We start from the raw sequence: 144,179 nt of genomic DNA on the forward strand, positions 1-144,179 counted from the left end.
TGGGGTGTAGAAGGTGATGAAGTGACCCCAGCTTGAAGAAACGAGGGAACCAGGCAGAGCCGGACAGTCCGCACAACTTCCTCCTTGGCATTTTCCCCAGGGAGGTGTTTTTATCTCCTGGCTTCTTGACAGTCTGGGTTTTAGGACTAATACTCAGCTATTAAATTCTATAGCCCAGTTTTTTCAAACTGTTGTATGCTAAATAACAGTAAGTGGCATATGATCAAATATTTCTTTTTATTTCAATAATTTTATATTTGTGATGTGCGTTGGAGCAATATAACTTTAGCATCAAACCCATGATTGCACATCTTCATTGCTTTGAACAAGGCTAGTTTTACAAAAGTGAGTTAATAAATAAAAATTCTAAATATGTAGAAGTGCCATGGTACATATATATGACAAAAATTGGGAAGAGTGTAAAACAATACAATTTATTTTTTTAAGTTAATTTTTATTGAGCTAAGTTTTATTGAGTTTAATCTTGTGAAACTTCAGAGGTACATTATCGTTTGTCAGTCATGTTGTAGGTGCACCCCTTCACCCTTTGTGCCCACACCTCACCCCTCCTTTCCCTTGGTAGCCACTAACCTGTTCTCTTTGTCCACATGTTTAAATTCCTCATATGAGTGGAGTCATACAGAGATTGTCCTTCTCTATCTGGCTTATTTCACTTAACATAATTCCCTCAAGGTCCATCCATGTTGTTGTAAATGGGACGATTTTATTCTTTTTTATGGCTGAGTGGTATTCCATTGTATATATGTACCATATCTTCTTTAGCCAATCATCAGCTGATGGGCACTTAGGTTGCTTCCACATCTTGGGTATTGTAATTAATGCTGCAATGAACATTGGGGTGCATGGGACTTTTGGAACTGCTGACTTCAAGCTCTTTGGATAGATACCCAGTAGTGGGATGGCTGGGTCATATAGTATTTCTATTTTTAATTTTTTGAGAAATCCTCAGGGAAATGTAAATCAAAACTACACTAAGATATCACCTTACACCCATTAGAATGGCAAAGATAATCAAAACAAAAAGTAACAAGTGTTGGAGAGGTTGTGGAGAAAAAGGATCCCTCATACACTGCTGGTGGGAATGTAAACTGGTGCAGCCACTATGGAAAACAATACAATTTATTTTTAAATGCATTCACCTAGCCTAATTCCACAGCATATCATATTCCTTTCAATATCAAAAGTCAATCCAATTGTCATGAAACTATGACTGATTTATTTTTTTGAGGAAAATTAGCTCTGAGCTAACATCTGCTGCCCATCCTGCTCTTTTTGTTGAGGAAGATTGGCCCTGAGCTCACATCCATGCCCATCTTCCTCTACTTTATATGTGGGACACCTGCCACAGCATAGCTTGCAAAGTAGTGCACAGGTCCGCACCCGGGATCCAAACTGGCGAACCCTGGGCCACCAAAGAGGAACGTGCGAACTTAACCGCAGAGGCACCAGGCCGGCCCCTATGACTGATTTTTTTTTTTAAACTAAATCAGCTTTTATACATTTCTTAAATTTTCCTTCAAAGTATAAGGCATGTAGGAAAATCACTTGAACTACTCTGCTGTTGTCACCTTTAACCCTGTTTTGATCCCAAATTGTATTTTGAAGTTGGGCCGTCTTCCCATATTCACCTGAGCAAATTCAATGTTATTTTGTGGTGTTACAGAAATTCAGATTTACATGCAGAAACTTTACTCAGAAACTATCCAAATAAGAGTCCCAGAAACGTTAGGGTTGTTATTCAAAAGAACGTCAAAATTCTGTGGAAAACGGAAGTATTTAAGGCTAAAATAATCCACTGGTGAGAGTGGGATGGTACAGATGAAACAAGATTGGTTATAATGCTGATAATCGTTGAAGCTAGGTCATGAGTACATGGCGGTTCATTATACTTCTTTCCACTTTTGTCTAACTTTTACATTTTCCCTTACTAAATGTTAAAAATAAATTTTTTAAAAAATCACAAGAACCAAAAGACTCTGTCAACTTCCTCGCAACTTTGGAGCATTAGCCAGGAAGAATAGAACTAAATTTGAGCTGGTCCTGTATCTAACTTGGCCACTTGATAGTTGACCACTTTTACACTAAATTTTTGTATTGTTCTTAAAATTTTCTGAGAGCATTTTGAATATTAAGGGTACTAACATTTGAGGTGTATGCTACAAATTTGTTTCTCAATTTATAATTATTTTTATTTTATCAATGGAGCTTTGACATGCAGAAAATTTTAATATCTATAACATCAAATATGTCATCTTTTTCATTATGACTTCTGAGGTCTTTTTTTTTAATTAAGAAGCTTTTTCCTACTCCAAGCTTATACAAATATTTTCCTTTTTTTTCTTACAATAGGTCAATTTTTACTCCTTACATTTTAATCTTAATCTCATTTGGAATATTTTTTTAATAGCATTAAACTCCTTTTATATCTTTCTTTCAGATGGCTAGCTAATTATGCTAATACTATTTATTAAATAAATCATTCTACTGCAATTTAAATATGTCTTTTGTCATATAACACAGTTACATATTTTTAAATCTATTTCTGTATTTGTTTCTAGTCTTTTCTTATGCTATTTCAACGGCTTTATGGTAAGTTTTAATATCTCATAAAGTAAATCTCCCTCCACTAATCTTTTTCTCATTTTTCTTTTTCTTCTTGTGGATTTATGAGCTGTATGGATTTACATTAATTTATCCAGTTTCCTACCAACTACCCCAACTACTTATTGCAATTGTAACTGGAACTGGATTAACTTTTTAAAAGAATTGTGGAAGGATTGATATTTTCATGACAGTAAAAATTTTTCACATAGAAACATGATATGTATCTCAATTTTCTCAGTTCCTGTCTTACATCATTTGGTGAAGTTTTGGTGTTTTCCTTGGATAAGCCAAATGACTTTCCATTAAACTTATTCTTGGGTATTTTATGCTATATGTCACTAGTATTGGTAGAATTATTTTTCCTTTTCTATTTCTGGGTATTATTACTTAGTTATTGGTTCTTATTTGTATTCCTAATTTCAAACATGCCACAATATTCTTTAAGATCCTGCTTATTTATGTGATTTTGGTTAAAGTCTCTTGGATTTTTAAAATGTATAATACTGTAATATACAAACAAAGATAATTTGCTTCTTCTTTTCCCATATCTCTATTGGTTGTTCAGTTCCTTGCCTTATTCCACACAATAGAACCTAAGGAATGGATTAAAAAATGGGTGGATTAATTTTCCTATTAAAATACTTGTCTCACAGATATTGAGTAAAAAACAAAGTCCAATAAATACATATTAATTTGTTCAGGCTGCCACAACAAAATACCATAGACTAGCTGGCTTAAACAATAAAAATTGATTTCTCATTGTTCTGGAGACTGAGAATTCTAATATCAAGGTGCCAGCAAAGTAGGTGTCATTCTGAAGCCTCTTCTCTTGGCTTTTAAGTGGCCGCCATCTCACTATATCCTCATATGTTGGACAAAGAGAGAGAGCTCTGGTTTGTTCTCTTTAGCTTAGAAGCACACTAGTCCCATCATAGGGACCCCACCCTCATGACGTCATCTAACCCTAATCACCTCCCAAAGGCCCCACCTCCAAAGACCATCACCTGGGGGGTTAGGGCTTCAACAGATGAATTTAGAGGGTGGAGGGACACAAATATTCAGTCTTCATAAGGCACATCTGAAACAAACAGCATGTGAGTGTTAAAAGCATGGAAAAAGATATACTAGATATATGTTGAACTGAAATCCAGGAAATAACATCAATATCTGGCAAACTAGAACTTAAAGTGGACATCTGATAAATACAGAATCCTCCCACAGGATAGGTCGTGAATCTTCCTAACAACAAAAGGCAGCTACAAAATATGTAGGTACACAAAGAATGATCAGTAAATCCATAATCATAGTGGGAGAATTCAGGACACTGTCCTCAGAAAGCAACAGATCAAGTAGATTAAAAAAAAAAAAAGGGGGGGGGGTGCCGGCCCTGTGGCTCAGCGGTTAAGTGTGCATGTTCCCCTTTAGCTGCCCGGGGTTTGCTGGTTCGGATCCCGGGTGCAGACATGGCACCGCTTGACAAGCCATGCTGTGGCAGGCGTCCCCATATAAAGTAAAGGAAGATGGGCACCAGTGTTAGCTCAGGGCCAGTCTTCCTCAGCAAAAAGAGGAGGACTGGCGGCAGATGTTAGCTCAGGGCTAATCTTTCTCAAAAAAAAAAAAAAAGACCATTTGGATTTACACAATATCATTATAACTTGTTATTCTGGTGACTTTTGGTGATCTACTTAATTTGCGCTTGAGAACTCCTGTTTATCTGCTTTGCTGTTTATCACAGCAGATCTACAGGGATTATGGTGGAGGGGAGGGATGTGCTTCCACAAGGGGAGTGCTGGCAACTTGTTTCTAAGTCTAGAGGCCCCTGGTCCCTCCTGTGATCATCAGCTACCTTTCGGGCAAGCTGTGCATCTCCAGCCCCAGTGGAACACTCACCACTTTAGCCTGTGGGTAAATGCCACAGCTGTCATGCTGCTTAGGACAAACAGGATATGAAGATGGAGGACAGAGGTTGATTAGATGAGCCACAATAAAAGCATGTCCTAGGCTACCTCCCACTCACTTTTTACTTCTGTCATCCCCCAACTTACAGGTTTTCTTACAGTTCCTATCTCCACAGCTGTCTGCTTCCTCCAGTGTTTTGATGTGGAGTTTCCTCCAGGTTTATCTGTCTGCTCAAAATTTCTTTGTTTCTTTTTATTTTTCCCATGATTTCATGTAATTATTGGTGTGAAGAAGACAGATACGTGTATGGCTCACCACCTTGATCTCTCCACATAGGATTCTCTTTCCTCACTCTTTCTCCCAGGCTGGTCCCATCCCTTATATTGCACCATTCTCTCATATTTGCATCATACAGTTGCCTTTGTAGTCAGATGAACCTGTCAATCAGACTTTCCCATGGACACAAACTCCCCTGAAATATTACCTGAGTCTCGGGCTGTACATATGGATCTTCCCTTGACACAGCAAGCAGTCTTTTCTTTTACCTTCATGAAAAGTTTCAACTCAGGAGTTGATCCCAATGGACTTTCTCAGAAGGTAAACTTGCTGTGCCTTCTTAGGGCACAGGGCAGAGGGCAGATGTTAGGAGGGACCATTTCTTCCTTCCTTACCCTGAAGGAGCTCCTGTTCTCACAGGAAAAAATTAGGGACAGTCCAACGGAAGTTGTTGGCAATCAAGTCTTGTCTTGTCACCAGGGGAAGAGCAGACTGTGTGTTGAGGGGTGAGATTTAAAAAAGCAACAATGATGCCCAGGAGTGATAATAAAAATACTTTAAAACTGGGAAAGGCACCAACCTTTCCAAACAGTCTGTCTTTCCAAGGGCCTACAACTGGGACCTGGAGATCATGGCACCTCACTAGCAGCCTATGGGCTACCTATCTGCCCCTACCCAAGACACACACACACACACACACACACACACACCCCTCTGCTATCCTTTGGTCCCTCATCTCATCTAAACTTAGTCCAAATCTTTATCTCCCTGTGCCCCAAACTCGTGTGTTGTAGGGCTTTTGTGAATTCCTTTTCAAGCATACTCTTTGACCTCCAAAAAATATTCATGAGAAATATATATAAGGTAAAAAGTTTCATTTCAGGCCAGATCAGCCGAGCTGCTTATGTACGAACACTGAACTGCTTACTTGCTGCAAAAATATATCGAAAAGGAGTTACTATGCTTGTGTAGTCATCAATTATCTCTGGAAAGGGATAGAGGATGGGGTGAAAATTAATTTATTTTCCTATATATACTTTTTTTTTCTTTGGAGAACTGTACTGTGTGTCTATTCAAAAGTTAATGCTTTTTGCAAAGGGATGTTGCCTCCACTAAGGAATCTTATGGATTCACTTATCTATCAAATTCTCTTATTAACTTTGCAATCAATCAATAGTCGTCTTTCTACTGCTCATAGTTGAACAGAAATTTCTATATTATATGAAATAATAATATAATTATATGAAAAAATAATAAGGTGCAGCTTTCAGGCCCAGCCACAGCAAGGAGTGTGCTTGGTTTCCAGACACGAGGCTGGCATGGGTGTGCACCATCTCAGTACAGAGAAACTAGTGCTTGTCTGTGCACTCAGTTTTACACCTCGCTAGTCATGCTAGCTCTTCAGGGTGTGTGACTGGCTCCTGTCCTCTGTGCAGCTGGGGCCCATTGATTATAAATCATATAACAAATAACCTCTACATCCTCTGTAGGTTTCTTAGAATGTTCCCCTTACATTACACAGAAACTGGCAACTGGACAAGATCCTAAACTGAAACCCCCAAGGCTAGTCATCTCCTTCTTACTAGCTGCATGAATTTGAACAGGTTGACTTCTTTTTTGAGCCTCAGTTTCCTCATGTGCAAAATGGAGAGAACAAAATTTGGTCAGCCTAAAATGTGTGCCTCACATTTGGAAGCCAAGCACACCCTTTGCTGTGGCCGGGCCTGAAAGCTGCACCTGGGGCATTGGACCGCTCTTTTCATTCCTACTTCCTTTTATAAACTTGAAGTTGGGTTAAACCCTATTTTACCCTGTGCTGTTGCTTGTTAATCCCAAACTGAAACCCCCAACTCTTCATGCTTTGCTACTTTCCTCTCACAGTCACCAGTGCTGAGGACTTCTCCCTGCCCCTTTTGAAGCTTACATTCTGATGCAAGGAGACACAAACTAAACCAATCAAAAAAATCATATCTGCTATACAGTGAAATGGAGTATATGAAAAATAAAGCAGGATAAGGGGATAGAAGATGATGGTGGGGAGAGGATAATATTTTAGAGGAAGTGGTCAGGGAAGCCATCTCTGAAAACCTGGCATTTGACAGAGAGCTGAAGAAAGAAAGGAGAGAGTCAGTCCCATACCAGTGGTGGAGGGCTCCAGTCCAGGGACACACTCCAGGAAGTGCCCAAAATGGTCCATTGGGATGAATAAAGGAAATAATTGAGCTTCCATTTATATTTTTATCTAAAAAATAAGAAATTATGTGCAGCTAACAGTTAATCTATTGATTATAAAAGAATATATAAATAAATATATATGTGGTGAATGCTCAATTTGTTAAAAACTATAGGAGTGGGAAATTAAAAGTTTAGAGATTACTACTCTAAAGCAATTATCTTCTGAAAGGCAAGGGTAGGTTTTCTCCCTGTCTGTATCTTCAGATCCCATCATATTATCTGGAACAAAGTATGCATCAATATCCTGTGTATATCTTTTCTACCTCCTCTACTTTAAGCAGAGTCCATATCCTACTGTATTTGTAATAGCAACTAGATCCATGACTTGAAGATAAGCCCCAAATAGATGAACAGATAGGTGGATGGTCAGAAGGTTGGATGAGTGTGGGCAGAGGTGACTCACTGGATCTGGGTGCATTGAAATGCTGCAAAAACAGCCTTGGCACAATAAGACCTTGGGTTTTGCTGTCTGACATGAGTTAAAATCATTCAAGGACTGCTTTTGAGAAATTTATTTACCTTGTTTCCTAATCTGTGAAACAGGAAATGAATTAAATAGGAAGATGATGAAATGAGGCCGTCCTATGGAAAGTGCCAAAGCACAATGCCTGGCATTTAGTGGACACTTCCTGCATGTTATCTCTCACTCTACTCTCTTCACCTTCACTCCCACGCAGCCTGCTTCCCATTGTCAGTGCCGGAAATACTTAGCTGCTAAGAGAATGACAGTTATCATGCTGGCTTCGCCCCTAAGATTCCTTTTACAAAAACTCCAAGAACCCAGCGTGATGGAGATAAGTCTGCCTAGAGACAGATGAGGCGGGCCTTAGTTAACTGAGAGGAAGGTAAGTTGGAACAAAGGGTGAGCCAACATGAGCTATAACAACCTTGGACTCATAGGCGTACCTTCAGGGAGCACGTGACGTGGTATCTCCCATTCCCACCTCTCTGTGTTCTGTGCCACAAAGGAAGCCTCTTAAAGGGGTGGGAAGCTCTTGGCCGCCAGAGAACCTAAGAGTGGGCAAACCACATCGTGCTGCCATTGGCCATAAGGAGTGTCAATCCTCACTCTGCCCGATTTTTCCCCGCCTCCTTGCCTCTCCCGGTTCCAATAGGTTCATCCTCTGGCGACATCTACTGACGGTGCGGTTCACTTCATCCGTCGTGAAGAAGCCTTAGCCAGGAGAGAGCACGGGGTGAAGACAGGGCGCGGTTCTTAGGGGTTGTGTTCGAGTGCCAGGGCGGTCCTAGAAGGAGGCTGCCCCCGCTGATCTCGTTCCTAGGACTGACCCGTGGGCACTGAGTGAGGGAGTAGGGAGAGTAGTGACGGAGTAGGGAGAGCCGGGTTCAGACCAGGAAGGGAGAGAGAAAGGGTGGGATGGAGTCGTGGAGGCTCACTGGAACAAGAGAGAAGAATGCCTCTGAGCTAAGGTCACTGTGCCTGACTGCTCGTCCTGTAATCCTGGCTCTGCTAATAGCTGTGTGTTTTTTGAGGGCAATTGCTTGCCATCTCTATGGCCACAGTTTCCTTTGAAGTGGGAATAACAGTAGCTGCCTCTTATGGTTATTATGAGGATTAAATTAGGTAGTATTTGTAAGGTATTTAGAATAAGTTTTGTTAGATAAAATTAACCATTGGCTTTGAAGAGGGTCAGCAGCAGCATTGGCATCTCTCTTGAGACATGCAAGTTATGGGGCCACAGTCCAGCCTTAAGCAATCAGGATCTCTGCAGAGGGAGCTCAGAATGTGTTTCCATAAGCTCACCAGAGGATTCTGATGCATCCTAAACTTTGGGAAGCACTGGTTTGAATTTCTCAGGTGGGTCTCTTGATGCCTCTGCTTGTTAACAGATGCAGATTACAGGCCTCACCCCAGAACTATTGAACTTAAATATATTGGGGTTAATTCCTAGAATTGGCCTTTTAAAAAAACAAGTACTAAGTTTAAAACAATTGGACTGGGATCACAAACGAACAGATCGCTTTAATTTACAAATAGGGAACTGAGACCCCCAAGAAGGAAGGGAACTTGCCCAAGGTCTCCATGCAGGATCCTAAGAGGCTATGAGGCCCTAAGGTTAAACTCCTGGACTTCTCTACTGTGGCCCCAACTAGTCCTGTGGTTTCCAGCTAACTATCCTGTTTCCTAATTTGTGAAATGGGGGCAAAAGTCACAACTACCCTAAAGGGTGACTTCAATGATCAAATGAGACCAAACTGAGTCAACTACCAAACACACCCCTTACAAGGGTTGAACTAAAGTATTCATCCATCTCCAGGCCCTAGAACCTGAAATGCCTGTAGGCCCCTCGGCCCCCATAGAGAAGGATTTCCCTCTAGGAAGCGCTTGATAAAATCAGGCTCCTTCAAAATTCGAGTCACCAGGGGAGGGGATTTGGGGAGAAGTTCCAATCTCTGGGCCTCTTGGTTTGGCCTGAGTCTGGCCCAGCTGAGTTCTGAGCTGAGAGACTCAAGGCCCGCTGTAAGAGGGTGGAGATCAAACCACCCAGCTCACTCCCTCTGTCTCAGCCCCAGGCTAAGTCCACGTGGGGTGCAGTGGATACTTCTCTTACTGGAGAGAGAGAGAGAAAATTCCTTGCTGATTCCTTGAGCACTCCCTATTCTGTCACTGGGTTTGCATTAAAGCTCTCAGAGCACAGCCTTGAGTAGGAAAGCAAAGCTGGAGGTCTACTGCAAACCAATAGGTTCTGACTCAGCCAACTCTAGACGGTTTTCTTGTAAGGGTCAGTTTTACATTTAAGGCAGAAATAGAAGACCGCCACTTAAAATAGCATCAGGCTAATTATTCCAAGAATGTGGTTCTGTGCTTATTCCAGTGATGAGTAAATGAAGAGGGAGTAGAAGCATCAGCTATTAGCTAGGATCAAGGAGCCATGACACTAAGATTGACAGAAAGCATGTGCTGGTTGGGATGCCATTACAAATAGACAAAAGTAGTCTACTGGAAAGTAAAAATCCACACATCCCTTAAGAAACAGGGCACCTGGGAAGCAAGGCAGGATTTTTCTTTATCTTCTGCTGAGATATCACCCTGTGGAGTTCTTTTCCTTTTAATTCTCACTGTAGTTCAGATATACTTCTCAGTTAATGGCCAACATCATTACCATCCTAAGTCCAAGCTTCTCCTTCTCTGCCTCTCTCTCTCTCTCTCTCTATTTTGGGCTACGTTCTTCCCTCCCATGTTGAGTCCCTGTCCGTTCTTGACCCTCCCTGGGGATTCACCATCATGTGTTGAATGTGAATCCTTCCACTTCACTCCTTATCTTTCAGTTGGAGTGGATTAGCATCTCTAAGTCAACATATCAAAAGTAGACTTATTCTCACACACACACACAACCATTCATAGTACCCACAGCAGCTCCTTCCTCAGATTTCCCCATATCAGTTAATGGAGACTTTATCCTTCTAGTTGCTCAAGTCAGAAGCCCAGAAATCATCACCTAGCCCTCTTTTTCTCTTGTTTCTGAAACACCCTATCCATGAACAAAGCTTGTGGACTTGCCCTTCCAAATCTATGAAGCATCCAACCACTTTTCACACCTCCACCATACCACCCGAGGTCATGCCTCCCACATCTTTGGAGTGCCAGGATAGCTTCTTAACCACCTTCTCCTTTTGTATCTACTCTTGTCCATTCAGCGTTTTTGTCCACACAGCTCCCAGTGATTTTTTTTTTTAAATCAGGTTATATTACTCCCTTGTTTCAAATTCTCTGTATAGAATACTTCTCACATTTATAATAAAATCCAGACTCTTGACTATGGCCTGCAAGGTATTTAGTGCCAATGGCATATGCAAGCGCTCCTTAAGGTATGTTCCCTTCCAGGGCAAATTCTCAGTCCCCAGAGATGTCTGACAATTTCAGGAGCACCCTTCTCCACCACCTCATGCTTTTCATAACTTTTTAATGTCTCCAGATTCTATAAAGAAAAGCGAATCAGCAAGACCCCTTGTGCAATAAGTTGTTCTCCATCCAGATAGATGTTGGTACTGGTCACCAACCGGTCACCTGTGACACTTTAGGATGATTTAAGGAATAACAGTGATTTGGTAACCTATCATAGTTTTTCCTCTTTTCTCTTTTAATTTTTTGATATTATTTTTACCGTTTGCTTCTAAAGTTTACTCTCTCCAAATCCCACAGATCACCTGGAGTTTAAGCAGTGATTGTAGCTTCTCTGTGTATGTTTTATATCAAGACAAGTTCGGGAAAGCTTTCACAATTCTTCCACCAACACCATCAACTTTTACATAAATATCTATTCTTCTATGAATTACGAAAGAAATGTCACTATCATCACCCACCAATCATATTTTCCCCTTCTTTGACCAGCCTTTCAAAAATAGCACCCAAGAGGCCAGCTGGTGGCATAGTGGTTAAGTTGGCACGCTCTGCTTTAGCAACACGCAGTTCACTGCTGAGATCCCAGGGCGGACCTACACACCACTGGTGGATCTGTGCTGTTGAGGCATCCCACATACAAAAATAGAGCAAGATTGCCACAGGTGTTAGCTCAGGGACAATCTTCCTCACCACAACACACTCACAAAAGTACCCAATACTGAAGGTTCTTAAGAACCTAAATTTAGGTTCTTAAACTGTAAGATGTTTTCTCAAGCCCCTTGCAAAGCACTTCTTTGATGGTCAGTTTGGAGATACCTAACTTTGGCGTCCTCCATCAGGGCGGTAAAGTTGTGCCATGTCCTAATGCAACGTCTAGGAAACCAGGCGTGCAGGTGCTGCCCCGTCCTCCTGGTTGACAGAGTCTATGTGCATCAGCCTCTCGGCGAAGTTGGCTCATTTGCAGAGGGGAGCCAAGCCCGACTAGACGCCACCGCAGAAGCTGCTTGCTTTCGGCCATTCTGGCCGCTGGAAGCTGGTGAAGCGAGGCACGCGGACGCTCAAATTTCCCGGCAGGAGCCTCCGCCAGGTCTCGGGGAGCTCTGCAGCAGCTGCAGGCTTCGGTCCTGGATCCTCCTCCCACCGCTGCCGCCCACCCCGCAGCGGCTGAGGGGCATCAACCACCGCGCACAAAGCACCGGTGGCCGGACTGTTAGCCCTGCAGCTTCGACCCCGGGCGCGCTGCTCCTGCTCTGCGCAGCTGCCCCGGATCGAGAGCCCCGCGGAGAGCACGAATCCGCCAGCTCCTCCTATTCCCGCCCAGCACTCGCTCAGCTCTTCTCCTGGCGACAGCCGAAGCGGATAGGCGGAAGGGATGGAGGGAAGGAAGCGAGTGCTCCAAGTTTGCCCCCGAACACGGAAGCTGGCCGTGGACCGAATGTGGGCAGTGAGTGGAGGGGTGGGACCAAGCCGGATCATCAGGACAAGTGGGGCGGGTGGATATGCATCTCCTGCGGGCCCGCCCGTAGCGGCAGCCCGCCCCCTGAGGTCCATCCCCATTCTTTCTCACCGCCCCACTCAGTGGTCCAATGAGCGCGGACAGCTCCTGCAACCTTGCCGTCCGTTGGCCAGATGATGTCATATCCCACACCCATTCCTGTGAGCCCGCGTAAATTCCGGGAAAGAGCCAGCTGAGCGCCATCTCTGCAGTTCTTGCGAATCCCAGTGTGGCCTTCGCCGGCACTTTTGGGGCAGATTCTCCGCTTCTGTGAGTGGTTCTTCTGGTCTTGAGTTGAACGTGGAGTTCTTACGGGGTGGTTATCAAGGGCACTGCGCAGAAGGACCTCAGGCAGGAACCAAAGGGGTTTTCGGGGGAAGGGAAGAAAGGCAGCTTTCGGTTGTGGGAATCTCCTTTCTGCTCCCCAGCTTCGAAGTAAAACTCCCCAGAGATTTACTCCTGGAAAGACACTTTGAGATAGTCTTGAGGGTAGAACCTGGTATCTTCCTCTTTTTTGTTGTGAGGAAGATTGTCGCTGAGCTAACATCTGTTGCCAATCTTCCTCTTTTTGCTTGAGGAAGATTGTCGCTGGCTAACACCTGTGCCAATCCTCGTCTATTTTATGTGGGATGCTGCCACAGCGTGGCTTGACAAGCGGTGCCAGGTCCACACTTGGGATCGGAACCATGGACCCTGGGCCATGGTGGTCGAACTTAACCACTACACCACCTGGCTTCCCCATGGTATCTTCTTTTTTAACAAGCTCAGAGGAAGTAATTCACAGGAATATTAAAAGTTTGATCTGAACCAAAGTCCTTAATTTACAAATGAGGAAGCTAAGATCCAAGAGGTGTGTAGGGAGAGAGTTTGACGTTTTGGGGTAGTTCTTTCCAGGCCTTAGGTAGTTTCCTCCATTGTTGCTCTGATCTGTTCTCAGCTGAATATTTGAAGGGAACCCTCTTCATATCCGGAGTTCTCTCTTTGTGCAGGTCTCTTCCTTCTGTGTCCTGTTAACTCTTGCCACCTTGGTCTCTCAGCTCTATCTCTTCAAGTCAGGAATCTCAGCTGACTCTTGCCGCCTCTCGGTGCGCCCTGGCCTGGTATCTCTCAAGGAGTCAGCTGGAGTAAGTAGATTGCACCTCATTTGTCACTGTCTTTAATTGCGTGATGTCCAGTTCTTTGTAAATTATTGTTTCACGTATATTGCCCATTTTGGCTTGTTTTGTTTTCAGACTTGAGGGAAAATCCGGTTCCTGTTACTCCATTTAGCCAGAAATCCAAGGTAATAATTGTTCTAATGTACTTGTCTACTTGTTTCATCTGTGTCACTTGATTTCTCTCCTCATGATGCGTCATACATTCTTGTTTCTTTTTATACCTGATAATTTTTTATTGGATATTAAGCTTCATTAACTTCACATCTTTGTGTGCTAGAAATTGTTATATTCCTATCAATATTCTTGAGCTTTGTTGTAGCACACAGTTATGTTATTTGCAAACAGTTTTATCTGTGCAAGACTTGCTTTTATTTTTAATGCCTTATTGTTATTATTATTGTTTCTAGAGATTGGCACCTGAGCTAGCATCTGTTGCTATTCTTTTTCTTTTTTTTCTTCTTCTTCTTCTTCTCCCCAAAGTCCCCCAGTATATAGCTGTATGTTCTAGTTGTGAATGCCTCTGTTTGTGCTATGTGGGATGCCACCTCAGCATGGCTTGATGAGTGGTGCCACGTCTGCGCCCAGGATCTGAACCGACAAAACCCTGGGCTACTGAAGCGGAGCACGGGAACTTAACCACTTGGCCACAGGGCCTGCCCCCCAATGCTTCCTCTTAAACTTTGTCTAGGTGGGACCAGAGCAGCCTGTAGTCTAGAGCTAATTTTGTCCCACTATCGAGGCAACACCTTTCTGAATACTCTACCTGATACCTCATGAATTATGATGTTTTCCAGTTTCACTTTTGGGAACAGAAACTATTCTCAGCCCTCTGTGAACTTCAGATTCGTTCCATCTTTTTCCTTTGGGTGGTTCTTCCCCTGGCTTCCATTAGTTTCATCACACGCCTGCACTCCTCAGTATTTAGCTGAAATTTGCAGGGTACCCACTACAGATCTCCGACGCTGTCTGTATAGCTGTAGCTCTCTTCTCTATCGTACTCTGCCCTACAAATTCCAATCATGTAGGCATCCCACGACTCACAGCGTATCTTCCCAACTCAGGGAAATTGCCAGGCTCTATTGTGCTTTTTCTCTTTGGGCTGTAGCCTAGAAACACTCCCCAGGCAGTAAGCCAGACATCCATAAGGCTTACTTCATTTGATTTCTCTCTCGTACGGATCAGAGATCATTGTTCTATGCTGCCTGATGTCTAGTGTTTGAAAGCTATTCTTTCATCTGTCTTTTCTTATTTTTTTAGTCATTTCAAGTAGGAGGTTAATCCAATCTTTGTCTGTCTAGCTTAGCCAGCAGAGGAAGTGACTTACCTTCTCTTGGATATCATCATGAATTCCATGAAGCCTGAAGAGAACAAGTCATTCAGTGCTACAGGAAATGACCAGAGTACCAGACCTAAAGTTTCAGAGGTAAGTCTACTTTTTAACAACCCTTCGCGGGAGCAGCACTCTGACTATAGCGCTATATTAGGATCCTGGAAGGGGATAAGTTCATAAAGAATGGCAGTTATAATCCCTTCTTTTGTGTGGTTTAAAATATATTTGGAGAGATCATACACATAAGTGCCTGTAAAACAAAATGATAGTGTATAAGTTATTAATGCAAAAAGTGCCTTGTTAGACAACATGGTAACTGATAAACAGTGTAGACACTTACTATCATTGACAATATAGACAGACGAAAAATAATAACATAGTTAATATTTACTGAGAAGTTACTATGTGCCTGGAATGATGCTTGTTACTTCCTATGGATTATCTCATTTAACGTTTAATAAAACTCTATACAATAGATGTTATTATCATCCTTATTTTACAAATGAAGAAAGTGAAATCCAACTTCCTTAAAGGTGAAAAGTACTAGACTTCGGAGTGAGGATTTGAATCCAGGCAATCACACTTTGGGGTCTGGTTTTTGATCAACACACTATTTTACTCAAAATTTGAAAAATGAGGGGCCAGCCCCGTGGCTGAGTGGTTGGGTTCGTGTTCTCTGCTTCAGCAGCCCAGGGTTTCACTGGTCTGGATCCTGGGCGTGGACATGGCACCACTCCTCAAGCCATGTTAAGGTGGTGTCCCATATAGCACAACCAGAGGGACCTACAACCCAGAATACACAACTATGTACTGGGGTGCTTTGGAGAGAAGCAGAAGAAAAAAAAAGAAAAATATGGGCAACAGATGTTAGCTCAGGTGCCAATCTTTAAAAAAAAATATGCAAAATGATAATACTAAGTGGAGATATCAACAAGAGCTTTTGGAGTGCAGAGAGGAGGATGCTTAATTCATACTCAAAAAATTAAGGCAATACCATACGAGAAAGATCTTAATGATTAAAACTTCACCAGGGAAGTGGATGAAGCATGAGGGAATAGACTGAGTCATGTACACATGAAAACAGAGTTGAGGAACAGTATAGTTAGACTTGATGGTATATAAGGAGAATTCAAGAATGTGGTAGACAAATAATGCTGGCAAGATAGTTTAGTACAAGATCACAATAGGCTTTATATCAATAAAAAGTTTTCATTTTGTCAGGGAGAAAAATCCTGCAATTGTGAAATAATAAAATGGATTCATTAGATTAAAATTAAATAAAATTTAAAATTAATTTCCTCCATGCACTAGCCACCTTTCAAGTGCTCAGTCACCATGTGTGGCTAATGGCTGCCATATTGGACAAGGCAGATATAGAACATTTCCATCATTGCAGAAAGCTCCACTGGACAGTGCTGCTCTGGATTAAGGAAGTCTGTGGCCTTGCTGCTCAAGGTGTGGTCCATACCCCAGCAGCATTGATAGCACCTGAGAGCTTGTTAGACCTGCGTGATCTACATTTTAACAATATACCCAGGTCATTCCTATGCATATTAAAATTTGAGAAACACTGTTTAAAAATATGCTTCCATTCAAATATTATATATGGTGAAATCCATCGTTGGTATCAGCATTATTTGCTAATATTTATTTAGCTTGTATAGCATTATTACAAAACGAGACACTTTTAGCCCCATGGAGGGAAAAAAAAAATGGATTTCATTAGTTCATGCATCTGGAAAGTCCAGAGATCAGCTGAGCTTTAATTTAGCAGTACACAATTATTTTCAAGGACTTATTTATGTTTTCTTTTTCCTTTTTTCTTTTTTGAGGAAGATTAACCCTGAGCTCACATCCTTCACCAATCCTCCTCTTTTTGCTGAGGAAGATTGGCCCTGAGCTAACATCTGTGCCCATCTTCCTCTACTTTATATGTGGGATGCCTGCCACAGCATGGCTTGATAAGCGGTGCATAGGTCCATACCTGGGATCCAAACCAGCAAACTCCAGGCTGCTGAAGGGGAGCACATGAACTTAACCACTACACCGCCAGGCCTGCCCCAACTTATTTATGTTTTCAATCTCTACACTCTGTTTTTCATTTCAAGCCTCTGGCTGGCTTTCTACATAGTGACCATGTAGGTTCAGTAATTTCAGGGTTCATATCTGCGTTTTTGACCATCCAGATAATGAATCTATCCTGGTAGCCTGAGAAAACTTCTCTTTGCCATCTGATTGTTTCAAGCTAAGTAGCTCAACCATTCTTGCACAAAAGCTTGTGGCTAAGGGGGCACTTAAAGCAATCAAGATCTATTCTGAGCTGGCAGGAATTCATTTCTATACACTTTAAAAAAAATTTTTTTTTAGTGAGGAAGATTGGCCTTGAGCTAACATCTGTTGCCAATCTTCTTCTTTTTTGCTTGAGGAAGATTGTTGCTGAGCTAACATCTGTGCTAATCTTCCTCTATTTTATGGGGGATGTCACCACAGCGTGGCTTGACAAGTGGTGCTAGGTCCATGTCTGGGATCCAAACCTGCAGACCCAGGGCCACTGAAGCGAAGCACGTGAACTTAACCGCCACGCCACTGGGCCAGCCCCTCTTTACACATTTATAGCACTAAAAAATGAGAGAGGTAGAATAGCTTTTTGGAAGATAGCTGCAGTATCTTTTACTTCCTTGAACTTCATGCTTAGGTATTTGGATTTTATTCTGTAAGTAAAGAACAAGTATTTACAGTTTTTATTCTTGTATTATTTAGGAAGAGGGGTTTAATTGAAACTTTAAGTTAAATATTCATGTTAAAATACCTAGCGCTACACTGTTCAATACACTAGCTACATGTGGCTATTTAAATTTAAATTCAATTTAATTAAAGTTAAATATTGAAAAAAGTGAACAATTCAGATTCTCAGTTGCACTAACCACATTTCAACTAGTCAGTAGCGACACGTGGCTGCCATGTTGGGCAGTGTAGATGCTCAACATTTCCATCATTGCAGAAAATTCTATTGGACAGTACTTGTCTAGGGCATCCACTTACAGAACAAAAGTATAATGTAAAACTTCCAAATTATTTGGAGGGAAAATAGAATGAGGAAGAAAAATCGATCTGAAAGAAGACAACAAAGCAAGAGAATATAAATTTAGAAAAAATGGGAAGAATAGTTGAGCAATTCCACTCTTAAGTCTATACCTGAGAGACGCTCTTGCACATGTGCACCAGGAAACATATTCAAAGATCTTCATAGCTGAACTGCATCACTATTTTTAGCAGAGAAACCCTGGGAACAACTGAAATACGCATAAACAGTTCATTTCTTCAGTGGATTCTGTTTAACTGTGAAAGTGAATATAGGACTCCGTCAACTGGAATGAACCTCAAAAAAATAGCAAACGAAATCAGAGAAGTACACATTCAGTAGGATGCATTTATATAGAATCAAAAACAGGCAAAACATATGGTTACTTATAATTTTACTAGGTATGTGTATGTCTCTAAAGAAACATAATTTTTAAACAAATTCAGGAATAGTTGTCTATGAGAATGAGAAAGGGAGATATGAAGGAGGGGCATACTGAAGGCTTCTAGTGAAATGTAATATGCTATTTCTTAAGCTGGGTGGCAGATACATAGATGTTTATTATTATTTAAAATATAGGATATGTCATATACTGCTTTTGTATGTGTAGTATGTTTCCTAGTTTTAAAAAAGTGGCATATAAGAGATAAATTAGAGGAAGAAACTCAGGATGAGGATGATTCATAGGGTGCTAGCTTGGGTGGTTGAGTGGGTGATGGCACCATTAACAGACTCAGGAAACACAGGAAGAAAGGAATGATGAGCAGTAAGTTTTATGACTCTGGTTTTGAAAGGGTTTGGTTTGCTTTTGAAAGTGTTGAGAGTGAAATGCCCCTATGTGTTCCAGAGTAGACGTCAAATAGGCAACGGAATCTTATATCTGGATCTCAAAAGAGAGGATATTGTTGCAGATAGAGATTTGGACAATAAATAGTAGTTGAAAACATGAAAGAATAGGAAAGCACCATGAGAAGAAATTCACATGCCCAGAACCTAAGCCCATTCCATTGCACTTTCCTCCTAAATAAACCAAGCTCAGGTGTCCTTTCTGACTTTACTCTGTCTAGCTTTATTCCTCTATTCATATAGAGTAGGTCTAAGACTTCAGATTCCACAATAATTCCCAGGCAAGTTCTCTTGACTCCTACGGTGTAATATTTTTCATTTACATCCTTGTTTTTCATTCCTCTTGCCATCAGGTTATCAATACTTTTTCCTAGGCTATTGCCAACTGATTGTATATGTATATGTTTTGAATATGTATGTTTGTATATGAAAATGTAAATTGATTTGTATACATATCAATCCTGTGATTTATCAATCATTTTAGTACATTCCCAGAGTGCTGTTGAATCATGTACAGAATAGAAGCTAAACAGATACTTAATGGGAATTTTTGAAAGGTGATGTTTCAACTGTGCAAAAGATGTGTTAAATAAGTCCAACTTCACTAGTAAGTAAATAAATGCAAATTTAAAAAACAGTTAACTTAGATGGCATTTCATCTATCAATTGATGAACATTTAAAATAATAGTACTGAAATCCTTTTGAGGAGTCAGCCATGTGGTTGATCTCCTTGGGCAGCAGGGGAGAAGGGACAGTGTGAGTTGACCCAACTTTCCTGGAAAGCAGTGTGGCAGTATATATGTTGTGAAGTACTCTTATAACCTTAGTCTCAATATTTCCACTGCTGGGATTCTGGCCTAAGGAAATATTCAGATATGCAAACAAAATGTTTTATATATAGAGATTTGTCACATTTAGAGCAGTAAAAAATTGGAAACAAGCTAAATATCCAGCAATAGAAGAATGGATTCGAAATTATTGTACAGTGAAATATCATATGGACCCTCAAATTGTGTTTTCAAAGGTTGTTTAATGACACATGAAAGCATTGGCAGACTGCTTAGTGAAAAATAAACTCATATGCAGTATAGTATAATTTAAGAATCATAAGATTTATAACTGCATGTAAAATAATAGAAACAAATAAAATGTACAGTGGTTATCTCTGGTAATGGAATAATGATTGATATATTTTCTCCATTATACATTGTCTATTTTATTATCCAATTTTTATTCAGAATATTTATTAGTTTTATAATTAGAAAAATATGAAACATTACTATTAAATGTGGTTCTTATTAAATTTTTAATCTTTCATTTTTTAAGGATGTCGTGAAGCAGACATGTTCTGGCACACCTGTTGATCATTCTCTAGTTGACACAAGAGAGGGTAGTGGCACCGTTAAGCTTAAAAGTGAAGTTATTAAGCAAGAAACATCCCATGAAATTCAGAACCCAAATCTGAGCACCAATAAAAAATGTTGTTTCACCTTTACTTTGAATGACAGCTCCAGGAAATCAGACCGTAGTATATTTACAACATATGGTGAACTCAATGAGAATATCTACTCAGCTTTGAAAGCTAATGACAATTTCAGTGAAAGGATGGAGAATCATTTTAATAAGAACATTATTGCTTATGAAGAAAAAACAATAGAAGGATATGTAAATTTAGGAATGCCTCTCAAGTGCCTACCTAAAGGTTCCCATTTTAAAATAACGTTTGGTCAAAGAAAGAGTAACCAGGAAGAAGATGATCAGATATTACGCCAATGTGAAAATCCAAACATCGAATGCATTCTTTTTCACATTGTTGCTGTTGGGAAGTCAATAAAGAAGATTCTTAAGATCAAGGAACTTCATGAAAGAGGAAGTACACTTTGTATCTATGCCTTGAAGGGTGAGACTATCAAAGAAGCCCTGTGCAAGGATGGCCGATTTCGGTCTGACCTAGACAAATTTGAATGGAAACTAATGGAAGGTCATAATAAAATTCATGGAAAACAGTCCATGGTGGATGAAGTATCTGAAAAAGTCTTAGAAATGGACATTTTTAAAAAAAGATCTGTCAGAAAAGGTACCTGTAGAAAAATTAAACGGGAGAATGAAAATGCCACTGATGAAATCAGTCCCTCGCATCCGATACAGAATAAGATCAAGGTCCATGAACAAGAGAAAGATGCAACGACTGAAGATGCAGAACACAACAGAGAAGAAATTCTGCCACCTCAGAGTCTAGGGCATGATATTGAAGGTAAAAAATGCCGGACTATTGTCAGAGTTAGGCATTATTACAACAATAATTTCAACAGAAGATATAGGGAGAAAATCTCACGAGTTAGGCAAAGGCCCCATAAGGCTGTGCATTTTGCTATTGATGAGGATATCCAGAGGAAGGCAATTAATCTCTTGATAAAGAATTTCCAAATGTTGGACCAAGTTATAATGCATCAATATCCGAATTTTAATGAAGAGGCACTCCGGATAAGAAAGTATTTTCGGGAAGAGCAGAAAAAAACAAAACTGTCAACGTTTAAACAATTCAACATATATAAAAAAAACTTCGGAAAAGTGACTAAAAATTCTACTTCAGTTGCCACCTGTGAACATCTTATTCATCTTAGTAAGTCAGTTGGGTTCATGACGTGGAACAATAATGGAAACAGGGGCACAGGTACTTGCTTTGTCTTCAATGATGGTTATATCTTTACCTGTCGACATGTTGTACATCTTATGGTGGGAGAAGGCACAGATCCAAGTTTGTGGCCAGATATAATAAGCAAATGTGCAAAAGTAACTTTCACTTATAAAACGTTCTATCCTACTGATAGCAATTGGTATTCCCTTGAGCCATGGTTTGCAGTGTCTGATGCAACTCTAGATTATGCCATTTTAAAACTAAGAGAAAATGGAACTGGATTTCCTCCAGGCCTATTTGGACAAATTTCCCCTCCACCATCTCATGGTTTGATTTACTTAATTGGTCACCCAGAAAGCGAGATCAAGACAATAGATGGTTGTGCTGTGATTCCTGGAGATCAGCGGTTAAGCAGGTACCCAGAGCATCATCAAGATGAGGTGGTAGGACCCAATGCTGCCACTTACAGTGCTTTCTCTATGTTTACCCAAAGGAGTTTCCCATCAGAAGTTTGGAGAAGTGACACACTTAGCTATGATACTTGTTTTTCTAGTGGGTCCTCTGGCTCCCCGGTGTTTAATGAATCTGGCAAATTGGTTGCTGTACATTCCTTCGGTCATTTTTATAAGTGTGGCAATGTGGTGCATGCCCTCATTGAATTCGGCTATTCTATGCAGTCAATTCTTTGTGATATTAAACAGAAAAATGAGAGCTTTTATAAATTATTAAACGAAGAGAAAAATGAGAATCAAAATGAAGACAAAAATAACAAACAAGAGTTGTCACTTCAAGATCAGCAGGTGGAACCCATGGAACATTAGAAAAAAGATGCTGTTTTCAAGAAAATATGCCAATAATTTAGAGTAGTTGGGGCTCTTTCCTTAAAATATAGTGAATATTCTTTTTTAATTAGACAGCTTTTACAGAATCTTGTTAGATATGTAAAACACATATTAGAGTGAAAATAAATATTGATTTTTTTCCCAGATTGAGTTTTTTTATTTGAAACAATCTCAAGCCTCACTTAAAATACTTAGCTCACTGATGACATATGCAAAGAATTTGGTATTTACCACCCTAAATGCCTAGGATGGTACAGCCATCCCATCTTCCTAACTGGTGAAGCGGTTCTTGTTCTCTGAGTAACAAGATACATTTAGAGTTAGAGTTAAGGGAAAAAGGTGTATTGATCCTCTAAAACCCAAAGTTCTTTGCTAATCTTATTTTTTCCTCTTTTCTGCCGCCTGTGACGTCAGCCTCTATTGCAGATGCCAATAGAAAATCCCGGCTTTTCAGTTCTTTAATTCTGTGCTTCTCTGGCAGATATAAGGAGTGATTGCTTAGTCTCCATTCCCATCCGCTCATGTTCAGAGTCTGGAAAGCTAAAAGCTGTCTCAGTCTAAGTTGAAACTAAGATTCTGGGCATAAGTCGGATTCCTTTAAATAGATGCACTTGCCTGCCGGAGTCCAGCTCCACCCGGTAGGGTTCCTGAGGGAGGAACGGTGTTGGCGAAAAGAGAAGTTACGGTGAGACTGGAAGTGAGGTTTCCAAGCCTGATTTATTCGAAGCATTCAAGCACTTATATAGGGTCCAGGTCATGCGTTTATGATTTCATGGAATTATCTCAGTACATAATTTTGGCAAACAAAATGGGTACATAAGCATATCTTGTTAGAATGTTAGCACAGTATGTCTGTGAGAAGTAAGCAACCTTTCTTAAATATAGATATTGACCTTTTTTATATGTCTACTAGGCGTCTAGATGATTAAGAATGGTTGCAAAACAGTGTGTAACGTCTAGATTTATTTCCTCATGGGTCGAATGGCCCTAAGCCTCTATCTTTATTCCTGTAATAATGAAAGCAGAAGTATTGCAAAGTGTAAGGGGACCAAATACACACAGGCCCCCAGCTCCGTCTGATCGAAAGCCACACAGGCACAGTGCTTGGGGTTTCTCTTTTACCATTAACTATTTTATAGGGTTCCCAATCCTCATCATAATCCCAGTTCCTCTGTGTCAATATATTATGATATTTCTTTGCAACTTTGTCAGGATCATGAGTTGCCTTAGGAAGGGGTAGTTTTTGTATGCCTCTGCTCCTGGGGGGGTGCCACCATTTACCTCCTGTCCTAACAGGCCTAAGATAATATCTGCCTCGTAGAAGGACTTGAGGAGGGAATGTTCTCCTTAGAGGCTGATTATTAGAAGGCTTCCTCCTGGAGGGCTGTCCAGGCTCCCCCACTGCCTTTCCAGGAGGGGTCAGAACGTTTTTTTTCCCTTCAGGCTGTTGTTTCCCTGAAACCTCCCTAGAAGGCCAGGTTACATCAGCTTTTTTCCCCTGCTTGGAGAGATTTTTCCCAAGATATCCCATGTACAGAAAAAGAACAGCAAGAGCAATATTGCTAAGATTAGTAGCATGAGTAGGATCAGGAGCGGCCGACCGCCAGCTTCTGAGGGTCTGCCGTGCGTTCCCCCATCTCTCTCCTTGGGTAGAGGCTTAGCTGACTGGTGGGCGGCTCCCGGCACTTGCCTATTATTTGGAAGATGGAAATAAGATGTAGGCCATGTTTCTTCTTGCTCCATCTTGTGGCAAACTAAGTCATAGAAAAGTGAGCATCTGGAGATAGTAGTTTTGGCCACATTCAGTGAGGTCTAGTCATCAGCTTCCTGGGTACCCAGGAGTAATCACAGCAATAGCAGCAGCCAGAGTCAGCATTGCAATGTCTAGTCATTCACTTTGATGGTGTGGAGAGGCGTTTGTAACAGCTTCCTATCCAACCAGCTTCCTGATTCCTGGTTTGCAGCTAAGACTGTATTCTCAAACCCAGTAACTCCAGTGTTGGTCTTCTGAATCCCACTGCTTTTATCATTCTGAAGATTTTCCAGCACTTAATCCCTTCAGTTAAATCTGTTTACTTGCACTCTGATGTACCCTCCTTAACAACTACTAATTGATTAGACTGCCCAAATATGTGGTAGTCTCTGTGTGCAAAAGCCATAAATCTGACTCAGAGAAATTGTTGGTTCAGAAACTCTAGATCTGTATGTCTATTACAAAGGATATAGGAACAACTGCTGAATTTCAAAAATACAATAGTAGCTTAAATGAGAGAAGTTTATTTCTCTCTCACCTGATAATCTAAACATACTCTGTGGTTGTGGGAATTCTGGGATGTTAAGATATTGGGTGTCTTCAATCAGGTTACACCACAGTCCTCAACTTGCAACACAGTCCAAGATGGCTGCAAAACCTCCAGCCAACACATATACACCACAGCCAGGAAACTGCAAAAGAAGAATGCACCTTTTCCTCTTAAGAATACCATCCAGAAACTGCATGTATCATGGCTGCTTGTACCCATTGTATACAATTTGGTTACAGAGCTCATTTAGCTGAAAATCAGGCTGTGAAATGTAGCTTTTATTCTGGCTGATCAGATGCCCAGCCTAAATGCTATTGCTGTTGAATAAAGGGAAAATGGATATTGGATAAACTAGTAGTGTCAACCACAGACCCACCCATCTGGCCCCTCTAGTATCTATATATACTCTTCTTAAAGCACACTTACCCACTTCCCAAAATAGTCCAGAATTTCTGGATAATGTGCATTTCGCTCTGACACATCTGGATGCAGCTCCTCATAGTCCAGGGATGTATCTGACCATTCCCCCTCACGCTACATACACACCCCATATACCATAGTGGAATATGGTCAGAATCCAAGAACTTAAATTTTTATTCAGAAAAGAGAAGAATGGAAACTACAGCAGTCACTATCCCACAGCAGTGGTCAAATTCTGTTGCGCAGGATTTGTCAGGATGCTCAGCTCTGGCAGGGGGAACCATTTTTGGTTAGCTCATACTGCAACTCTTGGTTACCGCTTTTTGGAGCTGGAAGTGCCTTGATCATTGTCCTTCACAGCCCCAGATTTTGTCCTTCAGGGTGGTCTTTTTTGTCCATTGTTTGCTGTGGCCATTCCTTACTCTTTTTTAAAGTCTACTTTTATTAAGTGAGGACTTATGTACAGTAAAATACATACTTTTTGGCAGGTATATGAATTCTGGTATATGAATACAGGTATATGAATTCTGGCAAATGTATATACTTGAGTAACTGCTACCACAATCAAAAAGTTAAGCAGTATTTAGTAAAATAGAACTGCAATGCTGTCATCATGCTTACAAAAATTTAATGATAATTTTAGCCAGTGTATATCTTTCCCTAACTACTCCTAAATTTGCTGTTAATTTTTGTTTTACATCTGGGTTTTTCAAATCAGAATCAAAAGTCCACACGTCATATTTGGTTGTATGAGTCTCTTAAGTCACTTTTAATGTGTAAACTCCCCCTTCCTCTTTATTTTTTCCTGACATTTATTTATTGAAGAAAAGTGGGTCATATTTGTCCTGAAGAATATTCTACATTCTAGACTTTGCTGCGTCATCCCTGTGATGTTATTCAATATGTAGCTGTAGTCTCTGTATTTCCTGTAAACTAGTGGTTAGATCTAGAGGCTGATTATATTCAGTTTGGACTTTTTTCCAAGAAACTTCCTAGGTGGTGCCAAGGAATGCCTTCCGGTTGCATTTATGGGAACTTTTATTGACAAAGGAGATCCATAAAGACGGCAGAGAGGTAGACTTACTGAGGAAAATGTGACCATATTCTTCTATCCAATACTAATATGTGAGACATATGTTGTATTATAATTATTTACTTATAAGCCAATTCAAGGTCCCAAAGTGCTTATTCAAGAGACAAGCCTTCTTTCTTAATCACTACCTGAGTAATAGGAAATCTACTCTCAGTATTAGACTCATCATTTCTCTACCACACCATGTATACTGACATTTCCTGTTTCAATACTTACTGAAACTGAAAGGAGCAATCGCACAACAAAAGGTGAGGTATAGCTTTAACCAAAAGGAAACCTTTAAACATTTTCATAAAGCTGTGGGCCCTCATGATGAATCCTGGGAGCCCAGTACTGCCCCTGCTACAATCACACAGATAAAAGGTTTCAAATCACTTAATCCTGCTGCTGCAACTAAATCTCCACTGAAGATTATTCATGGAAGCTCCTAATTGGGTGAATCAGATCTTCAAACTTATTTTTTTTTAATAGTAGGCAATTGAAGCCTGCCCTTCTCAGTGCCAATCCTGGAAACCTGGTCATATGCCACTGCTTGAGCTTGGCTGCCATATGATCTCTGCCCCATCCCTCTGAACCAAAGATGGGTCCAACCAGATGGGCCAGACAAACTGTGGTTCTAAGTAGTTATAGTAAGAGGCACTCTCCAGTGAAATTTTAGGTATAGCTTATCATTGGGATTTGCAGGACTCAGATACATAGACCCTTGGATTTTGTGACAGTAAGCACATCTGAATTTGGGATCTATAGCTCAAATGTCACCACCTCTGTGCTAGCATCCTTGAAACCCTCTTCATGCCACTGCTGCATCCTATTTATTTCTGTATTACAGCCCATGAGTTATAATTTCCTTTTACTTGTCTTTCTCATTTATTACATTGTAACTTATTGGATGGTGAGGACAACGTTACATTCCTTTTTATAGCCCCATTGCTTAACACTATACTTGGCACACATATAAAAGTTCCCCCAAAAAGAATTAATAATGTTTTTAAAAAGAAGAATTTAGGTTTATCATTCTCAGACAAAGTCAATGAGATATGAGTAACAGCTCTCCCAGACAGCATATGCACAGGACTTCTACTCCAACAGATACTTGTATTGGGACCATACAAATCATTAAAGATGAGGCCCCACTGTGGCGCTTCTCCATCACTTTCCTTTCTGTCTTTGCTGCTTTGTCATCCTGGGCTTCATCTGACCTTGCAAAGGGGAGCCAAGAAGAGAAAACCAGAGGCTGGTCCGCACCTTGCTGGTGAGATGACATGCCCATCCATCCACATCAAACACATTGGTTTCAGCCTGTTTTGTTGTTGTTGTTGTTTATTGTGAAGGTCACTTACACAGTTAAAGTAAAACTAAAACACAGCCACTCAAAATGAAATCTGGCTAATGATTCTGGTCTGTTTAACCATCTGGTTGAACCACGTGGCTGAATCACTTCCCCCAATTGCCAGCAAAAGAGGAGAGGGTGGGTAAAGAAATTAATTGCTAAGCTTCAGGGAACAGAAAGAGTCTGCAATTGGCTCGGGCATAGCAGTGGGCTTTTGCTGTGGCTGCTGCTATAAAAAGGCTAGGGAGGAAACCTAAGGTTAAGGAATTAAACTTCCTAATAGGTAATACATTGATTTACAAAAGAAAACTATATAACTTAGAATATATTTAAGGGTCCAGCCTGCTCTCCCCTTTTCAGGGCCAGAAATATTTGGTAGCTGAATTAATAATAGCATACTCCTTAGCCTTGCGCCAAGAATCCCTTTACAGTTTTACAACAATGCAGGGGATCACGAGTGAGGGAGAAAAGGGCATTTGAGACTGCCAGGGAAGGTGAAGCAGATCATTAGCAAACTAAAGGGGCAGTGAGGCAGCCCCAACAAGCCAAGCTAACCTCAGTTCTAGTACCTTAAGACCAACAGATGGATCTCGGAGGAGCACATGAGAGAACGACCAGCTCCGCAACTTTACAGATCTCTTCTAACCTCTCCCACCTCTCCAACGCTCAGCGAGGGACATAGTCTCCTAAGCGCTGCAAGCTCTGCCCCAGAAAACTGAAGATTGGGTAAACTATCTCCCTATCGTGCTGCCATTGGGTATGAAGGATGTCAATCCTAGCTCCGACTCCGCCCCCGCCCCCTGTACCGGTTCATCCTCTGGCTCCATCTGCAGGCGGCGCGCAAGACTCCGCTCGTGGTGAAGACGCGCCCTCGCTGGGTGAGGTTCACAGGGGCTCCGCTCGCTTGGCAGAGACTGTCCCAGAATAGGGCTGCCCGCGCCGGTGTCATACCTCGGAGCTGCGAGTCGAGGAGCTCCATGGGCGCCGCGAGAGGATCAGGGAGAAGCTGGTGAGGTCGGCAAGACGCGGAGGAGGCGGAGCGGGGAAGAGCTGAGGTGGGTTGGATCACAGAGACTGATCTAACAATAAATTCCTAGAGGCTAAAATCATGAGGCCAGGTTCCTCCTCTGAAAAATAGGGGTGATAAAAATTGTCCCCACTTTGCAGAGGTGTTGTGATGATTTAAAATTTGTAAAGTGCCTAGTTAGCAATTGACTTTAAAGATGATCCAAACCAGAGTTTCTCACCAGGGTGATTTTTTAAAGATACAGATTATATATTTACCTTGCATGTAAAAATTAATTTCTTCCCATCAAGGAAGAAGTTTTCCTCCCAAAAAACTATTTACTGACTGCAAATTAAATATGGAAGAAAAAATACTTTGGAGCTAATATTGGAAAAGACATGTCCTCTGGAGACCTAGTCTAAGAATTTTGAAATAGCCTTTTTGATAAAACATTGACAAGGAACCCAAACCATTTTCTTAGAATAGGAGTTTCATAGTAATTATAAGAACTTTGGTCTTTAGAAGACAAAAGAAGTCAGATTAAATAAATAAGTTTAATGGTCAAAATAGCTTTTTACAACTTATTTGGTTGATGGTCTTGAGAATGTGAATTTTATTTCATTTTAGGTCTCACTAGCTATGTTTTGTAACTTGAAATTGACTTCATTTTGTCTGAAATTTGAAGAAAAAAACAATAACCAAAGTTTGCTACAGAAAAAAATGTTAATCTTAGTCTTTTGTTTTAAAGATAAGGAACTTTAGTAATATAAATCAAGAAAATGCCAAAGATGTAGGGATGATGAGGAAAAAGTGTGACAGTAATCTTTCACCAAAAAAGTTTATTGTCCTATTACCTTAAACCAAAATATATTTTATTGCAAATATATTTAAGGTTTAAGAATTATTTATTTTATACCCTTTCTCCAATAAGCTAAAAAATAACTTAGCAAGCCAGAAATGTTTTTAATATAAGGATGATTAAAATTATACAAAATTATATAAAGATTTAAGAAAAAACATGATAGATATCTTGCTACATAGTAGATTTTGTTGCATAGATGTTAGAGGAACACATTTTATATCCTCTGTAATAGTAACTTTATTTAATCTTCTGTGCACTATTTCAATAAACAAAATCTATCAGTATGTTGAATTCTTAACATCCATGTTTTAGAAAGTGCTGTTAAGCCTATTGTCTGTTAAATCACTACTTTGTTTATATATTGAAATGTACAAAAGGCAAAAAAAAAAAAAAAGAAGAAGAAGGAAGGAAGGAAGGAAGGAAGAAAGGAAGAAGGGAGAGGGAAAAGCCACAGAAAACACTTCAGGTCGGTACAAACATTCTCAGTGGACTAACAACTTGTGTTTATTCTGTCATTGTAAGTCTTCTTATTCAATACTGTCTCCACATGCAGTGGCCTCAACAATGCCTGTGTTTGTTCCAAAAAGGACAACTTCACTCTTCTTCATAGCTTTCTAAGGTCCATTTCTTAATTTCCAGGCAGTATCTCAAAAGCCTGTCAAAGGCTATGAAGTCAGATGGAGATGGCAAGATGCTGTCCAGGTTTGGGAGTCACCAAGCTAGCTCTCCAAAACAGGATATCTCAGACTGTTGGGCACTTTTCAATCCCAGTATTCTTTGCCACCCTTTGCTTGTCACTGAAACTTTTACTGCTTCAGAATCCATAATGAAAAACAGAATCAGCCAAATCCTAATTCCTTGGTGATTGTTGCATGCACTACTCTCAGGGGCGTAGAATCCTCTCCGTATTTTCGGAGAATGAAAAGCGATGAAACGTACCTATAATTTACTGTTGTTGTTGACTTTTTAAAGATTGCTCTAGCCAAACCCTAGAGAACCCACAGAAGAGGAAGCAGTAATTTTAGCTACTTTGGATGTCTTGTATGGATATTAAGGCCGGTTCCCCCAAAGTGCCACCTGTATTGTAGTTACCAACACACTTTTCAACCCTATCGCTTTATATACATCATCTTCTTCTGTCAATTGCATAAGAGCTGCCACCATTGTGACCTTGATCCCTTCTCTGACACAGCATGAAATACTTGCACATTGCTCTTGATGCAGATCCTTAAACAGCTGGCTGCCTTTGCAAGCCCCTTCCCATGGAGTTCTTTGATTGTCAGCTTTGAGATGCATCTTCCTGGAGTCCATATTGTCGTCTTCATCCGGATTGTAAGCTTCTCCACATATTGGACATTTGGAGAATCAATATATGACAAGGTCGTCCACTCCCACCGCCTGCATTCGCGGCTTCTTCCTGATTGTCATACTCGTGGGGGTGTCCCAACTGCTGGGAATACTGCCTCCGGGGAAGAGCCCGACTCGCCCAAGCCCTCTCCTACCCACCCACCCACCCGCAGTGCCTCCTGTGCGCTGGAGCATGTGACGTGTCTCCTCCACCATCCTCCCGCCCCACTTCCACAGCGGGTTCCCGTGCGTGGGGCTGGGGCTCCTGGAGGGGCCCCGCTTCCAACGTTCTCGCTCCTTCTGCTCTCGGGCCTCCTGCTCCCGCGTCTCTCAAGCCCAGCCCACCGCGACCCACCCCTCACTGGAACTCTCGAATTTGGGACTAAGGAATCAAAGAAAGATGAAGCAGGCATTGATGGCAGTGAGCAATGGAGTAATGGGGCATGATCCTGATTAGGGAGGGACAGCGGCGGTCTCCCCTCTACTCGCAGCCCGGGCATTTGCTTCCACTAGCGGACGCTATGGGTCTGCGCTCACCTTTGTCCGCGCGCCGCTCGCTGGGTAGCGCGCGGCCAATCGCCTTCCGTCGTAGGCGTGTTGCTATACCATGATCTGTCTGTCATTGGTCAGATGCCCCATTCCGTAGGTTGCTGCCCCAGAGCGCAGAGTCCCCGGCTGAAGCGAAAGGTTCCCTCGAATTTTCAATTGCAGGCGGGTGACAGCTCGGTTTGGGACAGATTGTCCTCTTAGGTGAGTTACTCCTTTGTTCCTGGGGCTGACCTGGAGTTTGGGGAAAATTCATTGGCAGGGCATTGTGCAGAAAAACCTCAGGCTGGTGGAGAAGGGGTGGAAAATAAAGGACCAAGAGAGATGGTGGTGGGCAGAGGTGGGTGGGAGGCTTAGGCTGGAAGAAGTCGGGTGGATAATATGAAAGCGAAAGTAACGAAAGGGCCTGATGCACAGCAGTTCCCAAAAGGCGGGAAATTTTTTCAACCCTTAGCCCCGCCTTTCCCCTTCTCGCGGTAGGAGCTGACGTGGGCGCGCCCTCCTTGGCAGGCTGTCTTCGGAGGAGCTCAGAGGCCTTCACTTCCTCTGACAAGAACTGACCTCGGTTGGGCGCTGGATTCGAGTCCCGGGTGCTGGGGCGGGCGAGGTGCGCAGCGGAGTGGGTGAGCGCGGGACAGGTGCGCAGGAGCCTTCGGGGCTGGAAGGGTAAGGAAGGGGCTGCGGCGGGGGTGGGGGCGGGGGGGCCGCTCCGAGGTCTGGGCCAGAGGGCGCAGCCCACCTGGGGGGACAAGAAGGCACAGGTTTTATTTCAGTGGCTGCTTGTTGTCACTCTGTGTGCTGAGGGGAGCGGGGTGGTAGGTTTGGACGAAGTCTAGGGTCGGTCGGGATCCCTCTGATCCCTCAACAGCTTGGTTCAGCTCAGGCTTGGGAGTGCCTGAGAGGAGAGAGGAGGGGAGGAGGGAGAAGTGGAGAGGGGAGGGAGAGAAAGGAGGAGGACAGAGGAGGGGGAAAGAGAAGATAGCAGAGAGAGGGAGGGGGACAAACAGGAGGGGGAGAGAGAGAGAGAGAGAGGGTGGGATTTGATGGGGAGAAGAATTCCAAGGGGGAGCCTTTGGGTGGGCTGGAAACTGAGATAGGACAAGTGTATTGCCTTATCTCTTTACTGCAGGACATAGGGCAAGGCCCTCAGGTCACAGAGCCTCTGCTTCTCCAGCTATAAAACAGAACTTGGAGTAGGATAGTACACTTCACGTTTTGATGGAACATGGTTCAGACTGGATGCTGGAAACCGTGTTGGAGGAGGGTATTGGGGTATTAGTTTCTTACCCTCTTGCTCCTCTCCACTGTGATTGCTCTAGTTCATTCCAGTGGAGTGCAAAATTCACGTTCGTTTCTGCCCACTTTATATTCCTTTTTTGGTCCATGTGTAATAATCACTCTTAAAGCATCTGAGGCCTCTCTCAATTCCATAGGATGGGTCACCATCAACAGACACACTGAACCCCCAAATTCTCTTAGTTGTTAGGCAGTAAGTTCCTGCCTTCAAGGATCTCTCAACATAGCCCAGCTCCTTAATTTTATGTATCTATTTTTGTTTCCCCAAGTTCTCTGCTCCTTAAAAAGTACCCCTGGGGCCAGCCTGGTGGTGTAGTGGTTAAGTTCATGTGCTTCACTTTGGTTGCCCGGCTTCCCTGGTTCGGATCCTGGGCATGGACCTACACAGGGCTCATCAAGCCATGCTGTGGTGGCATCCTACATAGAAGAACTAGCAGGACTTACAACTTTTGGGGCTTTGGGGAGAAAAAAAATGAGGAAGATTGGCAACAGATGTTAGCTTAGGGTCAATCTTCCTCACCAAAAAGCTTAAAAAAAAAAGGTACGCCAGTGGTAAGGATATTGTTGTTGATAATACTAACAGCAGCAATATTTACTGGGCAATCTGTCATGTGCTAGGCCTTGTTCTAAAGGCTTTACATGCTTTATATTTTTTAATCTTCACAACAACAGAGGCTGATTCTGTTGCTGCTTCCATCTTGGAGGTGTGGAGAATGAGGCAGAGAGTGAAGATAGTAAATGATAGCCTGGTATTTGAACCCAGATGGTACTATGAAAACAAACATGGATACAGCACTTTCTTATTCATTCTCTCATTTAGAATCATTGCCTCATTTTGCAAAGAGAACACAAAGGCTCAGAAAGGCTGAAGTGAGTTTCCTAGCTAGCATATTACTGGTAAATGATGAAGCCAGGTTTCCTGCTCTGTAGTGAAATGGTTAAGAGAATAAACATAGTCTTTAGATAATTTCTACTTGACAAGAAATACAGGGGCCAGAGCATAAATTTAAAAAACATCAAAAAGCAACCCAGAAGGTGAACATTCTACAACTTCTCTGTTCCCTTCAACAAATCAATGCTTTTCCTAGAATAAGAGACTTAAGAGCCATACTAATTAAAGACAACTTGTCTACTTCAATTAAATCTTGTTCTGAATAAATTAGTGGTATAATTCTTTAAGAAAAAGTCTTAAATTTTTAGAGATGGAAGATTATAATTAGGGTTAAAATATTATGTTGTCTCTAACTGTAAAATAGTCTAGTAAAATAAAAAGACACAAATTTGCAAAAAATGAGCAATTATTAACTGTGATAAGTATAGGGAAGTTCATTATACTATTTGTTTTTTTTTAATATTTGAAAATGTTCATAATCAAAAGTCATTAAAAGTATACTTTCTGGGGCTTTGTGACCTTGAGTAAATAGTTTAATTTCCCTAAGTGTTCAAGTTCTTTATTAGTAAAATGGGACTAATAATGTCTATCTCACAGGGCTGTAAGAAGTATGTGAAGTAGTTTATGAAGAGCACTGAGAACCGGGCATAGTACATCATATGCATACTCCATTCATTCATCGAATGTATCTTTACAAATGTATCTTTATTGAGGGCCTGCCGTGTGCCAGACGTTGTGTTAGATACTGAGATACTGAACATAGACAGCTGCTGCCCTCTGTGGTTTTCCTTCTAGTGGTATTTATCACTATTGAGGATTTCACTATTTTATTTACATTGTTCATTTTCTTCTGGGGAGACATCAGAGGAAAGATAGAGGGCAAGCTGTCATTTTGATTTATCTTCATGGTATCACCCAGTTCCTTTTCCATCTGTTTCCCTGCAATTGTACCATCTCCATCTTAAACGGAGGCTAGATTTTAACATCAATGTAACTAGAACACGCTTTTGAGTTCTCCAACTGCAAACCCTTCTGTCGGGTATTTATACCTGCATTTGAATTCCATCTCTGCCGTGTAGCTCTGGTCTTGGGCAGGTCACCTACGTTCTCTGAGTTACACTTTCCCCATCTGCAAAATGCAGCTATACCTGCTTTGCATGGTATCTGTGGGCATGGGCGATTAGAGATAATTTTTGTAAAGTATTTAGTATAGTGCTCTATAAAAGGGAGCTTTTATTGTTGGGGTGATTGTAGTTGATAGAAAAACTGTCTACTTGCTCAGTTAACATCTCTGAGGAGAGCAAAGCTGGAGCTGAAGGAAAAGGTGGGCTATGGGGTCCCTGTTAATCTTATCCTCTGTACAATTAAGAATAGCTATGAAGATACTACTGTAACTTGAACCTCTTTGAAATTAGTATTTCAGCTGAACTGTCTATTCGTCTTCAAGCCATCATGAGCCCTAAGAAGCGCAGGTCACAGAAGATCCCATTTGATAAAAAGAGTAATATGAAAATTGATAACTATTTTTCTCAGGTATGTTTGTAACAATTTATAGAATATCTTGATATTAGACTTAGCCATCCTTCACATTGATTCATAGTTCTTCCTGTCAAGAAATTATCTCATTGTATGTGGGGAATATTAAGTAAGTTTCTCATCCATTTTATTCTTTCTATTTTGGGAGGTGGTGGCGGGGAGGAGTTTTGGTAAAAATCTTGGCCATATCAAAGCAGCCTTTAATAAAAAGCTATTGTAGGGGCTGGCCCAGTGGCGTAGTGGTTGAGTTCTTGCACTCCGCTTTGGCGGCCCTAGGTTTGCAGGTTCAGATCCCAGGCGCAGACATAGTACCGCTTGTCAAGCTACACTGTGGCAACATCCCACATAAAATAGAGGAAGATTGGCATAGATGTTAGCTCAATGGCAATCTTTCTCAAGCAAAAAGAGGAAGATTGACAACAGATGTTAGCTTAGCGTCGATCTTCCTCACATGCACAAAAAAAGCTATTGTAACATTTCCTGAACAACTGCAAAATATCAAATATAATGTATTAAACTATGTAATAAGACAAAATCAATGCTATTTCAAAGCATGAAAATATATACCATCCCAAATATGGCTGATCTATTTGATAACAATAATAACCTACATTTGTATAGTGCTTTACAGTTTATAAAACAATTTTTTAAATGTTTACTCTTACTGTAACCTTGTTAGGCAGTCAGGAAGGATTTTATTATCCTCAATTTGTTTATAAGAAGAGAAGAGAAGTGAGTTGTTGCTTAAGGCAGAAGTGGAGTGAAGTCTTGGACTTAAGTTTATTTACTGACATTAAGTCGGAGCTCTTTCTATTAACTGGGCTTTGTTATCATATCAAACCATCACATCCTTTTCTGACTCTAAAATGCTCCTTGAATTTATCAAGGAGTCTGAGAAATGGTGAACATTTGAGAATGCAACTTAAAAGCCTTTAACTTTTCTTTGACCCTGGTTTTAACTGAAACATCCAAATATCTAGAAAAGCCAAGAGAAGTCTAATTCTGTTTTTCTCTATTCTGTTCCACAACAGAGGGAGCTAATAATCAGGTACTACACCAGATCCCCTTTTGAAAGTGTCCATATCCGCCCAAGAATCCTTTGAATAGTTGGAAATCCATTACATTGTTCTGATGGGGTGTATGACAGCATTTTTGGATGTTTTGGCAGCATTAGGCTGAAGGGGTACTCTTTGAGACTTTGTATGAAGTCCCAGAGTAAATTTATATTATGTTACATTCCTTTTTTTTGATCCAGAATATTAATACCATTACAAAGAAGGAAAGTAAAAATTAACGTATAATGTGCAGGTCATTGTGCCAGGCATTGTCACATGTGATGTTATACTTAATCTGTACAATAATCCTGGCATTGTTATTCCATTACCAGCAAGTGGCATTGCTGGCATATGAACCCATATCTGTTGGCACCCCTGCCATGATGAATCTGACTTGGGTAAAATGTATCTTTTAAATATAGGAATCAGATGCTCTTAATTTTTCATTGAATTTCTGCTATTTTATTAATTCTCCTTACGTAATTCCTCTCCCCTCCCCCACCCCTGATTTTTAAGATAATGCCCTATGATAATGGGAATCAATGATATAAAATTTACAAAAAGAATATATAATCTAATGGAAGAAATGCTAGACTAGGTATTGGAGTTCTGATATTCACTTCATTCATTGGTTATTATGTGACCCCAGAAAAGGCACTTACAGGGAGAACTTTCTGTGCTTCCGTTTCTCCACCAAAAGGACAGAGAGGCCATATTTGTTCCTCCTCATTTCATAGCATTTAGGAATTAATTGATATAATAGAGGAAATAATTTGCACTCTTTTCATGATAGATGCCAGGTGAATCAAAGTTTTTATTATAAATAACTATATTATTATGACCAAATTATTAGTTAACTAATCATGGTTTTTTTTTAATATTTAATGCATAATAAATCCCGATAACTTATTCTTGCCGAGTTTGGAGCTTTAAGAAGACATTTTTGGTGCAATCCATCACTATGCTCAGAAAAAAATAAAAACTATACAGCTGAAAATAGTAAACAAGACCTGAAATAACACTGTAAGAGAGTTGGCAGACTTTTAAGCATCTCTGTTTTTGATGCAGTTGAAAAAAAGTTATTTCTTTCCTCATTTCCCAGAAAAATGCACTAGTGTGGCAGTATGAAGAGCTTATCTGACTGATGGGACAGGAAACTCACCTTATATTTTGAATCCCAACTCAAACTCTGATTTCTTTGTATTCACTGGCCTTTTGAGATTGGTTCTGAGTTTCCTATAGAAATTTTTTGAATTATGTACTAAAAACAGAAACAAAAAACTAGAGTTGCATTCAGAGTTTTAAAGTATTTAACATTTATTTTTAGGTCAATAAAAAAGAACAGAATAATTCCAGTATTTCTCAAATGAAGACGGGCTCTAGAAAAGGTCCAAAAGATATCTCTAACACCCAGGCTCAAGGACCCAAAGACCAGACTGTGCCCCTAAATAAGACAATTTATGTTACCTTGGATGTAAATCACAAGAAAAACAAAAAGATGAAACACGAGCTCACACATAATGAGAGGGATAGCTTATACGTGGCACTCAACACTCTTAAGGCTGTCAAAGAAGAGATAGAAACTCAGCAAGGCAAAGAAATGCTGGTGCGAGGCACAGAAGGAATTGAAGGATATATAAACCTGGGAATGCCTCTCAGTTGTTTTCCGGAAAACTGTCACGTGGTACTTAGATTTGCCCAAAGTAAGCAGAAAGAAGAGAACCAGGTATTTGGCCGGCATGACGAGGTATCTGCTGACTGTGTCAAATTTTATATTCATGCAATTGGGAAGAGGAAAAAAAGGATTGTCAAACGCGGGGAACTTCACAAAGAAGGGTGCAAACTCTGCATCTATGCTTTCAAAGGAGAAACCATCAAGGATGCTCTGTGCAAGGATGGCAGGTTTCTTTCCTGTCTGGAGAATGATGATTGGAAACTCATTAAAAACTTGGACTCCATTTTAGAAAACACACAACCTGTTGATGACTTAGAAGGCAAGCTCTTTCAGATCGAGGTTGAAAAAAGAATGGGCTCCAGGGCAGCAGCAGCTCTGAATCCTGAGTTAGAGGAAGTAAACACTTGTGTGTTGAGTGAAGAAATTGTGGACCAGTACCCCAGTTTGAAAAGAGAACGTGAAAAAATCAGAGAAAATTTTGAGAAAGAAATGAAAAAAATAAAGGGGAAAACTTCATTATTTAAATTGCATAAAACAAACTTTGGGAAACTGACAAAAAACTCTACTCTGGTTAAAGTACACAAACTTCTTTCTCATCTCAGTAACTCAATTGGGTACATATCCTGGGACAACAATGGAAATATGGGCTCTGCCACCTGCTTTGTTTTTAGAGGGTTGTTCATTTTCACTTGTCGACATGTAATAAATAACATTGTGGGACAAGGTATAGAGCCAAGTAAGTGGGCAGACATAGTTGGTCAGTGTGTGAGAGTGACATTTGGTTATGAAGGGCTCCCAGAAAAAGAAGAGAATTGCTTTTTTGTTGAACCTTGGTTTGAGATATCTGATGAAACTCTTGATTATGCTGTTCTGAAACTGAAGGAAAATGGACAGAAAGTACCTTCGGGACTGTATAATGGAATTTCTCCCACACCTGCTGGTGGGCTGCTGTATATTATTGGCCACCCAAATGGAGAGGCAAAGTCTACTGATGCTTGTGCTGTGATCCCTCAAGGTCAGCGAGTAGAGAAATGTCAGGAAAATCTTCAGGCTAGAGAAGCACAGGGTTGTGATTATGCTAGGGAGTGGATCCATATGTTCACTCAAAGTAGTTTCCAGGAAGTAGTTTACAACCGTGATGTGATTACCTATGAGACCTCTTTTTTTTGGGGGTCTTCTGGCTCCCCAGTGTTTGATTCAAAAGGTTCATTGCTGGCCATGCATACTGCTGGCTTCCCTTATTTGTACCCAAACACAGTTCCCACTATCATTGAGTTTGGCCCTACTCTCGAATCCATCCTCCTTGATATTAAGCAAAATCATGGAGCATGGTATGAAGAACTATGTATAAATCAGCAAGATGTAGAAATGTTGAGTGATGAGGATTGAGGACAGTGAGAATTTGGTCTGTTTACTAGTTTTAAGCAGATTACCTGTGGAGTTGCTATTCCGTAGGCAATGATGATAGTTTTCTAAATTCCAAATGGTCAGTTTCGTCAACAGTAATAATAATTAGTGCCAGCTCTGATGGCCTAGTGGTTAAAGTTTGCCACTCTGACCACTTGAGCAGCCAGGGTTCATTTCCTGGTCACAGAACCACATTACCTGTCTGTCAGTTGCCATGCTGTGGCAGCTCACATAGAAGAACTAGAATGTCTTAGAACTAGGATATACAACCATGTACTGGGGCCTTGGGGAGGGAAAAAAAAGAAAAAAGGAAGACTAGCAGCAAATGTTAGCTCAGGGTGAACTTTTCCCTGCAAAAAAATAAAAACAAAAAAAAGAAAATTTAATCAGGAAATATGTAAAGTGTGAGGGCAAAGTCTCCTGAAATGACATTCAGAAATAACCATTCTTAAGTATGCAAGCTAGAAATTAAAATAATAATAATTATTGGTGACTTCCTAGGTGCCAAGCATTTTTCTAAGCACATGAAGAAGCTAGTCCTTACAACTCTATGAGGTGGACTGTTATCCCTATTTTACTTTTTTTAAGAAATTTTCATTTTTGCTAATGATTACTGTTTTTTTGCAAGGGAAGATTAGCCCTAAGCCAACATCTGTTGCCAATCTTCTTCCTTTTTTTCTTCTTCTTCCCCCATCCGCCGCCAAAGGCCCAGTACATAGTTGTGTATAGTTGTGAGTTCTTCTGTGTGACCCACTGTCACAGCGTCGCTACTGACAGACAAGTTGTATGATTCCAAGCCCAGGAACGGAACCTGGGCCGCTGAAGCAGAGCGTGCTGAACTTTAACCACTAGGCCGTCAGGGCTGGCTCTCTGTTATCCCTATTTTAAAGTCAAGCAATGTGAAGAATTGATTAAGATAAGATTAGGTAATAATCAGTTGTATACTCTAAAAGTAGTGTGACCGTTATTTTTTTTAACCTTCCATATCTTCCCCTAAATTCAGTTGCTTGAAGGCAGGATCTGAGACTTGTTCATCTCATTATCTGCAATATCTGGCACATGGAATGTACGTGCTTAGAAAATGTGTGGGTTGAGGCCAGCCCGGTGGCGCAGCGGTTAAGTTCGCCCGTTACACTTCTCAGCAGCCTGGGATTTGCTGGTTCGGATTCTGGGTGCAGACATGGCACCGCTTGGCACGCCATGCTGTGGTAGGCATCCCACGTATAAAGTAGAGGAAGATGGGCACGATGTTAGCTCAGAGCCAGGCTTCCTATGCAAAAAAGAGGAGGACTGGCAGTAATTAGCTCAGGGCTAATCTTCCTCAAAAAAAAAAAAAAGGAAAGAAAATGTGTGGGTCAATCAGTAGCAAAACTTAGGGATGCAGTTAATTTTTAGTGAGGAACTAAATACTTGGCTAGAAATGATCTCAAACAAAATTGTTATTGTTCACTGTACTTGGATGGGAAATAACTTTATCACCTAGAGTACAGTGTTTATGGGCAGGTTCCTTTGACTTTCATCTTAAAGACTCATTCTTAGGTGAGCACCTTTTCCCTCATCTCCTTCAGTGAGGTTGTTTCATAGGTTTTTTTAATACAGTTAAGATTTTCTCGTCACAGCCTGCCTTCTTTCCTTTGGTCCCTTGACCTCCTAAATGATTTCTTAAATTTGCATACATTAAGGTTCACTTTTCATGCTGTAAATTCTATGGGTTTTGACAAGTGCATAATGTCATGTATCCATCATTACAATGTTATCCAGAATCACTTCACCACCCTAAAATTCCCATGTGCTTTACCTATTTATCCCTCCTCTCTCCCCTGAACCCCTGGTGACCCCTGACCTTTGTGCTGTCCCTGTAGTTTGCCTTTTCCAGAGTGTCATAGAAGCGGAATCATATACTAGTTAGCTTTTTCAGATTGACTTCTTTCAGTTAGCAATATGCAATTAAAGTATTTCTCTGTCTTTTCATGGATTGAAAACTCATTTCTTTTTATTGCTGAATAATATTTCATTGTGTGGATATATCACAGTTTGTTTATTCATTCACTTTTTGAAAGATAATTTGGCTGCTTACAGTTGGTGATTCTAAATAAATTTGCGTACAAGCTTTTGTGTGAACATAAATTTTCAACTGAGTTGGGTAAATACCTAGAAGTGTGATTACTGTGGTATATGCTAAGATTGTGTTCAACTTTGTAAGAATCTGCCAAACTGTCTTCCAATGTGGCTATACCATTTCGCATTCCCACTAGCAATAAATGAGAGTTCGTATTGTTTCACATCCTCACCAACGTTTGGTATTGTCAGTTTTTTGGATTTTAGGCATATTAATACTGTTGTAATGCCTGGTATTCTTCAGGGAATTATGATATTCATTCAGGAAATTGGGGCTGTTTTGGATGATCTAGCATATGTACACGTAGTTACAGTATCAGTCTGGATTCTGAAGAATAAAGCCACTACAAACACAGTAAGAATCAGGTATTTAGTTATGAATTGGGGTTGTATGAATATGGAAGGAGCACAGGAAGAGAAAATCTGTCAGACTGCAGCCAGAGGATGTCAACCTAAAGCATTGGAAAACAGATAGAAGTTGCTGATTGACGTGGGAAAGTCTGAGAAGTTGCCATGTCTTGTCTCCATGATGGTAAAGTGATAGCTTACAAAGAGGTTGCAAAGTTGCAGCATCAGACATAACGTACAAGTGGGAGCTTATGGAGCCAAAGTCCTGCCTGACTGCCACAATCTTCCAGTAATGACTTCCACTTCATTTCCACCGCCCAATATTTTTATGAGTTTTTCTTACCAATGCAACCCAGAAAACACAGGGATTTGAGGAAAATAATTCTCAGCTTTATAAGGAAGTAGTGATGCTGCTAAACTGACAATAGGTAGCCAGCACACACAAGCATGCGATACGTGCACATATATACAATCATCAATTATCATTGTAAGCAAGGCTGTAACCCAGTGTTTATCATGAAGTGTATGTTACAACTGATTACTAACTGCAAGTCACCTGCGTATTCACCATGTCCTACAAATAAATTATGCTATAAACAAATCCTATCACCAGGTGTTTTTGTTCAGCTGAAATATTTGGCCATGTTTAATATCTGATGCCATCACAGAGAATTATCAAGTGAAAACTCAGGCCAAAATTGGACACAGCTAGGAAAAATTCTACTTCTTCCTGCCGCCTTTTGATTTTTCATACAGCCCATCTCTTTTCTGTCTTTCCTTATTTTCCTCATGAGAATTCCAGGTGAGCTCACAAAAGCTTTAATCATGGCCTTTCACTTCTCATTTCTACCTTGGTTTCTCTTCCAAAACATTAATTTCCTTATTTCATCCCTTCCCGTCTTTCACACTGAAACACAAACTCTTGTTTTTCTATCACGCTCTCTGCCTGTTAACACCTTTGAAGACATCCAGAAAGGATTTTGAATTTCAGATTTTGAAAACTGCCCAATATATACAGCTGATATGCCTTGGGATAATTACTTAAAATCCCTGAGCCTTGATTTCTTATCAGTATTTTTAAAAAATTATATAGCTTGATAATGGACTAAGCACTGTCTTAAGTACTTTATGATAACTCTGCATCCTCACATCAGCCCTCTAAGGTAGGTACTTTCATTAGCCCCATTTCACTCATAAGGAAACTGAGGCACAAAAAGGTTAACGAACTTGGCCAAGTTTGTACAGCTCTTGAGAAGAAGAGAAATGGATGGGAAATCCAAAAGACAGAAGAAAGGACAGTTGCTCCTTGGAACCTCTGACCTCTGATCAAATCCATTGACCTTTTATCAACTTTTCTACAGGCTGTCCTTTTTATTTCTTAATTTATATACAGTAATATGCACTCGTATTTTATTTCTTTTTATTTATTTATTTTTTTAGGAAGATTAGCTTTGAACTAACATCCACCACCAATCCTCCTCTTTTTGCTGAGGAAGATTGGCCCTGAGCTAACATCTGTGCCCATCTTCTTCTGTTTTATATGTGGGACACCTGCCACAGCATAGGTTCGCACCCGGGATCCGAACTGGCGAACCCCAGGCCGCTGTGAAGCAGAGTGTGCAAACTTAACCTCTACGCCACTGGCCCAGCCCCTGTGCTCTTTTATTTTTGTCACACAGTCCTATGAGTTTTAAACCACCATTATCAGGATGCAAAACAACTCTAGCACCCCAAAGAATCTCCGTGTATCACCCTATTTTAATCTGACACTTGCCCCTTCCCTACTCCCTGACAAATGCTTGTCTCCCGTCTTAAAGGATCTTTTTATTCTTAGCTTTTTATGGCACTTGACTTTCCTTCCACTGTTCAAGCCATTCCTCACTCCTCTTTCTCTTCATACTATCCAAATATTCCTTTGGAATCCCATCTTTCATCCTCTTCACTCCCTTATTCTCCACTTGGCAATTGCAGTCATGGGTCAGCTTCCCTAGTACCTGTCTCTGGATCATTCCATGATTATTAGTTCTAGCCCTGATATGTCTCAGGAGCACAAATATGCAAGTCAAACTCCTGGACAGAGTCCCCTCAAACCCAACTTGTTAGAAACCAAGCCATGGAGAACCCCCACCCTGCACCCCCTGAATCTGCTTTTTCCTGGTGTCTGTATTCTTTTCACAGCCTCGCCACCCACCTAGCCTTCCAGACTAAAATCTTTGGAAGTATTTTTGGTCACTCATTTCCCCTCATCTCCCATATCTATGTTATCAACAAGTCTTGACCCCTCATCTCCAGTTCTTCATTTCTTTCCATTCTCTTTCGTCTCTCTTCCATTGATAACGTTATCACAGTAGCTAACATTTTATGCAGTGCTTAATATTTAGGGCCATGTTAAAACTTTAAATGCAATATCACATTTACATTTTGCACAATCTTAGAAGGTAAATTTTCTCATCATCTCAATTTGACAAATGAGAAAATAAGGCATCTAAGGTGGAAAGTCATCCTGAGCGGGGAAGCAGGTTTTAGACCACCTCTGGAGCCTGGATAACCATTCCAGATCACCAGGAGCCCTAAACGCAATTCTGTCTCCTGGCTTCCCTGGGGACAAAGTGTCAGAAGACGTGAAGATCTGGAGCATTCCTTTCTTCCCTTGCCATGCAAACTGCTGAAAAAACTGGGCAAAATCAGCCACCCACCTCTACGCCACCCACCCCAAATCTTATTTTAACATGTTGAACTGAATTATCTTTATGGTACTTTTGAGCTCTGAACTTCTGAAATTGAGAGAGGAGACCATGGACTTAGGGGAAATGTTAACCAGGGCTCTTTTATGGGGCAGAATGTATTAATATTTAGGTTACATAATAGAAAAGTTACAGAGGTTGTAGTGGGTTGAACTGTGCCCCCAAAAAGATATGTCTGAGCCTTAGCCACTAGTACTTGTGAATGTGGATGTGACTTTTTCTTTTTAGAAATCAAGTCTTTGCAGATGTAATTAAGTTAAGAATCTCTAGAAGAGTTCATCCTAGTTTTAAGGTGGGCCCTAAACCTAATGATTAGTGTCCTTATAAGGGAAAGAAGAGGGAGATTTGACACACACCAAGAGAAAGGCCTTGAGGGAATTAAAAATAAGAAGAAGACGACATAAACATCTGAAAAAGCCTGAGAAGGGAAAGTTGGGGTGGTGTGACAAAGGGGTGAAGAGAAAGAAGACCAGGAAGCCCATTAGTTTCCCTCCAGGCTGGAACCCATTTCAAAGCCAGCACCTCATTTGGATCCACCTCTCCCTCCTTTCTTACTCAGCAGCAGCCAAAATTTGTCCCCTGTTTGTCAGTCCCCAGATCTCTCCAGTCTCTTTACTTCCTCTACTAAACCTCTGGTTCCCTTCATTTCCTCCACTAAAACTTCTGGACTTTGTCCAGAATGCTCACTGCAAGGAAAGGTGTGGTAATCAATGAGCAGGGAAGGGACCAGGTGCAGGCACCTGGGAGCCCAAGATGTGAGGTGTCACAAAGGCCAAGCAGGGAAGGGGTGCTGTGTCTACTTAGAGGGATTCAGATTGAGAGGAGGATTGAACAAAGCCTAGTGCAGCCTGTGACCCTCAGGAGCTTGGCTTCCTTGAGGAAGAAGGAAGGATGTGTGCTCAGGAAGCAATCATACAATCATAATAATAATGGATCAGGGAGTAAGTTTGCATTGAGTGCCAGCCAGAAGGTTACAAGCTGAACTGCCAGAGAAATTGAGAGAAGGGAGAGGGAGTAGATGAGAAGGTGTGGGAAGGTGGATACCAGGAAATGAGACTCACCAGCAATTGCATTGATACACCCACTCCACAAATATTAATTTATGTGTTGAGCATCGTGTTACTGTTGGCGAGAGAGTGGAGAATAAGGTAATGTAGTCTTTTGCCACAATTTCCTTTTTTTCAACAGGTATCTACCAGTGCTACAGTATGATTGGATCTTCCCCTATGCAGTGCATCATTCCCTAAGAGGATGTCTCCTGGGCGAAAATTCAAATTCAGTGTGACCCTTGGAGTAACATATGAAGTATAAAACAGAACAAAATGAGTATCATTTCTCAGCCTGAATATTCTCATTATTTTCAGACTATATATTTGCAAATTTGCTTACTCCCTAAAATTAATTTGAACCCCCAAAATCAATACACATGGTGCTTTTGGTCATGTGCGATTGTGCACAGAGCAGCAAAAAACTGAGTTGCTTGATGCACACATTCCCAGCTGAGGTGGAACAAGACCATGCACTGGCGTTTTTAGCTCTTGTATTATAATTGTATCCTTTTCACTGTAAATTTAGCATCACATTTTTTGCATTTTTGTGCGTTTTTTGGGTGGTGATTTCGCTGTTGAAAATGACCTCCAAGCATAATACTGAAGTTCTGTCTAGAGTTCCTAAGCATATGAAGCCTATGATAAGCCTTATGAAGAAAATGCATGTGTTAAATGAGCTTCGTTCAGGCATTTTATAGCACTGTTGGCTGTGAGTTCAATGTTAATGAATCAGCAATATATGTTAAATAAGGGTTTTTTTTTAAAGCAAGAATACACATAAAACAAGGCTCCGCAATGACTGATCAATGAAAATGTTGTGACCAGAGGCTAATAAGAATGTAGCCCTGTGTTTCCCCAAAGAGCAATGGTTCAATATTCCATAATCCAGTGTTTCCAGTGACTTTATAGAATGAAACTACTGCAAGGAACAAGAATTAACAGTGTGCAGTACTCCCCCGTTATCACAGTTTTGCTTTCCAAGGTTTCAGTTACCTGCGGTCAACCTCGGTGTGAAAATATTAAATGGAAAAATCCAGAAATAAACAATTCGTAAGTTTTTAATTGCACGCTGTTCTGCATAGTATGATGAAATCTCATGCCATTCTGCTCCGATTCAACCACGGTGTGACTCATCTCTTTGTCCAAGGGATCCACACTCTATATATTACCCGCCTATTAGTCACTTAAGCTGCCTGGGCTCTCAGATCGACAGTCAGGTGTTGCAGCACTTGTGTTCAAGTCACCCTTATTTTACTCCATAATGTGCCCAAAGCACAGGAGTAGTGGTGCTGGCAATTCAGATTTCACCCTTTGAGTGAAGAGGTAAAAGTTCTTAACTTAAGGAAAGAAGAAAAACCTTATGCTGAGGTTGCTAAGATCTACGGTAACTATTATTACAGTGTATTATTATAATTGTTCTATTTTATCATTAGTTGTTGTTAATCTCCTACTGTGCCTAATTTAGAAAGTAAACTTTATTATAGGTATGTATGTATAGGAAAAAACATAATCTATATAGGGTTCAGTACCATCTGCAGTGTCAGGTATCCACTGGGAGTCTTGGAATGTATCCCCCTGTGGATAAGGAGGAACTACTGTATATCATTTCAAACATAGTTTATTATAGTGAAAGGATACAGATTAAGATCTTCAAAGGAGTGGGATTTATTCCAGGCATGCAAGGCTAGTTAAACATTCAAAATGTAGCAATGTAATGCATCACCTCTACAGGCTAAGGAAGAAAAATAATATGATCACATCAATAGATGAAGAAAAAGCATTTGACAAAATCCAACACCCATTTATAAAAACTCTCAGCAAAGTAGGAATAGAGGGGAAGTTCCTCAAGTTGTTAAAGAAGATCGACAAAAAACCTACAGCTGATATCATACTTCACAGTAAGAAACTAGATGCTTTCCGGCTAAGATCAGAAAGAAGACAAGGATGTCCACTCTCACCACTCCTATTTGATATCATACTGGATGCCCCAGCTAATACATAACACAAGAAAAGGAAGTAAAAGGGATACCAATTGGGAAGGAAGATATGAAACTAACTTTGTCCACAGATGGCATGATTGTCTATGTACTATGTAAAAGCTCCCAAAGAATCAACAGCAACAACAACAAAACCCTCATGGAACTAATAAGTGATTATAACAAGATTGCAAGGCACACAGTTAATACACAAAAGTCAATTGCTTTCTTATTTACTAGCAATGAACAATTGGAATTTGAAACTTAAAACATAACACCATTTTCATTCCATCCTCCAACAGTGAAATACTTAGGCATAAGTCATATAAAATATATACAAGATCAGCATGAGGAAAACTACAAAACCCTGGTGAAAGAAATCAAAGAAAATCTAAATAAATAGAGAGATGTTCCATGTACGTGTCTGGGAAGACTCAATATTGTCAAGCTGTCAGCTCTTCCCACTTTGATCTATAATCAATGTAATCCCAATAAAAATCCCAGCAAGTTATCTTATGGATATTGACAAACTGATACTGAATTTCATGAGAAAAGGCGAAAAAACCCAGAATAACCAACACAATATGACGGAGAAGAACAAAGTTGGAGGACTGACGCTACCAGACTTCAAGACTTACTATAAAGCTGCGGTAATCAAGACAGCATGATATTGGTGAAAGAATAGACAAATAGATCAGTGGAAGAGAACAGAGAGCCCAGAAATAGACCCACATAAATATAGTCAACTGATCTTTGACAAAGGAGCAAAAGCAATACAATGGAGCAAACACAGTCTTTTCCACAAATAGGTCAAGAACAACTGGACATCCTTATGCAAAATTTTTAAAAAATGAATTTAGATACAGACTTTACACCTTTCACAAAAATTAACTCAAAATGGATCATAGACCTAAATGTAAAGCACAAAACTATACAATTCCAAGAAGACAACATAGGAGAATCTAAGTGACCTTGGGTTTGGTGATGTCTTCTTAGACACAACACAAAAACATGATATGTGAAAGAAAAAATTGTTATGTTGGATTTTGTTAAAATTAAAAACTTCCACACTGTGAAAGACACTGTCAAGACAGTGAAGGCTGCCCCATCCCCACTGCTGTGAGGTGCAGAGATAAGTGCTGAGCAAGGTCAGAGAAAGTCCATGTGAGCCTGACCACTGGGACACCAAAGCACTTCTTGCCACCCCTGGGCCCTGTGGGCCCTGCAGCACAGGCCAGATGGGGCAAACACCAGTTATTTTAAAAAAAGAGAGAGAAAGAAAGAAAAGACAAGCCATAGATTAATATAAAATATTGTGAAAAACACGTCTGATAAAGGAATGTTATCTAAAATATACAAAGAACTTTTAAAACTCAACAATAAGAAAACAAACAATTCAGTTAAAAAGATGGACCAAAGACCTGAACAGACATCTCACCAAAGACAGGTGGCAAATAAGCAGGTACAAAGATGCTTAATGTCATATGTTGTTAGAAGATTGCTATTTGAAACAATAATGAGATACTATTGCCTATGTTCTATGGGTTCTATGTCAAAACCCATAGAATGTACAACACCAAGAATGAACCCATGTAAAATATAACTTTAGTTGACAACAATGTATCAATATTAGCTCATTATTGTAGCAAATGTACCATAGTAACACAAGATGTTGATAATAGGGGAAACAGAGGCAATGGGGCACTGGGGGAACTCTATGTATTTTCTGCTAAATTTTTGTTTAAACCCAAGACTGCCACCCAAAATAAACTGCATAATTTAAAAAAGATCTGCAGAGGGAGAAACCATAGAATAAGACCCAGGAGAGAACGAGTGTGGAGCTTCCAGTTGTCCCTTTGCAGTGGAGTTGTGTGGTTAGCATTTATTTCTCCCAGTAAAGATGTATGACAACATGCATGGAGTATTGCCAACAAGGGAAGCTCACCCAAGTCTTTGTGTCTGGAGTTTTTATTAGTGGTTGATCATACAGACATGGCTGACCACCCGTGAGGCTGACCTTAGTCTCCAGCTCCTCCAGAAGTCAAGCTGATACTGTACGTCTCAAGGCCTCTATAATATATGGCATTGTTAGCTTTAACTATCTGTCGTGGCTCAAGGACCCAGGTAGACAAAGACACTCTTGTCAGGCAGGACATTCCAAAGGCTTAGAGGTTACCTCCCAGGAGTCAGGGGCAAAGGGCCAAACTTTTCTTTGGACAAGATTAATTCTTTTTTGCCCACAGGGCCTGAATTGCAACACAACTTCTCCCTGTGCCCAATTCTGCTTTTTTCCCCTTCCTTCCTTTCTGGGTGATGAGCCAAAGGATGCTCCTTTGTAAACATTCTGCCCACTAAGCTCTGTCTTAGAGTTGGCTTTCTGGAGAACCCTGCCTGCAACAGCTGATGCGATGGGACAATTGATCTGTAGTTTAGGTCCTAGACTTAACTCTGAAGAGATTTTATTCACCAGGTTTTGAGATTTATTCCAAACTTTCCACAGAAAAATCACACACCATGCACAAAAAGGGGAAGCAAAAGTTTTAAGTTGCTTTAAGAATTTTTAAATCTGTAAATTATTTATTTTTAGAATCCCAAAGACAATTAGGTTAATTTAGATACTCTGAAAAAGAAATAGTTTTCTAGTCAGAGGGGCTTTAGGAAAAGTTGAAGAAAGACAGCTGGCACCCAGTTTCAAGTGTTACATGCATCTGAGGAAAATCCCATAGGCCAGACAACTCCCTAAAAGGAGAAATTTGCCATTACTTTGGATGTAAACCTCAAGAAACACTACTTAAATAACTAACCAGTAGATTGTGATAAGCTGTGAATATATAGTGTAATACCTAGAGTAACCACCAAAAAAGCTATTCAAAGAGATACATTAAAAAACTATTTACAAATCAAAATAGAATCTTAAAAATGTGCAAGTAACCTGCAGAAGAAAGAGAACAGAGATCAAACAGTAGACCAAAACCAAAATGGTAGACTTAAGCCCTAACATATCAATAATTACATTAAATGTAAATGGTTTAAATATACCAATTAAAAGGCAGAGATTGGCAGAGAGGATTAAAACATAACCCAATTATAAACTGTCTACAAGAAATTCAGTTCAAATATAACATTATAGGCAGATTGAAAGTAAAAGGATGGATACTGCAGACATTAATAAAAGGAAAGCATAAATGCCTATCTTAATAATAGATAAAGTTGACTTCAGATGAAAGAAAATTACCAGAGACAGAGAGGGATATTATATAATGATAAAAGGATCAGTCCACCAAGAAAATGTAGCAATCCTAAATGTGCAAGCACAAAACAGCAAAGCGGCAAAGTAGACAAATCCACAACTACAGCTAAAGACTTCAACACATTTCTCTCAACAATTTATAGAACAACAATACATAAAATCAGCCTGAGTACAGAAGAACTACACAAAGTCATCAACCAATAGCATCTAATGAAAATTTATAGAACACTCCACCCAATAACGACAGATACACATTACTTTCAAGCACCCACAGAACATATGCAAAGATAGATCATATCCTGGGCTATAAAACAAACCACAACAATTTAAGATTTGAAGTCATACCAGGAGTGTACTCTGGCCACAGTAGACTCAAACTAAATCAGTAACAGAAAGACAACGGGAAAATCTCCAAACATTTAGATACTAAACAACACATGTAAATAATGTATGGGCCAAAGAGAAAATCTCAAGGGAAATGTAAAAATATATTGAGCTGAATGAAAGTGAAATAAAATATCAATTTTTGTGTGACACAGCTAAACAGTGCTAAGAGGGAAATTGATAGCACTAAGTGCTTGCATTAGAAGAGAGGAAAAATCTCAAATCAATGATCTAAGCTTACATCTCAAGAACCCAGAGAGAAAGAAAAGCAAAGTATGTGACTGAAGGAAGAAAATAATAAAGGTAAGACCAGAAATAAATAAAGAGCCGGTTCTTTGAAAAGGGCAATAAAATTGAAAAAACTCTAGCAAGTATGGCAGAGAGAGAAAACACGAATTACCAATATCAATATAAAATATGAAACAGAGGATATCATTACAGACCTCGAAGACATCAAAAGTATAAGGAAATGTGATGAACAACTCTTCACACACAAATTTGACAACTTATGTGAGATGGACCATTTCCTTGAAAAGTACACACTATCACAACTCATCTAATATGAAACAGATCAGTTGAATAGTCCTGCAACTGTTAAGGAAATTGACTTTGGAATCTAAAATCTTCTGGAAAAGAAATCTCCAGATCTAGATGATTTTCCAGGAGAATTCTACTAAACTTTTAAAGGCAAATTAATACCAATTCTGTATAATCTCTTCCAGAAAATAGGATAGGAAAGCACACTCCCCAACTCATTTTATGAAGCTAGTATTATCCGGATACCAAAACCATACAAAGACAGTACAGAGAGAGAAAGAGAGAGAGAGAGAGACAGAGAGAGAAAGAGAAAACTACAGACCAGTATCTTTCATAAATATAGACTCTAAAATTCTTAACAAGGTATTAGCAAATAGAATTTAGCAACTTCTTTTGTTTGCTGTTGATTCAATAGCAAGCAAAGTTTTAAAAGAATAACACACTATGACTAAGTAGGGCTTATTCCAGGGACGCAAATCTGGTTCAATATTTGAAAATCAATCAATGCAATCCACTGTGTTAACAGACTAAAGAAGAAATATCACATGATCTTATCAGTTGATGCAGAAAAAAGCATTTGATAAAACTCAATATCTGTTCATGATAGACAAAAAGACACAGAAAAACAGGAATAGAGAAGAATACACCTTCTTCAACTGGGTAAAGAACATTTAAAGTAAACACCTATAGCTTTTATCATATGTAATGATGAAAGACTGAATGCTCTCTCTCCAGGAACAAGGCAAGAATGCCCATTCTCACCATTGTATTCAATATGGTACTGGAAATTCTAAGAATTGCAATATGGCAAGAAAAGTAAATAAAAAGCTTGAAGATTAGGAAGGAAGAAATAAAATCCACAAAAGAATTCCTAGACCTACACCTGTACTCTTGCAACGTCACAAGATACTAGGTAAACACACAAAAATCTATTGTATTCCTATATAGTAATGAACATAAGGACTCTAAAATGAAAAATACAATTCTATTTATATTCACTCCAAAAGGATTGAAATATTTAGGCACATATTTAACAAAACATGTACTGGACAGGTGTGCTGAAAGCTACAAAACACTGATAAAAACAAATCAAAGATCTAAATGGATAAGCATATTGTATTCATAGATTTGAAGACTCAGCGTAGTAAAAAGATGTCAGTTCCCCCCAAATTGATATACAGCTTCAATACAGTCTCTATAAAAATTCCAGCATTTTTTCACATATAGACAAAATTATTCTAACATTTATATGGAAATCAAAGGAACTGGAATGGCTAAAACAATTTTGAAAAAGGAGAATAAAGTTGGAAGAACCAATCTACCCAATTTATAACAAGACATTGGACAGCCTATTAATCAACACTATGTGGTATTGGTGGAAGGATAGACACAGATCAATGGAACATAATAGAGAAACTAGAAATAGACCCACGTAAATATGCCCAACTGATTTTTTGACAAAGATGCAAAAGCAATTCAAATAAGGGGGAATGGCATTTTCAAGAAATGGTGCTGGGGCAATCAAATATCTATAGGCAAAAGAAAAAAAAAAGAAAAGAGAAGAGAGAAAAAAAGAAAAAACTCAATTTAAACCTCACATCCTACACAAAAATTAACTCGAAATGGATCATAGGTTTTAAATGTAAATTGAAAACTCTAAAACTTTTAGGAGAAAATATTCAAATCCTAGGGCTAGCCAAAGAGTTCTTAGAATTGACATGGAAAATAGAAACCATAAAAGTAAAATTGGATAAGTTGGATATTATCAAAACTTAAAATATTTGCTTTGTGAAAGACTCCATGAAAAGGATGAAAAGACAAACTATAGATCAAGAGAAAATATTTGCAAACCACATATGCATTAAAGGGTTATTATCTAGAATATATAAAGAACTCTCAAGCTTGAAAAATAACAAAGTTTTTTTAATGGCAAAAGGCACGAATAAACATTTCATCAAAGAGGATATACAGATGGCAAATTATCACACAGAGAGATGTTCAACATCATTAGCTGTTAGGGAAACACAAATTAAAAGCACAGTGAAATATCACTACACACTTATCAGAATGGCTAAAATAAAAAAAATATCGACATCAAGTTCTGGTGAGGAAGTAGACACGACATCGCTCATACCTGGCTGGTGAAAATGTAACATGGTCCAACCACTCTGGAAAACTGGCAGTTTCTTAAAAAACTAAACATATGACCTTGCAATTATACTCCTGGGCACTTATCACAAAGAAATGGAAACTTTATGTTCACATAAAAACCTATACATGAATGTTCATAGCAGCTTTATTCATAATAGCCCAAACTAGAAACAACTCTATGTCCTTAATGGGTGAACAATAAGACAAACTGGTACATTCATACCATGGGATATTATTTAGCAATAAAAAAGAACAAATTCTTGATACATACCACAATCTGCTTGACTCTTTACAGTATTATGCTTAGTGGAAAAAGCCAATCCCAAAAGGTTACATACTCAATGATGTCATTTACGTAACATTCTTGAATTGACAAAATTATAGATATGGAGAATGTATTAGTGATTTCCAGGGGTTAAGGACAGGATGGTAGGGTGGAGGATTAGATGTGGCTATAAAACGGCAACATCCAATGTGGTGAGGGAAATGTATATTGTATATATTTATATACAAAATGTGTAACATATGACATAATGATGTTGTATCAACAAAGGAGCAGAATTATACCTATTCTGTATCTTGACTGTGGCAATGTCAGTAGTGATATTGTATTATATATTCATGTATTATATAGTTTTGTAAGATGCTACCATTGGGTAACATGGAGGAAGAAGGTACATGGAATCTCTCTGTCTTATTTCTCACAAAGGCATGTGGACCTACAATTATTTCAAAATAAAAAACTTAATTAAAAAAAAAGGCAATGCAGCTTCTGTCTGGCTCTTTTTATTGGGTCACACTCATTTGGCACCCAACCTCTACACCGTGGAGAAGCCAATCAGCAACACAGACAGGCCGAGCATAGGTGCTTGAGCTTACTATAGCCTGGCTGACTTCCCGATGACAGCCAGCATCAATCACCAGACATGTGAATGAGCAAGACAGATTATTCTGACCCACAGCCATCCTTCAAGCTGCCTTGAGCCCCACGTGGAGCAGAGACTAGCTGTCCTCATCAAGCCCTCCCCGAACTGAACTGCACATTTGTGTGCAAAATAAGTGCTTATCGCTGTTTGCAGCCACCAATTGTAGGGTGGTTTATTTCATAGCTATAGGCAACTGGAAAAAAGAGTGACTTTTGTCTATGAACATTCTACAGAAAAAGAAGAAAATGGCTTTTTCATTGAACCTTGATATTAAGCAATGATGGCACTTTTTGAAGTATCAAATTATACCTTTGAAAATTCAGACTAGCTTCATTCCAATCAGTCAATTAGTATAGCCGCCATATTTCAAATTAGAAATTAGGCACATTTCGTTAAAGATTGTTATACCACTTATGGATGCGAACAGGTGACCATTTGGGGGATATACTTTGGATACTAAAATGAAATGTTTGAGGTTTTCAGGGGTTTATAGTACAAATTATTTGAAATTAGGATTGTTTTGGAAGATCTAAGAAATGTGTATACAAATATATTACTATTATTAACATATAATTGTAAATTAATATTGCCAAGTGGGTTATGAATGATGAATTATCATAGCTTATCAAAAATACACATAATCTTACAAGTGTAATCAATTACTAATGTCAAGTCATCTCTATATTCACTTCCTTTTGCAAATGAATCAGGATAGATACAAACCCTCTCATGTGTCATGGGCATTTTAGTTCTGCTGTAGCTGGCAGGTACAAGAAGACCAGATTCAAAATCAGGCTGGACATAGGTAGAGCCATTTTCTTCCTGCTTTGCATTCATCTTTCAAATATCCATTCATCTTTCAAATAGCCTCTCTAACATTTGGTAATAGTCCTCTTATCTGGTTTAGGCTTTTTTTCACCTGGGAATTTCTGGTTTAGCTCGTCAGATGTTGTTTTCACCTTGGTCCTTCCAACATCCTTTCATTTATTTATTTATTTATTTATTTATTGAAGAGGAAGTTTGGCCCTGAGCTAACATCTATGCCAATATTCCTCTCTTTTGTATGTGGGATGGCACCACAGCTCAGCTTGATGACCGGTGTGTAGGTCCATGCCAAAGATCCGAACTGGAGTGCGTGAACTTAACCACTACACCACCAGGCCAGTCCCCCGACATCCTTTTTAAATCTTTACTGATCGTTTCTGGATCTTTACCTACTCAGACCACAAGAAAGTTTACATTCTCTTACGCTTGGAATGAGGAGTCTTCATACTCTTGGTCTCACAATTGAAAGTAAAAATAGCTCAATAAAACTTTACATTACCTTTCTTCAATACTACTTTTGTTCCTCCTGAACACTCTATCCTTGTTTTCTTCCTTTTCTTCTTTCACAACGAGACACTTTAACATTGCTGGATACCCCTTACTGCACAACCTCTTTGTCATATAACTTGTGTTATGGAACCAGCAATTTTTTTTTGTTTTTTTGGTGCTCCACTAAGTTTTGGACACCAATTTCCCCTCTGGCTAAATATGTAACCTGGGGCAAAGTGCTCAAATTCCCTAAGCCTGGTCATTTGTAAAATGGGAATAATAATGGCTCTGGGTAGGATTAATTGAAGTATCCTTTATTTCTTTTTCTTTTGTCCTTCAGACCCTGAAACGTGGTGTTTTAATGAATAGTGTTGATTGAGTTGGATGTGGAGACTGGCCTTAAGGCAGAGGCTGACTGGAGATTCTGGACATCACACTGGGGAGATTTCTGGGCAAGGGCACCAGAAAGAACAAAGCTCAGAGGCAGCCTTGAGCTTGGTGCTTTTGGAGGCCTAAAGAAAAGCATATCTGATATTTTTCCTTTTGCTTTGTATTTAGAACTGTGAGGAGGGAGGCAAGCATAGAGGGATGGAAAAGATATGAAAAATACTAAGGATGGGAGAGATGGGAGAAAAGACAGCTGTAAATTAAGAGAGAGCAAGAAAGAAAGAGGGAAGAGAAATCTCCCAAAACAAAAAAAAGATTATGTAAGATTATGAAAGAAAACGGTTATTTTCAAAAGGATTCATAATCCCAGTCCCTAATGCATAACCTATTTTTATTTTTACATCTCCTATCTAGTTCTTGATCATATAAATTCATTGTTCTATGTGGCTGCAACCTTGGCAAAACAAGGTTCTGTTCTCTGGTAAGATTGACATGTAATCCTGATATCAATCTGCCCTTTTAGATAATTTTCCACATTAACTGTGATGACCAAAATATCCAAGTCTAGCTTGTGTCTGTCCTAGTGTGTCATTATTTTGGTCATAGGAACCCTGCAGAATAAATCAATTTAACACGTGCTTCTTGACTGTAGCAACGTTGAAGCAGGCCAGAAAAACCACATTTGCTCTTTACTTAGACGATATAAATCCATCATTCCCCAAATTACTGCATCCCTTTGGCCTGAGTCTCCTGAACAGAAATGGGAGTTGAGCAGTAAACGGTGTGTGCTATTGGCCTTGGCGCGTCGCTTTGAGCCAGCAGGGGGCGTTTGAGCTCCAGGGAGCCAGCCAGAGTAGTCAGGGGGCGTGGCTCTGCATCCTTGACGGACAGCTAAGGACGCGGGTGAAGATGAGGTAATAAGAGCTGGAGCAAGGAGGGCGTGGGGTTGTGGGCGCGTGTCTGTTCCACTGTGAATGTGTCAGTGCTTGCGTTAGCCGACGACACTGCGTGTCTCGGAGCTGGCGCTGCAGACACTGACCACACTGTATTAAAAAAAAGAAATTCCATTTCTGGGAGGGAGGCTGCAAAGTTGCGGCCAGGCGACAGCTGCAGTCCTGGGGCTGGGTCATGGCGGGTCGCTTTTCGGCGTCTAGGGACTGGGGAAACCCCCGTGGGCTAGGGTTTGCCCTAGCGCCACGCTTGGGAGGGGCGATTCTTTCTGGAAGCGAGTGAGCAGAGCCACAGGGAGGGGGAGCTCTCATCAAAGCGGCGACAGCATTTCGTGCGGCAAACGGGTTGGGAGGGTGGGGAGAGAGGGGAGGGAAACACAGCGTGCCATTCCGAGCGCAATCGCGCGGCGAGATCCCACCCTAGCGTCTGCAGAGCCCGAGGCGCAACTGGTGCGAGGGCTCGGTCCTCGCCTCGCCATTCCTTTTAGCTCGCGGCCGCCAGGCTCTGGCCGCGAGCCCGCCGAGAGGTTTTGCAAGGCGGACGCCTGTTTGCAGAGAGCCGGGTATTTGCATGAAGCGATTCGACCCCACGGATCAGCGGCAGCAGCGGCGGCAGCAGCGGACCCCGGCGGCGGCGGCGGCGACAGAGGCGAGCTGTCGGAGCCAGGCGGCCCCAGTCTCCTGGCCCCGGTGGATGCGCTGCTGGGGAGCGACCCATGGGCCGGAGCTGAGGCTGCCCGGGGCTTCGGGGCGCGGGGCGGGGGGCGCGGTCGAGGCCCGGAGGCGGCGGCGCAGGAGGAAGCGGAGGAGGGCGGGCGCGCCGAGCCCGGGAGGCAGGCAGCGCAGAGCCGCCGCCGCCGCCGCCTCAGCCCAGGGCTCGCCATGCTCCTGGCCTCGGCCGTGGTGGTCTGGGAATGGCTGAACGAGCACGGCCGCTGGCGCCCCTACAGCCCGGCCGTGAGCCACCACATCGAGGCGGTGGTCCGCGCCGGCCCCCGTGCCGGGGGCAGCGTGGTACTGGGTCAGGTGGACAGTCGTCTCGCGCCCTACATCATCGACCTGCAGTCCATGAACCAGTTCCGCCAGGACACGGGTGAGCTGGCTGCCCCTGCCCTGCCCGCGCCCACCTCCCCTCCCTGCCCTGAGATCTCCAGCCTAGCGAGCCCCCGCGGGCCTACCCAGTCGGCACGTCCGTGCAGTGGTGTCACCAAAAGGTATTCGGGCAGGGGGCGTTTTACTCCCCATGATCCTATTAAGATCCCGCCCGCAACGAACGTCCATGCTAGTAGCATCAATGTTCTGGTTATGCAAACCGAGCTTCTACCTAGCTCCTAAGAACCTCTCTTTTACACCCCTTTTTAAGTGCTTGATGGCCCCAAGTCACCCCATACACAAATTGTGGAGCTGCCCAGCCACAAGCGATCCCAGCCTCCAGAACAGGCTTCCTGCTCTCCTCTCACACATGGGTTGACCCTGCTTTGCCTCAGGCACCCTTGGGCCTGCCACATATCACCCTCGTCTAGTCTCCCACTGCCTGTGCCCCTCCAGTGTGAGATGCCTTCCCACAGCTGGGAAAGGAAGAAGGGAATCCCCGGAGGCTCTGGCTGTAGTCGAGTATGGGAAGGGCTGGGCCGCCCCGGGGAGTGGGGAGAGATGGGAGTTGGGGGGTTCCGGGGCATGAAACACCCTGGATGCTGTGGCATTGGCAAGTGCCGCTGCTTATGCACTCAAGTGCTGAAGCAACAGGCCAGAGCAGATGGAGAGAGGAGGGGGAGGCACCGGTTCCGGAATGCCTGGCAGGGAAGCCACTCCCTTTGTCCATGGAGGAGGAGGTGCATTCCTAAGGAGAAACTGTCCCCAAGCTTCCTCCTGAAACAGTTGCCTGTCAGGGATACCCTGACCTCCCAGAACACTAAACTGTCTTTTCATGAGAATCAAGTTGCCACTGTGGCCACTATAATCCCACTTCCCAGCTGACCAGCCTTTCCAGGTTGGAGCAAGGAAAGGAGCCTACAGGAAGAAGGTCAGGCTGGGGGGTCATTGGTGGAAAGGGCAGGGCAGGGCAGAGCTGCACCTCTGGTTGGCCCAGTGGGTCCAGGCTTAACTGAGGACCTGAGACAAGTCTATGTGTCCCTCATGGAGGTGGGGAGTTGTTTTTGGAATTCTGGCTAGACTTTCCTGAGCCTGTGACCCAGGAGTCTGGAGAGGCAGGTGTGTGGGGGGGAGGGACAAGAGAGGATGGCTGGGAGAGTCCCAGAGGGTCAGAGAACAGCTGTTTGAGCAGGATATCTCAGCCTCCTTGGAAAGCCCCCACATCCTGTGCACTAATTAGGATTGTCATGGGAAAGGGGTATCTTTCCACCCTCATGTCCCCATCTTGAGTCATAACTCCCAACAACCTCTTTGCCAAGGACTTTGCAAACGCTGGCTGAATGAGTAAAGCTTTCTGGGGAAAGGATTCTAGAAGGGTTACATCTGGAGGGGCTTAAACCTTGGTGGGAAAGGGAGACTGAGAGGAGGAGGGAATAAGGAGGAATGTGGGGAGATTGAGAAAGAAGATTAAGTGTGGCTGAGGGGGAGGGAGAGAATGTCATTGTACGATTTGGATAGAGGTTGTGGATAGAGGCGTGTGTCTGGAGAGGTGGGGAGCTGAGCCATGGAGATGGGACCAGGAAGACCAGCAGTTAAGATACCTGACAGGGAAGTCCAGCCCTGTTCAAAATAAACAGGCAGGTGTTAGCTTTTCTATCTCAGATTAAATGTCTGCAGCTGAAGAACCACCCTGGTGACATAAAGATCCCATCCCTGGTCCTATATTTGGGAAGGGAGAAAGTTTAATCAGTGCTTAGGGGTATCTAAGATGGACATAGTACCTAGAAAGGGTCCTAGCCTGAAGGGCCCTTTCTACAGAAGTGAAGTTTGGAGAAAACTGGGTTAAAGGACAGAAGCTACCTCTTCAAGGTCTGAACACTCTTCCCTGAGGATGAGCTGACCACTACATGGTGGTTAGCAATTTAGTCCAAGGCTGGGGCTCCTCAGATTTTAGCCTGGAGGCAGAGAGCTGGCCCGGGGTCATTTTAAAGGCTACCTTAGGGTATGTTTTACATTCTGGTCTTTCAGGCACAGGATTCAGACTGCTTAGGTTACATCCACTCATTCTAATGGTCAGTCGGTCAACATGTACTGAGTGGCTCCCTCTTCAGTGCCAGGCTCTGCGCTGAGTGCTGAAGGCACTGGGCTGAATTCCCAGGAATGCTGGGTCTGTCAGGGAGCTTGTCAAAGTAGAATAGGATCTCTGGGTTTCTGGGCCCGGAGCCCCCTCCTCTCCCTTCTTCACCAACAGACACACAGTTCCTCTCAATATAGCTCATTGATGAGGCCATAACGGGGTAGGAACTTTAAACCATGGGCTCCCAGGCAACCTCAGCCAAGCCCTGGCAATGTTTAATTAAATTACCCACCCTCCCCATGCCACAGTTTGAAGCTGGGAACCAGAAACATCCCCACAAACAAAGGAGAGCTGGAAGTCCCCTGCCCAGAGGCAATTCCTCTCTCTTTTGTTGCCTCCTCGATGTGGGGACATTTCCTGACATGGGAGCTTTGTTTTTTCAGAAGTTGCTTGCCCTGCTGCTGAGTGAGTCCTTGGACTCTCTGCTCCCCTGGGCTCTGACTTCATCCAGCCTGTCTCCAGGGAGATGGCCAGGAGGTAGCAGACACCCTCTGTCTTGCCTCTGTTTGCCCTGGGCCCTTCTCCTTCCCCAGACCGCTTCGGAGTCTGAGCTTATTTGCATTCTATGCAGGTCTCCTCTGGGCATTTTAAGATAGAGAATCTGGAAGCAGGAAGAAGATGGGACTTTGGCTGCTTCCAAGAGCCTTGGTTGGGTCCTCTCCACCTATGGTCCTTTACGTTGAGTGGGCTGACTTTTTTCTGTTGTAGGGCAGTGACTGGAGCGCTTTACTTCAGCATCACTATGTCTTCCAACGCACCTGATCACTGCCATCTCCAGGGCCCCAGCAGCGGGATGGGGGACGACCTGGGCTAGGAGTGGGCAAACATGACTCAGGCTCTCATCCCAGACTCACTGGCTTACTGTGTGACCTTAAGCAAGTCCCTTAACTGCTCAGATCTCATTTACCTCTGTAGAAAGAAAAGCAGCCTTAAGATTCCTTCTGCCTCCTTTCCTCCCATCCTGCAGATCAACAGGCGAATGGGTTTGGCCCCTGCACCAGTGATGATGGTGAGAGAGAAGGTTCTTTTCAGCTCCGAGTTTTCTGTGCAACTTTTGCTTCTTTTGTGTCTTTAATGAGGTGAGAGAGGTCAGACCGAGAGAGATTAAAGGGTTTGACAGATGCTGATTTTTAGGCACCCCCTGCCATACTCTGCCCTGTGTGAGCACGGGAGTGGAGGAGGCAGCCGTCATGATGATCACCGTATGGGGCATGCGCCAAGCACATGGCAGACATTATCCTGTTTAATTCTCACAGTAATCTTATGAAGGAACGAGTGTTCCTATTTTATAGGACAGGAAACAAGTTGAAAGAGATGAAGTTGTGCAAAGGTTTACAGTTAGTCAATGGCCGAGCTGGAATTCTAATTCAAGTGACCCGTGCTCTACTCCTTGATTCAGTGAACACTCATGGAGCACCTGCTTCCTGCAGGCACTGTTCCAGGCATGTGGGATATAGCAATAACAAAACATCGAAGTCTTTGCCCTCATGGAACATTCTAGTGGGAGTGAGGGGTGCTGGTAAAGGAGGCCTGGGCTATCTTGGGCACAGTGTGTGCTCCAACACAGGATTGCATAGGTGCAGGTGAAATGCCCTAGAGACCTCGAGGGATCATACCTGGAAGGCGTCTCCCATTTCCCAGGAGCCGAAGCATCTTGAGTGCTTTGGGATGCAGTGTCTGAGTTGCTAGAAAAAACTGATTTTCTTTTTCTTCCTCATTAGTCTGTGAACATCCTTTATCCCTATGCCATTAGACGCCTTTTCCTTGGGTCACTGCATGTTAGGACCAAATGGATTTCCTCAGATCATCTAGTTTATGGTCTGATTATAGAAAGGCCCAGGAATAGCCCATTCCAGATACAGGGGTCTCTGAAAATAATCAGAGAATGAAATCCCGCCATCTCTCTTGTCCCCAAACATTGGTTCTGAGGTCTGCCTCCTGTCTCTAAGTAACCCTCTTGGGCTGAACTGAACTCAGCATCTTTCCCTCCAAAAACCAGCTCTTCCTCTTGATACCCCTCTGCCTATTAAGGCACTACCACTTTACCACTTGTCCATGGCCAAAGCCTTGCGATTCTTTGACTCATTTCTGTCATTCTTAGTTGGGTACCCCTTACGTACGGGCATGTTGACCATGTGGCCCAGCAGTTGAAACGTTAGTGTGTATCATGAATGCTCAGTAGTTGTTCACATACAGATTCCCAAGCCCAGTCCCTGGAGATGCTGACCCTTAGGTCTAGAGGGCATTGCTGATCCATCTGCAGGAGATTCTGAAGCAGGTGATTCTGGAAACTCTCTTGCAAAGCATTCAGTTATTCATGGTCAAGTCCTGCTCATTTCCTCTCTGTGTGGTCCCTCCAGTCTGTTGCCTTTTTTTCTTTTCACTGCCAACACCCTCCTTACTTCTCACTTGGAACTAATGAACAGAGCAGCTCTGGTCTTGTCACTTCTCTGTGTCACAAACCTCACTGGCTCCTCATTGCTTACAAATAAAACCCATCACAACCTAGTATTCTAGACCATCTATGCCCTGGCTCTCACATACCTTTCCAGGATTATCTTCTTCTATGCCTTATATTTTCCTCTACTTCTGCCAAACAGATGTCGCTTTTATCCTCATGCATTACCTTAGAGTTCTTTGACACTCCCCCCCCCCAACTATTCAGACAGTCTGTTCTACTGAAATGCCCTTCCTTGCCATTTTTGCCTGTTGAAATTCTCCTATCATTCAGGTCCTATGCTGTTTGTCATCCATTTCATGAAATGTTCTCCAAATCATCATTACTTCATTTATATCTTTATAGTTGATATTTATTGAGCCCCTATGACATGCCAGGCACAGGGGATACAGCCATGAGCAAACACCCGGCTGCCCACTTTTGTGGGATTGGGAGTCCAGTGAGGGAGACAGACATTCATCAAATTAATCACACAAATAAATGTGTAACTGCACATCAAGATAAGTGCTATAAAAAAACAAGAATGGGAATTTGACCTGGTCAGGGCAGCCTAGAGAGGTTTCCTTAAGGAAATGAGCTGAAATATGAAGGGTGAGCAGCAAGAGGATGCCAGAGTGTTTTGAAAGAGGGACCAGCATTGTGAACAGGCCTAGAATCAAAGGAGCATGGTAATGGGGAAAGACTGAAGGAGGCCAGTGGCAGAAATATGGGCAGAGTGCATTAGGGTATGAAGGGGCCACAGAGGTTGGTGGGTGGAAGGGATTTTGGTTTTGACCTAATGGGGAGTTGTGGAAGGGATTTAATCACATGGGGATGTGGTCAGATTTTCTGCCAACATGCATTTTGTTGGCACCCTTCCTGTGCTTCTCGTGGCATATTATGCCTCGTAAAGAGTCATTCACACAGTACACTGTAAGCTACTCAAGGAGAGTCTGAATCTTTGTTTTCCTCATAGCAGCTAGTGGGTACTCAGCAATATGTGATGCGTGATTAAATTTATCACAGCCTGTTTATGGAGCCCTCATCACTGCCAGACACTGCATTAGGGTCTGGAGTGCAAAGAACTGTACAGTGGCATCTCTGCCTCCACTGAAGGCACCGATATGAAGTGCCGAGACACTGGTACACATCAGGCACAAGCAGATGTGCATCTCAGACTTCCTAAGGGAGGGGCCTGGACTAGGAGAACATTTTAAGATATGGATGGCAAATGGCATGGGACTTGAATTATCATTCAAGGAGATGGCAACAGTACAAATGTCAAAGAAGGGCATTTCAGTAGAAGGGACCGGCAAATAGTAGGGGACTTGGACAGATAACCCTGAGGGAACGAGGATAAAAGAGGCATCTGGTCCTCAGGAGTGGAGGAAGATACAGGCATAGAGGAAGATAAGCCTGGAAACGTATGTGAGAGCCAGGGCGTAGCTCCCAGATGTTCTGGGGGACCTCTCAGGCATCTCTGGGATTGATGACTGTCATAAAAGATGTCTTTTAAGCACATTCTCTCTTCCTCCTCCTCGTTCTTTCTTTCTCTCTCTGCCTCTCACACATTGCATCCCCTGAACTAGACTTTCCTCATGACTTTTCCATCCTGCTTAGACATATAATTGAAAATAGATTACAAGGATAATCACCACATTTGATTGAGCCCTGTCATGTGGCAGGTGTTATTTTTGTGCCATATGTTCATTCCTTCATTTCACCCTCAAGTTCACCCTTTGAAGTAGCTATGGTCACCGAAACAGATGAGGACACTGAGGCTTCATCAAACAGCTGGAAGGGACTGAACCTCTGCTGTTGGACCCAAAGCCTGTGCTTTTTGTTCCCAGCAAGTGGGCTACTCAGGAAGGAAATGGAGGCCAACCGGGGAACTGTGGCCCACCCCCCTTCTTCCTCCTCCTCTGTCCTCCCATCCTGCTACCCCCATGTCGCCCAGCAGAACTCCTGGTTCTGAATAGGGGATTGTGCTGCTTCTGCCTCCAGCCTCTGAATGTTGATGTTTTGGGTCATTAAGGGGCCTGGAGATGGGGTGGGGGGTAGGTTATGACCCTTGGCAAAGGCCTGAATAGCCATTGTTCCTTTTCTTCCCCCCTTGAATGGGATTCTGTCCCCAGTCCTGGTGTCTCCCTTTGGTTGGAGGAGGGGGTGGGTCAGAGGCCAGCAAAGGGGAACCTTTTCCCACCACTTTGATGGATAGGACTTAAGCTGACAGATGCGGAGGTTCTAGCATCCTCGGAGCTTTCCCCGGCCTCTGCACCCTGCCTCATGAGCCAGGCACCTTCAGCCTTGACGTTGATACCCATGAAAGAAGCCCTGGTTGGGGATGGGTCTGAATTCAGATTTGGGGTGGGTAGGTGAGAAAGAAGCAACAGTTACAGGCTTAGTTTTCTCTTCCAGTCCTGCAGGTTCATTTCTGCTGTTTTATTCCTCTGGCCTCTTCCTTGCCCCTCAGTGAGACTATAAAACTTGAGAGCCTCCTATCTCTAGGAGGGTTTGAGTTTCTTGCAAGAAAGACGTTAGATAAATATAAAAGAATTCATGTGACCATCATTATCAGTGTTGATATAAGATTTAATGCTGCGAAATATGAGCATGGGAAATATTCATGGGAAATCTCAACCTGATTTTCCGTTTTTTTTACCACACCCATAAAGGTACACAGAGCCAGCTCAATCGCCTCCACCTCTGGGCAGCCTCCCTGGATGGGAGCAGTCTTCCTCTGTCCTTTAAGCTTCTGTGACTCTGTGTTCTTTTCCCCCATAGCCCTCAGGGCAGGGGCATTTAGAGGGATGGGGGAGAAGGGATATGATATTTATGAGCACCCAGTAAGTGTCAAGGGCTTTATATGCCTTAGGACAAATTACAGAGCTGACAAGAAATCCGCGACCTGGCGTATACAAATACATGTTTGTTGGATGAATAAGTGAGTCACATTTAACTTTCACAAAAACTCTGTGAAGGAGTTATTAGCCTATTTATTGGGGGGAAAAAAGGAGGCTGAGGTATTCTACATTAGTAAATGAACAAACTTGGCTGCAGACCAAGGTCCCCAGATTCCAAACCGGGAGGTACTCTTTCTGGTACACAGCACTACCTCCAGATCCTTCCCCTTGTAATTCGTCCGCTTCTACCCTTGTGTGACCGTATACTCCTAATGGGCAGGAATGAGTCGCTTGCAAAGCTGATACCTCAATAACAGCCTAGTGCCTGGCACACAGTAGGTCTCTTTTGATGTTCTGCCTAGTAATGAAACACAATTCAGTTTCATTTTTGCTGACCCTGACCCTCTCCTCTGTCTCTCTCCGGCAGGGACCCTCCGGCCAGTTCGCCGCAATTACTACGACCCGACTTCGGCCCCCGCAAAGGGCGTGGTATGGGAGTGGGAGAATGACAATGGTTCCTGGACGCCGTACGACATGGAGGTGGGCATCACCATCCAGCACGCCTATGAGAAGCAGCATCCCTGGATCGACCTCACTTCCATTGGCTTTAGTTACATCATTGACTTCAGCACCATGGGCCAGATCAACCGACAGACCCAGCGCCAACGCCGTGTCCGTCGACGTCTTGATCTCATCTACCCCATGGTCACTGGTGCCTTGCCTAAGGCCCAGTCCTGGCCAGTCAGCCCTGTGTCGGCTGCCTCACCCCCTGCCCCACCCTGCTCCTGCCCACAGTGTGTCCTGGTGATGAGTGTCAAGGCGGCCGTGGTCAACGGGAGCACTGGGCCCCTACAGGCCCCAACAGCCCGCAAGAACATGCCTCCTTCTGGAGCGGTCAAGCTGCCCCCACCAGCAGGCCCTGGGGGCAAGCCACTGGACAGCACAGGCACCATTCGAGGCCCGGTGAAGACTGCCCCATCGCAGGCGATTCGGCGACAAGCCTCTAGCACGCCAGCAGGGGCGACTGCAGGTTCTCCTGCCAGCCCCCCAGGAGCCAATGGCAAGAACGGAAGGGTGGCCCTGGCCACCTTAAATCGTACTAACCTGCAGCGACTGGCTATCGCCCAGTCCCGGGTGCTGATCGCCTCTGGGTAGGTGTTTCCCTGGCAGCCACTGAGCATTTACTCCCCACTGGCATAGGACATGACTGATCTTCTGGGTCAGAGAGAAGGAGGGGCTGCCAAGACCTCAGCTGCTCATCATCTTGTCCTGACCCTCTGGCTGCAGGTGGAAGGCAGCAATGGTGGATAAGGCGGGGTTTGGCATTTGGGGTCCGACAGATCTGGATTCTAGTTTTGAGACTATGCCTCTAACTAGCCATGTGATTTGGGGCCGATCCCTAACATCCTAGAGTCCTAACTTCCTCCTCTGTAAATGCTGGCAATAATACTCATGTTAGTGTTCCTGTGAGGCTTAGAGAAGATTATGCATACTATATATTATATTATAACAGGCGGCATTAATTGTCACACCATGTTCTAGTTTTGGTCTTTATCACCTCATTTAATCCTTACAGCTACTCTGTGAAGGAGGCATTTTCATCCTGTTTTACATTTGAAGAGGACAGAGTTTCACTTGCTCAAGGGCATGTAGCTAGATGTCGGCTGAGACTGGCATCCAAACTTTAGGAGGTCAGAGTCCAGACTCCGTCTGACTCTGCTCTGCTGCTTCCCTGTGGAGCATGTACCACGGTGCTTGGCATGCAGTCGGTGCCAAATGAGAGTTAATCCCTTTTTCTATGGTCTCTCTGGAAGCGGAAGGGTGACTCCAGATTGGAATAACAGGCCATATTTAGTAAGTACTTACTATGTGCTGGGTGCTTTGTGTGCATTGTCTCAGTTATTTCTTTGACAACCTGGTGGTGTTGCAGGTTCTGTTGTTATTGCTTTTTATGATCTTCTTGGTCTTCTTGATCATAAAATAGGAGAGGCCCAGGTCTATGTGGTGCCCACAGCCTTTGCCTGCCAGCCCCTGATTTCTTGTGAGATTGGCCTTTCGCACCTGTCCAATCTTCCCTTTCCCCAGGTTGGGATGGGTTAGGTTGGACATCTGAGTGTGAAATTCAGGCTGCCCCGAGGAGCTCACAGATGTCAGTGCTGGGAGGAGAGAGGGTGGAGGGTATACTGCAGGTGAGAAGCCTGGCCTTTACTCCTGCCTCTGCCACTTGGGTAAGCCATGGGATCTTTGCAAGGTCCAGTTTCCTCGTGTGCTAAATGAAGATTGTCACATCTGCCTCACTTACCTGTTGATGCAAGTAAACCGTAATCAGTCTATAAATCAAAATTGGGGTGAGTTTATTATGAGTCAGATCTGAGGCCTAGCCCGAGGCCTTTCTTCCCTAAGAAAGGAAGGGCACCAAAGAAGTGGGGTATACAGAGTGGTTATATACCATCTTGGAACAAAGAGCAGACATCACATATGATAAGAATGTCCCTTTTACAATTGTCACGAGATGCTTAGCTGGCACAGAGGTCGGTGGTCAGCAGGTCAGTGGTCACAAGGTGAGCACAGCAGGTCAGTAATTAATCCTTAGTTCCAGGAACAGATGCTTATCCTTAAAGAAATGCCAATATGGGGGGGCTACATCCCTGTCTTTAGAGGCAGCATTCTTGTCTTTGGGACATAGCAAATATTTAAAGCAGGTGTATATTGCATGCTCAACAGGCCACATCAAGTCCCTTTGGAAAAACAAGTTCGGGAAGAATTAGTTTTACACCAAATGGCTTCCTCATATACTCCAATAGGTACTGTTGCTTTTCATTTATTTATCATACCCCATGGAGCCATTGTGAAAATCTCCACTAAGAGAGCTCACCGCTTAACAGTTTACCTGATGCACTCTCCTGCGGTTGTCAGCATCATACCATTCCCTTATGCCATGATGCAAGTGTCAGGCATGGGCACTTAGAATTAACTCCCCAAGGAGAGCCACACAACTCACGTGTTACAGAGTAGGGACTGGAACCCAGGTTTTTTTTTTTTTTCCCCTTCTTCTCCCCAAAGCCCACTGGTGCATAGTTGTCTATTTTAGTTGTGAGTGCCTCCGGTTGTGCTATATGTGATTCTGCCTCAGTATAGCCTGAGGAGTGGTGCCATGTCCAAGCCCAGGATCCGGACCGGCGAAACCCTGGGCCACCAAAGCAGAACGCGCAAACTTAACCACTCAGCCGCAAGCTCGGCCCCCTAGAACCCAGGGTTTAGTCTCCTCGTCCACTGCTCTTTTGGCTAAAACCCAGCTCCTCATTTTATGTGAAGGCAATTTTTAAATGGTCTGATGCTGGTCAGATGCACAGGATTTTCATATGACTTTCTTTGAGCTGGCAGAATTATTTGGGAGGGGGAATATGTATGTAAACAGTGCTGCTGCTTGTTTTCTCCACGCCATCAGACATCAGCATCCTGGGGGCCCCTAACAGCTCCAGGGTGATTGCTGGCGTGGCAGAGGCAGGCTGCTTGGTGGATAAGAACACAGCCTCCAGACCCTGACTGCCTGGGCTCAAACCCAACCTCCTTGCTGTGTAACGTGGGTCAAGTTTTGTATCCTCCTTCTTCAGTTTGCTCATCTGTAAGATGGGGACAGTAATAGTACCTTCCTTATAGGGTTTGTCATGAGGATTAAATGAAATAGTGTATAGATTTAGCACAATGCTTGGCACTTAATAAGAGTCCAGCATTAGCTGTTATTATTATTATTATCAGCAGGTATCTATTGAATATACACTGTGTAGTTGTTGAATTGAAGTCGAAGCTGAGCAGAGTCCAACACCCCACCTCATTTCTGGCGCCCTTGACAAATGCCAAGTGACCCCATGCCATAATTGAGAGAAAGGAAACCCAGATCGCTTTAAATCTCAATGAGGGAGTCGGCAGCTCTTTATCTCCCTGCTTTATTCCCTCTGCCAATAGAACTGGAGCAAGAGAATAGGGTGGAGGTGGAGGTCCTGGCAGCGCAGTTTCAAAAGGGCTATGGAAACAAGTTGTTTTTTTCTCAGCTCTGTTTTCCTGACAAGGGAGGCCCCTCCCCACCCCTCTATCTTCCAGCCCTTTCCTTTTCACCTCTTACCACCTCCCTTACCCCCACTACCATCTTCTCCTCCAGCCTTTCTTGGCCATTTAATTAGCGTGTTTATTCCCTTTGTCTGCTATTGCTATCGACCTTCTGTCGTGGAATGGCCCCTTCCCCCTCCTCTCTCAGCCCATGACCTCTTCAAGCAACTTTCCCACGGAAAAAAGGAAGACCAGGGAGGGCGGGAGAGGTGGGATGGAGAGAAGGGTTTGTGGGGAACAAAAGATCCTGTGAATTATTCAGAGACACAAGCAGGGGGTTTCTAAAGAGAAGAGAGAAGGGGCTGTGCTGTGGAGGGCGGGAGTCCTGGGTTGGCTCCTAACTCCAAGAAAAACACTGCTGCTCACCAGGGTATCTGTGACGCTATTCTCCAGCCATCGACACCCCTCCCCTGCCACCTTGTCACCTCTTCTCATTTCTTAGTTTTCTATTTTAGGAACAGAAATTAAAACATGCACTCTCCATAACTGGGAGCAGCCCAATAGAATGGGGGCAGAGGGGTGCCTTCTGATTGACCAACAAGTGGTACAGTCAGACAGCTTTGGCAGAATGGAGTTGGGATCCTGAAGGATGTGAGAAGCATGTCTGCTGATTTCTAGAAGGAGGGCTCAGGCGTATTTAGCTGGGGCCTCAACAGGGTGTGATGGGTGTGGACTGAATGGGCCTTTCTCCATGTTTTTCATTTTAACCAGTAACAGTGGGGGAGGGGTGATCAGGTGTTGGCAACTCAACAGTCCTGAAGACTGCTGCGCACCCCACTTTATACTTGATGTCCTCAAGAACCTGAGAAAACTGGAATATTAAAGCAGGAAAAGACTTTAGCGAAGCCCAACTTCCTCTTTACCATGGGGAAACAAAAATGTAAACAATCGCCCAAATTTGCATAGGGTTTGGTTATTTACAAAGTGTTTGACGTAGATCCTAAATCCTCACAAGGACGCCATGGAATAGAGATTTAGGATGCCCTGCTAACAGCTGTGGTAACTCAGATGCAGTCAATGAGGTGTGGAGAAGCCCTGTGGCTCTCGCAGAGGCACAAAGTCAGTGCCCAGCTGCACTAGGACGCAAATGTCTGATCCCTGTGCTGGTCTCCTTCCGTCATACCCTTCTGTATTTCATAAGCAAAAATCCCCCGATTCCCCAAACCTTGCTACCCCTGCCCAGAGCCTAGTGACAAGCCCTTCTGCCATGTTGTCCCTTTCCTGGCATGGCAGGGACACCCACCTCTCCCACAGTATTCATGGTGAGTCCAGTCCAGGCCCCACGTGCAGACCCTCCCTCTCTTCAGACCTTGCCCCCACCTCCAGTCCTAGGGCTGCCTGGGGTGTGTGCTCTGGGAGTTGGCCTATTTCCTGGCTAACCAGATTGGGTGTGGAAACCTGCCAGTCCAGTTTGTGGGAACAAAGGAGGCTTTTGTCACCCAGATCGCAGCTACTTATCAGTTGGAGTGGGGGCCTTGGAGATGGTGAGGGGGAAAGGCAGGTGTGGGCTGGGCAGTGCGCTGCCCCCTTGTGGGGAGCCGGGGAACAGGCACAGGAGGATGGGTCTTCACTCCCAGCTTCTCCAGGTGCAGTTCCGTGAGGAGAATGAGCCGTGGGTGGGGGACCCATGGCTTACCTTCCACTGTGTCTTTAGATACTGGGGTGGGAAATCGTCAAGAGGTCTCCATGGCACCTTCTAACCCCAGACCCGCACGAGTTTACAGATCAGGAAATTGAGGGTTAGATAAGTTAAGGATGTTGTGAGGAGTTATTGGGAGGATGGGGACTCCAACCTTATTTTCCTCACTCAGCGTCCACCACACCATGCCTGGCCTGGTGGCGCAGGTCGGCTCAGGGTCCAGAATTGAGTCCGTGCCTCTTTTCTTGGCCAATTTTCCCTTGTTTTGAATTACCCTCCCCCCATCGGGGTTTGATTTATCCTGGGGACAGTTTCTGAGTAAAAGCAGCCTTTGGTGGCCTGTTGAGATGCAAACATTCCCACATCTGTTATTTCACATCCTTCTCACAACTCTGGTGCACGTGTCATCGACCCTGGGAAGGGAAGACTCAGCACAGCCAGGAAAACCCATCTTTGTGGGCATGTGGGGACAGACTGACCCAGTGCTCAGCCTTGAGGTCTCATTCCAGCTCTCCCTTCTCTTAGTTGTGGGCTTATTCCTTACACTCTCTGAGCATCATGCTGTCTGTGCAGTGTGGGGCGTTCTAAGAATTACATAGACGCAAGAGCACAGCCTAGTGAGTAGCTAAAAAATGGGCTCTGGAGCTAGATTTCCTGGGTTCAAATCCTGAGCTGTGTGATCTTCGTCAGATTGGCTTAACCTCTCTGTGCCTTAACTTCCCTGCCTATTGAAGTGGGGTTAATAATACTAAGACCTCCTGCACAGGCTGTTGGAAGGGTTAGATGGATTTATATATTGTGAGCAGTTAGAACTGTGGCTGGCACAAGGTGCGCTCTATGTGTGTTAGCAATTATAATGCGTGGATGAAGGGCCGTTGCTCATTGCTCTGTCCCCAGCATCCAGGAGAGCGTCCAACACAGAGCAGGGCTCACTATCAATGGACAGATAAACAAATAATAAACTAAATAACCAAATAAACATGCTCTTTTGCTCTCCTCCTGTTTTCTCAGCACCACCTTACCCCCATAGCAGGACTACTGGCTTCTCAGGCGGTCTGGCTCCTCGAGTCATCTGTAACCCAGTCCATTGGCCTCTCTAAACCCACTTCCCCCCTCCAAGCCCAGCTGTGGAAGCCTGGGTGGCAGGGGGATGGCGCAAGACCCAGCCCCACATGTCCCGTATTTTTCTAGTTGGCGCCGTGGGAGGCCTGCTCTCTCCTAGGCAGCTGTGCCGTCTCCTTTCCAGCTTGGCTTGAGTTGCTGGGATGAAGGACGGAAAGAGGAGGAGGCCTTGCCTGATATTTATATTTCTCAGGGAAAGGAGAAGCAACAGCTGTTAGAGCAATGGTTTCCAAATGTTGGACTGGGATTGGCTACATCTGCATTCTCTCAGTAGGAGCTTGTAAAAATGCAGATTCTTGTGCCCACAGGTGGAGATTCTGATTCAAGCCTGGAGCTCTGTCTTTTTTTTTTTTTTAAGATTTTATTTTTTTCCTTTTTCTCCCCAAAGCCCCCCAGTACATAGTTGTATATTCTTCGTTGTGGGTCCTTCTAGTTGTGGTATGTGGGACGCTGCCTCAGCGTGGTTTGATGAGCAGTGCCATGTTTGCACCCAGGATTCGAACCAACAAAACACTGGGCCGCCTGCAGCGGAGCGAGCGAACTTAACCACTCCGCCACGGGGCCAGCCCCTGGAGCTCTGTCTTTTTAAAAGCTTCTTAGTTGGATTTTAGGTACACCCAGGTTTGGGCTCGCTTATTTATTTATTTTTTGGTGAGGAAGATTGGCCTTGAGCTAACTTCCATTGCCAATCCTTCTCTATTTGCTTGAGGAAGATTGTCGCTGAGCTGATAGCTGTGGCAATTTTCCTCTATTTTTTTTGTACGTGGGATGCTGCCATGGCAGGCCTGATGAGGAGTGCATAGGTCCATGCCCAGGATCCCGGCCCATGGACCCCAGGCCACCGAAGTGGAACATGCAAACTGAACCACTATGACACTGGGTTGGCCCCTTGCTTCTTTATTTTTTCATTCCTCAACAAATATTCATTGAATGCCTACTAGTGCCAGGTTCTGAATGAAACAGACAAAGATATTTGTTCTTGTAGAGCTTAGATTCTAGAAGGGAGGGTAATAAGCGCAACTTATTTTAAAAGGTATAAGTTCCATGGGAAAAAAAAATACAGTAGGGTAAGGGCTTGGGAGTCCCAGGGTGAGATGAGGGGTGGGCAGCAGGAGTGAATAAGATGGTCTCAGGAGTCTCACTGAAGGGGTGAGATTTGAGCCAAGACTGAAGAAGTTCTAGGAGGGAGCTAAGTAGATGTCTGGTGGAAGAGCATTTCAGGCAGAGGGAAGAGCATATGCAAAGACTCTGAGGCAGGAGCATGGCTGGCATGAAGGAGGAACAGCTAGAGCAGAGTGAAAAGGTGAGTAATGTGAGAGGGATAGGGGGATTGGGGTATGCTGGTATTTTGACTCTGAATGGACTGAGGAGCCATTCTGAATTTTGAGGTTCCGAGTGGAGGAGTGACATGGTCTGAGTTAGTTTTTGAAGGTATCCACTCTGGCTGCAGTGCTAAGAACTTACTGCATCTTTAATAAGGATAAGTAATTTCTGTAAGAAAAGGGAACTCCTCAGTGAGTGAAGTTTGGGGTCCCAGCACTGGCCCATTTAGTCCCATTTGTCAAAGCCGTAATGTATCTGCTCTTTCCTTCCACAGGGTCCCCACCGTCCCAGTGAAGAACCTCAATGGGTCCAGTCCTGTCAATCCTGCTTTGGCAGGTAAGAGAAACCCTGAGCTTGTCCTGCTTAAGATTGCAAAACGAAAGCAATAAAATAGCTAGTGACCATTTATAAAAGAGAGAGAATTTGGGTATTAATTAAAACAACGGGGCGTTTTAGGAGTTGGGTGGGAAGGGCAGGAAGAGTTTGGGGAGAATTCATTGCTAAAAGCATATCATGCTGCTGAAGATGCATGAATGAATACAAGTAGAGGGTAAGTGGAGAATTCATGAGTTACGGGAACTCTTCTGGAAGGGGAGAGAGATGGTTAATGGGGAGGGAGGGATTTAGAGGGTGTTGGGGACCTAACTCCCCAGTCCTCCCTCACTCATGCCTTGCCCTTCCAGGAATCACTGGGATCCTCATGAGTGCAGCCGGGTTGCCTGTGTGCCTCACCAGGCCACCAAAGCTGGTCCTCCACCCACCTCCCGTCAGCAAGAGTGAAATAAAATCCATCCCAGGGGTTTCCAACACAAGTCGCAAGACCACCAAAAAACAAGCCAAGAAAGGTATCAGCCTCCTTGTCTTAAGGAGTCCTGGGGGGGGTGGCTGGCCTGGTGGTGTAGTAGTTAAGTTCATGTGTTCCGCTTCGGCGGCCCAGGGTTTGCAAGTTCGGATCCTGGGCTTGGACCTACACACCACTCGTCAAGCCATGCTGTGGCAGCATCCCACATAGAAGAACTAGAAGGACTTACAACTAGGATATACAGCTATGTACTGCAGCTTTGGGGGGGGGAAAAAAAAAAGATGAAGATTAGCAATAGATGTTGGCTCAGGGCCAATCTTCCTCACCAAAAAAAAAGAAGGGGGTGGACTTCTGGGGGGTCAAAGACCTGGCTCCCAGCCCTGGCTCTGCCTCTGCCACTGAGGGTCTGTGCCTTAATTCCTGCATCTGCTAAGTGAGCCTAACTAGTATCCCCTCTGATGATTATACCAGAGTGGATTGTGTATAGATCAGATGGAGACCCTTTGAGAAATGTAAAAGTGCGGTGTACAGATATAGAGACATAAAAATATAAAGTGTGACACCAATAAATTGTGTAAGAAAGATTACGTTGGCATTGGAGCCAAAACAGGTAGATTGAAGTCCCAACTTTGTCAGTTGCAAATCGTATGATCATGAAGAGTCTCTATTTTCTCGTCTTTACAATGGAGTAAAAATGCTCACAACCATTGTCCAGCGGTGTGCCCTGGAAGGCATCCATGACACTTGCGAAGTAGCCACTGTCTTGTGTCCCTCTTGAGCCTCCAGATGCTCTGGCCATTTGAACCCTTCTTCAGGAGTTCCTTCCTACCTGCCCGCAATCCCACAGCTAAGGGGTCAATACATACCTGAGCCTATCCTGGCACCCTTTGCTGCCTCAGCTCTGTAGCTGCTCTTTCTCTTTGTTGGTTAAATGTATTGACCATCACCCCTAAGTCTCCACCTTGCAAAGTTGTTGTGATGTTTCAGTGGAATCATATGTATGTTGCTCTTAGCCCAGGGCCTGGCAAGCAATAGGCTCTCAATTAACAGAAGCTTAATTCTTACAGGAGAAGCAGGGCAGTGGGAAGGAAGGGCCGGCATCCCAGCTTTTGGCTGTTACATGATCTACTTCCTCAAACACTTGTCCTACTTTTCCAGTCTATTAAAATTTCTCCACTTAAATGAACTCAATTGCCTTGCTCATAGTCTCACGGGGAATGACAGGATTTTGCACTTTCCCACTCTTCCTGTTATTATAATAGCACATATTGGAGCCTTAACTGGCAAAGTGCTAAAAGGCTGCATGTCCATTAGATCATTTAATTGTAAATGCAACCCTTTAAGTAGGTGCTATTGCTTTGCCCCATTTTATAGGTGAGCAAATGGCAGTTTAGAGAAGTTAAGAGAATTGGCCAAGGAGACACTGACCCTTTTTTCCTTCGCTGCCTTCTTGTGTGGCCATATCATCCCATCCCCTGCGTTTAGGCTGGGCTGCCTCCTATGGCTCCAGTCCCCGAAGAAATTCCAGAATCATTGCACCTGACAGGATGCTTTCCAGAGCATCCCCTTTTCCCTGCTGCTGGCCCACATCTTCTGGCAGTGACCACACCCTCAACTTCAAGCCAAGGAAGAGTATCCTGAGGCTATAGTCATTGCTTCCTGGTCTCCCATAAAAATAATATCACTCTGACGCCACGTTATAGATCAAGAGTGTGCTTAGCACATGTAAAATGATATGATAAGCCTACCTAATATTTTTAAATGTGTAACAGTTTACCTCTGTAAACTCTGTAAACACTCTTGCTTTCATTTCTGTTGTCTCATCGCATTGTTTGGGCAGGTCCAGGCTCTTCCATCTCTGTTAAAAAGTGGGTTTGTCGAAAATAGGCAAGGAGATGTCAGGGAAGTGACTGAAGGAGGTAAAGGCAGGTGTCAACACCTCCCACCTCCTCAGACCACCTCTTGCCCTCTTCTATCCTGAGTTCCCTTTCAAATTCTTATGTACAATTTCAGAATGAATGCCTCCCCTTTCCTGCTCTGAGCCTGGCTAATAACTCCCCTCTCTGACATGCCTGGCTTGACAAAGCTGTTTGATCCCTTATCTCTGCCTTGCTGGCCCGCTGATCATCCTGTCTCCACAGGTAAAACCCCAGAAGAAGTGCTGAAGAAGTATCTGCAGAAAGTCCGGCACCCGCCAGACGAGGTGAGTGCGGGGAAGCAGGGCAGGGCTCAGCTTCTCCACCACCCACCAGCATTTCCTCTGCCAGAGTTTTCTGAAGGATGTTGAGGGAGCTGCTTCTAAGCCCTGACTGGACAAAGCTGGTCAGAGCAGACACCCAGGCCCCGGCTTCATGGTCCTGAGCTGCAGCTTAACCTCTCCCACCACCCCATTCAGCAAAGTGCTGATTGATTCTCAACTACCTGAACATGACAGTCTGAATTTAAGAAATACAGGATGATAAGCTATGGGAACTGACTTTAAAATGGGCTTGATGTAGAACAGTGGCTCCCAACCAGAGAGGGGATGCTACTGGCATCCAGTGGGTAGAGGCCAGAGATGCTCCTAAACACCCTACAATGCCCAGGACAGACCTTGCAGGAAAGGATTATTCTGCCTCAAATGTCAATAGTGCCAAGGTTGAGAAATCCTGTTGTTGATCTGTTTAAAATGCACACCCTCCAGTATACTCAAAATATAATACCTTTACAAAAGTTCATCTTAAATAAAGCTTGACAGTGGGTCTATCAGCAAGCATTTATTTCCTCGAAAGCCTTTGGAGGACACCAACAAAGGCAGTACATTGTCACTACTCTCAAGATTATCTTGTTGGCTGGCCCATGTTCACCTGTACCACCACTAGGAATTATTTCAGAAATTTCTCTCTTGCGTAAAGCAAGACAAAACTATAGTTAGAGTCCCAAAGGCACATATACCCTGGTTTGTGGGCTTTCTAGAAGAGGAGCAGTAATGGCTCACCTGACCTCTGAGATCTTGTGGGAACCACTGTGGAGATGCCCTGGCCTCCTAGGCTGGGTGAGAGCTGACGACCTCTCTGCTCTGTCCCTTCCCGTCCCCAGGACTGCACCATCTGTATGGAGCGCCTCACAGCCCCATCAGGCTACAAGGGCCCACAGCCGACAGTCAAGCCTGATCTGGTGGGAAAGCTGTCGAGATGTGGCCACATCTATCACATCTACTGCCTGGTTGCCATGTACAACAACGGCAACAAGGTTAGTGCCAGTCTTTGGGGCTGCTGCTACCTCCCGTGCTAAGCCCTGGAGGAGCAAGAGCGTGGAGCCCCTATTAGGGTGGCACCCGGGTGATTTGGGGAGTCCCACAGCAACAGGAATGATGATCTTGGCTTTTCTCAGCAGGAGCAGTCCTTCACAATATTGTAATGTTGGAAACACCTGTCTTTACCTTCCCTGTGGGCTATACTACCCAACTCGCCCCAGTCCCTACCCTGGGTGTGGTGGTCTGAGAGAGAGAATCCTGTCCCTGAGGGTTCTGAAGGGAGTGACCCATGATAATGGGCCCATGTTCAGTGTTCATTCATACTAGCATAGAAGGATTTTCCAATCACCCTTCCTTCTCTAGGGCTAGTGATTTTCAGTTATAATTCATTTTCTTTGGACAATTTCTTTTATTTATTTATTTATTTATTTTTCTGGGAGAGATTTGTGCTGAGCTAATATCTGTTGCCAATCTCCTTTTTCTTTTTTGTTTTTCCCTCCCCAAAGCCCCAGTATGTAGATGTATATTCTAGTTGTAAGTCCTTCTAGTTCTTCTATGCGAGTCACCGCCACAGCATGGCTACTGGCAGACGAGTAGTGTGGTTCTGTGCCCAGGAACTGAGCCCAGGCTGCCAAAGTGGAGCATGGCAAACTTTAACCACTAGGCCATCAGGGCTGACTCTGGACAATTTCAAAACACCCTTGATTGCCCCTTCAAAGCATTAGAGACTGTTGCCAGAGCATACCTGGTAGTCCCTTAGCATCCCACTTTTGGAGGAAGAAAGGCTGCTTGTGATGCTCATCTTGTCCATTAATGACAGCGGAGTGGAATTCCCCAATTAGAGCTGGTTTCCAGGAATCTGGGAGTGTCCTCAGATGATAACTCTCTCCTTACAATGTCTGAGCCTTTTTTAAGTCATTGGCTTTTCTCCTGTTCTTTCCTGTGCCTGGAATAGTCTTCACTCCTCATCTCCATGAATTAGAATCCTACTTGTTTCTTCAGGCCCAGCTTGGACTGCATCAGAGTCTGAGATTTCCCTGATATCCACCAACTTCTTACTTACTCAAAAGAACATCTGGCTTTTGGAGGCTGCTTTTGGGGGCTGCTCTGTACTTCTCTTGCTGTGGGAAAGAGGAGAGGCAGGCTTGAACCCTGGCTTATTAGCCAAATGACGTTGCGCAAGATTTTCAACTACTCTGAGGTTTCACTTTCCATCTGGAAAATGGAGATAAAGCAATATCTAATTTATAGGGTTTTATTACTATTATTACTCAAGTTGATATTTGAATTATGTATTTTCTTCTTTGTATTATGGTTATAATCTTTTTCTTTGTCTTTATGTAGTCCTCTGATTGAAGTTGGCAAAGTGCTTGGGATCTTTCTCAGTGTCTCAGAGAGTGCAAACTCAGTCGCTGATGGACGATGCATGTCTGGATCCCCTGCCCACTTCACTGACCCTAAACTAAAAGGTTTCTTTGGGACTTTGCATTTTACGAAGTTATTTTGAGTTTAAAGGGGTTTCTTAGCACATTCATTACCTTTTTGATGACTGTATTTAAGGAGAATCTAGTACCTCCTTGCATTTATTTCCATCGTGCTTCAAAAATGTTTCTCAATTCACTATCCTTTATTCTCCTTCCCATTAATACTTTGAAGCATGCATTTTTTTATTTTCTTTACACAGAAGATGGGAGAGAGGGCCCCACAGAGAAACAGAGTGATTCACCCAAGGTCATGAAGCAAGTTAAGGCCAGAACAGAGAGTGGGACCTGGGTTTCTTGACCCAAAGCCTTGGGTTCTCGTCCTTTCATCACTTGGAGTAGCCTATGTTTTCCTGAGTACAAGCTATTCCTTTAAATGTGTAGAGCTTGAATTGAAATGTCCTGAAATAACTCCACAGAGGATCCCAGCCTTCCGGAGGAGGTGGGTGTCCTGGACAGCTTTGGTCCCAGCTGTGCGACAGCGCTTTTTATACACTTTGCTCCCTGCCCACGCATGCCTTCCTTGTCCTCATCTGCTTTCTTTTTGTGAACCTGGAATATGATTTACTGTCCAGGCTGTCCTCCAGGCTCTCCTCCCACCCATCCAGGTGGCACTTCACCAGGCCCTGCTGTGAAACCATGACTCCTTACATCACTGCATCCAGAGTCCCCTGCAGTCCCCTAACAGAGCCACTGAGGTACAGTGCAAAGCCTGTGGGATTTACACAGACCCACTGGAGTCCCAGCCCTAACTAGCGGCAAGTCCTTTAATTTTGCTCTGCCTCAATTCCCTCCTCTGTAAAAGGGAATAATTTTTAAGGCTAATAATAATAAGACTAATATTTCTTCTCAGCTGATGTCAGAAAGTGAGGTCTAAGCAAGAAAAGAGATGTAAATTGTTGCAAGGTTTAAAATTCTATAACTAATGCCATCATTCCCTCCTCTAGTTATTTATGCAGACCTCATCCTTCATCCTTCTAAACCAATTCATAACTATTCTTTAAGGACCGTCTTCTGAAAATCATCTTCATTTACTCCAGCACATGGTGCCCAATTTCTCTTCGTCGCAGTGGTTTCCAAAACTGTCTGAACATTAGTCTCCCCACGGAAATCATAAAACTACTAATAGCATTTAGATACTCCACATGCTAAACCCTTCTTATGGATTATCTCATTGAATCCTCTGAACAGCTCACTGAGATAGGTACTCTTATTTTCCTTGTTCTATAAGGAAACCAAGCCTTAGAGAGGTTAATTAATTTGTCCATGGTCACAGAGCGGGTAGATGACAGAGCTGGGAATCAAATCCAGGCAGTTTGTCTTCAGAGTTCACGCTCTTCATCACCACACTCCATAGCCTCCCAACTCTGCCTCACTGGGCCTGGTGTGAGTCTAGGTATCTTTGGATTTCCCAAGCTTAGGAGGTGATTCTGATGTGCTGCTCTCTAGTGCTTGCTGTCGGTTCCACTCCTTCGGTACTTAGCAGTTAAATGATGATTCCCTATGAGTGCTCCCTGCCCTCTTGAGCTGGTCTCCTTCTCAAGAACAGGATCTCTCTCACCTGCCCCTTAGCATGGATCCTGGGGCTTTTTGTGGACTTTACCTCCCATTACTTTGGAGAAAGCAGAAATGGCTTCGGTAGCTAGGCAGGGAGGTTGGGAAGTTTAGTACTCATTTTGGTGCATTTTGACACCCTGGCCCTTTATCTGTGGTACGTTTTGGGGTTGGGTGGGGAGGTCATTACCAAAACTGTTTCCCAATCTGGTTCTTTTGGCTTTTTCTTCCCAGGATGGGAGTTTGCAGTGTCCAACCTGCAAGACCATTTATGGGGTGAAGACAGGTACCCAGCCTCCGGGGAAGATGGAATACCATCTCATCCCCCACTCTTTGCCTGGCCATCCGGACTGCAAAACCATCCGAATCATCTACAGCATCCCCCCTGGAATTCAGGTGAGCTCATCCTCAGCCATTGACTTTTATTGTTTTATGTTTAAATGTTTGCAGATAAATGTTTGTCTTACTCCATTCCAGTTGCTATAGCAAAATACCATAGACTGGGTGGCTTTTGAACAAAAGAAATTCATTTCTCACAGTTCCGGACGCTAGGAAGCCAAGGTCAAGGTTCAGGGTCTGGTGAGAGCCCTCTTCTTGGTTCATAGACCATCTTCTCGCTGTGTCCTCACATGGTGGAAGGGGTGAAGGAGCTTTCTGGGGTATCTTTTGTAAGGACACTAATCCCATTCATGATGGCTTCACCCTCTCAACGTAACTACCTACCAAAGGCCCTACCCCCTAATACCATCACGTTGGGGGTTAGATTTCAACATATTAATTTTGGGAGGACACAAACTTTCACTCTATAGCATTCCACTCCTGGCTTCCCAAAATTCATGTTCTTCTTGCATGCAAAATACATTCATTCCATTTCAACAGTCCCAAAAGTCTTAACTCATTCTAGTATCAACTTTAAAGTCTAAGTCCAAAGTCTTGTCTAAATATTAACTGAATCAGGTATGGGTGAGGCTCAAGGTACTATTCATCCTGAGGCAAATTCCCCTCCAGCTGTGAACTTGTGAAACCAAACAAGTTATGTGGTGGAGCCTCACCAGACGATAAATCTGTTGGCACCTTAATGTTGGACTTCCCAGCCTCTAGAACTGTGAGGAATGAATTTCTGTTGTTTCAAAGCCACTCAGTTTGTGGCGTTTTGTTATGGCAGCCCGCACTGACTATGATGATGTTACGAAAAGTTTCCTTCCCAGTCTAATACCCTGTCTCACAACTTCCCCACTCTCCACCATTGTTCTTGCTTCCTTATGTATCCTTCCAGATTCTTTGTGCATTTGCAATGAAGATTGCATCCACTCCTCCCATTTTTACACAAAGGATGACATATTAGACATATTGTTCTGCACCCTGCATTTTTCAATTAACAATATAGTCTATAGATCTTTCCATGTCAGTATAAAGAGTGTTTCCTCATTCTTTCTTAGCTCTGCAGAATAATCCATTGTATAAATGTACCATAATTTATATTCAACAGTCTCCATTTGATGAGCATATGGATTGTTTTCAATTTTTTGCTACAACAAATAATACTGTAATGAATAAGCTTGTATGCATATGAGTATACCAGTAGAATAATTTTCTAGAAGCAGAATTTCTTTGTCAAATGATATTTGCATTTGTAATTTGATAGTTAGTCCTTGGATCTGATTTTTGTGGGCACTTGTTTCCTCTTCTGATTCTTTGAAAGACAATTCTAAGGAACAGACTGAGCAATTTTCCTGATAGTAAATACAAATGTGCCCCTTCCTTTACATGTTGAAGCTTTTTCTAAATGTTCTAGTGTGCTTACTGGATTCATTTATTTAACAAATATTTATTAGTTCACCCTTATTTTCTCGCTCTTCCTTGCCTTCTTCCATTTTCTCTTTTATTTAACAAAGATTTGGGGGTGGATTATGAGCCAGGTGTGTTCTAAGTTCTGAAGAAACAATGGTGAGCAAAACCTTGCCCTTCTTGAAGTCCCCATTCTAGTAGGATGAGGAAGACGATAAAGTAAACAAGTGAAAAAACAAGATATTTCCAAAGAGTGCTAAGTGATGTGGAAGAAATAAAACAGGGAGATGTGAAAGCCTGCAGAAGAATTAAATTAAAAACCATGATTCTTCTTCAGAGGACTAACCATCCAGTCAGGGAAAAATAAATATACATCACTAAGCTATAGAGCAAAAAATGATATGCGCCACCGGTAAAAGCTGTGGGAGGCAGTATGGACAAAGGCAACACAAGGCCTTCAAAGTCTGACAGAACTGGGTTCCAATTCCTGGCTGCTTCCTTATCAGCTGAGGACTTTGGATGGTCACTTGACCTTTCTGAGCTTGGTTTCTTTATCTGTACAGCCAGAAACCTAATATGCAGGGGTTTTGTAAAGATGGAGATAATGTTTGTATGTGCATATTGTGGCACCGGACACAGTACTAAGGTGCTCAATACCTAGTTTGAGTACCCTTCTTGTGAGGATAATGAGGACAGCTTATGTCTGTCCACTGGGAGGGTTGGAGGAGAACTTCTGCTGTGGGGCACTCACTATTAGGGCCTTGGAAGACATGAAGAAATGGAGGAGAGCGTTTTTAGTTGGAGGATGTAGCAGAGTTGTAGAGGAGAGAAAGTAGGGGTGTTGAAAGCCCTTAAGGAAGAGTTTTAAGAGGTCGAAGACTTGTGAAAGTGGAGGAGAAGAGGAGGGAGCGTGAAGGATGTAGAAGAGTAGGCAGTGAAGACAGATTGTGGCCAGGCCACAGAAGGTCTTGAACACCAGGGTGAGGGCTGTGGATTTTGCTTGTCAGGCTGTGGGGAGTCCCTGGAGGTTGTTGGGCATGTGATTAGGATTATGGAAAGTCGTGTGATTGAGATTAGGCTTTAGAAAGTCAGTCTGGCGAAAGAGTGAGTGAGGGATGACCTGACAGACCAATTAGGAGACCACTGTAATAGTTCAGGCTCCAGCAATGGGGCCTGAATAGGGAGGGGCCAGGGGCAAGGGAGAGCAAGATATGGTTGGATGCGGGGGCAGGCAAGACTCCTGGAATGATTCTAGGCAGCTAGTTGGGGTAATAGGGACATGAATGAAAATTTGGGAGTCAGGAGAAACAGCTGATGGCCTTGGTGGGAGGTAGAACAGACTGAAGTAGGCAGAGGTCAGGATGGGGCAACCGTTTTGGAGGATGCTCTTTTTCCCAGCCTCCAGGACTGAACAACAGAGAGCCTGAAGGGTATAGAGGTGCCTGCAGGCTGCCCATGGAACTGCCACAGCTCCTCCAGGAAAACTCAAGCTTATATCAAGGCAAATGCATCTCTCCACTGTCATTACAGCCACTCTGTAGACCCAACCCAGAAAGTCAATATCTGCGCTCTCAGTGCCATGTCCATCACTAGAGACTCCAGGGACCAAGAGCTTTGGCTTCCTGGAGGAGTTGAGACCTTTAAGCTCTGCCTTCACTGCAGAGAACTGTTTCTTGGGGGAGAAGCTCAGCTGGGCAGAGTCGTGACTGCTCAGTTTAGCAACATGCTGGGAGCACACAGCCTTGCTGGGTCACTGCCAGGCAGGCATCTGAGTTGGCCACACAGCTGGCACTCTCAGGCAGGAGAGGAGAAGGCAGAGCTGTGGTTGGAATTGGCCCTTCAGTCCGGCAGCCTGGCTTAGAAACAGCCATGGCCATGAGAATGTGGTCAATGTGGAGTGATTTCATATGAATATGAAATTCAGAACTGTCACGTCCTGCATCACCAGGAAGACATTACATTGTTGCCTCTTTGAGCTCACAGTCATCTTCCCCTTCTCTGTAACCCCACTGCACATATCATAGTGCTCAATTTGCCAAGTTATAGATGATCTTGAACCATGCTATTAAAAAAATTATCACAGAATTTTAAAGTCATTTTGGAACCATTGTCCATAATAAGAGAAAGTGAAAAATCTGTTTTCTTACAGTTTTGTTATTCATTCATTCACTCATGCGCTCATTCATTATTTAGCCAGGATATATTTTCTGATCATCTCTATGAGAGCTTGTGCCAGGAGCTGCATGGAATTATCAATATTAAATCGGTTTCATCTAGAAGAGAATTTAAAACAGAGTTCCACAGACCTTAAGGGAGTCAGGGATGCTCAGAAGTTATAGACAAATATTTGTGCATGTGTGGGAAATACGTGTATTGGTGGGAGAAAATCCCCCACTTTTCATGAACTTCTCAAAGGGGCCTGTGGACCCTTTCTGGACTCTGATTAGAAAGCCTGGTTTCTGGCTAAATTCTGCTTTAGTTTCTTTCTGAGACTGCTTTTTAGTAGGAGTATTGGGTGATGACAGTTGAAATGTTGTTAGAAGATTTTTAGTCTCAAATATCCCGATCTATATTATTAAACAAGAAAACAAGTAAAAACACACGAGGACAACAGAGAAAATTCACAAGAATTATTCAGAAAATTCTGATTGCATGGCTCCTAGCTCAGAGGCACTTTTGTTATTCTGAGTAGGGTAGAGGTAAAAAGGCCAGAGTATGCCTCAGGAAGGCTGGATTAAGTTTTGACAAAGCAATTGACCTTATGAAAGTCATCTAACCTCTTGGGCTGTAATTTTCTTCTTTTGTAAAACAAAAGAACCAGAATAGATGATGATGATGAAAAACATTTACTGAGCTCTTTCTATGCACCAGGCTTCATGCTCACTTAACATTTACAGTAGTCCCACAAGGTAAGAATTCACATCCTACCTATTTAACTTAGGGAACCAATGCCCCAAGAGTGGCTCCAGCTAATACAGCTGGGAGGCAGCAGGTCTGGTTTAAACCCAGGTCTTAGGACTCCAAAGCGCATGTGTTAAATGACTACTCCCGCTGCTGTTCCGGTCTGTTCTCTGTCTATACTCTTGGGCCGTTATTATTGTCATTATTTGAATTAGTCACAGCCTACACCCCCTTCCTTAGAAATATTTTGAAAAATGTCCTTCACTTTCTTTCTTTCTGCTTTTAGGGGCCAGAACACCCGAATCCTGGGAAGAGTTTCAGCGCCCGTGGCTTCCCACGACACTGTTACCTTCCGGACAGCGAGAAAGGGAGAAAAGTAAGGGCTGGGGGGCGCGGTGTTCAGGGTAGAGCTGAGGAACTTAATTCTATGTTAGGGCACCGAGTTGTGCTTCCTGCGGTGCACAGGCTAAAGAGAACTGGGTCTCTTTTAACTCTGGATGTACATGGTAACAAGGTCATATTTGAGTCAACTGTAGGTAAGAGTGGATATGACTAGGACTCTTTTTGCAGGGTGGTGGAAGTCAGAGCTTTTGGTTTTTTCCTGTCCTGGATATTACTGGCAATAATTCACATATTTTAGGACCCTTTCTCTAGGGCTTTGCTGCTTAACAGCTGGTCCTGGGAGCAGCACCAGTGGCAACACCTAGAAGCTTGATAGAAATGCAGAACCTAAGAAACAACTTCATTTTAATAAGATCCCAGGTGATCTGACAGCACATTAAAGCTTGAGAAGCATTATTCTGGCGCAGCAATCTCAATTTGTGGGAGACTATTTTCTTTTTATGTACTTTCTATTCTTCGACTTTTCCCAAAAGGGCAGAGGGAAAAACCATTGGGTTTCTGGATTCCTAGTGATGCATGGTCAGGTGTAGTGGTTTAATGAATTCTAAACTTAGAATAAAAATTTCTTATTCATTTTTCTATGGATAAGGCCAGAAAATCATTGGGTTTTCAAAACCTTCTCTGTTCTCAAAAGAGATAAGAACCATTGATCTAAGTGGATATTGTATCCTTTCTTGTGGGAGTGCTGGGGAAAATGTTGGACAAGAGGTATGTTTTCATTTGCTTTCTCTGGGTCATGCTATGTACCAACCAACCTCTGAATCTCAGTGGCTTACTTCAACAAATATTTATTTCTCATGCACTTTGCATGTCAGTTGCTGTGGCTCGGTTGCTGCTATAGGACAGCTCAGTCTGCTCCATATGGCTTCCTGTTCCGGCATCGCGGTCAAAGGAGCAGCTGTTCCATGGTCCATGCCCTTCTCATGGAAGGCAGCAGAGGACCAAGAGAGAATCCAAGTGGAATTGTGCATGAGAGCTGCTCCTGGAAGCTTGTTACTTCCATTCACATTTCACAGGCCCCAGCAAGTCATGGGCAAATGAGACAATGAATGGGGTCATAAACTACCTATAGGGAGCCCCCTCGGGTCTCATGGCAAAGGATATGGATACCTTCTCTGTTGATATACCTCAAATCCTCTCCTCCCTCGGAGACTCAGCTCAGACAGAGCCACCTCCATGAAATCTATACTGATCCCCATCTGAGAGTCAACAGAGTAATGATTCAGACCACGGACTGTAGAGTCAGGGAGTCCTGAAATCAAGATCCTCTTTTGCCACTTACTAGCTGAATGACCAAGGCAAGTCTTTTATCTCTGAGCCTGTTTCCCTGTCTGCAGAAAGGTGATAATCAGAATACTCATCTTATCCAATTATTATAACCACTACATGACCCAATGCTTGGCACTTATTAAGTAAACACTCAGGAGATGGTAGCTCATTGTTTTAATGTCTGCTGTTATAATTACTACTACTATTATGCCCTGTTTGCAGTAGTTCAGTTTTGAATCCAGTACGTTTTTATTGGGTGCTTCTTCATGCTGGACAGGGTGTTAGGCATTTATCTTGCTCAACAAAGATTTTTCTTTATAATTTAGCTGAGTTAGGACATTCTGCAAGCCCTAACACCTCTTGGGCCTCACCTATAAAATAGAGACAATAGCACCTGCCAGACCTGCCCCAAAGTGTGGTTGTGAGGACCAGCTGATCAAATAAATATGAAATAACCTGGAAGCAGTCAAGGTACTTCAACCATGTCACTGGAGAAAAGTTCTACAACTTTAACTGTGGGTAAATTAATACCACATTCAGGTGGTGATGGTAGAGGAGCTTCAGAAGATCTCAGATCCTAAATGCCTTGAATTCCTAGATCCTGTCTTTTAAAATACAGCTGTGATGTTGGTAGCTAACAGTTGTTGAGTAGTGTCTGCCAGGGACTGCCTCCTAAAATGTTCACAACCTTTGGAGGCAGATTGGACCATTGCCAATTTATAAGTAAGGAAATTAGAGAGGTGATATAACTTGCCTAAGGTCACAGTTAGTCAGTGACAGAGCCAAGAGTTAACCTGCAGGTCCCTGACTCCACACCCAAATCTCTTTCTAGTCAGTATGCTGCTTAGGGCATCATGATGCAGGAAGGCGTGAGACCCTTAGGAGACTCTCTACCATCCATGGGATAGTCTTTGACTGACACTAAGTATCTGTCTTTGGTGTTCTACCTTTACTGTCTTAGGTTCTGAAGCTGCTACTTGTGGCCTGGGATCGCCGCCTCATCTTTGCCATTGGTACCTCCAGCACCACGGGCGAGTCAGATACCGTCATCTGGAATGAGGTCCACCACAAGACAGAGTTTGGCTCTAATCTCACTGGCCATGGCTACCCAGATGCCAATTACCTGGATAATGTGCTGGCTGAACTGGCTGCCCAGGGCATTTCTGAGGATAGCACTGCCCAGGAGAAGGACTGAGCTACAAGGGCTTTGGGGTGGAGGGGCCGTGGGGACCACAGGGCAGGAATTGGGGAGAGTCAAGGTAGAAGTTGGTGCCATGCCCTCCTGACTCCCTCATCTCCTCTCCTGTCCTGTCTCCATCCCTTATCCCTCCCAGCCACAGGGAGGAGCCAGATTGAATAAGGTGATGTCATTCATAAACCTCATCCATCACAAAGGGGGCATGGGATGAGGGCCATCCTCGGTCCGTTCCCATGGAGTTTTCGGTGCTGGGTAGGCAAGAAACCCCACCCCCCTGCATCCCCTTAAGTGGGGGCATGGTCAGCACACTTAGGGTGTGGACAGTGCATGGGCACTCCATACCCTGGCCTTGTGAAGCCTGAGGTTCAGTGCCTCAGCTGGCTTCTTGCTGCTTCCACTCTGCTTTGAGAGCGGAGTATCTGCTTTTCTCTCCTCCGCTGGAGGTGAGGAGCTCTCACTGTGCAAGGTTGGGGGGTAAAGGGGTGAACCGCTAAACTGCTGTGACATCAGAAATCGATGCCTCGGTGTACAGCGAGGAAGTACTTCTTGCCAAGAGGGTCAGGGAGGCAAAGTCTTCTAGGAGCCCGCTCAGCTCTCATGATAGTCCTTGGCTTCCCTGGGCCCTCCCTCCTCCTCACACCTTTGACCGTCCAAAGAGGCATCTGGTTCTCTTGTGCTGATGGATGGACTCTGGGATTCCTCTCTGGGGTGGCATCTTGTGATGTTTCTAGCCCCTCTCTGATCAGACCAGAGCCTGCATCCCACTTAGCATCTGAACTGTCCTCAGGGAGAGGAGCCCATAGCCTTCTTCCCAACTCATCCCAGACCAGCTCAAAGATTCCATGAGTTTCATCAAGTCACTGTGAGTAGAGCTCATTCTGGGCTCTGTGCCATCTGTGTATGTGCATATATATGTGTGTGTGTGCGGTGTGCGTGCGCACAACAGGACTGGGTTGGTGGAGAGTCCCATCATGTTCCCACACTGTTTTGCAAGATGTTAAACCCCAGTTCTGATGGGGACCAAACAGCCAGGCTGTGGTCCCCTGACTTCCCTCACCATTTACCATAGTAAATTTGGACCCTGACAGAGATAGAACTGTGCTTTGGGAGATGTGTAAGATGAGGCCCTTTCTATATCTCTTTCAAGGTTGGATCTCCATCCAGTCTTATTTCTATGAAAGCTTCAATCTGTCTCCATGCAAATTTGCTAGTCAGAGCCCAGAGGTGGTGCTGGGTCCCATATCTCCCTCATCTATTACAGATTGATCTAGAGCATGGAGGGAGCCTCTTTAGCTCATTCCTAATAGGGTAAGACCATATTATGGTCCAGTCCAACCTACGTCAGGGTTGTGTTCCAAGACCCTTTCTATCTTCTCCCCAACAGTCCTCTTGCCTTTGGCTCCCATTAAGGAAAGTACTGGGGGTCAGGGAGGAGAGAAGGGGGATCAAGAAGGGAAACTCAATTCCCCCTTTGAAAGTGGGTTCTTTGAACTATGTGTTTGGGGGAAGTTCCTCTGGATACTAATTTGAATTTATATACCTCATATTTTGGGGGTTTGACGTATATATATATGCATATATATTTCATAATATTAGGAAGGTTTTTGATGCTAGAAAAATTGAAACAAATGAACCTTCAAAAATGGTACTTAAGTTAGAACTGAAAGCCAAGCTTTCCTGAGAGCTAGCTCCAGAGCTGCTTGGTGTTAAGCCTGCAGCAGTTTTGACGTTAGCGTGGCCAGTGGGTTCACTTGAGTGTCACCCAGTTTCTCAGGACACACTGGTGCTGAGCCTTTCCTCATTTTTCAAATGGCTGTAGGGATCTTAACTGGCTCCAGCAGAGGGAGCTCTGATAGGAGGAATTGTCCCTGCCATCTTAGTTCTAGTCTTCCCCATCAGTCGGCAGCCATTTTATCTCACCAGCAGACCAGAAGATTGGTCCTGAGTTCACTGCACCATGGGGCAGATTCCTGCCTCAGTTGGGAAGGAAACATCTGAACTCAAGGAAGAGACATACCTGCAGTGTTTAATGTCATGCCCCGTGCCCTTTGCTAGGCTACCATGTACCAGAGAAGATTGGAGAGCCTCATTGTAGGCCTAATACCATCTCCACCTTCAGTGCCCTGGTCAAGTATCTGCTGAGATTCTCACCCACAGGGATGAGGAAATAGACTGAGGATCAGTGAGTAGAAACACACAACTGTGCAGTAGGAGATGGGGAAGAAAAGAAGACATGCTTTGACAACTGGCAGTGGGCAGTGGGGAGAGACTGATTTCCTTGCACCAGGCAGAAGAAAGGTATATATGGGGAAGTGGATGGCCAAGAGCAGAAAGAAGAGACCCAGACTGCGTGTAAGGCAGGCAGCCTGACAGGGGCAATACCACTTTGATAGTAAGTCTTCATACCTTCAAGTCTTTCCCTCTAGGATGTTGACTGTCGCTGTGCCCTGTTTCTCTTCCTCTCTGAGGATGCTCTTCTTGTGGGACTTTCTGGGCAGAAGGGATCTTGAATTTCCTTTCTAACACTGTGCCAGGCAAGACAGGGGGCCTTCGTCTTCCCTTTCTCTTGTGCCAACCTGGAAAGGCACAGTCTTGGGTTCAGCGAGAACCCTGCCAGCAGAGGCCCTGTGCATCTAACAATTTGACACAGGATGTTTTCCCACCAGAAGCCCTGCTGTGTTCTTTGGCCTATACAGGGAATTCCATGCCCTTCCTTTCATCGTCTTAGCACCAGCAGCCTAGTTTCTCCCTTCCTGAGTCTCCAGGGACAACAGATGGGATTGAATGTCTCCAAACCCTGACAGATGCTCATCCTTTAAAGGTAAATTGTGTATATGTGGTCGTGTGTGCCTTTGTGTTTTCATCTCCCTCCTTCCCCCTTTTGTAAAACTTGGACTTCTCTGTCGTTTCATACTTGATCAAAAGTACTCGTCCTGGTATTGCACTGTTGTGCGCATGAGATGTTAGGGGAAGTCCTCGTGAGGTACAAGAAAGGGCCTGTCCCCTTTCCTTGTCTGTGGTTACTGGCATTTGAGTGGTGGGGGGGCGTTTCTGGGAAAGGGCAGGTGAATGTCCTGTTGTCTGTAACTGGTGTGTTTTGAAGTCCTTGGTGTTGCTCTGTGAGAGGACATCGCCACCTGGTGCTCATGAGGTGTATGTGCAGAACAATAAATGGCAAATGAACAACCATAAATTGTTGTTTAACCTGCTTTCTATAGATCAGGGCACCTATCTGTGAGGCATTTGGGATACCTCCCTGAGTCTGTAAGGAACCACAAAACCTTCCGTTGGAGGGAGGGGAAAGTCCCTTTGCTCTATTTTTTTTTTTTCTACATCTTTTCTAACCACACATTTGGCCAAGGGACCTGGCTTGACTTCTTGTTCCTCTGAAGCAGCGGACCACATGGCAGGGAAATAAGTAAGTGAACCTTTGGGGGAAAGACCCTCTTAAAAACCGCGAATGTTAGCTTCCTAAAGTTCTCTTTACCTGACCACGATATAGTGTATGTGTCAATAGTTTACAGGCTGTTGTTTTTCAAATAAGTGTTTAGCATTAATCCTGATACTAACGAGAACACAAAAATAAAACGCAAGTGCAAAGCTGCCTTTGTCACCCAGATGTGTCTCTATATCTCATAGTCCACAGAGTGGTTTCCTTGGCAGCCAGGATTAATCTTTCCACAGACCTCAACCTGCGTTCACCAGTCAGGAAAGTGGAGCCCATGAACCCCTCCCCCGGCCCCCATCAGGGTCCTAACTTTGTCAAACGACTTGAGTGTAAACTGGAAACTCGCACGTTCTGATTTCCTCTGGATGAACAGTCAGACAGAGTGTTCCTTAAATACATATTTTAATGCATATTTATGTGAAATTTTGTTATCAGAAATACAAGTTTGTGAAGAGCTTTTTATTGCAATGGGCAGTTACTGCATGAAAAGTGTAGGAGCCTATAGACTATACTCCATCTCTCTGACTCAGTAATCTTCAAAGAATTCATGGGAAAGTTAGTATTTGCAGAAAAGTGGTTAGCTTTGCTGAAACCTACCCACAAAACACCCAGAGGTTTAGGGGAACATTTTAATGCTTCAGAGGCAGGGTTAAGTGAAGAGGTTGTAGACATCAGTGTCACTGGCTGAATAGCTGGGAGAGCAGGGCTCAAATTCTGTGATTCACTTCTCTTCTCCATACCGCGGTGGGAGATGGATGCATATCCTCCCATCTTCCCACAGGCCGGGATGCTTCAAGCTTCTCAGGAGGACCTATTGTAAGCCTAAACTCTTGATTGTGAATGTTAACCAGGAGAGGACAAATTATCCTTCATAGAAGATAACTCGCTTATGACATTTGATTGGTTACGAAATGTTGTGGAGGGACATTAGTAGATTCACCCCAATAATTACGGTTAGGTGAGATCAGTATTAAAATTGGGCAAAGCCCCAAATGTTAGGTGACAATCATGCATCCCACCAGGTGCCCCCGGGAAGTCACACTGGAACTGAAATAAATGTGTCACAAATGGTGTTGGATGCCTTTTTCATTTCGTATAAAAACATGGATCTGATCAAGTCAGCCCCCATTCTGGTGGGAAAAGTAAAGGTGGGGTACATAATTGGTGCTTTCTACTCTGTTTTACTTTTAAGGAAGAAGTGATAGTTAGGGGTGGGCTTACTTTGACTTCTTGCATTTTTCCTTGTCTCCCACCCCCAGGAAATTGCAGACTTCCCATTAGAATGTGGGAGGGGTGTGTGTGTGTGTGTGTATGTGTTTGTGTGTGTGTGTATGTGTTTGAGGGGGTTGTGTGCATGTGATGGGAGGACAGGAAGAGTAAGGGCCACTCATGGACTAGAAAGGGGTTGTACTTTGCTAACACAGACAGGAAACTGTAATGCTTGATCTATCCAAATCTATGGCTCCTTTCTTTGCCCCAATTATGATGAGTTAAGAGGAAGAAACCAGGTAGTTGGTTGTGGGTAAGAATTCCAATTTCCGCTTAGCACCAGAATCTTTTCCAGGTTTTACCCTTTCTTCATTCACTCTGTCTCTAAACAATTCCCACCCCATTGACCTCCTAATGAAAATTTATAAGTTAAAATATTTTCTGAGAACTTTATGACACTAGCCTGAAGTCCAAGAGAGGCCTGCTCTAAGTCAGTCCTGACCATGGGGAAGTTGGAAAAAGTGGGCTTGGTACAAGCAACATCTTTCTGTTCAGATGATGTTGAGATGACCCAGAGGAGAGGCCACAATCCGTTAATACGGAACCCTCAAAGCTGAAAAGCAGTGGCCAAGCAGGACTTCCTGTGTCTTCTGGGCATCCAGTCAGCCTCCATGAACATGAAAGTCAGACAGCTTTTTAAAAAACGAAACAGTGGAAAGGTAGCATATAAAGGCAGAAATTCTTGCAGCTCATGAATTGAAAACCACGGCCGACCTCAGACTAAATCCGTAGTGTCGGAATCCAATGTCAACATTCTCCCACCTCTCTTTTTACACATATAGATTCAGATGAAGATAATTCATGACACACACAGAGAAAAGACACCCCCCTTCCTGCTTTAGTCCCTGCGATGACTTTTGCTTAGAAAGTCACAGCTGTTCCCCAACCCCAACCTCAAATTTGTCCATGTACCTCTGTTAATTTCCTGGCCCAGAGACCTGAGGAAGTCACAAAATTATACTCGCTTTTTGTTGCGCTTGCCACTTCAGTAGTTAGGATGGCAGAAGTAGAGAGAGAAAGAATGAAAGTCATCCTTGAAGCTCTGGCCGGAGATGAGAAATAGTTTCTTGGGAGAGATTCAGGCTGGACTCTGCTCCTGCTCTTGGTCAGGCATGTCTCTAGTCTCTGCAGTGCCTGGAGCCAAACTCTGCCTCTCCTCCTCTAATGCCTGGTATTCCCTCTTCTTGTACTTGCGGGTGCCGTAGATGGCCAGAGTGATGACAGCTGCCAGGGCGGCGGTGACCCCCACTGTGATCCCAGCTGCTGCTCCTCCTGACAGACCACTATCATTCCCATGGATGACCGTCATGGCCCTGCGCAACTCTAAGGGCTCTCCCAGCCTCCACTGCTGGGTCTGGGAATCTTTAATCCAGGAACTTGCAGTCTCAATATTAGTCACTATGACTGTGTTGGTGGCAGCCTGACTCATGAGGGGTGGCCGACTGTAAGGTGGGAGCCTGACGGGGGGCAGTGACCCTCCTGTAAAAAGCCCAGCCTTGACACAGTAGGACACTTGGCACCCATCACTGATGACGGCTAGGTGTTGGCTGAAGCCCCCGGGACACTTTTTTAGAGAAGGTGCCCCTATATCTCTGGATATGGCAGAATCCATCAAGGGGTTCCCGACTGCACAGCTAAAGAACCCACCAAAGGGGACCGAAAACCTATATCCCGACTCAAAGTCCTGAGAGGCACATACCTTGAGGTTTTCAAAAAGTCTCAATGGAATATAGCCAGCTGGGCATGACTGTGCATTTGTCAAAGGGTTTATGCTCTTACCACTGAAGAGGCCCCCGAAAAGTAGTCCTGAGTTTTCTGGTACTTGGCCAGTGGCCGCACACCAAAAAGCCCTAAATTCGGCCTTTGCCACCCGGAACACATCTTCACACACCGTCTTGCAGAAGATGAGGAGGGTGCACTTCCGTTGGCACTCCAGGTGGTTGTAACCCTCCTCATGGATCTGGGACAGCAGGTGGATTGGGGAGTAGCCAGAAGGGCAGGAGAAGTCGCCAGTGAGTGGGTTCTTCTCCTCCAAGTTTTGGCAGAGTTGGACAACATCATTTCCTGAGAACTGGGTGCATTCCTGATAAACTCCACCAAAGGAGAAATTGGTCATTTTCCCCTCGCAAGAGCCATCGTCAGTGTTGGCCTGAAAATTGAAGTTGGGTGAATCGAGATCTGTGCATCCAGGGTAGGTGTTGAACATGTAATAACGTCTCACAGCAGCTTCCACCGTCTTAGACAACTTCTTCACCAAGGGCCCCGGCAAATCAGGCAGCGTGTCGGGGTTGATGAAGAAATATAGAGGCAGTCCAGCACGGTCTACGGCCACCAGGTGGTTGGTGATGCCCTGTTGCCAGGCCTGGAGGGTGATGCCTGGGTAAAAAGGAACCCCTCCAATGCTTTGCACTCTGGAGTTGGTTCGGTTTGAGATGTAGCTCTTGGTGAAGGTATTCTGTGACGTGTAATTCTCCTCAAATTTGGAGCTCACAATGTTTAGGAAGGCAACTCCAGCAGATGCAGTTATTGCACTATGGCTGCTCTGGCTATCCTGCAGCAAGGAGGTTCTGATGTGGTCCTCCTGAATGAGAGCAGCCCCAGCGTCCACACTGATGATGACATGGGTGCCATAATTGAGAACCAGGAGTTCTGCCAAATAGGTGGCCATCCGTGTCTGGTTGTTCTCCAGACGGTCACAGATGTCTATGAGCTCCTTCTTAAACACCCTGCTTAGTTCTGAAGCTGGGTTGATTTTAACTGTGTATAGCAGGTTTCTTACCTGAACCCGGGTAGTTATAGCATGGTCCTTCACCTGAAGGGTCTTCATCCTCTGGAATTCAGAGGAGAACTTGCCATTGACTTTGGAAAAAAGGGAGAGTTCCAGGTTGATGGAGTAGGAGGTGCTGCTCTGGTAATTCACCCAGGAATCCAGGATTTCTGAGTTCATCTCCAGGTTGCTCTGTTTCTGGGGAATGGTGAATATTTCATCGGGGATGATGTACTGCCCGTCCTCTGTGGTCCTGCAGTTGGTATACGTCAAGTCCATCACCCGTCCCATGTCCACATTCCGCAGATTATCCCAGCCCCCTCCAGGTAAGACTTCCAGAACAGGTAGTTTTAAGGCATCCTTGCAGTTTTGAAATCCAGCCTCATCTCTCTTTTCCAGAGGCTGCTCCATTTTAGCCCATGCTGCCGCTGCCCAGAAGAGGATGGCACCCCTGACGCTGTTCATGGCTCAGGCAGCCCCAGCTCCACGCCAGCCCTAAGCAGTGGGCCAGTGAGCTTGGTGCAAACTGAACCAAAACGAAAGAAAGCAGTTGCTGAAACAAAAAAGTTCAACAGTTCTCTTAAAGCCACCAGTTGCTCTTTAGGCTAACCTAATTGCAAAATGGGGAAATGAGAGTTGATTGGAATACTAAGGTCTGTTAGGACTTTGAAATAATATGTTGTGATAGATTTGCAAACACAGCCCTATATCCTCAACAGTTAGCTACCCTGCCTGAACCCCACCTCCCCACAGCCCCGGGCTGCAGCAGTGTGGGCACTCAGAAGTGCAAACACATACCTTACTGCTTCCTCCCAGGTAGCTTTCCAACTTTGAAAGAAAGTTTTGATTTTGCTTTTTTGTTTGCTCTCTTGATGTTTCAAATTTTTCCTGACTGTTCTCTCCTGGGACTCCAATACCAGTTTCCTTTTACCATAAATGCAGAGGTGAATGGCAACATCACCCTTGCTAGGACACCCTGCCTTGGCCATACTTTGGCTAGCTGTAGGTCAAGGCCAAGGCCTCGGTTTCCCATTCACCTGAGGGTGAATGTTGTTCATGCAGAAGAAAGAAGTGAAAATCTTGGACACAAGTCCTGTGGAGTTTTATTGTTATAAGCCCTAATAGTCCTGACATTTAAGATGCCATTATCTGGGGCAGAACTGAACGGGTCTGAAGAGGATTCCATTGGCTATACGCTGGGAACCTCAGTCTGCACTGTCCTTGGCGTGCAGAGTGAAAGCAAGAGACCCCCACACTGTGTCATTTCCTTTCAGATAAAAATGTTTAGGAAAAGATCACATCCACACTATAATCTGGATTTTGATTTATCAAAAGCAGACAGTAGCCAAGGTGTACGTGTATGTATATATACATCCTCTGTATGTGTGTGTGTGTGTAGTTGGCAATAAGTTGGTACCTGCTGTTCTACCTTTCATTTTTCATTCCATTGTTTAGTGCACATAATCAATATAAGTGCATAAAAAATAATTTGGCTCTGGGTGGCCCAGTGGCCTAGTGGTTAAATTCCCACACTCTGCTTTAGTGGCCCAGGATTCTCTGGTTTGGATCATGGGCACACACCTACATACCACTTATCAAGCCACTTTGTGGTGGGCATCCCACATATAAAATAGAGCAAGATGGGCACAGATGTTAGCTCAGGGCTAATCTTCCTCAAAAAAAAAAAAAAAAAAAGAATGTAGCCCTGCATTACTCAATTCTTTTTTTTTAACAAAAGCAACTATTCATTTGTTATATCATCAGGAGAACATACTTTAAGGCATTTCCATTAGTGTGCTGATGCTACGTCTCTTAGAGTCCATAATTTAGAACAGTGCTTCCAAGCCCATTGGTCTAGTACCAGAATTAATTGAAGCCCAGCTCTCTCAATTCTTTGGGACAACTAGGGTGCATCTTAATACACTTGTTGGTAACCAGGGAATCCAGAGGAGTTAATGAAGCTCCCGGTTGTACCCTCATGGCTCCCCAAATCATACCATGAACTAGGTGCAGTGCTGAGACTGAAAAAGTTATGTTTCAATTCACAACTATCACTAACTATCACCCTTATCCATCAAGGAATTGAATTACCTCAGATTGTCACAGATGCAGCTGACAAGTGTTTTCAGAAATAATGAGGCCAGTTGCGTAGCTTCACAGGCTGAGCTTCACTAGTTATTATTAAAACTTCAGTGGTGTTCTGTAAACCCAGAAATACCACATTCTGGACCTGTTCATGCCTCCATTATCATGCTTCAGGGAATTCACTTACATTCAAGAGGGATTAATTTATGAACGAGTGTTCAGTTGATACTTGACTGAGAGGCAAGCTTTTGCACAGGATGTCCTGGGTAATTTATAAATCATCTAGTTATAAATTTATCAGTCAGTAGAGTGATCCTAGAATTAGAAAAATTAGAGTTGAATGCCCTCGAGTGCTTCCAATACGTCTGTTGAAATATCCACAGACTTCCCTTCAATCTGTTTCAGGGCTAATTCAGCAGAATCAGAAAACTCTCTCACTCACACTGCTTTGGAGACATGCTGACAATTTCTTACTCTTTGTGTTCCTTTTAATAGATCCTGTTGAGACCTCACTCTTCTGCAAGGAGAATACAAGCAAGGTGAATACAGATAATTCCGAGGGGTTCCTGTATCTTGAAACACCCAGTCACTGTCGTATTTTGGAGAGCTTTACTCTTCATTTTTACCATAGGAAAAAATTGAAAATAGCTAAAAGAGCCAATAAGAGTGAAATTATATTGCATCCACATGACAAAACATTTTATGGCATCATAATTTTCAATTTTAATAACACAAGAAATTTTTATGCCATAATGTTATGTGAAAAAATCATCATAGATATTCAGTATAACCTCCACTATATACAAATATTTATAACTAGAGGATATACACCAACCCATTGGCAATAATTATATCTGGTTGGAAGGTTTTATGGATTATTTAAAATTTTTCCTCTTACTTTTCTGTATTTTTTGAGTTTTATGCAGTGAGAATGTCTTTACTCATGTGACAACTTTTTATTGAGAAGGTAGTAAGTACCAAACTCAGGGATGGGTACTAGGTAATCATCATTTTTGTACTCAGGAAAATAATCAACAAATATACATTTAAAAACAAAGAAAGAAATTATTTCTGGAGTTTCCATATATGTGAAATGATCCAAAGCCTGTGACTCTGTGATTTCTGTGCTCAAGGAAGTTCCTTTTCAGTTCACGGGGAAACAATGAAAGGAGAAGTGCAAATGGTGGGAATGTCAGCTCAGCTTAGATTTGCATGCCGCTGTGGTGCTCATAATGGTCAGGTGCGAGGCAGATGCCTGCAGGAGTTTGACCAGAGTTTTTCACCCACTCCTTTCTTGCTTTACTCTGCTCACCAGCAATTTCCCCTAGTTTTCCTGTACTGAAATGCATATGCAATCGCAAAAACTCTCCAGATGGCCGCACTCAAGGGCCTGTGTCTAAAAATTGAACTTGGTTTCTAAAAGAAAGGCAATTTTTCTACAAAAGGTATGCATCTGTGTTGCAGAAGAGTGATTTCACTTCCTCCAAAAAGAGGCAAGAGGGAAGTCCCATGTCTGCTTTCTTTCTCAGTTTGAACACGTGCAACCTTCTGATACCATCTCAAGCAGGGCCAAACCATGATTCATGTCTTAGGTTCAGTTCTGTGTGGGCTTGGAACCGGTCCTGGTGTTTCCCACTTCTGCATTTCACCTGCGGTCTGAAATGGGCAGGAAAATCTGGCTGCATTTGCCGGCACCACTCCCTTTCTTATTTTTAGCAGAAATCTAGGAAACCAGTCTGGAAGCTGACAAATAGTTGCTAAATGGATCAGAGAACTATGATTTTTATGGACTCTGGAATAAATTTAGTTCTGGAAACTCTAGGAGGTATCAGTTGACAAAGTGACAGTATTTTCTTTTCTAACAGTTGATTCCTAACCTGATGTTTTGAGAGCTGCTTTGTCAGCTCCTTCTCCTCAGAGACTGTTCTTCCCATCAGGATTATTTGTGTCCTGACCACAAAAATAAGAACATAGTGGTTCCTTGATTCCTTTTCATCTTGTGGGTAAAAACAGAAGGCCCATGTGAAATCCTGCATATTTGCGTTAAAAAACTAGGGCAGAAGTTGGCAGTCTAAGCCGTTTTATTTCTTTCCTCTGTTAACACTTTTCCCTCCTGATTTTTCTAATTGTTTTTCTCTTCCTCAACTATTCCCTTTCTGCTCCTTTTTCTCTTTGCCATGTCCATAACCGGGTTTGGAAGACACAAGTCTGCGATTTAAAGTGATCCTCCCATGATGCTAAAGAAGAAGGAAATCCTGGTGTGGCAGAGTCTTAGTCTCCAGGCTGGTCCTCCTTTATTCCACATCAAGGCAGTTGCACCATCCATTGCCACTGATCTCTGAGGCTGCCTCAGTACCATCTTCAGCAGAGTTCTCCAGGACATTCTAATGGAAGTCTATACTTATTGTGCAACTGTTATTTGTCAGGCATCCACTGTAAGTGCCATTTTTAGAGCAGCCAATGTCAAATGTAATGCTCCTTTAAGAGTCTGGGAGATGGAGTGAGCCCTCGGAGTCACTCATCCCTTTTCAACTACTTTCCAAGCTAAGCTCCACAGAGACTGAGCAGCTAGGACAAACCCATTCCCCCTCCCCATCAGCTTTTAGGTTTCCCAATGATACCAGCCTAATATGAAGAGTACCTTTTATATTCTTCTTCAGCTGAACACGGATTAATATGGAGGGCTTTGCACAACAGCACTCAAACACAGTGAATTTCTCTTATATCCTTGTTTCTCAGTCCCTACATCTTTGCTGTCCATGTAACTTCTTCTTTGAGGAAGATTTTAGCATTTGGCCTTTCTGGGTTAACTGTTGGCAGAGTTTATATTTATGTGTTTCATTATTGGGTAACACAAAATCAATCTAACATTCAATCTATCCTTCTTTTACCACAAGATATTCAGATCGATTTTGAGCTGAGACAAAATAAAAATTACCACCGCTTTTCTTTCTACCTGAAATAACCATGAATGTGTTAAGGTGAAAACATGTGAATTAGGTGAGGTGGTTGTTCCATCACAGAATTATCTGGAATTGGGAGCTTTGGGTCTCCCATTGAAATATTCCTATTGTCTCTACTATTTTTTTGTGACTACATATTTTTTAAATATGACATTGAGTGTGGGCTGGGTTGTGGGTCTCTTCGGTCTCTAGACTTTGTTCTGCTTTATATAGTCACTCAAAATGTCTCAACTGCTAGACTGATAAACATGGGTGTGAAATAGAGGTTTCAGAACTGAAGTACAGCCAACATCCGGGCTCCATATGTTACTTTGGGCAAGTTCTGGAGTCTCCCTAAGTCTCTATCTCCTCAACTTTGAAACACAAACAATGGCATATGCCTCTGTGTAATAAATTAAGTTGTTAAGAGGATTGACTGAAATCATGTAAAGCTCTATATGACCGAGGTAGGAGCTCATTGTATATCAGCTCTCATCTTTGCTGAACCTGTTGCTGCAGTCTTCTGGTTGATTCTGTGGTTCAACGCTTTCAGGATGGGAATGGAAGAAAAGGCATTTTAGAGCATCTCAGGAGCTTGACTTTCCTTTGGTGGTCCATTTGACAGCATAGGAGGCCGTACTGACTCAGAGGGGCCACCTGAATATTTTTTACTAACGTCCTAAATAGAGACTTGCACCTCTTTAAGGAAAACAATCTAGTAGCCATGCCATCTGGATTAATGACACAGGTAAATTAGAAGTGATGGTTGATTTATCAAAGAATTCATCCTGGGAGTCTTTTAGAATGGAGTTGACAAACTATTTTTTCTAGTGACCACCTCGGTAAATATTTTAGGCTTTGTAACCAAATGGTCTCTGTGGTAACTACTCAACTCTGCCATTTTTGTGTGAACGTAGATGATATGTACATTCATGGGCATGGCTGGGTTCCAATAAATCTTTATTTACAAAAACAGGTGGGGGTTGGATTTGGTGTGGGGTCTGTAGTTTACTAACCCCCAACTTAGAATCATAGAATTACAGAATCCCATGATTGGAAAAGACCTGCCCACCCAGCCAACACTTGAACCTCCTCTAATACAATCTTAAAAAGTGGTCATCCACCATCAGCTTGGATACCTCTGGGCAGGATGGCACCCTGCCTCCTGTCTGTGGACAGTTCTGTTTCTTAGAAAACTTTTGCGTCAGCTGAGCCCAAATTGTCTGTTTGATCCTCTGGTGGCTGAGATCATACTTCTTTGTGTGGCCATCTTGATAGTGATGCTGTGTACCAGAAGCGCACAGGACTTAATTCCACATGTCAATGAACAGTGATGAATTAGAGACAAGAGATAGGTGGGATCTGGCAAATAATTTGTTCTTCCTTTCTCCCTCCAGTGGACTGTTTTGAGGACCAGTGTTTTCATATGGTCTGTCAGAAGACATTTGCATGACTAGACAACTGTCTGCATCTTTCCTTAAGCTGTCATCATCTCAGTAATATACCTCTTTAGATTTGCTTTGTTTCCTTCCCTGCCTTATCTCCCTTTACCTCCTACATTTGGTGCACTGGGATTGCCCCTCCCAATGAAACATTAATCAATGTGGAACATTAACTAATATTATAACGTCACTCTTATGTGCATTTATCATTGTATATTTTAATGGACTTTTTGTTTGACTCTCTCCCCTAGTAAACTGTAAACCCCTTATGAGACGTTACTGTGTCTTTTTGGTTCATCATCGTGTTAGTGGAGTCTAGTGCAGTATCTGGTACATAGCAGAGGCCCAATAAATATTTGTTACTATTGAATGAATAAACCAGTGAATAAAGCAGACAAAGCTGATGATGTTTCTCAAATATTTCCCTGGAAAATCAAGCCATGACTGGTTGGGAATAAAATTCAAGCCAAAGCAACATTATTACAGGGTTTTTGCTTCAATTTACTTCAGTATTTTTGAGCATTTACTCTGGGTCTAGCTTGCTCTGTTTGTATTTCGTATTGTGAAATAGTTTGGTTTTCTGGTCTATAATTGTATCACTGGCGAATCTGGAATGGTGTGAGCCTAGTGTCTTACATAATAAATGGATTATAAGAGCCCAGATGGAGTGCTCCTATGTGCCAAGATCTTTTGCTCTAATTATGTCTGATCTGGTATTTAAGGCTCTGGCTCTGCAGGACTGAATCCATATGCATGTCGATACCCACCTTGGTCCCCATCTTGCCAATAATCTGCAGCTAGTGAGGCTGGCTTAAAGTTACCTGGTCTCACCCTCTGGCTTCCCCTTTCCTTCTTCATAATCCCCTCAACCAGTTTGCAAACAAGCTTTGCCTGGAGGGTGGGGCAGAAGTTAGGGAGGAAGGAGAAACTATCAAAGGACTGACCTTCCCAATTCTGATGACACTTCCATCATGTTGACAGTCAGGAGAAGGACTAAGGAAAGTAGAGGAAGAATAGAAAAAAGGTCAGCAGCGTGCAAAAAAGAAGACAGAAGGGGTTTATTTAAAAATCCTAGTTTTTAAAGAGCCAAATCTGAGCTTTACCAAGAAGAACCAGAGCACTGGCTCTGGGTTTTCCTAGGTTCTGGGTAGACATTTCTGTCCCTCTTTCCTCCTGGTTCCCTCTTAAAGCTAGGTTTTTAATTTCTATGTTGAGAAATTAGGGCATCATGGGACAGCAAAAGTAGCACAAGGCTGGAATTCGTCATTCTGCCACTAATCTGCACGTGACCTGAGACAAGTCACTTCCCCTCTCTGAGTCTCTGTTTCCCCATCTGTAAAGTAAGGAGGTCCGTTGAGATCCTTTCCAGCACCAGCATAATGATGCATGGCCCCTGAGTCTGCAATCCAATTACAACCTGTTTCAACTGAGAGCTAGGGCTGTGATCTTTTACTAAAAAATTTTGAGAATATTTTGTTCCATACAGGTCATGGCGTGTACATCTTCCCATTTGTTGTTCCTGGTGGTACTTTCTCTTACTGACTTGTTTCCTTGTGTGGCTTGTCGTTTATGACTCTCAAGCTCCTTTTCCACTGGAGTTTGCTGTGGGAGGCCAATTTGCCTTGAATTGTGCAGTTGTCCCTCCAGGATGGTTTTAATGTTTTCTCTGCTGAGCCTTCATACACCCACTGGACTAGTGTTTATGTTAATTTCTTGGTTTGGTGTCTGTGTGAACTGAGACCTCACATCTGTGTGAACACAGGCCTGGGGTTCTGATATCTCTTGGAAGATGGGAAGCATCCTGGCCGTTTTGCACAGGCAAGTGGGTAGAGTTTTTCTCATCTGCAGGTGGTGGCTGAGGCAGCCCTTCTTGACTCCTGGACAGGTCCAGCCCCCCTTGAACATGGTACACAGAACCAGAGGCCTAGACCACCTCCCATAACCCTTAAAGCCCCAGTACCCTGCTATGTGGTCTATATCTGGCTCAGAAAGCCCCCTGGCCACAGGGCTTCAACTCCCACTCTCTGCTCTAATTTTGAGTTGTCTCTTTCTAGCACCCCCAAATTTCCCTTTTTTGGTTTTGAGCTTGACTCACTCTGTTTGGAGAAATGTGCCTGTGCCTGTGTGTCTAGGGGAAGGGAAGTCTTCCATGTGTAGGCTCAGCTAGCCAAATTCTCTCTTATTACGGTTATTTTGTGCAGTTAACTTTTTTGTAGATAAAATGGGTGGCCACACATATATTGTGGTATCAGGGCTTTGCAAAACAAATTTTACTGCTATCACACCCCCTCCTCCCAATCAAAGAACACCTTCACTGAAGTCTGAAGCCCTTTGTCCAGAGTTAACAACTCTCTTTTCACAGGGAGAGCTCAGGCTTCAAATATGATTCCCTTTTCCTCTCCCTGCACCCCTAGGAAAAAGGTGATCTGCTCTTTTCACAAAGTGACAAGGATGGAACATTTCCTGAGGGCACGGAGAGGGAAAGAGAGCAGCTAGTTACTGTTCAAGTGAGATAGAAAGAAGGAAAGACAAAGAGAGCCGAGGTCCTGGGATGGAGAAAGGTCTGAGACTAACCTTGCTGGCAGTAGGACGTAAACAAGAATCAATTCATTCACCCTTCCCCTTTACTTTCATGTGTTTGTGAGTGTGTATTTGTGAGTGGGTATATGTGTGTGAGTGTGCATGCGTGTGAGTGTGTGCATGAGTTGGTGTGTGTAAGTGGGCAAGTGTGTGTATGAGCTGGTGTGTGTAAGAGGGTGAGTGTGTGTATGTGAGTGGGTGTGTGTGAGTGTGTATGTGCGTGAGTTTGTGTGTACAGAAAAGTGCATGGTCAATTCACCAGGAGTCCAGAGAACTCAGGTTACATGCAAGCTTCCTCACGCTCTTGCAAGTTGTTTCTCTTCTTTGGGCTTTCATTTCCACATTGAGAAAATTAGATGATTGTATTAAATTATAGATTATAAACATGATCTTAGCGGAATCTTTATTTTCAAATGCAAGCTTACGGGGAGACTAATATATGCAACATGTAAAAGAGGAGCTGCCTGGGTTGAACAGGACCCAGGGCCCCAAAGCCAAGTGGCTTCCTTTCCTCCTCACCTTTTGGAGCAGCAGATCCCTAGGATCCTTGGAACATCTTTTGAAAACTGCCAGTCCCCGTGTATTTTCTACAGTTTTTTCGAATTGAGGGATTATAATCATGATGATATGGAAAAAAGTTTCCTTAGTTATAAAATTCATGAAACAGAGCTGAAGTAGCATAATTTCCCTGAAAACAGGAAGTCAGGATTGCCAAACTGCAAAGCAAGAGTTTTCAGACCATACTGCATTCGTCCTTATAGAACCTTTCACCTCCTTTTAGATGAATTGTTGGCAGGCAACGGCTAGCTGTTGTGTTGCACATGGAAAGATTACTGGGCTGGAAAGGAGTGCTTTCATAACCAGCTGTGAGTCATTAGCAAATTATTTCACCACTCAGAGCCTCAAATTTTTATTTGTGAAAAGAGGGGAATAAAATAGACTGGTCACTAGGAGGTCACGTATAGCTCTAAAAATGTTCTGAGATATAGTTAAATTATTAATTTACTCACAAAAATTTGTCATGCAAATACTGTGTGTCAGGGATCACTTGCTCTGTCAAGGAGATTATAGTCCAACAAGAAGACAGACACTAAACAATGATGCATTATCATTGGAAGTAGAGGGTGCTCATAGAAGAGGGTCTCAACTTGGACCAGGGGTCAGAGTGGTCCTCCAGACAGAAAGGAAGAGACAGAGAGACACACACACACACAGACAGAGAGAGACAGAGACAGAGAGAGATACAGAGAGAGATTAAGAGAGAAGGGGGAGAATGATGGGGAAGGAGTCTGTATGACTACAGATTAGGGAGATGGGTGTGATTTGAACAGCAGGTAGAGATATCAGTGACCAAAAGAACTATGACTAATTCACTTTCTAATATACCAACCTGATGGGTAAAGCAAACTCTTGGTCATTTTTATATTCTATTATGCTCCAAAATATTTGAGCAAGCAGCTTGCAAAGATGTATAAAATATACAAGATAATCTACAAAAAAATGGTGAAAGAAAAAATGTTAGATGCAGAGTAGAGCCAAGAATAAGAATAAAAGTGCACACCAGAGTGACCTAAATTCTTGCTACAGATAGGCCACAAATTTTACTCAAAACTTCTCAGCGGCCAATGTGGAAAGAGTTCCTGTTTCCATGTTCAGTGATACAATTCACAATGTTGATAGGACAAATACAGAAAAAGTGTTCATAAGAAGGCAGTTAGAGAGTGGATTTCTTCTAGAGTCCTTCAGTATAAACAATTCATCGTGGGTGCTGATACAATGTTGTCTGCTAAACACTCTTCTTATCTGGCTTAATCCAGGAGTAGACTTTAACACATCAATCCCCATCCCTTATTATCCCCCTAACCCCAATATCTTGATGCATTGCCACTCAAGACTGTTTTCCTTCACCAGAGCCCACAGTCCAACTGATCATTTCTTTAATCTGCATGCAGATGAAAATACTATAGCTGGGATGGGCCCTCATTACTTTTGTTAACTTTGCAGAGCATATTCATTCAACTCTATTTTTGTTTTAACATTTTGGTTTCTCCCTTGTTTCATGGTCGTATGGGAATAAAATCATTTATAAAATTGTTCCATTGAGAAATCCATTTTTTGAATAATACTATTTTAAATAAAGCTCATCATTCCTGGTGTATAACTTAAGTGATGATCTTACTGAAGCTAACCTTAACTATTTGACAGAAGTCAGTTCTCTTTTCTCTTTCTGCATTTAAATCATGCCTGACTTGAGAAAATAGCCAATTTTTGACAGAATTTGCTTTAATGTTTTCTTCTTCATCTCTGGATGATGCCAAGCACACATGTAAGAATACGTATTTTCAATTAATAGTCTTGGTGTCATGTAGATACGCACTTAAGATTTCCCTAACGTGTTAGTGTGTGCCTTTGTGTAAGTTCCTTAACCTCCTTCCTGAGCCTTACACATCTCATCTCTTAGATAAAAATAATTAAAACCTCTGTCTCATGGTGTGGTTGTGAGAACTAAAAAAGTAGTGTATATAGAGACTTTCCATAGTATGTAGTACATTGTACGTAAGTGAAAACAATAAACAATCCTATCTAACAGGGTCATTTCAAGCATTAAAAGAATATGTATTGAAGCTGTCAAGTAGACAAAATTGTTTGATAATATCATCCTTTGGCAAGGGTATGGGAGATAGGTGCCCTATTACATTGCTCACAGGAACACCCATTGGTAGTCACTCTAGAGAGAATTTAGCAGTATCTATTAAAATTTAAAAATACATATGCCCTATAAGTAGCAATTCAACTTAATTTCTACCATAACAAATGCATATTAGCAACAAGAAGAATGTACAAATGTGTATATTGCAACACAGTTTGTAACAAAGTAGCAAAAACTGGAAACTGCCTAAATGTCTATCAATAGAGGAGTAAGAACATAAACTTTAGTATATCAATTTTATGAAACAATTAAAAAGACTGAGGTAGGTTTATGTGTATAACATGGAGAGAGCTCCAAGAAATAATGATTGAATGAAAAAAAATCAAGGTCTGGAATGATCATTCAGTATGATTCCATTTATGTAAATACACACAGAGCTACATAAAACAATATTACATGATTTTTATTTGTACATACATGAATATTAATATGCAGAAAAAGTGTAAATTTACATACCAACATAAATAATTGTTACCTCTTTGGGAGTACAGAAAGGAATTAAAATTGAGGGTTATAGCTTAAAGGAGATGTTTTCTTACCTGTAGTGTTTTAATTTTCCTTTTTAACAAGGAATCTGTGCATATGCTATAGAATTGAAAAACAATTTTTAAAAGCTGCTGGGAGCAATGCTTGGCTTACAAAAAGCATCTAATAAATGTTAATCCCTTCCTTTGGTATAAAATCTCTAAGTTGTCTGTGAAGTGAATTTGGGTATATTTATTCTCTGTGCTTAACAAATATTTGTTTAATAAATGAATAAATATCCTATGCTTTAAGGAAACCATAGAGAGCAGTTTAGACAAGGATATTAACAACTTGGGAAGAAGAAAGATAACTAAACAAGAAAAAATAATATAGTCTCATAGGTACTGATAGATGAATAAAGGATGTTATGGGAACACGTGCAATAACTTTTAACATGGTTTAGAGGAGTAAAGGATCAAGCAGCATTTTACAAAGGAAACTTCAGTCTAAGTCGTAGCCTCTCCCATCGAGAAACTGCCAATAATCCAAGTGGTCAGAGGCTAGATCAAATAACAGCATGAATTGAAAGGAAGATTGAGGCAAAATAGTTACAGACAGAGCTGATGTGACTTAGGGTTGGCTGTCATGATTTTCCATGATTTATATACATAATCATTAAAGAAGCAGGACTTCAGAAATATTTGTCCTTTGCTCAATAACCATCTTGTAAAATAGGATCCAAGATCACTTAAAATCCACATTAAATTCTGCTGCAACTCACTTACTTTGTTGTCCTATCTCAGATGATGTTATGGAATGGGGTCCCTTCTAAGATAATGCATGAAAATGAAAGCAGGGATGTCAGAATCATGGGACAGGCTGAGATCACATTCCAGGAAGACAGTAGACAGGATACAACTCTAATACATGAAGTAGAAGTAAACTGCGGGTGGGGTGAGGACAGAGAGTGAGTCAAATATCCACACAAGACCATGAGTGAGAACTAGTTTAGAGAGCAGATATGGAATCAGAGCTTCCAGAGAAGCCTCTCTTCCCTGACCTTGTCCCTTAAATCAGGTGGTTCTACCCAGTCACTAGGAAGTTTCAGCCATGAAGGTTAACCATATGGTACTCTACTCTCCTTTAGGGCTTCTCACTTACCCTATCCCTGCTGTTTGCTCACTGTGACTTCACAGCTTTGGATTTGTTGGTTTGGGCCCCTATGTCTGGCCCTACAGGACCCCATGACCCCAAAATGGTGGCCCTTGGCTCTTCTCACACATGGTTTACAGATACCCTATTTCTCTCCTGGCTCTGAGCAGCCATTGCTGAACCCAGCTCAGTTGGGGTTCTCAGGTCCCTAATCCTTCCTGGTCAGTATCAACCCTTGGATAGGTAAGAATCCAAGGCAAGGGGAACAGAAAATTTGTCAAAAGAGTGAATGGATTAGTATGAGCAGTGTTACTGTAGAGAGGTCTCTATTGGACGCTCATGGTCCTGGGGCCATGCATTAGTTGTCTCTGAGGTGTGATAACCTGGACACAACACCTGAGACCATAAAGCTAAGGAACGCCATGGAAAAGCATATTTATTTTCTATTGCAAATGAACAAAACTGAAACTTTATCAGTTTATGGCAAGAAAAGTAAAGGGAAGAAAGCAAACCTTTGTTAAGCCTAATTGTACAATAGCCATGTAGGTTGGGGATCTTATTTAAAATAGCTTCTTTAATTTATTACTCAGATTCTGTGAGCTGCTTATTATCATGCCTGTTTACATATAGCAGAACTTAATATTTTTCTTAACTCAAGGAACTCTAAGACAAAGAGAGGGCATCTGCTTCTTTCTCTCCTTGAGTTTTTTCAATGCATCTTTGATTTCCTTGTTTCTCAGACTATATACGATGGAGTTCAGCATGGGAATCACAGCTCCATAGAACATGGACACCATTTTATCTTGGTCCCATGAGGAGCCAGTACTAGAATGGAGATATGAGAAGAGACCAGAGCCATAGAAGAGAATCACTGTGGTCAGATGAGAGGCACAGGTGTTGAAATCCTTCATCCATCCTTCGGTTGAATGGATCTTCATGACAGCAGCAATAATGTAGTCATAGGAAATCAGGATAATAAGAGCTGATATCCCACCAACTGCACACACAGCAAAAGAGTTCACTACCTGGCTGAAGAAGGTACTGGAACAAGACAAGATCAGCAGAGGCAGCAGGTCACAGAAAAAGTGGTTAATGACTAGAGGCCCACAGAAATGGAGCCAGAATATGGAGCTGGTTTGGACTAATCCAGTGAGGAATCCTCCAACGTATGCTGTCATGGCCATACCTACACAGATGGTTGGCGACATGAGGGTTGTGTAGAGCAGCGGGTTGGAGATAGGAGCATACTGGTAATATGCCATGGCTGCTAGAAGAAAACTCTCAGTGGCTCCCATCCCAATGAAGAAGAAAAACTGAGCAACACAACCCACAAAGGAGATAATCTTCTGCTGCTTGAAGAAGTCGCAGAGCATCCTAGGAGTGATGGAGGAGGTGTATAAAATATCAACAAAGGACAAGTTACAGAGGAAGAAATACATGGGGGAGTGGAGGTGTGACTCCATCCTGATCAGGATAATGAGGCTCAGGTTCCAAGCCAGAGTCATGAAATAGATCCCCAGAAACAACACAAAGAGGATAACCTTCAGCTCTAGATGCTCTGAAAATCCCAAAAGGATAAAATTGGTCATCATGCTGGTATTCCTTCCCATAGCTATATATCTTCTCTCTGCTGCCTTCAGAGCCCCAAAGGGAGATTCCTGGGACAATGAAAATCCAGGTGAAGAAAACTTTTTGTTCTGTCAAGGAATCATAGACTCCAGAGTCAGAAGAGACACTGGAAGGCAAATGTCCTATCTCCTTCTGATGGAGAATTTCCCTTTACAGCATTTATTGGGTCTTTTATGAGACCATTGTCACCCTGAAAAGATGCATTTGTTTATGCAAAAGTGATATGCACCAGAATAGACTGGAATTTTTGCATTATCTGAATCATCACCTTTACTGTCAATGTCACCACTTTACTGGAGGTAGTTATTAATAGTTCTAGGACGAAATGTCCCCCCCCCCCATTTTTTCAGTTGCTCCACGCATTGTTGTTGGATTATTGAGCCACTCAAATTTATACTAGATACTCTAGTCTTTTTTTTTAAGAAAATAAGTACGTTGAAAGTTGAAATGCCCAGAGAGGCAATTTTGTGTTTCTTATCATCATAGTTTGTTCTGATCAGGTTTTATGGGGTCAAAGTGTTCTTTGTCTTGAAAGCAGTGGAGTAAAGCACATAGAGATGTGAAAAACTGGCATCCCCTTTAGAGATTAAAGAAAGGATTAAAAAAAATACAAAGGTTTAACACTGAAATGCTACTACTCATTTTGCACAAATATTATCAACTGATCAAACACCTTGCACCATGTGTTTGACAGAGCTAAATGTGGACAATATAGAAAGTAATAAGACAGTATTATTAAGTTCAAAATATTCAATGTAACGCATAGGACAGACAGGAAACGGATAAATCACAGAGCAATGTGACAGGTCCTCTAGGAGAAGTATTTGCACAATGCCCTGGATCTTGGAGATAGAAAGTGGAGGCTTCTGAAGGGAGATGTGTTTGAGGAGGAGTCCAACAATGAATAAGGGGCTAACAAGATAAAAATTTGTTGTGTGAGGGTGTTGGGAGGCAGTTGGTTCAGAGAGGTTTATATTAAAGATGGGAAAATCACAGGAGAGCACAGGGTTTGAGGAAACTTAAAATGTCAGTGTGGGTGCTGGCCTGATGGTGTAGTGGTTAAATTCTGTATGCTCCACGTCGGAGGCCTGGGTTTGTGGGTTTGGATCTTGGGCCAGGACCAAACCACTCATCAGCCATGCTGTGGTAGTGACCCACATACAAAATAGAGGAAGATTGGTCACAGATGTTAGCTCAGGGTGAATCTTCCTCAGGGGGAAAAAAAAATCAGCATTGCAGGAGCACAGAATCAACGGGGTTAAGGGAAGCTAATAGAAGTCTAGTTTTGAGAGACAATGGGATGTGGAGAAATAGTGAAAAACCTTCAAAAGCAAAGATGGCAAGGATATTTGTTTCATATATATATATATAATTGCATATACTGTATATATAATTGCATATGCTGTATATATAATTACCTATATGTGTGTGCACATTCATATTTCATTTCAACCTTCTCTCCACTTCTGGACTTATGCCCCCCCTTTTCTCTGTTCTGTTTTCTTGATAGTACTTATCACCTCTACCATAGCATAGAATTGATTGGTTTGCTGATTATTGATTGTCTGTCTCCCTCCACTAGAATGTAAGCTTAACAAAGACCAGGATTTTTAGGAATTTTTGTCTCTTTTTTTTTTATTGAAGTATCCCAAGCACCTAGACCAGTAGTAGATGCTCAATAAATGTTTGCTGAATAAATATCATGTTAAGGAGTTTGACCTTTCTCTTATGGGCAAGAGGAAATACATGAAAGTTTTGTTTTTTTAATTTTACTTGTTTTCTTTGTAAACAGGGAACTGGTTGTCAAATATGTGTTTAATAATATAACTGAGAGCAGTGTGGAAGTGTAGAAGCAGTGTGAAAGATGGACGGGAGTGAAAACAGACTGAGAAGGAAGACTAGATAGTTGCTTCAAATGCCAGGAAGAAAGCTATTAATGATTTGAATTGAGACAGATTTAGAAACAAATGCTCCCCGGAGATGTAACAGCAGCATTCATTCTTCAGTGGCAGGGAAGAGAAACCATACATGGCCAGACAATTAGTCCCTGTCACCCTTATTTCTCACATTTGCAGTAATCATCAAAGGTATATTTTAGCAAGATCCATCATGATTCTTTTCTATTTGAATCCCAAGAGTCTATGATATATAATCTATTGCATTTTTAGAGTGTGATAAAAGCTAATTATCAATTATTTTATATCAATAATCTGTTTAGTTTGACCTGGATTATGTGGTGGTAAAGATATAGAAATAGTGTATGACACACATTAGATTTTCTTGTAATAATTATATATAATATATTGAATTAATATATTTCATATTATATATACATATATACATGTACATGTCCATATACATATACATATATACACACATATATATTTTAGTTTCCATGGTCTGAGAACCACCAACACTTATTTTTACAGTGTGTTTGAGTTTATGCAGCATTTTCATATCCATTGTGTTATTTGTCATCATCCAGAGTGGGGCTTTGATGTCAAACAGAGCTGGTCTCTAATCCTTATATCCTTGCCACTAGCTGTGTGATCTTGGTCAAGCTGACACATCACTCTTAAATCTCCGTTTGATTTTTCTCAACTGTAAAACAGAGGCAGTAATAGGACTACCACATAGATTGTGAGAATTAAATGAAATAACCTAAATCAAGTTTGGGAGAGAAAAATAATTTTTATTCCTTAACAAATGATCAGCACTGTAAGGATTTGAACCCAGGTCTCTTCATCTCTAACCCAAAATCTGCTCTCTACAGCGCCTGCTGCCTCAACACAGGTGCATGTAGTTATACACGATAATAATGGCTACATTGGCCATATGCCCTTTACTTATGTTATTGCCAGTATTTATAGCAACATCTTGGCTTATTTCATAACAATTAGCACACTTTGTATTTACTTTTGTTTGCTGACTTGTTCTATCTATATCCTTAGCTATAAAGTCTGGGAAGTCATTATAACCTCAGTGCCTCATACAGTGTCTGGCACATACTAGACGTAAAATAATGTTTGTTGAATGAATTCAATTTACAATAATTCCAAAAGACACATATTATGGACCAGGAGCTCACTGAGGTTATGACAGCTCAAGGAGTTATAGTGACTAAGCCAAGATTTAAACCCCGGATTCTTTGACTCCAGAGTCTGTTCTTCCCAAATGCTATAAAAGAAATTGGCCATGAGTCTGGGCAATCCATAGGACTATATTATAGGTGTAACTTCAACAGATGCGATCCTTTACCCATCCCAACTGATCGGACAAGAGTGGTTATGTGGAACCTGAATTCTGAATATCATTGTAAAGAATTTTCTTCTCCTCAACCTGGGCAGGTCCATTTACATTTTAACAAAGTTGAAGCTACACACCAAGATAAAGAGGTGAAGTTCTTATGTGGTAATTCCAAAATGAATGATATATTTGAGGTGCAGAGGATATTTGCAGTTCAGATGGCTTTGTAGGGTAGGATAAAGAAAAGCTAGAAAGACTAGCATGTAAGAAAACAAATATGTTTTCTATTTTCATCAATTCTTTATTCTCATCTGTTACAATCCTTGGCACGTGATAGGTTCCCAATGGATACTTGTGGACTGGCTCAATAAAGGGTTATAAAATATTTAATATATAGACACGGTAAACTTGCCCTAATCCCAAGACCATTGGACCCGTCCTATTTTTAAATACTGCATGGATGTTCAGAAAACTCTTGGGATGTACCTAAAATAATAAAATAATAGAATATCATAGGTAGAAACCAGTTATCTTAGACTTTCTCCATTATAGATAATAAAACTAAAGCTAAAAGAGAGAGAGTGGATTGTCTGCACAGTTGGTTAATACGAGAGGTGAAATTAGATCCTGTACCTCATTCTCCAGGAGTAGCCTTTTCTGCTGTGCCTTATTCCAAAACCTGGAGGCTCAATGGTAGCTAAAGAGGATCTGAGGAAACCAGGGGATTTTTTTATTGCAGACACACTCACACATGCATGCATTCATGAGTTTAGAATAGCATAAAAAGCACTAGCCTGAAGGTAAAAAAAAAAAGAGTTCTGATTCAGTTCCAGTTCCTCCTACCTGTTTGCTGTGTGACCTTGGGAAAAATTATTTGCTTTTCTGAATCCTAACTTCTCATCTACTGTATACAATAAATAGAGAAGTTTAGATCAATGTTTTCTAGTCCACTTTCCTTCCTTCTTTCTTTCCTTCCTTATTTCCATATGTAAATAGCAGAACATTTTTAAAAACAAAATCTTCTGCAGAATTCCAGAATATAAAATAGGTCAAGTCCAGCTCTTCTTATTAAAGTCAGAGCATTAGGGAGAAAGGATCCCAGCATCTTACCTGTTCCACCTTCCCCTCCTTCAAGGGTCTTTCCGACTCTCCCATTTTATGATTCTAGGATCCACCAGTAACTCTTCCTAAAGAAGGGCAAAGGGCAAACTCACCTACAACTCCTTAAACTCTGGGTTTCAATCAGATGGCTAACACCAGGTGCTTGGAGCTAGAACAAAACCCATCGCTGCTATCACCTGGATCACTGGTCTTGGCCAAAAAAATAAGTAAAATTTGCATAGGTACTTTAAATCAGTCACCAAAGGAGAAACTTGATGAGGTTATGCAGAAGGTCAGTTCACTCCTAGGTACCATTGGATCTCTCTAGGTAGTGGGAAATGGTGTGTCCCAGAGAGTTCCTATCGGCAACTTGGCTGGCTGTCTGGGCTAGGGAGTAAAGAGAACGCCAGCTTTGGCTGGGGGGAGTTGATTTCCATTGGCCCTGCTTCCATTACATTCCAAATCCCTGGTCTGCTTCCAATAACATACCCCTAGAGGCAGTAAAAGTCACGAGTGGTTTTGGCTTCAAAATACATAACTATTTCATCAACAGCAGTTACCTTCATAAAACGTTGGATATTTCACAGGACTTCTTCAATGTAAGAATATCTTTTGGATAACTGTAAGAGTTGAAACTAGGACTAAGTAGGCGAGAGAGAGAGAGACAGAGAGAGGGAGAGGCATTATAGGAAAACAACAAGGTAGTCCAAAGGTAGAATGGATGTCCTGGAAGGGAGCAAATTCTCCATCACTGGAAGTAAGTAAGAAGATAGTATACTTGACAATGACGATCTCATTTATATGTGGAATCTAAAAAAAAGAAAAATACAAACACAGAAACAGAGAATAGATTGGTGGTTGCCAGAGGCAGTGAGGTAGGGGATGAGGGAAATAGGTGAAGGTAGTCGAAAGGCATAAACTTCTAGTTAATATAAGTTCTTGGGATATAATGTACAGCATAGCAACCATAGTTAACAATACTGTATTGAATATTTGAAAGATGCTAAGAAAGTAGATCTTAAAAGATCTCATCACAAGAAAAAAATTTGTAACTATGTGAGGTGATGGATGTTAACTGTGGTAATCATTTCACAATATATGCATATATCAAATCATTATGTTGTACACCTTAAACTAATACAATGTTATCTGTCAATTATATCTCAATAAAATTGGAAAAAATAAAAGAAATAGGCTATAAAAAAAAGACAGTCTCAATTAGTTGACCTCATGGTTTCCTTAAAATTCTAAGATTCTATGATTCTGTGAAATTGAGAGAAAGGAAAGAAGATAGAGAGGTACTACCAGTTTTGGTTGTGTGGATTGGGCCTTTTCATACTTTATTTCATAATATCCTCACAGAGGAAAGTAGCTCCCAAAGGAAAGCATTCTTAAAGCACATTTTCAGATGAGAAAATGGAATTTTGGAGAAGTGCTTGCCAAAGGTCACACAGAGAGATTGTGGCAAAGCTGGAATTTGTACTCAGGTCTTCCAGAATCTAAAGTCCACACTCAGTCCTCTACACCCCACTGCCTCCATAAGGACAGGAAAAATGGATGGCAATGGTGAAAAAAATCACCTGATAGACCTCATTTTTCAAAAGATCTATGTACAGTGAGTTAAAAAACTAAACAACCTTTCGCTGTTTGACTAGGGCCAGATTCCCCTCGGGTATATGTTTTGTTTATAATTTATCAAGTCTCCAACTTGAAAAGACTTGAAGCCTATTTGTGTGTCTTAGGGAGGGACATGCAAGAAACAGAAGGAAGTGGGCATTGTGCAAACCCACAGGACACTGTGGCTTCTTTCAAGGATTTGTGAAGATGCAGGCCGCGCCCTGCTTATATTGGCAGCTCTTCAACTTGCATCCAGATGAGAAAACTCTGCTGCGGTTTCCATGCTCCACTCCCAAATCCCACCCACTTCTCTTCTACCAGGGCCATAGTCTCCCACTGTGAAGCTAAACATATTCTACCCCTTCCTCAAATTCCCAGCTCTTGCCCTTACACCTACATTCTTGAGGTCTCTCTAAGGCTTGTTATTGGGGAAAGGATCACCATGGCCAATGCAGTAGTTTGTATGTAATTAATCTTTTCTAGATTAAAAAAATCATAATAAAAACAAAACAAACCTCTTGTTTCTTACTCCTTACTGCAGAGTGAAGGGTGTAAGGATAAGGTGATGGATGACTGTGGTGTTTTAAAGAATTCCTGCCTCTCTTCTTCCCCATATCCTTCCTTCCTTCCTCAGGCAAAATTTCAGAAAGGACTCTCTTTCTTTGATATTTGCATAATAAAAATGTCAACAATAAAATCAAGTCCTTCTTTTGTGACATTGCCATTCCAGTCCCTATTTGTCAGGCAGTTTTAACCTGATTGTTCATGATCTGCCACTATCTTCTAACTGGTCTTTTTGCCTTTAGGTTCACTTCAATTCAATCCTTCCTCCTTAACCTGCAGAGGGACTTCGCTGAAGCACAGATCCAATCATGTGATTCCTTCCTCAAGAATATTCACTAGTTGGTTACTGTTCATCAATAGCCTGATGACATCCAGATTCCTTATCCTGACCGTCAAAGCCCTTAGCACCCAGCGATGCTTCGTGAACATGGCAGGGAAATCAGGAAAAAGCATGAACAAAAGGTCATTGGATGTGGCAAGAAGGAAGGAAGGTGATCTTCCTAGCACAGTTTCAATAGAAGCCCATCAATCTCAGATGGGGTGTCTGGAGTGGGGGGTGAAGGGGGGATTTGAGTACAGCCAGGTGGTGAAGAAACTGAGATGCCAGTTTAGCAGTGAAAGAGGAGAATGAAATGCAAAAGTAGGTACAGTGGCTGGAAATGTCAAGTGAAATAATGCTTAAGATTGGGGAAACTTGAACAATTTGGAGACTGAAGGAAAGGCCATGGAGAGGGCTATCCTGCAGCAGTCCTTCTCGGTCATGGCTGCTCACCAGATCAAAACCAGTCATTGGCAAAGCCAGAATTTAAACCTGCACCAATCACGAAAGATGAAGGAAGCCTGTGTGAGAACACAGAGGCAAGTGGTAATGGCAAGAGGGTGGCACAGAGGACAAAGTTATAGGAAGCTGGTCTTGTCTGCCTTTGTAAATAGTTCTTTTAGCTCACTGAAAATAACATAGAAGTTTATTTATTTTTCTGAATCCAGAGTAAATGGAGAAACTGTTCTCTGAAATCTGTTTTCAGTCTTAGAAGAGATCTATAAACCAGCATAGTAAAACCTAGAAAATAGTTGCCTAACCACATGTGTTAGGCAGATGTGGCCCTCCACACACAGTGTTTATTATGTATTCTTTAAAGAGACTCTGATCCTTTAGTCCTGTTTGGAGTGATGGGAGGGGTAGGTCCTTTTCTGGGAAGCCACACTGCTGTGGTATCTGCTGCTGAGAAAGCCTAAGCCTTTCCTAAAGAAGCTTTTCTGAGACCAGGAACACGGACAAACATGGAGACATTAGGAATCATGCATCCAATTAACTGTCATGCATCGCAACATTAAGTTGTCCCTTAAAATAGACCTGAAAATGATCCAGAGCTGATGTGACCTGGGAAATGCACAACCACCTTGAACTTGCTTGATCCTAAAAGTAGCATTTTGTCAGTAAGGATCAACTTCAAGGAAAGGCAGCTGTGATTGGCGGCAGGCCGTAGGAATGATGAATGTTCACTGGAAAGGGATATCCAGCTGGATCCCAGATGGTGGGAAAAGCATTGTCTACAAGAGGCCACAAAAAGTCAGAAGAATAGGGGACACTTCAGTTTATGTGGATGTTGATGGTTTGGGGAGGCAAGAGAGGAAGAGATGAGAAGACAACAATGGGTTGTCAATTTTCTGTTTATTTTACATCTGTTCATTGATTATTCTTAAAAATCTAAAATTAGTTTTGAAATTATATCAGATGTGGCAGACAGAGAGATAGGGAAAAAAACAATGCAATAGCATCCCTCTGTGTGCTGCCTATATTATATGTTTGGTTGAGTTCTCAAGACATTACTCTTCTCAAGTTGATTACCAATGGGTTTGGGTAATCAGCTAACAGGCAACCCCATATGACAAGAAACGCCAAGGAATGACCCATTGTTTACCTATGTATTGCCTCTCCTCAAGACCAACTTTTCAGTTCAATAATGCAAGAAATATTTCTGAGCTGACCTCACCTCACTGTGATCATCTCATTCTTCTGCATGCTTCTCAAGTCAACATTGTTTTAGCTCTCTATGTTTAAGGGCAATCAGAAGATAAGTAAGATGGTTTCAAGTTTGCTGTTTCTCCAAATTACCTAGCTGTGCACTGTCTTGACCTCTATACCACTGACTTCAAACTCTATGTCATCTCAGTCACATGATTTGGCAGCCCCATTCTAGACCTCACTACCATGAGAAATTGCTTAATTCTAAAATCTCAAACTCTAATATTTCCCTTTACCAAAACTTCCTGTTTTTACTCTGCAACTCTAAGTGAATCTGTTCTTGGTTTTCATAACCACTTGTTCCTCTGACTCTCCCAAGTTCATGAGTCCACCACCCTCACTCAAGTGGTTTGTATTACCATCCTTCACTATTTTCTTCTTTTCCTAGTACTATTCTCAGACTTAGCTCGCTGATGATATCAGCTATTTAAATGCGGCCTCCAACCCCACAAAGACATTCTCTGCTGCATAAAATCCTTCCTGAACTTCTTCTTGATGCCCAAATTCCCCACAGTTGTCTCAAGATAACCTTTCTTGACATCTTCAACTGGATATGATTTCTCTGTCTTCTGAACACTCATAGCTTGTACTTGTTATTCCTTGTGACTTCCATCACTTTCCCACTCAGATAACAGTTATGTGTCTACTTGCATTATTTCTCTTTGAGGTCTTTTAGGGTTTTAACTTCTTATTTACCTTTGAATTCCAGTGCCTGGCATCCAATAGATGCTCAGTGTCTGTTTCCTGAATTGAATAGGACAAGTTTTCTACAAAGGAACTTTAAAAAAAAATAGCTTCATCAGGATATCAGCTGCAAAATTTGGAGGGGTAGTATTACAGAGAGGAAACTAAAATACGCAATGAGGATATTAGTTTCCTATTGCTGTATAATGAATTAACACAAATTTAGCAGCATAAAACAGTAGATATACATTATCTCACAGCTCTGTAGGTCAGATATCTGAGCACAGTGTAGCTGGGTTTTCTGCTTACTGGCTTCCTCCTAAACAGGGCAAGAGGGGATATTGGAGTTGATTAGCTCCACCTACCTCTTCAAATAGAATGTCACCTCTTTCTTGTATCTTACAAAGTAGGGAGGGAGGACATTTTAATGTCCTCTTTGAAGATAAGAAGTAATAGGTTGAAGTTACTTGGAAAGAACTTGTTGCTTAGTTCAAGGAGAAATTTTCTAAGACAGAATTTTCTTATCTTAATCCAAAGATAAAAGGGACTGACTAAGAGGTTGTGAACCCTCAGGATAAAAAGAAGTCTTTTAAGAGAAGTATTCATATCTCCTTGGCACAAAGCAGAAATGGAGGTTTTCAGCCTTTCTCAGACATGCATGCCACGATATACGAAGGGATAATCCCAGCTAAAGTGGCAATGATTTGGGAAAAAGAGTATCCTATTTGGACCACTGTGGGAGAGTTGTGAATATTCTATCCCTTTGAGTGTCGCTGATAAGATGCATGCCTTGTCCCTCATCTGCTGCTCATTTACCAGGTCACCTCAGCAAGACCTGGCTGAGGTTCTTCTTTTTCATGTATAAGATGAGGGGCTCATAGTCAAGCTGCCACAAAGACCAAATGTTTGTGGCTATAAACTGCACAGTGTTACACATACTAACGTCAGTATCATCACTATCACTAGTCAGATCTGCCCACTGCCCTCCTTGTCTGTGTTAATTTCTCAGTTACTGTAGAGTCTTGTGATGGATCTCCCTCTACTGGTTAATAAAAGTCTAACAGGATTTCACATTTTGGTGTCTCAGTAGACAGACCGTTCCGTTTATAATGTTCCATTTTTTGCCACTTCAAATTCATTGGTTAGTTTGGTCATCTCCATTGCCATGTAATATATTTCTGACAATTCATGTGTAAGTCTAATTGGTACAAGTCAAGCCATATTTTAAATGCACAAAACGAAATGGCTATTTCAAGGACACCTATGGCAAATCTCATTTCCACTTGTGACCAAAGGGGCTGCCACTCTTCTCCTTAATTCCTAATTTGGTTCAGTTCTGTCCCAAGAACATTGAGTTGTCCAGTATATGTCTTGTTGGTGAGTGATATATCTAGACCATGCCACAGCACAACAGGTCGGGGAATTGCTGGAATCCTGGTAGTCTTGGTCAATTATGGTTCTACCAGAGCCTGAGGTCTGCGACTGTGCAGGGCTATGCAGGAATCAAACAAGTTCATAAGTTTAAGGATTTCTTAGTTTAAATGTGTCCTCTTCTGTTGGTTTAAGGAAGGGCAGTTTCTTTCATATATGGTCACTTTACTCAGGAACAGAGATTTCACTCAGGAACAGAGTGTTTCACTTGACTTTTTATTTTCTCAGAACCTTTAATTTCCATGGCTCACTTCCTTTTCTCTTTCATTACTAAATCTCTAAGGAGTACCCACCACAGAAATGATACCTTCCCAAGAGTGTTGCCTTTGGTGCTGTGCACTTTTCAGCTTCTTTTTTGTTGAACAGCTTTATCGAGATATACTTCACATATTATAACATTCACCCACTTAAAGTGTGCAATTCAGTGACTTTTAGTGTATTCACAGAGTTTTGCATCCATTACCACAATCTAATTTTAGAATATTTTCATCAAAAGAAACTCCATCTCCATTAGTAGTCCCTCCTTATTCCTCTCCAACCCCTCATCCCACCACTAGGCAGCCACTAATCTGCTTTCTCTCTCTGTAGGTCTGCCTATTCTGATTCTGAAGATTTCATTAACATGGACTCATGCCATATGTGGTCCTTTGTGACTGGCTCTTTCACTTAGCATGATATTTTAAAGGTTCATCCATATCGTAGCATGCATCAGTACTTCATTCCTTTTTAAGGCTGAATAATATTCCACTGTATGGATATACCAAGCTTCTTCCTTCTGCTTTTTTTTAATTGAGATATAATTGATATACAACATTATATTAATTTCAGGTGTACAACATGATTCCATATTTGTTTATATTGTGAAATGCTCACTACAATAAGTCTAGTTAACATTCATTACCATGCATATTTACAGATTTTTTTCTTGTGATGAGACCTTTTAAGATTTACTCTCTTAGCAACTTTCAAACATACAATACAGTATTAGTAACTATAATTGCCATACCGTACATTACATCCCCATGGCTAATTTATTTTACTAGTGAAAATTTGTATCTTTTGACCACATTTACCCATTTTGCCCATGCCTCACCCCTCACCTCTGACAACTACCAATCTGTTCTCTGTATCTATGTGTCTGTTTGTTTTTAGATTCCACATATAAGTGAGGTCAGATAGTACTTGTCTTTCTCTGTCTGACTCATCTCACTTAGCAAAATGCCTGTAAGGTCCATCCAAGCTGTTGCAAATGGTAAAGCCTCTTCCTTTTGATTCCCCAGTTTTCAATGCTCTAACTCACCAGGTGTCTGACATATTCTCAGTATTCCTTCCTCTGAGGAGAGAATATCTCTTTCCTGGGGTGATTTAATCTGTGTTTCACCATAGCTAGTCCTATCTGCTTTATCCTTTTACTGATAATTCCAATATCTGAAGATTTTGCAGGTCTGTTTATAAGGATGATTTTTCTCCTTGCTGGTTCTCAGTTATGGGAGATTGACTCTGTATGGAGGTTGGTACTTTTATTTATTTATTTATTACTATAAACTGCTTTCTCTGTTCTTGAACATGATCTGTGGGAATTCTTCCTTGTTTACCCTCAGAGTCAGCCCTCTGGCTTTATGGGCAGATCTCCTTCCAGACTGCCAAGGCAAATAATCCGTAATCAATCTATAAGTCAAATTTGGGATGTGTTTATTATATGAACCAGGTCTGAGGACTATAGCCCAGGGGCTTCCTTCCTCAAGGAAGGAAGTACACCAAAGAAGTGGGGTGTACAGAGTGGTTATATACCATCTTAGAACAAAGAGCGTACATCACATATGACAGGAATATCTCTTTTCCTACTGTCACAAGGTGCTTAGCTGGTCACAAGGTGAGCACAGCAGGTTGGTAATTAAACTTTACTTTCCAGGAAGAGATGCTTATCCCTAAAGAAATGCCTATATGGAGGGAAGCTACATCCCTATCTTTAAGGGCATCATTCTTGTCTTCGAGATATCAAAAACGTTTAAAACAAATGTACAATGCATGCTCAACAGGCCACATCAGGCCTTTTTGGAAAAACAAGGCCAGGCCGAATTGGTTTTGAACCAAATTGTTTCCTCATATACTCCATTATATCCTATTGCCTTTCACTTATTCATCAAGACCACTTGGGGCATGCTTTGAGTTTGTCTTCTGAGCCAATGCAGTCCACATAGTAGAAGCTCAGGGTCTCCAGTTTTCAGCAGGACTCTCCAAGATGAAAGCCATTTTTAGCACTAGTTTACTTCCCTACATTCCTGGTTTCACTTCATTTTGGGGCTTAGCTTTTTCAACCTTTGCATTAAGTGAAGTGGAAATGCTTTTAAAAAGTGATTTTATTTCAAATAAAGTATTTCTGTTAGGAGGTTCTTTTAGGTATATATAATTCACCATATTGCCAGAGGCAGACATCCTCAGTAAACTTCATTCTCCTGGTCTTTGAAGGTGTTTTCAATTCCTCTTCTTATTTTTGAACATATCAGTCACACCTGTTTTATGTTTGTATTGAGACAATTGCCATTCTTGACATTTTTATAAGTTTGACATGGCTGTGTCTTCTTGGCTTTCACCTATAAGATCTTGTTTCCTTGTGTATTTTGGGAATTAGATAACCTGATTTCCTTTAGAAAGTTATTTGACACATAGATGCAGAGAACAGATTAATGGTTACCAGAGGAGTAGTGGGGTGGGGGGAGGGCAAAAGGGGTAAATAAGGACATTTGCAAGGTGACAGATGGAAACTAGACTTTTAGTGGTGAACACGACGTAGTCTATACAAAGTTGAAATATAATGATATACACCTGCAATTTATATAATGCTATAAACCAATGTTACTCCAATAAAAAAGAAAGAAAGAAAGTTATTTGGGGGAATTATTTGAGTCTGGGTTTCAGATTCTTTCCTAAGAATCTTAAGAGAGAATTTGCATTTACTTCTCATTGGTACTTGAGGGTACTACCAACCTGGGACTACTTTAAAATAAATTCTCAGTGAAAGATTCCTTGAACTGCATAGTTAGTGTGAATTCAGACCAAAAGCCTCCATTAGGGTGTGTGGTTACAAATTCTCACTTTACTTTTCCCCATACCCAGCATGAAGCCTGAGAGAGTCAAGATTTCCTTTTTGTGAGATCGGACATTTTTCCTTAATTTCCTCTAACGCTGGAATCTCACATGTATGTGTGGATCTCCTGTCAAACTCTCAGGCAGCCCTAGGCTTGGTCTCCCTTTCCCCAAGGCTCGTGTGCCTGTCAGAATATGGGCCTGATGTTACTAGTGTTCAGCAGATTCCTGCAATGTGAATGTCCTCTTCAGAGCTGCCTTCACTCTTAGGATCCTTGATTTTATTTTATATTTGGATGCTGGAGATTTCTTTTCTTTTCTTGTCTGCCCAGAAATGTATTTAAAGATATTTTCTAAAAAAATGTTTTGGCCAACGTCTTTAGTTGTTTTGCAGTAGTGGTTACATCTATGCTATACAGTCTGCCATAATAAGAGAGATGTGGTCTTTCCAAAATGTTTTAGAATCCAAATGATCACTTCTTTCCTTTGTATTTTAGCTCTTCCAGGTCAGGATAGTATCATAGAAATCCTCTTGTTCATTCACTTACAAATTATTGATGTTGAGTTCTAAAAATAAAAACCTAGAAAACAAACCCTAGATCAAACTCCTTATGACAGATTTCCTTGGCAGGGAAGTTAGGTCAAAGTCTAAAGTTATACTTCTCTCCACATCTACACTTCAATCAAGTGAATTTTGCCTAAGCACCCAGAGAGTTTGAAGTCCAAGACAAAGCAGTCATTGTTCTGCCTGCAATGTCGTGTATGAGAAAGATTGTTGGCCTTGTGTTTGGTCGCATTCTCTGTAGCCTATAGTCTGAAGTTCTGAAAAAGTATGTAAGGGTCAAACACTGAGAAAATGAAATATAAAAATTAATATATTAACTGCTCTGCGAGGTCATTGCTGACGTAAGAGAGGAGCGTCAACTGTCAAGACTCAAAGAAGACACAGGATTTACATGGCATTAAGCCAGTCCGGGGTTTAGATGGGTTGACTCACTTGCAATCCTGCCAGAGCTTCAATGAGGTTGAATAGTGTTAAATACATTTCCCTTGCATAGTCTAGAAACTTCCAGTCACCAGAGTCACTAGCCTACCAGACGTTTAATTAACTGTGACAATGGGAAAATATTCTCTTCTTCTTACACCTAGTAAGGGCATCTTTGATTTCCTGGTTCCTGAGACAATAAATCAAAGGATTCAACATGGGGATCACCACTGTATAGAAGACTGATGCCATCTTGTCATAACCCAGAGAACTATCAGTGCTGGAGTGCATATAGACAAAGAGTCCTGATCCAAAATAAAAGGTCACTGCTGTCAGGTGAGAAGCACAGGTGTTGAAGGCCTTAGACCTGCCTTCAAGCGAGCTGATCTTCAGGATGGTGGCAACAATATAACCATAAGATATCATGATGATTATGACAGATGTCAGACCAAAAATCACTGCTATCACAAACTTTATAACATGTAGGAAAAAAGTTTCAGAGCACGATAGGACTAATAATTGAGGCAGGTCACAGAAGAAATGGTTGATAATATTTGGTCCACAGAAATCGAGCTGAAGTAAAGCACACAGTTGGATAGATGAGCCAAAGATACCAGTTATATAGGCTGCAACCACCATCTGCTCACAGAGGGTGGGGGACATGATGTTTGTGTAGAGAAGAGGATGACAAATGGCAGCATATCGATCATAAGCCATGGCTGCTAGGAGACAGCACTCAGTCAGACCTAGGCTAGAGAAGAAGAAGTATTGTATGGCGCACCCCACAAAGGAGATGAATTTAGTCTTCTGGAAGAAGCCTGAGAGCATTTTGGGGGTTGTGGAGGTAACATAGCATAAATCTATAAAGGATAAGTTGCTGAGGAAGAAGTACATGGGTGTATGTAGGGAGGAGTCCATCTTAATCAGGATGATGAGGCTCAGGTTCCAGGCCACTGTCAAGAGATAAGTCCCCAAGAATACTGTAAAGAGAGCAATCTTGAGCTTGGGAAAATCTGAGAATCCCAAAAGGATGAATTTGGCAACTGTTGTGTTGTTCCTTCCTCCAGCCATTGTCTTGAAGTTTCTTCAATCTGCAAAAAGACCCTTAGGTTAATGATGGACTATTTTAATATTATGAAGCTTACTTGTTTTGAATATAGTTTCTTGTTTTTGGATAAAAAATTATCCGTAGTCAAGATAATTGTTTAACAATATAAAACATTATATAAATGTTTTTAAAAACCATTGGGAATCCCGTTTCCCAACTACTCTTAATAGTTTGTGATATATTCTTGCAAACTTTTTTACACATACAGATGCACACACACAGATGTTGCCAAATTGTTGTCTAAAAATTGGTACTAATTTACACAAGTATCAAGATTTTATGAGAATATACCTTACAATCTCATTATCAACACTGCCCATAATTATTTTGCTTTAATCTTTGACAATCTTACAGGTAAAAAAATTATTTCATTGTTTTTTTATTTGAATTTACTTTACTGATTTGCTCACATATAATTTTGCCCATCTTTCTAGTAGGTTGTTTATCACTGATTTGAAGGAGCTCTTTATATATGAAGGAAGATAACTCTTTCTCCCTCATACATTTTGCTAAATATTTTCCAAGTTTACATTTATTATCAATATTATTTATGTTGTATTTGGCTACACAGATTTATTTTATTTTTAAGTGCTCAATTTTTTGTGATATTTATGGTTCCTGGCCTTGGTATTACACTGGAAAAGATGTCTTTACACAATCCAAGAAGACTCTTTCCTATATTTTCTTTTAGTTCATTTGTATTTTTACATTTACATTTAAAATTTCTGGAACATTTTAGTGCATAGTGTGAGGTATAAATCTGAGATTATTTGGTTTTGTTTTTCCAAACTGATTGCCACTTGTCCCAACAAAATTAATTGAATGATTTCTCCATTTATTAAAGTCAATTCTATAATGAAGATGTTTATGGATTCCCTATTCTGCTCCATTTTTAATTTATCAGTCCATGTGTCATCTGTCCAGTCCTGTGTAATACTTTATAATTGCTCACAATTATATTTTATTAATAAATTATATTTCCACTCTGAGATTATTTTGATAGTTTTTATATTTATGTCTTCAGAAGATCTTTATGGTGAACTCAGGTAAATAAAATAGCATTTTTATTGATTTCATTCTTAGGCTAATTTGGGGAAAAATAACCAATAATTTTCTCTTTGCTAAGTTGGTGTATGAAGTTATAGAAGAGATAACACTAAAATTTTCAAAATATTTTAATATTAAGACTATCAAACTTGACTGCAGCATTTGGGTCTAGTGATATATACTCTATATTCCAAGCTTTGTCCCTGCATTGTTCTAATTTCTCTGTGTCTTCAATTTCCTCATCTGTAGAATGAGATAATTATAGCTATTCTCCTTTTATCATAGGGACTTTTTTTTACACTTAAAGGAGCAATAATCATGGTAGAAAAAACACATTGAAAGAAGAGCGATCTAATACTATAAGACACTATTTTAACACCCAAAAAAGAGAAGTATTTAACTACTTGAAAAGGGAAAATTTTACTGATTCAATTCTATCTATTAATGTCCCCAGTGAGGCCACAAGATCCACACTATGTTTCTACAGTAAGATCTGAAGCATATGTTTATATGCTTAGAACACCTTCAATAGGGATAGAAAGATTCTATCAGTTGAATTTACAATGAATTTATATTTCAAGAAATTAAACAAAGCGTTCTTTTGAAACACTAATTGTCATAGTAGATCTATGGTATATTTTGTCATGTATGTCGTGAGGATACATGAACTCTGGAGATCCTGAGGCCATAAGATTATTTTTCAAATTTTAGAAAATGCTTTCAGTGAATCTGACTTGTTTTTGATCCTTATATCCCTTGACATATTTTAAATAAAAAGGTTTTTTTTAATCACAGTAGAAATGGTAAAATATACTTTGTAATATATTTTTTCTAATTTGCTGATAAGAGAAAATGAAATAAAGTGTTTAGATAATGGTGATGATGATTAAAACTCCCAGTAGTAAAGATTATATAACTAGAAAAATAGAAAGAATATTTCAGATAGATTTTTAAAGTTATTTTTACTTCGTTTCCTTTTGTTTTCTGTTTTCACTTCTCATTGTCCGTTCAAGACCAAACATGAAACAATCGAAATCATTGGCTGTGGTTAAAAATAGGAGGCCCAGAATAGTAGAATAGATACTGCTTCCTCACTTTTCTTCAGGCATATGAAATGGGTGGGCTGGCCCAGAAGCACCAGTGCAATCTTGTCACCTGTGATAGCAAAGGGGACAATAGCGAGAGCAGTACACAGACTGAACATTTTAAGGCGCAAACTTACCATTCTTCTAGAATTTTTTATTATGGAAATTTACTGCAGGCACAATGTTTTTAGAATCCCATATAAAAATAAAATTTATGTAAAAATAGATTTAGAAGTTTGAAAATAAAAGCAGGCGAGCAGTTGCTCATGATGGAAACACCGTGTCTAAGGTTTTGGAGAAAAACAGCAGTAATAGATTATTCATATGCTTACAGCAGTATAAGGTATCAAGAGTAGTTTAATATTTGGTTAAGAAACAAAGAATTATTCTCCTATTCTTGCTTTCTATCTTCCTTTCTTAATTTAATGTGATAAAATGTTTTACTTCCTAAGTAAAATTTCATATCCCATGAGCTAAATGGTTTGCATTTATTTCTCTTTAATAATAAAGCCCAAATTAAATCACTATTTGTGAGTCACAGAAAATGTTTCTCTGTTTTTCAGCAAATAATTTGATGTTGTTGAATATTTGCCATCTGCTATCATTTGGGAAGCAGTAGAAAGAAGGTTAAAGAAGTATTTCAAATGGCTCCTGGGACAACTCTTTATTGATTTTCATACATTTTCAGAAAGGAAGGCAAAGAAAAGAGGCAATTTAACATGAAGAGGGAAATATGTAATGTACAAAGGAAGGCATATTTTCTTGCCTGCCCTGGAAAGCTTCCCTGTCATGAATGTGAAACTCCTTCTTCCACGCTCCCACTGCAACTGAATATTTTTCCTGAATGGTAAGAATCTCACTGTTCTTATTTTACTTTTATGAGTTTTCCCATTAGAACCTAGTGATGGCTTTTAGCCAAGAGTTAATATATTTTTATATTTTTAAGACTTAATATATCAGTTATGAATTGCTGTGTAACAAACCACTTCAAACTTACTGGCTTAAAACACCAATAATTTATCATTTCTCATGTTTCTCTTGGTTGACTGGATACTTTGTCTGATGACCTCACATTAGGTTCACTTAGAACCTGGATGTGACTGATTCTTCTGGTGGCTTGGATGGGGCTGGATAGTCTAAGCTGACCTCACTCCTTGTTTTGAGCCTAATCTAGAACGGCTGAAATGGCTAAGATGGCTGAGATTCACTCTCCATATTGCCCTTCATCCTAGATTCTTCTAAGTGTGATCTCAGGGTTCCAAGAGAGCAAGCCTCACTGAGAAGTGCTTATCAGGCCACTGCTTGCATCACATGTGCTGACATCTCATTGGCCAAAGCAAGTCACATAGTGAAGCAAAGAATAAATGTGGAGGGGAAATATACCAGGTCAGAGATATAGGGAGATGTGATTCCTTGGTGTCCATTAATGTAACAACGTACCACACCGAGGTTTAGTTCAATGGCTGAACTGAACAATGTCAGTATGAAATAAATATTTGTGGAATTGTAATTTATTCATCTATGTCTTCTGGAACAGTGTAAAGAAAGTACTAACTCTCTGAAAAGAAAATAATATTCTCCACGCAAAAAGCTAAGATGTGGTGTCAGCCCAGTGGCATGGTGGTTAAGTTCACACACTCTGCTTTGGGGGCCCAGGGTTCATGGGTTCAGATCCTGGGCATAGGCCTACGTATTGCTCATCAAACTATGCTGTGGCAGCATCCCACATACAAAATAGAAGAAGACTGGTATAGATGTTAGCTAGCAGCAATCTTCCTCAAGCAAAAAGAGGAGGATTGATAACAGATGTTAGCTCAGGGCTAATCTTTCTAAACAAAAAACCCCGCAAAACTATGATGTGTCTTCGATCAGAAGGGGAATGAGGCAATGTCTCTAGAGTAGACAGAGCCCAGTTCTTGGCTCCTGAAATGGGAGAATCCAACATATCTTACCGTTTAGAGGATCTGAAAGGAGACAATACACCAAGAAGCAGTGGTTAATTGATAATGTACTAGCAACTATTCATGTTTGGGTAGACATTGTCCAGGAGATTTTTATACCCACTTTTGTGTGAAATAGACCTAAGCCATCATTTGCCATCTAAATCAGTTAACAAAAAGGCAAATGTTACAACCTTAATTTTACATGTCTACATTAGTTTTGTTTCAGATTCAAATACACATAAACAAACAACAATGTAAATAGTTAACAAGTGAATTATGATACATTAATGTTCACACTATAGTAAACTTCATGAGAGTAATTATCTGAAAACTCATAATAGATCACAAGCATCAAAATTATGCCAAATCCTAGATGTTCATCAAGTAGAAACTACAATTTATTTCTCCAATATTTAAAATATTTTAAAACATTATTTTCTTAAAGATTTATAAATACTTCTTTCCAGCAATAAGGAAATCGAGTCATAAAAGTATTCATATTTTTTGATGCAATAACTTTTTTAGAAATACCTATTTAGGAAATAGTCTAAAATATTTTAAGAAGATGTTATTTAAAAAATAATTTTAGGGGGCCAGCCCAGTGGCTTAGTGGTTAGTGGTTAAGTTTGCATGCTCCACTTTGGTAGCCCAGAGTTCATGAGTTTGTATCCCAGGCGCAGACCCACTCACCACTCATCAAGCCATGCTGTGGCAGCTTGGCTTAAAAAAATAGAGAAAGGTTGGCACAGATGTTAACTCAGGGACAATCTTCCTCCAGCAAAAAGAGGAAGATTGGCAATACATTTTAGCTCAGGATCAATCTTTCTCATCAAAAAAAAAAAAAAAATCCAAGCATGAATACCATAGGGTTGCCATGATGTGTGGCCCTACCAACTCCTAAGCCACAATGGCCACATGGGGAGTGTAGACTTCTATACACATAAGCTTATAACACAGCACCCCAGTAGCCCTGTGGAGGTGATGTCAGAAAAGGCAAAGTAGGGAGTCAGGACTTTCATACCCACTGCCTGGTAACAAGTCTCACAGTACCATGATGTCAGTGGAAACCATGTGGAGACCACTAAATGCTTACCTTAGAAAAGAGGAAAAATCTCAGATTGATAAACTATGCTCCCAGTGAAGAATGTAGAATAAAAGAAGAAAAAATAAATAAATAAGTAAAATAAAAAGCAAGCAGAAGGAAAGAAAGAAAAATGTAAAAGCAGTAGACATCAAATAGATGTAAACGAATGCTATGAACAAGTCAACACACATACATTTGACAGTTTAAGTGAAATGAACCACATGTGTGTGGTGATGGATTGTAATTAGTCTTTGGGTGGTGAACCTGATGTAATCTACACAGGAATTGAAATATAATGATGTGCACTTGAAATGTATATGATGTTATAAACGAATACTACCACAATAAAAAAATAGAAAAAACGAAAACGCAAACTACTATAATTCACCCAACATGAAATAGATAATTTGAAGACCCCTATAATAATTAAAGAAATTGAATTTATAATTTTATAACTTCCAAAAACAAAATCTCTAAGCCCAGATTGTTTTACTGGAGAATTCTGCCAAATGTTTACAGAAGAATTAACAGCAATTCTACTCAATTTATTCCAGAAAATAGAAAAGGATGGAACACTTTCCAATTCACTTTATGAAAATTGTATTATCCTGATACCAAAAGCACACAAAGACAGCATAAAAGAGGAAATAAAAAGAAAGAGGGACTGTCCCCGTGGCTGAATTGTTAAGTTTGCGCTCTGCTTTGGCGGCCTGGATTTCGTCAGTTCAGATTTCAGACGTGGAGATGGCACCGCTTATCAGGCCATGCTGAGGTGGAGTCCCACATAGCACAACCAGAGGCACTCACAACTAAAGCATACAACTATGTACTGGGGGGCTTTGGGGAGAAGAAGAAGAAAAAAAACAAGAAACAGAGAGAGAGAGGAAGGGAGGGGAAAGGAAGAAGGCTATAGACCAACAACCACTATAAAAATCTTTCTTTCTTTAACTGCATTTTCCCTTTGTATCCAAATATTTTGATGTTGTATTAGTTTCCTAAGACTGCTGTAACACACTACCACAAATTTAGTGGCTTAAAACAACAAAAGGTTATTCTCTCACAGTTTCGGAGTCCAGAAGTTCAAAATCGCTATCACTGGACCTAATTAAGGTGTTGACAGAGCTACATTCACTCCAGAGGTTCCAGGGTAGAATGCATTCCCTGCCTTTCCAGCTCCTTATGGCTGCTGGAATTCCTTGTTTTGTAGCCACCTCACTCCAATCTCTGAAGGCAGCATCTTCATTCTTTCTGTGTTCCACCTCACACCGGCTTCTCCTCTGTGTGTGTAGAATCTCCCTCTGCCTCTGTCTTATGTGGATCCATGTGATTGCATTCAGGGCCCACTCAGATAATCAGGCTAAGCTCCTCAACTCAAGACTTTTAACTTAATCACATCAGTAAAGATTTTTCCATATAAGGTAATATTTATAGGTTCTAGGGATTATGACCTGTTATCTTTTGGAGGGCCATTTTCCGTCTACCACAGATGTCAAAAAGATACAGTCTTTGTTTAGGTTTTAATGTAGAAAATTCAAAATAGTAGAAGGTCACAAAGTACAGGCTTTTAGAGCAGACAGATCTAGGGTTCAAATTTCAGGTTTGCTCTCACCAATTGTGTGGCTTTGGCAAGTTGTTTACTCCGTTTTAGCAACTCTTATCTTATTACTAAATGGAAATAATATTTCTCACCTCGAAGAATAGTTTTGAATATATAGAGAAATGTCTGGTGTTGTATAAAGCCTTGGTAAGCGTCAAACAAATGATAGTTAAGTTGTTTTTATTATTAATGATAGATCTAAAAGTAGTCATTGCGTATGTTTTAGTAATAAACTAAGAAAAATAATGCAGTTAAGATGAAGAAGCTGAAAGTGTTGGAAAATTTGGTATTTGCTTTTGAATATACATGAAAGTACAGAAATTGAGGCTAAAACAACTTCTTGAATTCCACACATATTCAGGTAAAAATTTAACCTTTTGGTTAAACACAAATCATTTAAAAATCCACCAAGTACATCTGTTGAAAATTTCTCCTGAATCCATTGGCAGATTGATTATATATATTTCCTATGTATTGTCCCAAATCAGGAATAAGGATGCTGTGAATGATTATCTACAGACCATTTGTGGAACGCATCTGAAGCACACCCAACTCCAACAGCATAAGCTGAGTCCCTCTCTTTTATATGATATCATGGAAAGGAACATAGTGGATCTATGTGACTTGTCTTGCTCCCTTGCTCATCCCTTCCCCTTCCCCCTTTCTCAAATAATTAGTAAGTGTCCAGTATGTGCAAACACAGGACTTCTGATAATATAGCAATGAATAACATATAAACTTTATCATAAAAGAGCATACAGCATCTCAGAGAAGGCAGACACCTAAACAAATAATTACTTTGAAGAGAGATAAGTGTTAATAGTATGAACATCAAAATAAAATTTTCATCTAAAGATCTCCAAGTAGTGCTATTCAAGATTGTTTATTAATAGATGTGGGAAGTGAAGGAGAGTGTTGCTATTTATAATTATACACAGTATAGCTTAATGACATTCAAGTCAGATAGATATGGTTTCAAATCCCAGCTCTGCTACTTGTATAGTTCTGAACAAGCCACTTAACTCCTTCAAGTCTCAGTTTCCTCATCAGTAAAATGGTCACATTGCTAGTAACTTCCTTTTATATTTGGTTGTCTACCACTCAAAACCTACTTGTAAGTTTGCAAAAGGTAATTTCCTATAATAATTTCACAAAAATATACTTAAAAACATAACTCCAATATCTTGCATGGTTATCCTGATTACAGAAAGATGCCAATTACACTTTCAACTTTACCCTCAGTCATAAGCTAATGTCAAGAGTGTACTTGTTCATTGAGAGATAACACCAGTTACCAGGAACTCTTAATAAAGAGAAGACTTTTCCAAAAAGGGATTCTAAGTATGATCCTGAATAAATATGAACCTCAGAATAGACTTGGAAAAGGAGGAAGAACTTGAGTGTTAGAGTCTTGGGTCAACAGCACTTATCATGTGACCTTGACCAAATTACTTTAATCTTTCTGAACCTCAGTTTCTTCACTCATGAAACAGGGATATCATGATTATTTGTAGGTCATGGTAAGGAAACCATGAGATCATAAGCATAAGAGACCTTACACAATTCCTGACACAGGGTTTATAATGGTTACTAATATTACAAAATTATCTGAGACAGAATAGGTTTTCAATAAATGTTCCATTATTGACCTCCTCTCCATGACTGGATTTATATGAAAACTGTAGGGAGTTTTACTTTACATTGTTCTCATGACAAATACATAAGATACGATGATTTCCCCAGCTAAGTTTTAATTTCCTGAAGGCCAGAGACATCTTCATATACCTCTGGTTGAGCTCTCTACTCCCTAACCATGAACACTAGTCCCTAGACAATGACTCTGAACATGCAGAAACTGATGTGGTTGAATTTTTCTACTATTTTATGATTACATACATTTTAAACTCATAAAATGTTCTTAATAAGTATTTTGAATGATTTAGGCATTATCTTTTCTTGAGTATGAAAATCTTCTGAGTCCATCAACAAATATTTAATTTCTTCTCTCACTTCTATTATCATTGGGTGAGTTTGGAAGTCTTGATCTCTCTAAGCATCCACCCATAATCAAATGCTTCCAATAAAAATTTACCAGAATTTTCCAAAAGCTAAATAGAGTTGATGAAAACATTTTGGAACTTTGAAGCCATTTTTCTAAAAACTCAAGACAATTGGTCTATTCAGGAAAAAGAAATCAAGCAAATTAAGTATTTGGTATCATTGTGGATTAATTTTAATTGTCTAAGCCATTTTATTTTTCCACTAGGCTTTGTAGCGTGATTTAGAGAGTTGTGGTAAAAGCTATTGTATGTAACTATTATTTAAAATTGAGGCTGTAGTTCTTGTTAATCATAATCAAATTACTTAAAAATTTTATTTCTTAAATATTTTGTCTTAGAGTAGAGATAAATGTTATATAACACGGTCACTTCCCTTATTCTTTTTCCTGTTCTAAACAGCTAGAAGAAATTAGATAATGTAAAAAGTTGTCTGAGATACATGAAAGTTGATCTCGCTAAGCAGGTATCTTAAGAAATGGTGATTGGTCAAGAAGTGATCAGTTTCCTAAGAGTCCTAAGTGCACGGAGAGAAGTGGCTAATACTGTCAAATTAGAAACGCAAAGGAATTTTTCCAGCTAAAGTACTAAGCAGGGGTTCTGAAGAAGTAAGAACTAAAAGGATGCTTAAGAATATAGGAAGCCACTTCTTACATCAATTATTTCCAAACATACTGGAAATACTATGGGATCTTGGAGAATAGGAATGCACAGCTATTCTCAAACTCGTAATAGTGAGTGAGGATGTATTTTATACAGAATAAGAATAATATAGGATCATTAAAATGCCAAGAACCTTTCTTTGGGTTAGAATTATATTAATGCAGTACTGTAATAAAGTTTACTTTTTATTGCGTTAAATCATTGCTGTTTATTGATCACGTATTTTGTGCCAGGCACAGTTCTCAACAATTCACATATACCTTATTTATCCTCACATAACTCTATGGGCCTTGTTTTCTTTAATATACATATGAGGAAACTGAGGCATGGGGAAGCTAAGTAACTTGTCCAAGTTCAAGCAGCTAGTGAGTGGCAGTACTGAGATTTTGGACCAGGTCTTATAAACTCAAAAATTCTTGCTACTGAGCACAATCCTAAGGGAATGGAAACTAAAATATTGTTTTAATTATATTAAATGAATTAATTATTACTTAATAAATGCAGCTCAATAAACACAGTCTTTTCAAAACCTGACACCGGCCAGGGCGTAGATGTGAGGTAGTAAAAGAAATTACACCAAACTCTCCATACAGTAGCAAGTTCCTAAATTCAATATAATATTCACTTGACTGCATATTTTTGTTTCTGTTAAAATTCTCCACTGAGAGGAAACGTTACTTCCCGGTAGAGACGACCTGAGCTCTGAGCAAATCTGAGGCATGGAAAGAAGACAGGATAAGAGTGGGATGACATAGCTATGTGGAGCAGGGAGGCTCCCAAATCGGGAGTCAGGGTCGTTGAATACCATTATTATGCTGCCCCATGCTGCCATTGGCCACAAATATCACCGAGATGTTTGGGAGGAAAGTCAGCCACTGATGCTTGTTTACTCCACTGGAGTCTGGGAAATCTGGCAGCATCAACTCTCCACTCCTGGTGTGGATTTTTGTCATGCCCCAGATTCCTGGGAAAGTCATTGAACACTTACTTTCAACCATCTTCTAGAGGAACATTCCTATTGGAGGAACTTCCTCCTCCAAATTCTGCTTTGGCCATGCAATCTCCTGGCAAGCCATGACAAGAAAGCCATGTCTACCTGAGGTTCATTTAAATGCCTCCTTAGGATCCAAAGTAGAGAGAGGATAGCTAATTAACTGTCTGGGTAATTGTTCTTTAGTGTAATGACAGCAGGAAAACATGAGAGATTCCCCTTGCTGATTCCATTTTCACTTTAAGGACCTTCAAGTTTAGAAAACTACTTTAGACCAACGAATCACTAGAATAAGAATGCATCTTATATTTCATCTTAATTTAAAACCTTTCATTACAGATTGAGTTTTTCAGTCTTTTATTTACATATGGAATGTTATAATGTATGCGTTTCACTCAACATGTTATAATAACATGTTTAAATGATTCATAAACATCATCATAAACTTGAATATTAGTGATTATATAATACTCCACTTTAAACAATTCATCTCCGCTGGATTTTTTCCTCTGTTGCATTTTAAGTGGAATCTGAGTTTTTTCAATGAAAAATAATTCTGAAGTCAATGTTCAAAGTTTCAATACTTCAGGTAATTTCTGTAAAATAAACTTCTAGAAAGGAGCACTTCTCCATTGTGGCAAGCGCATTTTCTTAGTTTTCCATTTTTATCTAATTTTATTTATAATTTCCTAACATTAAAAAAACTCATTTTTTCACAGTGAATCATATTGCTCTAATTTCTTCCATTGATTTTAATCAATGTTCTTCCCTGTTCAGAGCCCAGATAAATATTTACCTATTTTTTTTTTTTGAGTTTTTCTTGGTTTAGCATCTTTAACCTACTTAAGCAATCAGGATTTAATTTTAATTAATGGTGCGAGAAGTTAATTTTTTTCTTAAGTATTTTACCATTTAATTGAAAAAACAATTAGGTTTTACAATGATTTGTGGTAAATACTTAATCATACACTATATTTAAGGGTTATGAGCCAATTTGATTATAATGGTCTGTCTCTACCTTGAACATTATATGTAGGATTCAAAACTGTCACTTACTTTGCATATACTTTTAATTTTGCATTTTATCACATTGCATTGAAGTTGTTTATTTTTACGTCATCTCCCCTACCAGACTTGAGGTTTCTAGGAAAGGATCCTTTTGTTATTAATCTTTCTATCTCAGCACTTGGCCTACTAGTAGGTGCCCACTAAATATTGATGTCAATGAAACAATGAGTGAATATCAGTCAGGTTTGATAATTGAAGAATTTTATAAGTTTACTTCTATGGTTCAGAGTATAATAGGACAATTTCATGCTTTTTTAGCCAGGTCTTGCTTGGAGACATTTTTTTTTTCTTCTTCTAATGTTATTTTTAAGAGTTTTATTGAAGTATAACTTACATATCATAAAATCCACCCATTTTAAGTGTACAATGATTTTTAGGAGATTTACAGAGTTGTGCAAGTAGCACCACAATCCAATTTTAGAATATTTTTGTCACCCAAAAATAGATCCCTCAGGCCCACTGGCAGTGTACTTGCGTTCCCACTGTAATTTTGTCTAAGCGTCAGCTTTTCATCTATTATTTGGGATGGCATGAGTCCTTGATCCTAAAAGAAAGATGCAAGTATCAAAGCTATGGAGAATAAAGAAGAGTGACATGTGCCTATGGGGTTTACAGGTTTGTATTTTTTTCCCCCAAATACCTGTGGTGACAGAGATAATATCAAAGAAAACTGAAAAACCAAGTATGGCTGCAAATTATGTGTGGCATCTTTAATTCTGTAGTTTTAGAGTGTAGCATATTACTCCTTTTTAGTAGATGCCTTTGTCTTTATTTTGCCATGATGATAGAGCCTCTCAGGCTTATCCTGGCTCAGCTCTTGTTTATCAGCACCTGTGTTCATCCTTACATTTCTCATGTGTATGTCAAATAAAGAATTGCTCTCCTCCTTTCCAAGGGTAAAGCTGTTCACCTGTAGTCCCATTGAGGCTTGGATCCATCAGCGATTCATTTTCTATTATTCATTTTCCAAGGCTACTTGTCAAGTCCTTCTTGTATCCGCCTGTGAATACACCCAAGTCACTGACTTCCTTGCTCCCTCATCCACTCATTTTAGGTGGGAACAACCCTCTTCCACAATGGTAAGAGCAGAGAGAATGCTCTAAGCAAGAGAGTGTCTATTACTATAATCACAAGGCACATTCACTCATGGAACGAGCCTTTGTGTTCCCTGCCTTGTATAGTTTGGAGGCATTTCTGCACCCAGCTGTATGTCAATGATTACTGTCATCAACTCCAGATATAAATATCTCTGGTGATTTCATAAGAGATGTTCGGAAGATGTTCTTAGTAACTTTTGAATGGCCAAAATGAATCTGAACATCTTGTCTAAGAAAGCTAGAGCAACACAACAGTTGGAGCGTAGACAGGACTTCAGGTGCGTGTTTTACCATCTTCACTCTATACTACTTCACTCAGGTTCTTCTCTGCCTTTGATTCGTTAAAATTTAATTTAAAATGAATACATGGGAAGCTTGAAGAATACAGAACAGTATAATAAAAAAAAAGTCACCCATAATCTTGCCACTCAGAAATAGGGACTGATAACATTGTTGACTCTTTAGAGGAGCTCAAGACTTATCTCCCACTTGTTCATTCCCTAAGACTTTGTGGGACTTTGCACTTATTCACCAAAGAGAAGTGCTGTTTGGTGCTGCTAGGCTGGACAAAGTGGTTGTAAAGTTCTCTTTAGGGAACGTATGCCTAAGGTACTGGACTAAGCAGAGGCTATAAGGGTCTAAATCTCACAAATTTTAAATCCTGCCATGGTCAGCTTCCCCAAAATCTGAGATGGCTGTGTGTGTTATTCTCACAAACTTCCAGATTTTTTTTCACTGAGACTATAGGAATCTGGTCAAAAGAAAAGAGGGATACTGTGAAAGGGGGCTACTGTCCAGAGGGACTTCATGCCAGGCTCTGTTCCCTATTTGGAAAGACTGAGTAGATAGCAATGAATTAGAAACATAGGCAAGCTCAAAGAGGATACTAAATCCAGATTTCTAAATTTGGACTGGGAAATAGAGTCTGGTACTGCTTTGGTAACCTTCCACAGCAATTGTCACTGAAAGTATAAATGAGGCAATTACAGGCTGGCCACAAGTTAGAGGGTGTGTTTGAGCTGTATGTGGTCCTGGTGGGCTGATTATTGGTTTGGATGTTTTGTATATTCCTCCTCCTGTCCATCTGGCTCTTTTGGTCCACCAGCCCTTTCCCACTCCTCTTGGGGTGCATGAGAAACTTTATGATCCTCTTCCATGCCTCTCTGCAGCCACAGAAAACTCAGGCTGACTTTCTTTTTTTCTTCCTTTTTTTCTTTTTTGAGGAAGACTAGCCCTGAGCTAACTACTGCCAGTCCTCTTCTTTTTGCTGAGGAAGACTGGCCCTGAGCTAACATCCGTACCCATCTTCCTCTACTTTATATGTGGGACGCCTACCACAGCATGGCGTGCCAAGTGGTGCCATGTCTGCACTGGGATCTGAACCGGCGAACCCCGGGCGGCTGAGAAGTGGAACATGCGAACTTAACCACTGCGCCACCGTGCTGGCTCCTCAGGGTGACTTTCTTAAGGCCTTTCTCAGCCTGGGCTTTTCTTGCTGCTCTGTATACTCTAGGTTGCCATTTTATATTTATGTGGTAAATAGGAGAACTCTAGGACCTGTGTTGCTTTCCACGCCCCAGTCAAGGAGCATCCATGAGTGCCTTCTCCTTTGGATTCTTCAAAGAGCTTCTATATCTTTCTAGACATTGAACTTAACCCCAAGTGATCAGGGAGCATGGGACAAGACCTCAAACTAACGCATCCAAACTTTCCTGATTCACCTCCATCACTTTGCTTCCTCTCTTCACCAGCAAGGAGGATCTGTATCTGGTTTTATTGAGTTTGTCACCTTCTGAAACTTTTTCTCTTACACTTGAACCAAAGCTTTTTAATTTAACAAACAGGAATTTTCACCATTTGTTCCCTGGTTCTGCTCTGCAAAATTTCCCCTCATGGTTGACTAATGCCTGACTTTCCAGCTTGGGGAAAGACTTTCAAGATTCAAGCAAAGAAATTCAATGAAGCACAAAGTGATAAATATACATTGGTAAATATCATCCTGCCACCATATAAAAAGGTGTAAACATGAAACTCTCATTGTAGTGAATGGTTAATCTTGGCCAAATTTCCCAGGTTTCAACCTTGTCACTACCACTCATGAACCATCAAACATTGGGAAAGTTACTTAAACCTTTGTGTCCCAGTTTTTTCATGTTAAAAATGAGTACACAATAATAACACATCTCTCACGGGATCATAAGGATTAAGTGAGTAAGTACATATAAAGCACATGAACAGTGCCTGGCACTTAGTAAAGGCTCAAGAAGCATTATGGATTATCATTATTGCCAATATGCAGGACTGGTATTTTATTAGTATGCATTGGCATGGCCATACTTGTAGTTTATTGATGTCTTTCATTCTGATAGGTTGGTGTTTATCTGGTGTCAAACCATCAAGCAGTTTCTAAGCAGCAGAGTGGTGGCATCTGCTTCGTTGACTTTTCACACTTCAATTGCTTTGGCTGGTGAGAAGATAATGAGCCCAAATGGCTTTAGAAAGGAGGCAGCATGAGCTTTATGTTTGCAACAATTCCTCTAGTCTCTCAAGTCCCATGGTGGCAATGTGGAGGCAGACACAGGAAGATCATGCACACACTGTGAGTCTGTCACAGCTGAGGAACACTGACCTTAAGATACCACAATCTTATTAAAGGCTGTTGGCAGCCTGCCCATCCTCCTCTCCAGAGAGAGACATTATCTTTGTTATCATGGAAGGTAAGCAGATATTCTCCATGGTGGGGAAGATGTCTCTATTTCTACTATCATATTTTTTTTGACAGAGAGATTTCTTAAATATTGCACAGTCATTTTGTTACAAATGAAATAGATCATCTGAAAAATGAGCACAACAGTAAAATTCACTTAATAATCACAATTTTCAATTTTACCTCTAGGATGAGTTTTAGGGATCTCTAGGCCTAAACATGGAATACTAGATTAAGGCTCTTTCAGAATAACTAAACTAAACTTAAATAACTAGAGGAATTTAAAAATATTTTAAATTACTTTTGTTAATTTAACAGATGAAATGTGGCACATTTACTTGTAATTTGCATTTATCTGAGTATGAGTTTGAGCTATTTTTCATGTATTTGTTTAGACTCATTTTCTCTTTTGTAATTCAGCTTTTTATACGGTTTGTAATAATCTGATTACTTTAAGTAGAGTGAATGAAACTTCCATCAAAATGTTAACCCTTTATAGATCATCATTTGTTGCTTTACTTTCTTCAAATTTCCTTTTTTCCTTGAATTTTATTTGTGTCATTGGTTGAAAAGAAATTTAAAGCCTTTAGAGTACCAACTTATTTTCCTTTGTGATTTCTTTCACTGATTTTTTAAGCTTGTTAAACTCTTTATCACTGACAAATCACTTTTATTTATATTTTCTTAGAGATATTTATCAATTTTATTCATATATTTTTTCTAGTATTCACTTGTGGTTTAAATGTGTTTTATTCATTATTCTTCAATAGACATGGCAGCTATATTTTATGTATTGTGAAATAAATACAAATTTATTTTTATATTCTGAAATATTTAACTAATCTCAGAATTATGAATTCACTATTTTTATCAATAATTTGTATTACTATAGATGATTCTTTTATGAAAAATTTTACTTTTCATCTGAAATAAATTTTTGTTCTATTTTTTAGCCTTTGCACAATTTCCTCATAGTTTAAATTATTGTATGAGTTGAATAACTAGAGAGACAAGTCACTACTTATTTTTTCAAAATATTCTTGTTATTGCCAACCTTTATTCCACAAGTTAAACATTGTTATCATTTTACAAAGTTCTTTCCATTGCCCCCTACCCCCACCAAATGCTGTGGGGATTTGGATTGGAATTAATTTTAACAAACAAATTACCTGATTAAAACGGGCAAGTTTTCAATATTCTTTCTTCAGATCAAGAGAATTATCTTTTCTTAAAATTCATCAATCTTGTTTTCTTCATCTGTTTAATTATTGCCTTTTGAACTTATTATATTATGTTGGATCTCCTGAAGCAATCCTTCATGCCTCATCATCTCATTGATCATATTCATCTCTTTGTGCTCTGTCTCCGAATTCTTAGGAAAGATCTCAGGGTAGATCTTCAGTCTAACGCTTGGTTTTCTGAAATATCCCATTTGCTGTTCATTGCCTTACTCATTTTTTAAATTCTCGAATTACAGAGCACACGGGAGTCATGCCCTCAGACGAAAACAGGTCTAAGGACTCTCTGACTGCCAGGTGAATGTTAACCTTCCTGAAGCTGCCCTGGCATAGGTTTAGCAATCCATTGATCCACTCCCTGGATGTGTCTCCACTTAGGAAACTTTGAAAACTTTTCCAAACTCCACTTTTTTCTTCGCTTTCAGACATCTACTTTTGTTCACCAAGAATAAAGCAGTACAGCACTTATGAAAAATAGGATATAGGTATATGTAACATTATTTCCCAAATTTAGAATATAAAATAATTCAGATGTATAGTGATGAGCAGAACAACCAGTCAGCAATCAGTGCTGAATTAGGATCGTTTAGCCTATGCCCACAGTCCTAGAAGCTACCAAATCTCATTGTCTTCTGTTAACACAGCAAGGAAAATACAGCTTCTTAGAACACAGGATTTACT

The 144,179-nt window shown here is 41.6% G+C and overlaps 6 protein-coding genes across 21 annotated transcripts; 3 read left to right on the forward strand and 3 right to left on the reverse strand.

The window, feature by feature from the left end:
- Positions 1 to 12,477: 12,477 nt before the first annotated feature.
- On the forward strand, positions 12,478 to 22,435 carry FAM111B (FAM111 trypsin like peptidase B). Of its 6 annotated transcripts, none has more exons than XM_014729525.3 (5): positions 12,478 to 12,665; positions 13,385 to 13,519; positions 13,628 to 13,677; positions 14,851 to 14,975; positions 20,138 to 22,435. In XM_014729525.3, the coding sequence occupies exons 4-5, from the start codon at positions 14,895 to 14,897 to the stop codon at positions 22,268 to 22,270; spliced, it is 2,214 nt and encodes a 737-aa protein (XP_014585011.2). In that variant the 5' UTR covers positions 12,478 to 12,665; positions 13,385 to 13,519; positions 13,628 to 13,677; positions 14,851 to 14,894; the 3' UTR covers positions 22,271 to 22,435. The 6 variants fall into 6 exon arrangements, with proteins under 6 accessions (XP_014585011.2, XP_023509866.1, XP_023509865.1 ...); XM_023654097.2 differs by having other exon boundaries at positions 12,545 to 12,665; positions 14,856 to 14,975; XM_070228734.1 differs by having other exon boundaries at positions 12,545 to 12,665; positions 13,433 to 13,519; positions 14,856 to 14,975.
- A 5,833-nt stretch (positions 22,436 to 28,268) lies between these two features.
- FAM111A (FAM111 trypsin like peptidase A) lies at positions 28,269 to 41,349 on the forward strand. Of its 9 annotated transcripts, none has more exons than XM_070228737.1 (6): positions 28,269 to 28,492; positions 29,683 to 29,771; positions 29,945 to 31,402; positions 31,679 to 31,864; positions 34,802 to 34,919; positions 37,305 to 41,349. In XM_070228737.1, exons 5-6 carry the CDS (start codon positions 34,839 to 34,841, stop codon positions 39,039 to 39,041), a joined length of 1,818 nt encoding a protein of 605 aa, XP_070084838.1. In that variant the 5' UTR covers positions 28,269 to 28,492; positions 29,683 to 29,771; positions 29,945 to 31,402; positions 31,679 to 31,864; positions 34,802 to 34,838; the 3' UTR covers positions 39,042 to 41,349. The 9 variants fall into 9 exon arrangements, with proteins under 9 accessions (XP_070084838.1, XP_070084840.1, XP_023509868.2 ...); XM_070228739.1 differs by having other exon boundaries at positions 31,709 to 31,864; XM_023654100.2 differs by lacking the exon at positions 29,683 to 29,771.
- Positions 41,350 to 57,103: 15,754 nt separating this feature from the next.
- DTX4 (deltex E3 ubiquitin ligase 4) lies at positions 57,104 to 91,776 on the forward strand. Of its 3 annotated transcripts, none has more exons than XM_070228743.1 (9): positions 57,104 to 57,157; positions 66,190 to 66,913; positions 74,228 to 74,289; positions 74,637 to 74,798; positions 76,897 to 76,958; positions 77,834 to 77,986; positions 81,260 to 81,421; positions 86,001 to 86,090; positions 88,347 to 91,776. In XM_070228743.1, the coding sequence occupies exons 2-9, from the start codon at positions 66,297 to 66,299 to the stop codon at positions 88,578 to 88,580; spliced, it is 1,542 nt and encodes a 513-aa protein (XP_070084844.1). In that variant the 5' UTR covers positions 57,104 to 57,157; positions 66,190 to 66,296; the 3' UTR covers positions 88,581 to 91,776. The 3 variants fall into 3 exon arrangements, with proteins under 3 accessions (XP_070084844.1, XP_001915496.2, XP_023509870.1); XM_001915461.5 differs by lacking the exon at positions 57,104 to 57,157 and adding an exon at positions 57,540 to 58,286; XM_023654102.2 differs by lacking the exon at positions 57,104 to 57,157 and adding an exon at positions 59,038 to 59,216.
- Positions 91,777 to 94,378: 2,602 nt separating this feature from the next.
- On the reverse strand, positions 94,379 to 96,532 carry MPEG1 (macrophage expressed 1). The gene is given in 1 exon segment (NM_001257155.1): positions 94,379 to 96,532. A coding segment is annotated over 1 exon segment (2,154 nt).
- A 13,564-nt stretch (positions 96,533 to 110,096) lies between these two features.
- On the reverse strand, positions 110,097 to 111,053 carry OR5A24 (olfactory receptor family 5 subfamily A member 24). The gene has a single exon (NM_001391364.1). It carries the CDS (start codon positions 111,051 to 111,053, stop codon positions 110,097 to 110,099), a length of 957 nt encoding a protein of 318 aa, NP_001378293.1.
- A 14,880-nt stretch (positions 111,054 to 125,933) lies between these two features.
- Positions 125,934 to 126,884, reverse strand: OR5AN6 (olfactory receptor family 5 subfamily AN member 6). Its single transcript, NM_001391366.1, is given in 1 exon segment — positions 125,934 to 126,884. A coding segment is annotated over 1 exon segment (951 nt).
- Positions 126,885 to 144,179: the final 17,295 nt, after the last annotated feature.

This window comes from Equus caballus, chromosome 12 (assembly GCF_041296265.1).
Source record: "Equus caballus isolate H_3958 breed thoroughbred chromosome 12, TB-T2T, whole genome shotgun sequence".
Taxonomy (NCBI): domain Eukaryota; kingdom Metazoa; phylum Chordata; class Mammalia; order Perissodactyla; family Equidae; genus Equus; species Equus caballus.

Bases quoted from the DNA above. Each gene is read 5' to 3' on its own strand.
- OR5A24 (NM_001391364.1), bottom strand. From the start codon at position 111,053: ATGGGAAGGAATACCAGCATGATGACCAATTTTATCCTTTTGGGATTT.
- FAM111B (XM_014729525.3), top strand. From the start codon at position 14,895: ATGAATTCCATGAAGCCTGAAGAGAACAAGTCATTCAGTGCTACAGGA. The intron at 14,976-20,137 runs GTAAGTCTACTT...TCATTTTTTAAG, and splicing joins CCAGACCTAAAGTTTCAGAG to GATGTCGTGAAGCAGACATG.
- FAM111A (XM_070228737.1), top strand. From the start codon at position 34,839: ATGAGCCCTAAGAAGCGCAGGTCACAGAAGATCCCATTTGATAAAAAG. The intron at 34,920-37,304 runs GTATGTTTGTAA...ATTTATTTTTAG, and splicing joins TTGATAACTATTTTTCTCAG to GTCAATAAAAAAGAACAGAA.
- DTX4 (XM_001915461.5), top strand. From the start codon at position 58,076: ATGCTCCTGGCCTCGGCCGTGGTGGTCTGGGAATGGCTGAACGAGCAC. The intron at 74,290-74,636 runs GTAAGAGAAACC...TTGCCCTTCCAG, and splicing joins TGTCAATCCTGCTTTGGCAG to GAATCACTGGGATCCTCATG. The intron at 86,091-88,346 runs GTAAGGGCTGGG...TTACTGTCTTAG, and splicing joins ACAGCGAGAAAGGGAGAAAA to GTTCTGAAGCTGCTACTTGT.